This window comes from Brachionichthys hirsutus, chromosome 7, assembly GCF_040956055.1.
Source record: "Brachionichthys hirsutus isolate HB-005 chromosome 7, CSIRO-AGI_Bhir_v1, whole genome shotgun sequence".
Taxonomy (NCBI): Eukaryota; Metazoa; Chordata; class Actinopteri; order Lophiiformes; family Brachionichthyidae; genus Brachionichthys; species Brachionichthys hirsutus.
Genome location: NC_090903.1, coordinates 10805972 through 10950150, shown reverse-complemented (window position 1 = coordinate 10950150; position 144179 = coordinate 10805972). Strand labels below are relative to the sequence as shown.

Below are 144179 nucleotides of genomic sequence, written 5' to 3'. Positions count from 1 at the left end.
CACCAAAAATGGCCCTCTCCCCTTTCACGGTTTTTTTTTTCCCCCACAAAGGCTAATGTGGATTTGTGTTTTCACTTGAGGGGAGTTGAAGCCCTTCAGTGGGGCTCTGGATTGCGAGGTGAATAAGTCCGACCCTTTTTGGGGCTTGGAGGCAGAATACAACAGATAAGTTAATGAAGCATCCTTTAGTCCATTTACTCACATGTGTAGGGTGAGTCATGTGCAGCCATCAGCTGATCATCAGGTGATCCAGCAAACATCAATCACATTCAATGATTCAAACAAGGCTATTGCATATTCAAGCTGTCGGGTCATTCATCCCAGCAGTTCAAAGTTTCAGTAACACAAAACACAGAGTTTAATAATTACAAACAAATTAATTACAACAGAAAATCCAACCTAATTCTTCTCCACCAAAGTTAGAATTGGTTGCCTACTTATTGCTAATGTAATTTTAGATGTAATCTAGTTGCCTCCTGATTTGTAATGCTGCAAACTTTTCTCTAAGGCCTGACATGAAAATTATTTTCGAATTATGTTAAAAAAAACAAAACAACCGATGACAAGAAAATTTGGCATCAGTTGAATATTCACTCATTCCAACCAAAATGTAATTTGTACAATTCCTTCATAGCTTGAAAATATTTTTTTATGGTTGAACCACCCACATAATAATATTCTGGGATGCTCTTCTAGTCTGTGTTGTCTCTGGGCAGTGAGTTTTCCCCAGTCATATTAGCTGATGTAAGTGCAGTCGGGAGTCAAAGAGAATCTGTTTCCACTCAGCATGGCTCCATGCAGCATCACGGGCTTATGAAGAGTTCATCACTCTTCATCCTCGTAATGTTCTCGTCAGTGTGCCGGATGGGAACAATTACATGCCACAGATCATCATTGGTGAGTTGCCGTGGTCCCCACGAATGCAGGCAGTTTTATTACGTAAGATAGTCTATTTGTTTATTAGTTGAGTGGTTTCCCTCCTTATGCTAATGTTGTGCCTTTATATACTTTGTACTTAGATCTATGGTTGGCAGAAAATTAGGTGCTCTTGTCAAAAGCATTACAGTTCTGCACAAACGATTTAATTTGTTGCTTTCTGTCGCTGGCGTCAGATCAGATCCATTGTAATTTTGCAGTACAATAAGGGGACTATTTCACATCTCCCTCCTCTGATCTTTTCTGGCAGGCCAATGATGATGAACTTCAGCAGCTAAAGCCCACTGCCAGTGTGGCTGATCCATCACTCATCTCTGTCACCATTAACATTCAAGGTTCATTAAGCAGAGATCACCCAATTTAACATATAATTGTAGGCTATAAATTAGTTTTGTGCGGTACTAGAACACCAACACCCATTGAACATGTTTCAGAGTGAGGTCCTTACGATGCCTCGCCTTACCATATATTTACAGCGGCTGCAGGTGAATCTGCTGCTATTTAATTACTGTAAACCTTACACCAAAAGTTTTACAGTGTATGATACCTTGCATGTAGTCTCCTATGAACGGTTGTACCCACCTCTTATTTTTGGCTTGAGTATAACAGTCAATCTACATTGTATAAATATATATATATATATATATATATATATTATGCTGTGGATACAAAGAAGTTCATAAATATTTGAAAATGAAAGTGAGATTGAATCAGTTTACACAAACTCACTCTCGCACTGCAAGAAGCCAACAATCCTAACTATACCAATGCTTGTGTGCTTTTTGATTGTTTATGCAGGCGATTTGTATTTGTATTTTTTTTATTTTAATTAAACCTGGAACATCTGTTTCTGGTTCATCTGAATTGATTCGGGGCTATTGATTCAGAGAAAGACAGATGAGACCACATTCCCACCCCCAGACAATTTAAGAATACAATTTTAAACCTATGTTGGGCTTCAGTGCCAGGGACGCACGCGCACATCACTTGGGTTTAGATGGCTGTATGGAATAAGATACCTTCTCTGCTCCCCTCCCTGTCTGTGTGGAGGGAGGGGAGTCTGGGTTTGTAATGTTTGGCTGAATGAGACACTGGGGCAACAAGAGAGATCTGTGTACATGTCCATGTCTCTGCGATTCTTCATGTTTGTAATGCAGTGATGCTTTGTTAGCTGTCCTGTGTAAGCGTGTCCTCGCCCTCTCGCAGACGTGTTTAAAAGCAGTTCAGTCAGTGCCACCTCTCTTTGTGGTGTTGCCTTTCTCCAATCAGGTCTTCAAATGTCTGTGAGAGAAGTGTAGAACTGTACATATAGATCATGGATTTGATCACAACAGCCCTTTGTCCCCTGCGCTCACATAAACAAATAATATCCCACTTCCGGATAACTTAAATTCTCCGGGCAGGAGGCGCGGGCACTTACGTTTCCTCTCACATTCTTACGGTATCTTTTCACCTCCCTCTTTCACGCTCTCGAGCCCGAAGCACGACCCGGCATCTCTGCCTCCAGCATTCAAAGACCCTTCTCCTCCTGGCTAAGCTTGTTTACATATGAGTGAGAGTGTGTTTTTTCTCCCTCTCACTCTCTTTTGAGTGCCTGTTCAATGGACAGATGGTTGCACTTCCTTTTATGGATTGATCGCAGTAGCCTAATATACATGTGTACAGCATCTGTGTGGGGCTGCATTGAAGTGCAGGCATGACGAGCGAGTCGGGCCTGGAATTAGCTTCACACGGAGTGTTTCTCATAGACGCTATTTCACAGTTTGGATTGTGGGGATTGTTAGGAATTACCTGTCACTGTGGCAAATTTAATGCATGAACTTTTTTTTCCTCTCTCTCTCTCTCTCTTCCAGTCTCACATCGACCATAAGATATCAATGACGGTAACTTTACTTTTCTTCTTAACAAAGACAGGTTATGCATTGGACCTCATCCAGGTTTATATTTACTGTAGGAATGAAAGAAAGACTTTTAGCCTTCTCCTCAAGTGCCTTTTGCTTTGACATATCCCTGAGCAATTCTTCCACTGCCTCCTATTTTGCCTCTATATTTTTTCCCCCTGTCTCTTGTGTTGCCATACACACGCACACGCACACACCACATTGCCATGCTTAAGTGTTGAAGAGTGCCATGTCTAAAGAGATCCAGCAGGTTGTTACTGAGGCTGTCAAAAAGCACGAAGACCCACCGCAGAGGTGAGGATGTGTGTGAAATCCCATGAGCCTACAGCACTGGTCTGAAGCATAATAACATCCTACTTTCCTTTCCCTCACGCCTTCCGACCAGAATACACCATCTGAGCCCAATAACAGGAGGTATCACACCAGACACAGCGAGATTAGGTTGTTTTTGTCCAGGTGGTCTGTGTTTCGATCAATAAAACAACAAAGACACACTCCCGCCTTTTTTACCTGAGCTGTTTCTAAATGCAAGCACATGCAAGAATTTTACATTTGCTTACAGGATCGCTCGTCCTTCTTAGAATCATTGCCTGGATAGTTCAGGATCGGTCAGGTTTAAACACAAAAATGACTCGATTTCTTCCTCCGTCAGGCTTTATCGCAGCTCTTTTCAGCTAAAATACAACTTGAGTATTTGTTTTCATCTTTAGTCCACTTGAACAGATCATGGCCTTTCTAATGCCGAAAACTTGAAAACTGACCTGATGCTTAAGACACAACATGAACTCTGGTGTAGGCCTTTTGTCCATCCATCCGTTCACCTCACCTTTCTCTCTGAACCATAACCTCTGTGAAAATGTAAACTCCTGTACTAGAAATAACTGTTCCAGTGAATGTGCATAAGTAGTACCTTCTTATTAAAGTCGAACCTGTGCAGAGATATAGCAAGAAATGCACACTATTTATGCACACTCCCTACCTGCTCTTCATAGGGCAGAGAGCTTTCCAAGGTCTGGCTCTGGTCACATGCGCAGCCATCTTTGGCACCATGCATAACTTCTCAGACTGATTAGTATTTCACTTTGTCTCATTGTTATTTTGTCATACGAAGCTACCGCCAATCTGCCTTCCATCTGTTTATGGCAGCTGGTGCCAGTGCACGCAGGACTCAGACACTCGGCTGCAGTAATCTGGGATGCATAAAAAAAAATAAAAAAAAGAAGACACCTCAATAAAAGCAGATCTCCTGGCTGCCCGTGGTCGTAAAGGAGAATAAACAAGGTTAGGCAGAATAATTATGCTGAGCTGCTTCCTGGTATTAAGGGACTTACAGGACGTCTTTTGTTGTACATACACAATCCTGTTTTTTCCGGCTTTACGGGCAAACGACTCTACACTGGTTACATGCTCATATATCCTACCTTAAAAATTAGTTTTCAATTCAATATGGCAGGAATGTCCTGCCAGTGGTTAAACTCATTGCAGAAAAGTACAAACTCAAAGCACTGAAAGAATTAATCGGAATGGACCATAAGTGCCTCCAGCCTCTATTGTAGGTAGATTTGCTGCTCTCTGTAGCGACTCCTCTAAGTGCTTTTAAAGCTTATAAATTACAGGTGTCCTCGACCAGACAGACATTAGTCTTGTTAATACTCTGTCTTGATGCTTAACTTTGTCAGCAATGACTTGCTATTTTGCTTTGCCGCACTTCTCGCTGAGGCAAGACCGACTGCGGTGGACAGCGTTCGTGCGCCGGGTTATCATCTTCAAATTTCGCAGCCTTTGTTTGGAGAAGGTGCTGTAAAGGTTTCACACAAGAAGAAGCTCACTTCAGATTTGCCTGAGTGAAGAGCTTTGAAGTTGAAGAGTCATCTCTGAGAATTGCCATGTCGAGTCCGTCTCCTGCCATGTCGGCGCTGAATGTACTTGACAGATGGCCTTTTGCTGTTTTTCAGCTTTTGCAGCCATTTCCTGGCAACAAAGCCAGCTTTACCAGCGTGTGACTAGTTTAGCTCATCCTGCGCATCAAAGTTAATATTTCTTTTATGAAGGACAAGGCCAGCACCACTGCACGCTCTCATTAACTTTTTAGGAAAACATTGAAATGGCTGATATAATTAGAGCTGGTGCGATGATCCTATTGGAATTGCATGGCTTATTATTATTTCTCTTAACAAAATCCCCTCCTTGCTTCTCTGTGAACAACACACACACACACACACACATCTGTCTGTTACCAACATTTTCAAATGCAAATGCAACGGTGCATTTGAGATCTACTTAAATACTTCTTGTTCAGAGCCTGCTCTGCTCTACTTACTACTCTATTCTGAGTATTTCTGACATTTTCCTGGCTCACCTGTCATTTGTGGCTGCAGCAGAGTGCTGTCAGTCATTTCCTCTGTTGTGTTTACAGCGGGGAGGATGCATGAAGATTTTTTTTTTTTTTACAAGAAAGATTTATCGACATGCACAAGGTAAATTTTAATATTTCACTCTGCTAAACAATGGCAAATACCAATTATGTAGTGGATCTTATGGGTCAATTCAAATCATGAAGTCACACTTCATGATTTCTGCACTTGCTAATTTGCCTTAACACGCACACCTGTTTCAGCTTTTCGCTCCAGGACCTGCGGCGTGCGGATTGGCTGCGGTCACCCCGGACACACATGAGGCAGATTGAGGCAAATCACCACCAGCCCTCATAATCCCTGCTCCGCCCGCTGTTCCCCGTCGGACTATTCTTTGAATCTAGTCTCTACGTGCAGCTCGTCCTTCTGCCGCTCCCCGCCCCTGGGTCTCGCCTCGTCCTTGCCGACCGCAGCTGATCCGTGCGCCCAGGTCGTGCGTAGAGTTTTCTTTTTGTTGTGACCGATTTTTATTAGAGCTGGCTTTTTGGTTTTTCTTTCTCTGAAGTGTTTTTTGTATATAGGTATTTTTGTTTGGCTCCAGCCACCCCGCAATCCTGTGTGCGGCTCCAGGATATTGTGTTTCCTGGTGAACATATGCCAGTAAAACATAAAGTTTTACTGGCATCGCTCCGTCTCCATCCTCTGTTCCCTGGGGTCCCCTCGCACTAGTCCGCAACACACACTCTGCAACGGATCCAACCATGTGCTCTCTTTCACACCAAGAATCCCAATATTCACTGTAACGCCTTAATAATTCACATATTATTAGTGGACTATTATCAGTGCAATGTTTTGTAATATTTTTAGCCATTGGAGTTGTTGCTTGTGTGCTGGTTTAGTATTTGCAGGTGTAATACCCCCCCCCCCCCCCCCCCGGGTTTGCGTATCAGCAAGGCCGAAATCAATAAAACTCAGAGCAGCTGGCCAAGTGCCACTTTTCTCCAGATCACATTTCACCCTGAAACAAACCCCTGTTTTACCTCTCAATATAACCTGGATCAGCCATGCTATATCTGTTATTCCAAATTGTGCAATAATAACGCATCATCCAGACTTCAGGGATTGTTTTGTACGCTACACGTCTGAATTATGTGACGTCAAAGGCAGTGTTGTTTTTAATGCGTGGTCAGCGATGGCTGTTTGACTCTCACAAGGAAGCAGATGAATACAATGCATCGTTCAGCAGTGATGGTAAATGCATTGCCGCTGCTTGGATTTGGTGGGTTGATTCAGTTTGGAGTTGCTCTCTTTGAATTTCTACTCCCTGACAATAATTCTATAACTGCAGTCTGGATCTCCAATTTTTTATTAGTTTTTCTCAGCTTGTCGAATTTAATGTTACACCTGATTGCAGCAACAACAAAAAAATGTCTGCCTTCAAATATATCATTTCTCTTAGCACCAGTGCTAAAGTGCACATTATGTAAGGCCCTACGTGAGCATAAGGTGACAATACAAGAAACCAGTGATTCAACAAACAAAACAAAACCCATGACAGCATAACCCATCCTTGGATCATTGAATCTTCTGCCTGTATCACTGCCCTGCTAGATGAGATACTGAAAATAGAAACCTGAAATGGCAGTGTCTAAGTCACCCAATCATTTAGATGGATCCTTAAAGCCAACTTGAATTGCTCTGTCCGTCCCTGCGAGGACAAATTGCTCAATGTCAGGGAGCACATTGTGTCGCAACACACCAAACGAGTATCGATCTCTTGGGTACCTGAAATCACCCCACCTACGTGCCTTGGAGTCAAAGTTAAGATGTATGTGGAATGTGGAGGCAGAGACACTATAATGCCTTTACTGTAATAGCAACTGGTTGTCAAAAATCACGCAAGCCCACCCAAGCTGGAAAATACAGTCATCCACTGCATGCAGACTTGATTTACAGAGACAATAAATTAAAAAAAGCACATCCCTTTTGATGTGTTGCTCGGGGATTACAGATGTACATTTTGATTGCAGGCCACCGTCGTCTAAAACAACACCAATGCTCAAATGTTCCATGTGTGATCATTTCTCCTTAGATACGAACAGTGTGTCTGGAAATGGAGTAAAATCAACATGTATAGACACAAATTAAAACATTTATTTTTCTCAAGTGATATTATTTTGTCATCTTGTCAGTGAGACAAGCTGCAGATCCTTTCATATGACAGGACGTTTTAACTCTCACTGCCTACGCTCAATTATCCTGTAACTCAAAAAGGCAGGTGGATCCACATTGGAACTTTTTCCATAGGATCCCATCTTTTCTCCTCTGCTTTGTGAATCTCTGCCTGTGTTCCCTCCACAGGACAACAAACACTTGACTGTATATTTGTTTGTCTGATTTTACTTTTCAAAAAATGGCATTACCGTATTTGTTTTCTTAGTCATTTTATTTTACTTATCCTCCGTGTTTACAGCCACTCAAATCAGCAGATTAAAGACTGATTTCCCTAAAGCCCTTATCTTCACACAGGCACATTTTGCCCTTGTAAGCCAATTAGGAGATGCTTAACACTCATTAGCAACGCACTGCTGTCTCACAAGCTCAGTAACATTTGCTTTATAAAAAGTTAAAGTGGACTTTGTTTTTTGAAGAGGCCTTTAGGTTTGTACTAGTTCCGTTATGTGACACACTCTATGGTTTTACATTTATTATAAACAGGTGAACAGTACTCATACAGCAGGCATGATGATTCCATAATTATGGAAATCTTTCAATTAGAAGATGGAAGAAAGGATCAAATGAAAAAGGAGAAGAAACGGAGAATTGTCAATTTGCTACGTGACTGTATTGCAGAGATGTAGAAACATTAGTAATCATTTACTTGTAGCACATTTTTTCCCAGACGGCTGTCTATGTTCCTCATTTATTAGTGAAGCAACTCTTGTTTGGTTTCAACACAAGCACATAAGCATCCACACATCTGAATAAAAGCACCCCGTTAATTACTAACGACTAGACTTGATATGTTGATAAGTGCTTTACAAAATCACAGTCGGTCTTACATTCATCATGAACTTCCAAGACATAAACCGCAGGATCCTCTGTTTATCGCTGTATTCTCATCGTGCCTGGTCCTCAATCAAACAACAAGCATCCGGAGAAGCGGCTGAAAATGAGGTGATTACCGTTCGCCTCGCCTTCAACAACACAAATGAATTTATCTCTTCTTTGTCTGCTACTCTTCATGTTGTCAGGAAAACCACACTTTGGATGTCTACATAATGTATTCACCTTCATACCCTTATGAAACAGGATTGCCATGTTAAGCCTACATCTTTTCCTACACTTTGCTAAAATAGGTTTCCAGCCTCGCCTATTGCTTAGGAATAGGCATGTATACAACTAATGTGTCTTCTCTCATTTCTTTTTCCATCACTCTACCCTTTCTTCCATCTGTCCATCCTTCCTCTCTATCTTCCCTTTCTGTCTCTGTCTTCAGAATATGCCAGGACATAACGATGAGCTCAAACAGCACACACCCTGGTTTCTTCTCGACAACCAACACATCAACCCCGGCAACCGGCGCCTACTCACAGTCCAATACTATCAGCACCTCTCAATTACACAGTGGAACTAGTACATTGGCCCCTGATCCTTTTGGTGGTCATCCTGTGTGGCAGGTTGTTCTCATTTGCTTGCTCACAAGCATGCTGTCCCTGGTCACCATCATCGGGAACATGCTGGTAGTGATTTCTTTCAAAGTTAATCGCCAACTAAAAACAGTCAATAACTATTTCCTTCTGAGCCTGGCTGTGGCTGACCTCATCATAGGGGTCATTTCCATGAACCTCTACACAACTTACCTTGTAATGAACTATTGGGCCATGGGCAACTGGGCCTGCGATATGTGGCTTACTATTGACTATGTGGCCAGCAATGCATCCGTTATGAATTTACTGGTCATCAGCTTTGACCGCTACTTTTCAATCACCAGGCCTTTGACATACCGTGCCAAACGCACCACAAAACGAGCCGGGCTTATGATCGGACTAGCGTGGTTTGTTTCTCTTGTTCTGTGGGCTCCAGCCATCCTGCTTTGGCAGTATTTTGAGGGTAAAAGGACAGTGCCTTCAGACCAATGCTACATTCAGTTCCTCTCTCAGCCCATCATAACCTTCTGCACAGCCATGGCGGCTTTCTATCTGCCTGTGACAATAATGAGCGTTCTTTACTGGCGCATTTATAAAGAGACCCAGAACCGTTCTAAGGAGTTAGCTGGGCTGCAGGGTTCGGGAGGTCACGGTGCAATAGGGGGAAGAAGTGGGAATGGCACCAGTAATAAAGCTCGTTTTGTCTATCACACCGGAAGTTCTCGGAGTTGCAGTAGCTATGAGATGAGCAGGTTGTCCAAGCGAAAGAACACTTGTCAAGAGCTCATTGGCCGCTTGCACTGCTGGCCTGGGGTTCCCTCTTGGAAGCCTGGTAGTACTCGACAAGGGGAGCGTGATCCAGACCAAAGCAGCAGTGACAGCTGGAACAACAATGATGCTCCAGTCTCATTGGACCGCTCTGGGTCATCAGAAGAGGAAGATTGTGGAGGCCAAGAAATGATTTCTCAGAGTCATGCTATTTTCTCCATTGTACTCAGCTTGCCAGGAATAAAGGCTGCCGTTAAGTCCCAAATTGACTCATCCGAAGATCTAGATGCAGTGTCAGAGGAGGATCCCCTCAGGGGAGCAGAGCATACCAGAGATAGCCTCTCAACGCTCACGACCAACACCACTGCCACCACTACACCTGATGGAGCAAACAGCTACCAAGATTTCAGCTCACACAAGATTCAATCCATGCCCACCATCCCGGCTATCTCCAATGAACGCTCTCTGGATCCTTCCCCCTCAGCTGCGACTACTCCCAGCAACAATGATGCCACCAGCACCACCGTAAAATCCCCGTCTGTTCCTTTGTCCTTTAAAGAGGCAGCTCTGGCTACGCGTTTTGCAGCCCGAGCTCGGACTCAGATCACCAAGAGGAAGCGCATGTCCTTAGTGAAGGAGAAGAAGGCTGCTCAAACTCTCAGTGCAATCCTCTTTGCTTTCATCATCACATGGACCCCTTACAATATCATGGTGTTGCTCAATACCTTCTGTAAAGTCTGCGTCCCAGAGACGCTGTGGGCAGTAGGCTACTGGCTGTGCTATGTCAACAGTACAGTAAACCCCATGTGCTATGCCCTGTGCAACAAGACTTTCCGTACAACCTTTAAGATGATACTGTTGTGCCAGTGGGATCAGAAAAAAAAGCGGAAGCAACAGCTCCAGCAGCGGTCGGTGGTCTTCCACAGGAGGATTCCCAGGGAGTCCACATAAAGGACGGGACATTTTGGTGGGTTATAAAAGAAAAGAAATAATTTAGCATAGGACAGAGAGAAGATGAAAGTGTCCATGTAGTTGTTTCTTATAACTGAATTTGCTGAGAGATCCGTACTGTGTTTCTCTGATGTCAAGCACAGCAATATATTGTGGTCTTCAAGGCAAATGTTTGTGTCGGTGCATTCATTCAAAAAAAGTTTGTTTGCATAAAGAGAATGTAAAAGGTAAGGTCCAGCGATAAAGACATTCCTCTGTCCTTTAAGAACTGTTTACCATTTCACACTAGCACTGAGAGAAAGTGAACTGCGTGGGAAATTGTTGAAAAGGGCTTTAAAATGCATTGCAGGTGAATTATTGAAGTGCAATTGAGATAAGGTAAAGGACATTTCATATCATTGCTCTCTGTGGGTAGCTAGAACTGCAATGTTCAGAGTGGTTTTGCATTTCATACAAATTTATATATACAGTATATATATGTAACAAATCACTGAAAGTAAAAGACAAGTACTTTTTTGTGTGTGTTCACAGACTTCTACGTTGTCCTGCCATCCTCTTGACTGGCATGCGTTTTTATCAGAATGTCTGTAAATTGCTTTTCCACATGGGTAAAGTTTTCTTATGTGTGATGAAATATTAAAAGGTTCGCTTGTGTCCTTATTTTCGGTCAACAGAGAGATGTTTTTGTCACATCCGTATTTGGTTTTCTTGATATTCCTGAGATGTTGAGCCAGTCTGAAAAATGATTCTTCTGATGAACTGAGTTGTGAATATTTTGTGTGGCGCCACAGTTAGCGAACTGCTGTTGTGTTTATTGTGACTGTTGTGGTTTTTATGGTGGACACAATAAAGTAGTGTTTCATGTACTTTAAGTTCTACGGCAAGAGTTGTGACTATACAATGATGATATTATGTTTGTGTACCTTTGGTATTTCTGACTTGATGCACAATGATTGATTGTAAACACAAAAATTTTGATTTCTTGATATATTTATGTACATATACATGTATATATACATGTGTGTATATACATGTGTGTGTGTATATATATATATATATGCTCTGATTTTCAGCTTCTTTTACATTTCTATAAAATGAGACATCCAGTGAGCTCTTTGCAAAAGGCCTCTCTTATTTCATATAGCAGCGCAATGGCGACCTCTAGTGGCTTGAGACATGTCGTCCGGGCTGTGTCACCATTTTCCAACAAAATTTAATTTTGGGGTACAAATGCAGAATATAGTTGAAAGTAAAACATTTAAACTTTCCATTATAGCACTATATTTCTAATTTAATTAATTTCATTAGTGATGGTTGACATTATCATTGTCATTATTAAATATATTAATTAATAAAACATTAAAGATAATTACTTTAAAGATATAATCAATAACTATCTTGGTCTAGAGTTCTTTTTTATTGTTTGTTTCTAGCAATAGTGGGCAAGCACCACAGACCAAATCATCATTAAGACATCATTTTTAGACTTTTATTTTTATTTTTTGTTAAAGATAATTCACATTACATTATACAATTTTTAAATCGTTTGTTTTTACCTTGTTGCTGCAACCAATGCCTTGCTCAAAAGGTTTTGAAATTAAAGAATGAACTGTAATATGACAGCTGTTTTACTTAGGAGGATTGGATTATGGGAAACAGTGTTGTATGCAATGGCTATACAAGATGCTATAACTTATGTGCTGTTTGCAAAAGAGATGTAAAATATCCCATGCCTGTCATTGGTGGATATTTTGTCTGCTTTCAACGTGATGTGCACCAGTGTAATCTAATTTTCAGAATTTTGTATTTTAAATATTGGGAATGTAAACTACCAAAAACATTTTGTAACATTTTAAATATGCCAATCATACTCATATTTTAACTCAATAAACACAAATATTTGGACAGACATGTGTGTGTGTTTGTGTGTGTGTGTGTGTGTGGGTGTGAGTGTGCGAGTGTGAGAGAGAGAACCAGTAGTGGGTGGGCCTCTGCTTTGAGTGATAGACAGAGAAAGGAGAAGGGCAGAAGTGGGTGACAGATGGTAGATAGATGAGAGGTAGGAAGGAAACAAACGCAATAATAATACAGCTACTATTACATTAAAAAAATATTGCAATTTCTAGTATTATAATAATTACTACAACAACAATAACACTAATAATGATAATGAAGATTATGATAATGGTGATGTCAGTGGATGTCAGCCATCATCCCAGCAGCAGTTCTAATCAGTCCATGGTGATCTGTGGAATTACACAGCAGGGAAGAAGTCAAGTTAGTAACATGAATGAATGAGGTGTGTGTGTTTGTTTTATCTGTGGTGTACACCTTATAAGTCCTTTCTTTGATTTATTAATGATTTCCCAGGGTTGGTTAACCATGATTTGTATCTTTTTTTTACATTGTCTGGAGAGTTTACAAGATTCTTTATTGTCATTATGCTAACATAACAAAATTGTGTGAAGGCCCACGGCTTAAGGCACACATAGCCGTGGGCCTTCACGTGATTTTGTTATGTTAGCATAATAACAATGACAATGACATGGTTTGTATGTTATCATATATTAGAGAGCTGCACCTATCTGTCTGTTGATTCAACATTTACAATAATCTTCTGTCTGTCTTTTGTTGACGTGTAAAAGGTGGCAGTTTTTTTGTTTTTGTTTTTTAAGTGTCTTCAGAACATGTGAGACGGTGGCGGTGGGTTCTTTGGTTTCACTTAATTTGATTGCTGCACCGTCACAGCATTAGCTTTAGATAACAGCGGGTTTTGGACGGCTACTCGGCTCTGTTTGCTCCTATGAAGTTAGTGGAGGCGGTCCCAGACGGTGCTAATGGGAGATGGTTACAGAGACAAGACATGTGATGAGGACAACTCCAGCTTCATGTGACCCGTGGCTCATGAGCAGAGACAAACACACATTTGTGTTGCTTTCGTCAGACAGCGCTGGTCTGGAGCGAATACTCCGCTCAGGCAAGTGGGCTTTCATTTATTAATCTCATAAATGTAATCATTATACATCGACAAATGATGCAATTTTGACTCATTTCAAATTGTTTGTGTAATCTGTTCAGGAAGAAGCTTTTTTTTAAGTTTAATGTGTTAGGACAAAAGTAAAGTCGAATTTTTTATCTGACAATTTCTGAAATCAGAAGTCATTTTTATTAATTCCTGTGTAATATCTCACAAACTTTATTCGAATTAGCACTTTAAGACACTTAAATGCAATGACATGAAATGGCTACCCTTTGGTTTTACCACACCCATAAACTGAATCCATCCGCGGGCTTTCCTTGATGCAGGCCCTGCTCAGTACACAAAGTTAAAGAAATGTTTTATTAAGAGAATAAGAGTAGCTGTAAATAAATACATCACAATACTGCAATAAAACTGAATCACCTGTTGACATTTAATTAGTAAACAACAGTTTAACCAGGTCATAAAACAAGCACCGGGTATCGTCTTTTTGCCACAAAAAGCAACACAGTTAGATTTGAGTTAATGCTCACTGCGTAATCATATTTGGGCAGATTTTCATTATGAATTAGGCCGAAGATGAATTCCTTTATTAATTAATACTTGATTAGATTTATAATTTGTAAGAAAATACATTTAAATGGTTGCTTGTGGTTATCAGCTGTTGCATAGAAGATGACAAAACCAGAAAATGTGTTCAGAAATCTTAATCCATCCTTTTCCTGAAACTAGTGCTGAAAATAAAGACATTTATGAGTATTTGACACATCAATTCTAAAATTTTAAGCTAAATAATAAATGGAAATTATAGCAAAAGGTAGTCAAAGTGAGAGAATCACTATGTACCTCCACAATGGCTAGAATATTTGGAAGCGGTTGATCAAATTTTTTAATGATATCCTTTGTATATTTCTAAATGCATATGCCAAAATGATGAAAGCTGCACTTTACAATGCTAAAGATTCCTTCAAAAAAAACATCCTGCATCCTGATTATCACCTAAATGTAACCTCCTCTAGGATAAGCTACGCAAAAGGTGGAAGCAAAAATATGCTAGAACCGGAGATTTCTCAGGTCAACCTTATGTACGACTTTACCGCCAAGAGTTTGCTATTGTGAAGCTAAGCTAAAATTAATCGGTTTGACTTCTTCCTTTTCTTCAGTCTCTCTAATCGCCTGCCCTCTGGGTGAAGCTTCATTGATCAGGATGCAGACTATTAAAACTGTGGAGACTCAAGTGCCCTTTCTGAAAGAGAGCTTCTTCACTGCTGCTTTCAAAGGCAGGAGGAAAAGCAGCGTTACCAATATCCTGCGTAAACAACAGCACTCGCTCTTTAGCCAACAACACCAGCAACAGCAATCCATTGCAGAGCAGCAGCAGCAGCCTCCTAAGTTATTTCTTTCCCCATCGGTTGAAAATGGACGAGGTCAGCGCAATCCGGAGCATCAGCGCCGTGCCCGCTCCAACAGCAGTCCATTATGCAAGACAGCAGAGCACGTAAGAGCAGATGGGCACGAAAAGGAGGGGCAAAAAGAGAGGAAGAATCATAGAGTCACAGAGGCTGTGAAGAAGGGTGGGGGCGAACGAGGAGCGAGTGGTAGCGAGCACGAGGCTGTCGGTGCCAGTCGCCTCCTCCTTTCAGCATCAGCAGAGCGGAGGGAGGCGGCATTATTCTCAAAGCTCCCTTTAACTGTAGAGGGCAGACGGCAGGAATCAGGCAACTCCAACCGGGCTTTGTCCATCAGATGTCCGGCAGCATCACAGGCGGAAGCCCAGTGTGCCCGGACTCGACCACAGCAGCATGGCCTGCTAGCAAAGGGTGCCCGCCTGCTCCGGAACATGGGGAACCAGGAAGCAAAACAGAAGAAAGCAGCAGCACCAGGGCATGTCTCCCGCGATGGTGATGCTGATGAGAGGCAAGAGGACAAAAAATCCAAGACTAAGAAGTCCAACAATAAGATAAGTAAAGCAGCAGGAGAAAGTAGCGATAAGAAGAAATCTAAGTCGGAATCAAAGGGTTCCGTGTTTTCCGGGATGAGGATCAGGAAGAGTTTATCAAAGGCAAAAGGGCTGTCGAAGGATGGCATGTTGGATGATGGGAGGTCAAAACACCTCAGCAATGTGAGGCACGAGCCTGCTGATGAGACAGATATGCTATCAGATGGTGAGGGGAATCTAAGCTGCTTGAGTGCAGATGATCACCAAACTACGGTGGACGAGATACAACGGAAGACAAGTTCGGAGTCAGACGCTGACCTCGACAGTTTTCACTCGGCAGCCGCTGAAAATGAAGACCTGCTTTATGACATCCAACAAGCCATGAGGAAGCGGTATGTGGTCAGTAACAGGGTCCTGCTGGATGGCCACTCGTCTGAAGGGTCAACCTCTGAGAAGAGCAAGGCCACAGAGCTGTTAAATGTGGATAGGGATGTTTTCTCTCCTCCCACTGATGGTGAATGTGCCCTTCAAGATGTAAGCGGGGAGATCCAACGTGTCGCTCCCTTCTCAAGAAATGCATCTGGGCCAGTGTCCCCGAGTGGCAGTGGCCCATCATCGTCCGGCCCAGACACAGAGAGAAGCAGTGTCAGCACCTTCCCAAACACTAACAGTACGTATAGCTTCCCTGAAACTACAACTCCCACCACCTCGTATGAAAGTGCTGAAGAGCCTCGGGATGACCTGGAGAGCCCAGTTCTCCACCCACTGCTGAGCCAAAACACATGTGTGCCATGTGTCAATCTGGAGCCCGTGTTCTCAGGGACAGGGCCGATGGGTTCTCACAAGAGTGTGAGCAGCATGGACCTGTCCACAGAGACAGAGGAGGAAACTGGGAAGCAGGACTTCCTGTCCCTGAAGAGGCGGAAGAGCAGTTTGTCCTCCACTTCCAGCAGGACGTTCTCCCGTTCCCCTTCCACTGTTAAACTGTATCCTCCCATCAACCCTTCCTATGTTAAGACCACCACCAGGCAGCTCAGTTCCCCAGTTGGCTCCCCCATTGCCAGTCCAAATGCGCTAAGAAAAACTGTCTCTTCAGTAGAACGTAGTGGAGGTAGGGGGTTTAGGAGGCCCAAGAAGAGGTCCTGCTCCATTACTGGTCCCATCAGTGTGTCTGCAGACTGGAATACAGAGGAGTATGCACAAGAGAAGGAATGCGGAGGCGGGGCCTACTGGACACTGGGATCCCGGAGAACGCAGCATGCAAGTCAAATCTCCTCTACCTCTGCGCCCTGTCCTGATGTCTTCTCTGGTGAGTTGTTCACAAATTAGCCACCTGCTGCCCCGCAGCTCAGTCAGACACATATATGAAGTGCTGAAATGAATATTAAACATTTGATGCAGACATGGTGTGGGATTAATTCTAATATATGGAAAATACCCTCTAAAATACCCCCCCCCCCCGGTCTTGGCTGTCACTGCACTGGTGACCATGTTACTCACATCAGGCCTTTGAAGCAGCATTCAACAGCTGCTTTCACAGAATGACATCACTAGACTTTCTGAACAAACACAGTTGTGCATTCCTTTGGGCTCTGCATCCTTATTTTATGTCACAAATGTTTTCTAATCCTGCATGATTGCTTCTGCTCTTGCTGTTCACAAGAAACAGGACCCCTCTTTTATTTAAGATCCAGACTTGCTCATGGAAGTTTAGAATTAATCCCACCTACCAAGACACTGTAATCATAAGGGAATGTTTTGAGTATAATTACAAGAACGCTAAACTATTTGGAGACGGATGCTATTAGATGCGCCAGCTGCTTGTGTCTGAAATATATTTAGTTTATGTTAATTATTTTCACTGCATAATTAACACCATATCTTCTGTCACCCACATCTAAAATAGTGTGAATCAAGTGTTTCATTATCACGTCTGAAACTTAATTCTTGGTTATAATATCACAGGGTATCTAAAATTAGTTGCACAGAGTCAAGCTCTCCATCTCAGAAAGGGGGAAATGCAGCTTTGTACTCCCAGGCCTTTCCTTTCTGGTGTTAGGTGGCACTCTGTTGGACTGGCTGCCTAAGCATGCAAACGATGGCTCTACAGAAGAGGACGCGAAAGAACTGTGCCACAGAATGCTGTTCCAGGGTCTGCTGCAGCCCTTCGGCGACAGCCTCACAGACGTCCATGGCCCTGTGTCGGCAGCCTTTCATGTAAGCCCTCTGTCTTGTTTTACAAAAAAGTCCTGACATGAGCTGACTTGGAGGTTCAGCCTAAAACAGAAATGGCTTTACAGTGTCTTTACGCTCACAGTGCCAGCAGATTGCAGGGCTGTGTGGGTGACTTTATGAAACAGCAGGGATTTGGAACAAATTTTAGTTTTTAATTTCACATTTTAGGAGGCACTAACTGTTGCGAGATAACTCACACTTTGATTCAACTTACCAAGCTATGATTTTTTTATTGACTAATGCAAAGAGATTTGCTGTCGCCACTTAATGTTTTAATCGTGTCGAGTCAAGCAAAGGCTTATTCAATCCGTTTTTCTTTGTTTGTTACTGCATTGATGTGACTCATTCCAGAGACGTTTAATTATGTGAAGAGCAGTGGACCATGTAGCCTGAGCCGAGTGGTTCTAAGCATCTGCATTATTATCCAGATGTTATATCATTATGTGATCCCAGATGGAAATAAAGTTGTGGGCTTCCTCCTTTAAAAATACAAATAAGTGAAAAATATTTGTATGTAGGATAATTCTAACCGGGTTAAGGGTTGTATATACTCTTGAGAAGCCTACATTGGATGGTTGTGGTAATGCCACATTTCATTAACACGACACATGAAAACGCTTTCATACTTTCTTATCTAGGCCAGAATTGCAGTACCGGAAGTAAAAGGGAGGGAAAGGCTGTGTGGTACTGTATGAGCTCGACTTGATGCTTACATATTGTGTCACCCCATTTCAAAGGGTTGAAGTGAGAAGAGCTCCAATCAGAATAACAGCAGTTCAGCAGGGATTTACTGTTTGGAGACTCACTGCAGTAGGTTGATTTTGACAGTCTGAATCTCTTTGTTCTGCAAGCAGATGAAAGAACAAGAAGAATGCAAACCTCCATGGTGGAGATAATGACTATGTACTATTTATGCTACAGTTCGGCATCAGTCTTGACTCCATGCTGGATCCACCCTCAAATTTAAGACAGGGCCATCTTCATTTTTAGCATCAACGGCTGACGTATTAACTCACAACACTGAGCATTTTGTCTTTCAGATTTGCTCAAATATGCAGAATGACATCCTGAGACACCATGCATGTTCAGGCATTTCCTCACATGGCTGGGTTAATGGCAGTCCCTCTGTCGCACACACACACACACATCTGTTCCTTTGTGGCCCATCTGTTGACCATGTTATGTAACAGCTCCACGTGCCTTGGGCTCAGGCTGTTCTACCCGAGCAAAAAGGATCGCCATGACAGGAATGGGCTCCTTCCCCATGCGCCTGCGCCTCCTCCGTTTCTTTTTTCTCCTCACTTTCTGTCTGCTTTAATCCAGAGCTTGTCCTGAAGCACTGCATTACTTAACTTCAGCAAGAGCAACCTTTTCTGTTGCCAATGAGCATACAGGTCACATCAGCGCTTTCTATCTTGCAGCTAATCTCCCTTTTAAAATAAATCAAATTATTTTTTCTACAACCTTTTTATCTTAATCCATTTAATATCTCACTTGCATGTTCTTTTTCCTTTTACGGTTACATTCCTACTTACTACATCACCTCTATCTTTTATTTCTATCATGGGCTCGTCTATTTTTCCTCCGCTTTACCAGCTAAATATGGTTATCTTATTTTATCACTACGCTGTAATACAGTGGAAAAAATGTACGAGTGGTTCGTTTTCATGCCGTCTGAAATGAAATAGCCCTTGAGCACAATTAAGTGCAAATATAGTGTTCAAGATAAACGAGTATGTGGAACTCTGTATAAATCCACTTTTATCCCTTGTTAGACTTTGCTAGCTATTGCTGAGTGGATTAATACTAATGAGGAGCATAGGCATGCATCAGTCTGACATGTTTTGCAAGAATTGGCTGACGGGCTTGTCTGAGAGTGAAAGCAGATGTGGCATTTGTGCTCACCTGTACGCATACGTGAGGTCTTTGCACAAAGTGCAGCTGGGGGTTGCCTGACAACGTTACAGTTCCATCTGGCATTTACGCGTGACGACTGAGTCCATCATATTAAGGAGTCTCTCTTTTGCTGCCTTGAGCTGGATTAATGCAGCGGCTACAACACCCGCGCTTCAACTATGCTATGGCTCACTGCTGGGGCCATCTGCTTTGCATGCTCGGGTTAGTCATGATCAACAGAAATTCACTCCAGAGTCAGTGTCTGGTATTTGAAAAGTGAATTTGTAAAATGAAAAGCAGTGTGACAAATAGACAGAATGCAGAGCTCTGCTAAAGGCAGCTTAGGTTCCCCGTGAGCTTTCTCTTGTAAAACTCACTTTTTTAAGGGAATGTGTTTCATCTTTTTGTGGAACATGTTCCTTTTCTATGCAACATCTGTAATGGAGCTAACCTCCACAGGATCCTGTCCCCTATCCTGGTAATAGAACCACAGAACATTGTATCAGGGTCTGTGATGGTATGGATCACCACCCAGATTTAATGGATTGTGACTTGTTTTTATCGCTACAAAAATCTCATAAACGTTTTAAATAACGCTGTTTAAAGTTAGACAAACCGACACTAGTGGAAACATAACCTCCTTAGTGGCGGAGTGGAGCTTTCCTTTCATCTGTGTGCAGAGTGGCATAGTGGGGCAGTGGGAGCCGCTATTGCCTCAGGGACCCGGTTGCTTGTTCAGCCCATTCGTTTACACTGTTTTGTTTTGCCTCATGAAGGAGCATCAGCTATACACATGGGCCCCTGTCGGCCGGCCCCTGTCTTCTCACCTGTGGGAACCCCATGAACAAAATACACGTGGAGCACATTGTTTTAGCTCTCCTCCTCATCAATCATCACCAGGAATTCTACACCTTCAGGTTTGTTCCATCCTCTCCGTCTCTTAAATGTTGTTAGTTGTAATCCTTTCTTTGTCCACCAGAGGACAGGCTTGTCATGAAAGACTTGCACAGTGAAACGTCCTGTTACTGAGTTAAATTTGGAAGGCGACATTGGCTAAAGGTTCTCCTGAAGATTCAACAGTGTGGCCACATCTGAGAACTGTCTCCCAGCAGACACAGACCCTCCCCAATGTGAGGCCCAACGAGACTCACTGTCTCTGGAGTCAAATCGCTCGCTTTCCTCTCAGCCCCGCTCCAAGCAGTCTGGAGCCAGGGGCCCGATGAATTCTAGACATTGTGGCTTAATTTTGATCCTGCTGATGGGTCGGTCACAAATTATCTCATTTGTGGGTGTTTTGTTGTTCATAAAAAGTAGTTTATTGAGTGATAATGCTTTAAGAACTTAAGAGAAATTTTAAGAGGACATTAAGAAGATATTCTTGACATGATTCTTCCACATATGTTTTCATCTAAGAACAGGACAAATCCCAGATTTATGGGTTGCAGAGTTTCCATGCGTAATTCCTAATGCAGTCACGTAAGTTAAAATGTTTGTTTTTTATTTGCTGACAGACAGAATCCAGCAGGCGGAGGTCGGTTCATTCATCCTCGGAGGATGAAAGCTGTCTCATGCCTGGGCTGGAGAGGACCATTGATGATCTGCGGATTAAGATCGCTCTGTTGCAGGGGGCCTCCGACAGCACAGGGAATGGTGGCTGGGATAATGTCGGCGCCCTAGATGCTACACAACCCAAGGCCTCACAGATGAGAGGAGAAGGAATTGGAAAGATGAGCCGGGAGGTGTCTGTCCAGACCTCGCCTGTGGAGGAGGGCTTTAAGTTTGATGTGGCTTTGAGCGAATCGGCCGGCGCTTCATCCCCTGTTTCATCTTCCATCCCTAAATCGACAGAGAGCTTTGTCTACACGTGCCAGCAGAGGCAACAGAGCAGCATCCATCCAGCCACTCCACCCCCACCCCCACCCCCACCACCTTTACCAGGGGCTTTCACTCCTCCGCCACCACCTCCACCTTCATTACCTGGTTTTGGACCCTGTCCTCTTCCACCTCCCCCTCCTCCACACGGAGGTTTTGGACCTCCACCACCACCTCCTCCACCACCCGGATTTGTAGCTCCACCCCCACCTCCGCCACTGCCAGGCATGGGGCCTCCTCCACCTCCCCCTCCTCCTGGAATGGGACCACCTCCTCCTCCACCACCCCCAGGCTTTGGACCTCCACCACCACCTGGCCCCATGCCCTCCTTGATGGTCCAGGAAGCTGCTCCTGCCAAGGCTGTGATAGAGCCCCCCAAGCCAATGAAACCCCTCTACTGGACACGCATACAGCTGCATGCTAAGTAAGGGTTACGCTGCAGAAAGGGAAGATAGTTACGGGTCATTTGCACAAAGGTTCTCTCTGAACGGTAGAGAATTGAAAGGAAGCATGTCCACTTAAGATAAAGATCGACCACCATGTACTATGACAAAAATGTCAGAAGAGATGTTAACCTTTTGGAAAATGAATGTTATGCAGTCCAGACATTGTGGGTTGACTGGAACCAGGTTTTCTTTCCTTAAGAGCGTGACTAAATGTTTGGGATACAAGGAATACAGTATATGAAATTCTACATTTCACTTCTTGGCAGATTTGACACGTTTTTACTGACGATTGCTCATAAAGCAACGTAGGCACAATGTTGGTATGTTATAGTGTCATAAAAGTGGATGTTGTTGTGTTCTCAGCAATACATAGAAGAATAAAGCTTACCTGCTTGCATTATGATGATAATAATTACTCTTTTCCCCATTTCTTCAGAGCCAGTGATTTACTGGTATGGGAGAAAATTGTGGAACCGGCTGTAGACTTTGAAGAATTTGTGGAACTGTTCTCCAAAAGTGCTGTTAAAGTGAAGAAAAAGCCAATATCAGACACGATCAGCAAATCCAAGGCCAAACAGGTACAGTGGCTATTGTGGTGTGTCCCTCTCTAGTTGACTCTACTGTGCATGCACTATGCATACAGTATTCTATATCTATTCCTGTCTGTATATCTATTACTCCTTATTGCTTTTCCCATGATCAATTTCATCCAGTCAGTTATAATGGGGTGTGAGCGCTGACTCCCACCCGTATCCCCCCCAGTGAACATCAGCTGGCAATCAGCCAATGTCTGGCGTGCAGTAAGAAAACGTCATAACCGTGATGACTGGTTGTGAGGGAGAAGGAAAAGGAAGGGGAAGCCGCAGCAGAACAGTGGTTATTTTGTATTATTATTTTTGTTGTTATTAGTAATAGAAGTAAATGGTAAATGGACTGCACATGGACTGCACATATAGCGCTTTTCCACCACTTCGCGGTGCTCAAAGCGCTTTTACATAATAGTGTTGTTGTTGTTATTATTATTGAGAACTTCACATACACAGATACGTTTGTTTATTTATTTTGGTATTTGATTAAACCAAATAAACCTATTGAGATTGCCCCCCCCCCCCCCCCCCCCAAAAAAAAACAACAACAAAACAATCACACAATGCTTGAGAGCTGCTTTTCAAAAGCACCTCAGCGAGCTGTCATGGCACACGTTCTTACACAAGGAGCTGTCGGACGTTTTCAACACCTGACAGGCAGGAGATTCATGTTTTTGGAGAGCACCTCCACATCAGCTGCAGATGGTGCAGATGGCAGCACTGGGAGACTGGGAGCAAGCACAACGAGCGTGTTACGTTCTATTCAGTCAGGTTTTTCCTTGATGTATTTCCTGATAGATGCAGTTATGAATAAGTCAGCTCCCTCATCATGCAGGAGTTTGTGTTGTGCTTGTATTGTTTTATCTGTTTGTTTGTTTTTCCTGCATTTGAATTTTTATTGAATTCTCAACCGGAATGTCAGAGAATACGTCCGTGGACCTCCTGACCCATTTCAGGGTTCTAGCATAAAAGTAAAATATAGAATCAGGAACACAAATTGAAGAATGAGAAGTAATAGTGTTGCATATAAATTACTAGTTGTTTTTGAAATGTAGAAAGGATGTATTTGCAGCAGTCTTATGCGAGTCCAAAGCAGCCCCCCCATGGGGTGGTCTCATCATCCTCGTTGCCTTTTAGCCTGCGAGGCATGTATTCAGAATGCAGTCTTTACCAATGCATTTTCCCTCTCAGAGCTGTTTTTTGTTATTTGTGTTAGTCTCTAGAGATGTCTGGAAGCTCTAACCAGATGGACAACAATAACAATAAAAATTCGCTTTTAGAAATATTTGCTAGCTGGGTTTTGTCTCCAAATAAACATGAAACAGGAGTCAACTCAACACCTCCAAAACCTTTGACCCAGAATGCCGTCACTGCCTGTCCTTCATTGTTTCATTATTAAAGTTTTGTTGGAGTATTGTAATATCTATTTACTATCTTTCAAGGTGTCCCTTTGCTTGTTTCATTTACACGTTTCCCACGTTTCCTAAGTATTCCATCTTATCTCTCAGTCTTCCCAGATCGCCGGCGTACAATGTAACATCAGATGTTTCACAACTGACAAAATAGTTTGTTCATTTGTGGAATTGTGAGGTTGCGTCAAATTCATGTGGCACATTTTTGTAATTCAGAATAAGATTTTAATACAAATTACAGTTGAATTTGTTGTATAGAATATTTATTCTGTAAATAGGATGAAAAGGATGACATTTGAAATGCCACTGTCTCTAATATATGGCTCAAAGCACACACTGGTTTATTTAATGTTAAATATCATCATTGCGATTCATGGGAGACATACATTTGTCGTGAAAATCGAGCGATTGATTGTCTGGCAATCATCCTTTGTTAAATTAGGCTCTGCAGTAAACTAGGTAGTAAACTAATGAGTCACTGTCAGCTGTTAGACATGACTAATGACTTGTATTTTTCAATGCCATTAAGCCTGTCTATTACAATGGAAGCCTTCCTGCATCGTATCTGCAGTGGCCTTTCCCCTGGAGCTGTGGTTGAGCTGAGACAGTTGAGAGCTGGTGTATGACTTCCTGTGTGTTTTAAAGGTCTGTGGTCTGTGTGATCTGGTTTAGATGGAAGTGTTCTGTCTGGATCACAGTAGGATATGAATTTCCTGTCCCTGTCCCTCCACCACATTGCTACCCAGTGCATGATTCTGCTCATGCAGGTGAACGGCGGTCCCCGGTGGTTGGATGCAGTTTTTCATCCAGAATAACAACTGTCTGTCTCTGATGAGGCTTCACCTCCTTGTCTGAGCAGCTTTGTTAAAGTGACATCATTCAACGGATTGTTTTCCTGTTTTAGTTACTCCCTGATTGCGCCCCGGTCTTCGCTCATCCATGTGTCTAAATACTTTTTTCCTCCATCTCCCCATCCTGTTCAGCCCTCCTCCACCAGAGCATTGAAACCTTCATCTCAGCATTCACAGCTGCCAGGGAGCTGATATTGTACCTTTGTAGTAACAGTTTTCTCCTCTATGTTCTATGTCTGCGGCCTCAGTGTCTCACCACAGCACTACTTAGTGCATAATTCTGCTTATGCAGGCGGTGCTGTGGTTCCTAATGGTTGGTTGTAGTTTTTACAACATTGGCTCAATATTCCACTTCTTGGCTTTGACAAAGGCAAACTAGTATTAAGGTAGCATTTGCTTTTTGAGTATTTAAAAAAAGGTTGTAGTGATATTTGTACAATTGCATGAAATATATATATTTTTAAATCACCGGTATCCTCTCAATTGATCTGTTAGAGGACAGTAATTCATGTCTCCACACATTTGGCAACACGGCTACAAAGGAAAGGAAAAGCAGCCATCCAACGTTGCACATTTCAGAGCGTTTAAATTTAATTGTGTAAAGTTTTCCAGGACGTGTTCCTCCATTATGTGCTGAATAACCCCGCAAATCACATCTGTTGGTCTCGTTGATTCTTAGGTTGTGAAGCTCTTGAGCAACAAGCGCTCGCAGGCTGTCGGCATCCTGATGTCCAGCATTCACCTCGACATGAAGGACATACAACACGGTAAGTGTTGTCATTCAGTCGGTTACAAGCTCGTGCTTCTGTAGCTGTGACACAGTTTATAGTGAAATAACGGCATCACAGTCACAGGATAATGTGTTCCCTCCAGATTTAAAAGGACATCACACGCAGATAGTTTTGTTTTTGGAGTACTATTTGCCATGTTCATAAAATACTTTTTTTTTTACCCTCAGTGTGGTGAGACATGAGATAGATTGAGCAGCCGAGGTCATTACGAAAGCCTCAACCTCACTGTGGTTTCTCTAATCAGGTGTCATCATCATGTTCAGAGGCATCTAATATGCTTTTCCTTTTGTCACCCACCTCCCTTCTCATTCTGTATCATCTCTCCTCGTCTAACATCTTTCTTCTTGTCTATCTCTGATGAGCCGTCACCTTCTTGTCTGAGGGGTTTTTGTTAAGGTGACATCGTTCAGGAGATTTAATAGGAACAGACTGTTTTCCTGTTTTAGTTACGGTACTCTCTGATTGCTCTCCAGCCTTCTCTCATCCATGTGTCTAAACACTTTTGCTCATCTCCCCATCCTGTGCAACCTTCCTTCATCAGAGCCGTTATTACAGCGTCTATCCTTTATCTCAATATGCACAGCAGCTGGGAAGGTGACATTAAAACCAATGTGCACCATTGCTGGTAGATATTTTCAACGCTGTGTTCTGCTTGTGGCCTCAGCGTCTTAACGTTTCACGCATCCTTTCCGGGTCGGGGTGGGAGGGCCTCTTTAATGAGCAGTCATTTATCTCCTGTGTTAGGATGGTTTTTCCATAGTAAATAATTAGCACTGATTGGAAACCTCAGCATAATGCGGAAAGTGAGATCAGACAGAGGAACAGTTATTATTTACCAGAAGTGTGAGATGCCTGTTTCTTCCCTCACACACACACACAAATAACATAAGATTTTATTTAATTTCCTCAGTCACGCATTTTAATCCAATGATGACTCGCACGCCTTCATGACATCGGAGGTTTGACATTGTTAGGGTTTTCCTTAACCCTCCCCGGTTCTTCTTCTCCGTGTGGGTGCGTGGTCAATAAAGAGGATTTGGGTCATGATTAAGATATTTATATAACATGCAGATCAATACAAGTTGGTTCAGATATCAGCGCTGAGGTTCGATCCTGCTCCGTGTGTGAGTCTCAGGTCCGAACAAAGGGCCGCCCTCTGCGTCCGCGTCTTTCAATGTCCATGAGTCCGGCCCCCTCCAGGTGGGGGTCCCGCCCCAGCCAATCTAAGCCCATGTTTATCTGTGTTGTGTGACATCACTGTTGTGATGCCTTCAATTGAAATCAGTCATTACAATAACAAACTAAATGTAGTGTGTTCCTAGTGGTGTCGGCATGTAATTACTTTGTGGAATCCCATCTAAATACGGAAATTCCCTACAACATGATTAAGAAATCAAAAGACAAACTGTTGACTCATTTCTCAAGCTTTGTAATTATTCCTTTCGGTGTAGTGAGTCATTCTTTTGTTTCACGAAGAAGACGGTGACTATCAAAGTCGTCTTTATTCAAATATCCCTTACTTGAAGAAACACAGTTTCTTATTTGCTGAGTTAGATGGCATCTGCTGTATGGCGGCCCCGCTGCTCGGTGAGAAGTCGACACGTTTCGCTAATTCCTCACAGCTGTTGTTGTTTGTTATCAGACTCGGCCGACCCTCTGCATGTTTCATATGACATTTCCGTGCGGTGTCTGCTTCCTGTGAGGCTTTGGAGTGCCGGTCGCGCTATAATACAGTGGTTGTCTGCGCCACAATGGGGTTGAACGTGGTGGTGGGGGTAAAGCCAAGCATATGAGGATGAGGGGTTTTTTTGTCATAAGAGGTCTGTGTCAGAGCGAGGATATGGTTTTCTCCCATATCTTTTTAACCCGTCTCCAAATAAAGCAGCCAGCCAGACTCTGGTTCAGATGGTAATGAAAACCAAATGGTTACAAGAGAAGAGTGCAAGAAACAGACGAGGGGAAAGTCAAAGAGGAGGAAGTTATTCCTGTGGTAACATTGGAAGAGGAGAGAGTGTAAAAAAAAAAAAAAAGGTTAGCGAGTGACAGCAAACAACTTGGAAAGCCGGAGTACATTTGCCTTTGCAGCACAAGAGTAAAGAGATGAAAAAAGGTACTGGATTACCTAATGGCAGATAAAGCTATATCAACATTGAAAATATGAGACCGAGCTGGCGAGAGCCAAACAACAGTTGCTTTAGCACCCCCCCCCCTTCCCTTCATTTTTTTATTTAGTTGTTCTCATGTTTTGTTCATTTTTGCATTTTTACTTGGTCCTAATTTTGTTTGTGAAAGGTTTCCAAGGAATTCTGTCCTACTTGATGTCTGAGTGCAGAATATGATGCAATGCAATGTTATCATTGTGCATGAAGTTCTGCATCTCTTCTGACATTAATGCACCTCAACCATAAGATCAGCGAATCAAAAAAGCACTGTCAGTCATTCGGACACCCGGAGCATAGGGAAATATATATATATATATATATATATAGGTGTTGAGTGTTTCACTGGCTGATTGTGCATATAGCAACACCTCAGCCTCAACACCACAGACCCCGGGCTCTGTTTGTCTTTAAACATTTACTTTTAAAGGATTAATACTCGCGGGCGCCAGGTCCCTCACGCCGAGACTAAAAGGCGACACAAGGAATTCAAACACGGCAGTTCAAACACAGATCTTTGTAGCTTTGACAGATTTCTAAGGCCTCCACATTTCTGTATTCGTTTGTGGCCCCTTCTGTGCTATCACAGCTGATATATATGTAACACAAAGATCATGCCACCGTGAGACTGTGCGGGGGGAAATATTGTCATTGTTTCACCGCACTTTCAGAAGCAGGAAATGTTGTGTTCAGTTTGTGGTTCATTTCGCTGCTAAATAAAACTGTTAAAGCACAAGAACTCACAAACCTTTTTGGTGGGAGTTTGACTTGTGACTTTTTGACGTTTCTCAGAAGTAGAACCGGAATATCATGACATGCTTTTGCTTCAGTGTTCACATTAAACATGTCCTCCTTTTTCCATCCGCAGCCATCCTAAATATGGACAACACTGTTGTTGATCTGGAGACTCTGCAAGCCCTTTATGAAAATGTAAGTACAACATGTGCAGGGGGCTACTTGGAATTGAGTTCTTTTTATGGGTACAACAGAAAACATTTTGACTTTGTAAGAGGATTATTGAGGCTCATGTGGACAGTGGTTACAGTAAAGTCAAAAGACCAGTGAAAGAAAATTCCCAAGCTGAAAAGTATTTCTGGACTTTCTTGCCAGTGCAGACTCATATAAATACACAAAGTTGAGCAACAAACACTGTGTGATTATACAAAGTAACTACACTGACAGCACAAGCTGATCTTGACTACAGTGCTTGGTCTGGGAAAATCTTCTTTGTTTTCTTCCCTCTGTGGTTCGCAATACAATTATTACATTGGATAACATTGCTGGAGACAAATCAAATGATTTATGGCTGTATGGCTTGTCTTAGTGCCATAGAAATAACACATACGTCATCATTTTGTTACAGAATTAAAGCCAAAGAAGACTCAATAAGCATTGGTGTCAACAAAATAAAATCAATAAATAAAATATTGGTTATTGTTTGTGATATTTTTGCCAATTCCATCTGGTCGAGCCACAAAACGCCAAACAGTTTTCATCCTGAGATAATTTTTGGAGCATTACCAAAAGCTGAACTTTTTTATTTATTATTTTTGGGCAGTAAAAGAAATAATACTTTTTAAATTAAATGTCTCAAACTATTGCATCACGCAACAAGAATTTTGCATCGTCCAGAAATGCCTCTTTGCCGTGAACAAATTTCACAGTGTGAAGTTAATGTCCCGTGTTGGAAGGGTGAGCTGAAGGAAGTCTGCATTAGATGGCAAAACAAACGGGCACGCCACAAACGTTCCGGTATGTGTGCTGTTTGGCGACAGAGCCATTCCTTGTATAGGTTTGTCTACTGGCCTGAATGCGATCTGACGCTTTAAAGCAAGCAATGGCAGAGAAACTCTAGCATTAGCGTCACATGGGCAAAGCTGAAACCTCAGGCGTGGTTTATCGACACTTGCCAAAGCGAAATGACCGCATTGTTTCATATTCTATCAGCATAAAATAAAAAGGGAGCTGCTGTCACTGCTTTCCATTTAGGTTGCGACAGGCCTGTTGTATACGGTATACTATATACATATTCATCAAACGTCAATTATAGGAAAAGTCCAGGCCCTGTTTGAAGTCAGTGCAATAAATAATGGATCGTGAAAACGGGCATGCTTCCTACATTTCGACTGTGTTACAGTTTTAAGATGCTGTGAAATTCCTGTGAATTGCCTTTTGGCAGAACTACACAGGAGATGTCTGGACCCCTGACAGCCAGAGGCATATTAATAACACTGATCATGGGAATGAGACCGAGGCTCGAGACAAAGCTGTAGATTTGAACCAATGTGTCATAACTGAGGATCAAAAGTCTCCCAGCCTCTCCTCTCGCCCTTCGACTTCAAGCCTTCTCCTCTCTCTCTCCTTCTGCCTCTTACGGCCTAAGGCTCTGTTACTGAGTCGAGGAGTCAAATTGTTTCTCTTTTGTATTACGAGACTCCATCCTGTCTGTGGGTCTCCAGCCCCCTAAACCACAGTTGGCAGCAAAGTCGGCCTGTCTTGAGGAATGCGAGGGGCTTCTAATGGTTACACCCTCGCTCGCTCGCTCGCTGCGCTGCGGGCGAAGTCGCCTTGCTTTTCCTCGCTCTCTTTTTTCCCTCGCGCACAAACGCGCTCACAAACAAACATGTTTGACCCACTCAAAAGTGAACGTTCCGTTCCGTGTGCATGCAGACAGACGCACACGCTCACACAAGCAAGGACAGAGTCACTCAGTCTATGAGCTGCAGATTATAGCCACTCCTGTTCTTTGAACAATAAGCCGCTGCCATTAAAGGGGTCACAGTGATAGTGGGACGTTGCTCCCTCCATTCTAATATCACAAGCCATAATCTGGACCCAGACTGCTTGTCTGATGTTCAGAATCCTTTCAGCTGACGGTCGCTAGAGGTCGCCGAGGTCAGATAGGGCCGCGGTTCCTCCTGCAAAGTTTAATAACGCCAATCACCTCATGCCTCGTTTTAAATGGCTAAGCCCCGTGATGTCTAAATATACTTGACTCGTTTACCGCATGATACAGTTTGTCATTTTGGACACCGTTCTTTGGCAGGTCTCGTGTACATCTAATCTCAGAAATGTTGTTCCATTGAAAAATGACTGGCATAAATAGTGATTAAGCCCTGCCTTGCTCTGTTTAGCTCCGCACCAGAAAACCTGGCTAATGAATGCCACTTGGCTCCTGCAAAATTCTGGCATCACAAAAATCATCCCGCTTTCCTTTAAATGTGATATTCGGCATGGGACTGTATTCCTCATACTAACAACCGCTGAAACATGCCCTAGCGATTCAAAGATCGCACGCTAATGCCTACTTGTCCCCAATTACACCAAACACTGCTGGGCTCTGCTGCTACCCTTTGAAAAGAATCTGCTTTGCATTAAATATATTTACACTTGAAAACATCTCGAGAGAAGGCGAAGGAGCGCCTGCCCTCATCGAAAGAAGGCCGCAGTGTGTAGAATACTAATCGGGCCCTCGGTGCGTTTGATGCTGGCGTTTGATGTTTTCCAAAGATCCATGCTGAGGTCAAACCCCGGAGAGACAGATGGAGGGAAACAGAGCAGCAGACCAGGCTGCTGACGCTCTTTGTGAGTCTCTAGGTGGACTGAGAGAGGCTTTACAGTCTCTTGTGGGGATGCTTTTATTGTTTTGCCACATTAACAACTATTGTCTTTTTCTCGTGTGGAAAATAAGCAGCGTTTCTGCTCTGATGTTTTATTTTGTGCACATAACTGCTTGGCAGCAGAGTAATAGTCGTGAAAGTAGCCTGGCTGATGACAACGTGAAGCATATTTTGAAATATATGCAGTATAAACCAACATACAATTGAGTTTAATTAACAACTTTAATAATTAATATTTCAATAATCTTTAAGAGTCTAATAAGAAGAAAGGTAATAATGACAGAATTGAAATAAGATTACGTGCATTAACAGACTCACTAAGAGGAACCATGCAAAGAAGTCGAAGCTTTAGATATGCAGGAGGGACCTTGGTGGTGCTGATGAGGAATGGAGCTCGATTTGTGTGACGATTTAACCAGAAAAAACGTCTGTAAAGAGGATTTGCTTGGAGATGACGTGCGGTGAATCGATGGAGATTAAATGTGGATTTTTCTGAAATAACAACAATTTACAAATTGGATGCTTTCAAATTATTGGCTAAAGGAAAATGTGATTTGTTGTGATTGGACGAAGAGGGGAACAAGCGACAGAAGATTGCAAGAAGCTGCTTTTGCTTTCGAGGGCAATTGTACAATTTTACCTCAGCGCCTATGTCACTGCTAAAACACTCTTTGATGCTGCGTACTTGCAATGGACAATAACAGTAAAGCTAAATTCAATCGCATCTACTATCATATTTAAGATAATATCAAGTTTATCTAACCTTTTTAAATAATCTAATTTCATTTTCACAGATTCTGTGGTTTTGTCCCATTTATATACGATTTATTCATATATTTTTATATATTTTTTATTGTATCGTTCGCTACAAATGTTTTAAATTTAATCTGCCCTTAGTGAAAAAAAATATCTCTCTTTCATTTCAAGCGCGCTCAAGCTGACGAGATGGATGGCATTAAGAGGCATCTGAAATCTTCCAAAGACAAGGAGGATGCCAAGCCGCTGGATAAGCCTGAGCAGTAAGAGTCACACCTGTCTTCTGAACCGGTTAAGTCCATGAGGTATCAAACTGACGTGCCATGCTGATTCATTTTGTGCCCTTGTCAGGTTTCTGTGCCAGTTATCCCAAATCCCCAACTTCTCTGAACGAGTGTTCTGCATCCTGTTTCAGTCAACGTTCCTTGAATGCATCACGTCAATTACCCGCAAAGTAGAAATCCTTCAGCGAGTATGCAAGGTGAGCTGCTAGCCTTTAATTTCTGTGCCTGATGCCTCGTTTATCCCTCATATCTTCATATTTTTTATGTGTGTGTGTGTGTGTATGTGTATCAGACTCTCCAGAGCAGTGAGTGTGTATTGCAGGTGCTTGGTCTGGTTCTAGCTTTTGGCAACTTCATGAACGGAGGTAATCGGTCTCGAGGGCAAGCTGACGGCTTCACCTTGGACATTCTGCCAAAACTGAAGGACGTTAAGAGTTGTGTGAGTTTATGGGTTACAGAAGTAAAAGCAAACATCAGGAGCAGGCACTTTCACTGCTCAAGTGCTTTTCACAAGCAGACGGGGGCCCGAAATGTGTGGAGAACCTTGTGTCGAATAAGTAAATGTTAAATCCACAGAAACGCAGCTTTATTCTGTAAATGTCTTGGAAAATATAGGTGATGATGGAAAATATTGCCTCTAAATGTTGATTTAGTTTCATAACGGTCTCATCCGTGGCGAAGTCCAGAACCCCGAGTCCGGGCGTTAATAGGAACCTTCGTTGGAGTTAAACAGGAAGACCAGAGCTCTGGAGGATTTAGAGGCGACGCCATTCTGTTTGCTGTTCTCATTCAATATCATCAAGGGTTCCGCATGCACAGCCATAAAAGGGCACAGTAGTGGATTGTGTTTTTGTGATGGGAGACTGAGTAAGGTATCCATGAAGAACATCAAAACTTTCCACCAACTCTGACGCAGGAAATCCAGCCCAGTACAGTTGTTTTGTTTTACTTCTCTTCCAATGTGATAATTTATCCTCGACTTCTATGCCCCTTGTCTCTGCTCTCGTTTGCCTCTCACAAATTAAAATGTAATTAGGTTGATAAATAAAGGGAATCCGGATGAATCTGGATATTGTATTTATGATGATTTTTTTTTTCCTTGTAGGATGCCCAGAGTCTTCTGTCCTATATTGTTGCTTACTATCTAAGGAACTTTGATGAGGTACGTTTTTGGTTCCTGTTTATTTGAGCGACTTTTCTGTTTGGGTCTGATTTCCTTAGAAATCCGTCCAGAGCTTTCTTTTCATCGCCTCTCTTTGCCAGAGGATATCATGGCTTATCCTTTATCAAATTATTTGTTTTCACTTTCCTCATTTATGGCAGGAACAAATCTCTGTCTTTCGCTCTTTGTCTCCGTCTCTGCTTTGGCCTGTGTTCGTTCAGACCAAGTCTGTTCATTGGCACAGCATCCAAAGGAGTGCTCGTGTAAATAATTAGGTTCTCCAGATGAGATGAACTCAGTCGAGTGCTGCTTGCCAAAATCAACCTGCATGACACGGCTCGAGCGCTCCGAATGGCACTTCTCTGCAATAAGCTTGATAGTCGTAATATGTTGCAGGTTGATCCATTCCGCTCGGTGCCGATTAGTTTGTACAGGTCTTTTATTTCAATCATGCCTGGTGTGTACAGTATATACTGAAGGGGCCCTCTGCCATTTGAGAACGATTGGCTTTGACATGTGTATGGGCTTTTTATGCCTGAATGTCTTTTGTTCTTTACCAGGATGCTGGCAGAGAAACTTGTGTCTACCCTCTGCCTGAGCCTCAGGAACTTTTCCAAGCCTCCCAGATGAAGTTTGATGACTTTCAAAAAGATCTGCGGAAACTGAGGAAAGACCTCGATGGTATTTGTCAATACTGTTAAACTGCAAAGTCATCCATGCGTCCTGCCCGTTATAGCAAAGTTCATCACATGGGATGAATTCTGTATTAATCCATGCACATGCATCTCTTAGCCCAATGGAAACTAATATTTAACTTAACCAGCTCTCGTCATGTCTAGATGGGTGAGTCAAACAGAGAGATAGCATCTGTTTGTCATACAGATGAGCTAACCAGAAGCAGATTTGACTTGTCAGATGTAGACTCCTATTGGGCCTGATGTGCCTTTGCTGTCCTAAAGTGGAGATCAAAATGTTCATCGGAGTCCTGGATGATGACTCTTTATTCACAGGGCCAGACATAGAGAAACAATCATTCACCCACACACTCACACATATTTAGTGTCACCAATTCACCTAATTCACATGTTTTTGGTGGCGGGAGGAAGCCGGACGAACCCGGAGAGAACCCACACAGACACGAGGAGAACATGCAAACTCCACACAGAAAGGCCACAAATTGGATTTGAACCTGTGACCTTCTTGCTGCAACAGCGCTACCCACTGTGCCGCCGTGCTTCCTATTGCATAACTTGCCATGCCTTTGTATTGGCCTGCTTATATGTCATGAACACATACATACATACATAAATGTTTTTGTCACATTTAATTAAGTTCTGAATTCACACAACAAGAAATCGGATTTCAAAACTCAAATTATGAATAACCTCAATAAAGCAAAATGTTTCATTTTAGTATAATAAACACATAAAGTATTTAAAATAATCAATGTTTCCTATATTTAAAAAAAAACAATGGTGACCACACTGAATGAGTTACATTACTGCAGAGCAAACCCTGTGGAAAACCTGTGGAATTGGATTGTGCTTGCTTGACATGCCAAACTAATTGGTTGAGTTCAAAGAGTTCTCATGAATGAGGCAGATGAGAAATACATCCTCTCATTATTCTGTCTCAAGTCAGTCAGCATTCAGAATACTTTCCAAGGACTCAAGTTCCTACAGGTGGTTGAAAAAAAATGTTTTTATGAAAACATATGCAGACATGTGAGTACGTACGTTGCTTGTTTACTCGCTGCTCTTTTGACAATTCCCCAAACCAGGTCTGTTCTTTACCATGTCTCATATACTGAAATATTCTGCTAAACCAATCAGGCGCCTGATCTGCATTGCTAAAGATTAAGTTCCTTTTGTGATAATGATTCTATAGTCTGTTCATTTATTTGCTATTCATAAAGTAGGAGTTGCTCGCAGGGGAAATGGACGGGCCTGCTTCGACCCCAGTGGCAGTGGCACATGCTGACCCTACATAAATGCATTATCACATGCTATACCTGCAGACCTCTTCATTACCTAACAGAGACAGCTGAACGCTCTAACAGACGTTGGTCCCAGAGGCGGGTTCTGATAGGTAGGCGGTGCCGAAATGGCCTTGGCGGGCTCAAAGAAAATCGGAAAGCAACACAGTAAAGAGAGATTTTCTGTGCACCTTTTGGTTAAAGCATCATATGGTATATGGATTATCCCTTGCCCTGCCCTGACCCTCCACTTCCCTTGAGCATTTCATGGCATCTCCACCTTGAAGGTTTTGAGCTGACTGTGTTTCCATTACGATTGCCGATAGAGCGCAAAAAATAAGGTTCTCCGGGGATCATTGTGGAGGCCGTCTTGATTCCTAGGGGTGTCTTATTAGTCATTACGGATCATTATCTTTTTATTGACACTTATTCAGCAGAGGTTTGTCAAAGAAAGCTCAATTTGAGTAAAGCAGAGTTTTGTAATTCCAACACAAATTCTGGATAAGATATTAATACCTTGGAATATTGTTTCCCCTCTCATCGTGACCATCTCTTGTTTTTCAGCATGCTCAGCCGAAACAGCGAAAATTTGCAAGGTGTCCTCTGAGGAGAATCTGCAACCCTTTAAGGACAAGATGGAGGAATTCCTTAGCCAGGGTGAGAAAGGGATCATTTATCAGACCTGTCTCACTGAAGGATAAGAGTGATGACATCCTGTTTTGTTCTTCTTCTTTTTTTTGTCAATAAATCCCCAGGATATTCCAGCAATGGGCGGATCCTGCTAACACATATCATCTGTGTAGTCAAACCCTAATAAATATCATTGCCACTGGCCTTGATTTTTGCCAAATCTCTGGCTTTGTGTGACTTTCATGACCATGCAGCACAGGAGTTGTACCGTGGCTGGGGGGGGATTATTCTTTCAGCTAAAGAACTGCTGGTTTCAACAAAAGAATATATTTACTTGCGTTATCTTTACCGGTAAATGTCATGGAACATCGATGGGTTGGTTGCTCGTCTGTGTCGACATCAGACAATGAGTTCAAACAACAGAGGCTGTAAGTCCAACATCACACTGAAAAGTAAAGCAATCGTTTTCTGCACTGGTATTGTATCAAATCTGGTGTGAGAGGATGTGAAACACCTCATCAATCACGAAGATTTAAGCGCTGCAGATACATTTCCAATCTGTTCCGTGCTGTTTGGAGCGAGACATGCAGTGCAGACACAAGGGTTCACTCAGTGTCGTTTCCATAGGGACGTCTGTTTATTCCAGTTTATATTGAGTAACTAACAGCAATTTAAGTGTGCGTCCACACTCTGACGGATTGGTAGCTGTGTCTTATCTTGGATCCCTGTCTTATAAAACCGGGAATGTCTTCCTCCCCATCAAAGGAACAGTCTGGATTGCCGAAGGTGAGCCTGTCATGCAGGCTGTTAGACTGTGGTGAGGAGAACTAGATGCCTGAGAGGCTGGAATAAAACCAACATGTTGAGCCCCTAATCCCTTTCAATTAGTACTTTTGATGCCGTGACATCTTTCTGTCATGTAGCTGCATTTGTTCTGACCCGGCGATAAAGATTTTTCCCCCGCGTTCCTGTCTTCCCTCACTTTTCCATTGTCTCTGTGCTGTCCTGTTATAATAACACGGTTTCTTTTGTTCTGTCAGAGGAATGACAATGAGGGATTACAAGCAGTCCTCGCCTCTTTGACCTCATCTCTCTTTCTCTCTATCAGTCATTCACTCCTGTTTGGAAATCAAGTAAACCTTCACGATGAGGTGTTTACTAAGAGGGATGTTAAAATGATGAGGATGAATTGATTGCAAATGAGGAGCGCTTCCTCTTGCACTGCCCTCTTGTTCCAGCAGAGAGTCTAAAGCCATCCCTACAGTTTTGCAGCATGTTAGCATGGGTTCATTGTGCGAATGATCTCAAAAAGAGGTTGGGAATGTCATTTAATTTGACATTGTGATGAAGGAAAAGTAAGAAAACCACCAAAATTCACTGTGAGGAGAACAAGAATGTTTTTAATAATGAACTGCATATTTCCAAACCATCATTTATTTCAGTAGAGCAACCGACTTCTCTCTTCAGCCAACAATTTTTAACCTTGTTGAATATTTTTGTTCCGATTAATTGAACAGATTTGAATAAAGTTTGCTGGATAAGTAACAAGCTTAGCTTCCGAGAGATGCTAAGTGAAAATCAAGGGATCTGCAAATGTATTAAAATTGAAGCACCATGGATGTCTTTTCCAAATGTTATGGCGAGCTACCCAGTATTTGAGCTATTTCAGGCTGAGCCAAAATGATTGACAATCGAACAATGTTGTGCTAGCATGGCTAATAGTGTCGTGTAGGCTCTGTGAGTTTAATTCCAAGTCTCTGAAAGGTGACAGCTATTTAAGTCCGCCGAGGCGAGGAGGAGGTTAATCGCCCGCGTTTGTGTCTATGTCCGTCCAGCTGTCCGTCCGTTAGCAAACTAACTCAAAACATTCTGGGTGCATCCGGGTGAACTTTTCTGAAAATGTTGGGAATGTTACCAGGAACAGATGATTACATTTTGGTGATTATCCTGCAGGGATCCTGGATTCTGGATCACTTTGATAATGTCATTAACATTGCAGTCAATGGGGCTTCAAAATGTGTTCCTCAATATCTCGGGTTGATTATTGACCAACGTTTATGGAATTTGACACAGTCATGTAGGGTGGGGATCTCTATCTCACCACCGAATTTTATCTGGATCGGATCCAGAATGACATTAGGAAAAAAGAATACATTTTAACACTTGAATCGACTCCGATTCATTTTGACCTTTCGTGGTCGGTGTCTAAAGATATCAAGAACAATTTATAACCTTTTGATGATGATCCAGATCACCGCGATGATGGTGTAAATCTAGTTAGGAGGGGAACGAGCTGCTCGACGGAGGTCTGCGCTCTTTGAGTGCTCTTCTAGTGTTACATTTTTCTACTTGATATTACAGCAAAAACTACAAAAACTTTGCCAACATGGCCACCATGCTTTCTTTTGTCTCTAATCTGTCGAATGTTATACAGCAGTATTAAAGTATTGTGGTTTACATCAAAAGTGAAAGACTTAAATTTGTAAACTTGCTTTAACATCACTTGCCAAATGGCTTTTTTATAGCACTGAATTTGACCCTTGCTACATTCAGTTGACTGTGACCAATCTTTCTGAAGGACCTGGCTCACAGACCTCTTCCGACTGCTTTTGTATTCAAATGAGAGTGTAATATATAGCATATGTTGTTCAGCGGTAATGCTCACTGTCCACTTTAAAGAAAGTCTGCAGATGAAAGAATCTCTCCCATTTCCACCTCTCCCCCTCTCTTTTCTTTTCTCTCTCCATATTTGAGAGAAATATGGTTGCTTTCTCTTTGATGCCATCTACAAGATTTTTCCTCTGTGAGCAGAATGTCAGCACCGTAACACGGAAATGACTAGGAAAGGCTCCAGACAGTATTCTTGGGGTTCCTCCACTGCAGCACTGAAAAAAAAGAATAACAGCCAAATGTCTTATTTTTGTTATTTCTGTAATTTCTGAAAAGCCTGAGGTTAAACTGTTTCTGGCTCCACAGTTCAAACCGCTTTTGTTTATTTTGTGACCATGAAACTAACCACGGTATAACAGTGGGAGCATACTTATTGGAGTTCGGCTGTTTGGTCTAGCTCGATTTTCCCTGCTCGCTACACAAATCCTTGTGCTTTCGAGCCTTTGATGGTTTCGCTGTTTCAAGCAACAGAGCTCTGGTCATGTGATTATCTATTTCTGATGGATTTAAAGATTAGTGAGTTTGATGTCATACTCACCCTAAAGATCTTGCATGTCACCTGCATGGTTAAAAGTGGCATATATATATATATATATATAATTGTTTTTATTATTTTCTTACCGCCGCCAATGAGGTTTGTTTTCACCAACTTTGTTTTGTTTGTCTGTCAGTTAGCAGCAAAGCTCAAAACGTTATTGACAGATCTTGATGGAATTTTCAGGAAATCTTCGGAATGTTACCAGGAACAGATGATTACATGTTGGTGATGATCCAGAAGGGAGCCTAGATTCTGGATCACTTTGAAAATATTGTTAACATTACAGTCAATGGAGCGTTAAAATGCGTTCCTCGCTTGATTATTGACCAATGTTTATGGAATTTGACACAGTCATGTAGATTGGGCACCTCTATCTCACCACCATCCAGAATGACGTAGTGAAAAAATAATCATTTTTAACATTGAAGTCCATTTACGGATTCAAAAATCATCTCAACTCCGATCGACTTTTACTTTTGATGATGATCCGGATGTTGATGGTGTAAATCCAATTTCCAGAGGAACGAGTTGCTTGGCAGAGGTCTGTGCTCTCTGAGTGTTTCTCTAGTTCATTGTAAAATCACTCCTAATAAGGGCATGAGGTATCAATAGATCTGACATCTTTAAATATCCATGAGATGTTCTCTTCATGGATGTTCTTTTAAGTGATTTATCAGTTTAGACATCCAGACCAAGAATACCACAACAATTGATATGTAATGCTTATGAAAATCAATTTCACACAATCGTCAAGCCAAGTTTCACATAAGAGATGTGATTGTGGGCTAAAGCGTGATTTGGCACTATTCTCCACAAGCTTCTCTGAAACCTTTAAATGTGGCTCTGGCTTCATTTACACGTTAACAATCCGATTTTCCCAGGATAAGAGCAGAACGCAAGCTTGTGCCAGGAAAGATTCTCTGTCCTATCTATACAGCTGTGCTGTCATGGATGGGAAGTCCTGAAGAGGTCATGGGTCATTTCTGATCATTTGATCGTTTTAGGAAGCAACCACTTACAGATAATTGGCCTTGAGGGGGGGCAGAAGTCGTCTGGGGGGAGAATTTAAAGTGTAACCTTTTGTCACAGTCAGAGCAGCACAGTGGAAAATATAGACCAGAAAAACAGCTGGGCTGACTCCACTACTCCTGCTCTGCTATTTGAAAACTGACTCTAATATGAGACGAAGGATCTAAAATGTGATCAGCAGCTACCTGTGGTGCTTTTCTCACTGACGCATTTATAGCAAAATCAAAATGAGTAGAAAAGTTTGTCACCTGCTGGAATATCTCCTGATGTCGAGCGCAGTCTCCAGCTTTCTCAGGTTTCTCATACTCTTTCTGTTTGTCTTTTATTCTGTCTCACACATACGCAAAGTCATCTGTCTCCATTTAAAGCAACACTGCACAAAGAAGCGCTTGTCATGCGATCCATAGTCCTCATTTGTCAGATGCATGGGCAACAGTGGACAATCCAACACTCTATAACCCGGTGGCGTGACGCTGACCTTGAAGATCAGTATTGATTTAAGTATGATGACATATGGAATCCTCCGAAAATACAACTTGAAATTAGAGTGAAAGATATGTTTGTTTGTTTTTTTCCGATGTACCTGGAAATCGTATCCTTTCCCTGTCCTAATCCTAATATAATCCCATGCTTTCTTTTACAGCCAAAACCAACCTAGAGACACGAGAGAAGCAGCTGGTGGACACTCAGAGGCTGTAAGATCTTTCTGACGCTTGAAATGTTTTCCTGCAGCATATTGGCCTAAAACATTTTGCTCCATTTATTGTTTCGTGAATTTGTAAGGCAAAGCGATGATGCGATAATGTAATCTAATAGAGTTAGATGGGAAGGTGTGTAATCGGGCTACTTTGCCGGTAGGTAGATGCCTTTTTTCTTCACTTGCGAGGAAGGTGCAGGCCGTTGTGCCGAGCCGTCAGTAGCGGGAGGCCCCTTGTGTGATGCCTGTGTTGTTTATCTAAGCAGAGCGAGAGTAGACAGCCGTGGCTCCAGGCTTCTGTTACCACCGGCTTGGAATGTGTTCCTATAGCACACTCCAAACAAAGAGACCCCAACCTGTCCGCTGTATTGATCCACTGCAAAGGGCCGCCACATATCACTTTTACATGTGCCATCCCAATACCATATATACACTTTCCTTTGGCTGCATCTTTTTTTTTTTTTTCGTCAGACATCTTTTTTTCCTTCCCATCCTCCCTCACTCATGCTCTTAGGCAATGAACAGAAAGAGAGTGAATGCCGGGTGTACAAAAAAATACTTACGGACTACAGAAGTTAAACTTTACATCAGATGTAGTGGTTTTAATCCACATTATCTCTGTAGCTTTATTAGCAACAATTCTAGGTGGTGTTTACTTTTTTCTAGAATGGCTTGTTTTTCTTATTACTCTGATGTTAAAAATCTGAAAATTAGTCATAGTGTTTGCTTTGCACGGGCCCGTTTTCACAACAGTCGTGCAGATTTCTGTAATCTCGTGTTGTAATAGTTCAACTTTGAAGTGCTGTTTTTGTTCTCTGTCCTCAGCTTCTTGGAACTGAGTGTGTCCTTTTCAGTTAAACCCAAGGCCGGAGAGAAAGAGGTCTCTCCCAACACACTCTTCTCCATTTGGCATGAGTTTTCTACCGATTTCAAAGACCAGTGGAAAAAGCAGAATAAGTTGATGTTACAGGAACGGTGAGGATATGAATGGAAAATGAGTTATCTGTTGAAATGCAGTTGTCGCTGATACATAGAATCTCTTTTCCTTTTCGTGTGTTTGGGAAGGTTATACTTCTCTGAAATTTAAACATGATAGTACAGATATATAATATTCCCCAAGTGCAAGTTCCTGAACCAATAATAACTTTCAGTACATCTTGTGTTCACTGAAGATCCTATCAGATTCATTCAAATTCATGAAGGGAAAGAAGTTACAGAACTCAATTCTTTGTCCATAACTCAGTAATGGAAAGAGCACATGCAGCATCCAGTTAGCTTCCAGTGGTTTGATGGATGCAAAGATATTGTTGCACATGTCAACAAATAGCAAATTGGTCCATTATGCCAAATGAAGATTAAATAGTGATATGCATTTGCTAAGAGAAGCAACATGTCAAAAGCTTTGCTTTTTCAGTAGGAAAGAATGAAGACAAAATTGAAAGCATTGACTATTTGCCCTTTGCCATTGGCGATCATCTCAATTATCTGCTGCTTTTCCTTTTAGACGCCAATGGAACAAAAGATATGAATCATCGCCTGCGCTGTGTGGACATGTATACACGCAGCACAGGCACAGACAGGATCTGTGTCTGCTCACTCAAATTAATGCCAACACAGTGATCATTTGCTTTTTTAGTCTCTAATGACAAGTCATGCTGAGGTTTGTGAGTTATTTAAAAGAACGAAGACTGGGGAAGTAGTAGGAAGACTGTCTTTTATCATCTTGTAAGTAAATTTGAACAACTATGTATTAAGTGTCTCCGTAAGATGGTTGTTGCTCCTCTTTTTTCAGTGTCAAAAAGGCTGAAGAAAGCTTCAGACAGGCCAAGGACAAGGCTTGCTACAATGTGAAACCCAAACATGCAACTGGAATAGTATGTCTTACCATTTCTTGTTCAAGTCATTCCATGGTCTATTAGGTGCTTTTATTTGTTAAGAGTCTCTTCCTCTTACACACCTTCTAGGGTGTGGAAGAGACACCACTTACGGTCGTAGTATCATATCACAATGAGTGCCAGTGCTGTCGGGTATCAATAGCTAATTTTTCATTCAACAGAAAGCAAAGCTGGGACAGAAGATCTGAGGCAGAGAACGGAAAATGATCATCGCCAAGCCTATTGCACAAGGAATGCTTATTTACACGATCTGACAATGACTCGTTCGGGGGGTTTTTTTGGAACGTTTGCTTCCAGTATTTGTTTTCAGTTGATTTAGACCAGTCGTGTTTTGAAAAGTATATATTGTTTGAAGGTGGAAAGAAACGTTGCGTTCTCACTCACCTTTTGTAGTGCAGCGCACACATTATTAAAATGAATATTGTCACCAAAAACGTCCTTAAACTAAAATGGCAAAAAGCTATTTAGTCATCGAAAATGTGCACCAATGATATATAAAGTACAGTATATCCAATTCTCTCCATTTTCTTAATGCCATATGTAGCCTATTTTAATTATTTTATTTCCAAACCATGTTTGCAAGGAAGCCATGATCAAGTTGTTTCAGTATATTTTCCTTTGATGGGGAAAAGACTGGATTTTGTAGTATTTCTGTAAATAAGTATACGTATAACTCACCCCCCACATAGTGCCTTATGGGACAGTATAGAGGTCGGCTGCGTGCTGTATACAGAGCTAAGTTAGAAGATACACGATCTGACAATGACTCGTTCGGGGGGTTTTTTTGGAACGTTTGCTTCCAGTATTTGTTTTCAGTTGATTTAGACCAGTCGTGTTTTGAAAAGTATATATTGTTTGAAGGTGGAAAGAAACGTTGCGTTCTCACTCACCTTTTGTAGTGCAGCGCACACATTATTAAAATGAATATTGTCACCAAAAACGTCCTTAAACTAAAATGGCAAAAAGCTATTTAGTCATCGAAAATGTGCACCAATGATATATAAAGTACAGTATATCCAATTCTCTCCATTTTCTTAATGCCATATGTAGCCTATTTTAATTATTTTATTTCCAAACCATGTTTGCAAGGAAGCCATGATCAAGTTGTTTCAGTATATTTTCCTTTGATGGGGAAAAGACTGGATTTTGTAGTATTTCTGTAAATAAGTATACGTATAACTCACCCCCCACATAGTGCCTTATGGGACAGTATAGAGGTCGGCTGCGTGCTGTATACAGAGCTAAGTTAGAAGATACCCAATATGCAATTATATGATAAGTGTAAAGAAGAATCTACATTCTTTAAATGTTTCACCAACTGTGTCTCAGTCTAATTCTAATCAATCAATGTGTTTTTAGAGTTACTTTTTAGTACATTTTCTTTTAATCCAGGACATGCATTTTAAGTGGTGTGATCTGCTCGAGCCATCTTCATTTTATGTAACTGTTTCATCTATACTAACTATTGCTCGAGTTTTGTCTTTTCCTACACCGTGTGAACTTCCACATGGCAATAGAGCAATAGGATCACGTAATATGACATTCATGTGCAACGTCGACTTGTATATTTTGACTGAATACATTGAAAAAATATATTTATTGAATAAAAGAAATTACAAAAAGTGAACAGAAATTCAGCTGTTGCAATTTTTGTTCTATTTATACTTTGTTCAATAATGATATGATGTGGCACAGTAACTACACGTACTCTAAACACCACTGCTGTTTTACATGAAATAACTTTAATATACTTTTCACATACATACATACACACTTACACAAAATATATATATCCTATATATATTGCATAGCTCCTCCATTATACATGCTGTAGTGTGCTTTCCCTACTGGATGCTATATTTGCATTGATTTGCCCGACTTGATGCCTAGGGCCTCCATTGCATCAGAGAATCTATAAACTAATGTATGACTTTGGATATCACTGACATGTAAGGAAAATACTAAATCACAGATCATCTCCGTTCTCATAAAGGAAGCTTAACAAACTACCAGGTACAGTATATATAAACATTCTGAAATAACAGGGAGGAGAAAATTGTTTAATATTACGTGTGAACATGTCTTACATTTCTGGTTTGACAGCAATGTCTTTCCAACATGGCTGCCAGTCTTTCTTTAATAAAAACACTTCCTTGTTTGGTGTAATTTGGTGTAACAGTTCAATATTTGTACATGATGCATATAGAAATTGAATCCAGTCCATTTTTAGAAAAGTTTCTCTAGAGCTCTCTCTTTGACAATTATCATATGATGGCATCCACAGACATGCAGCGACACTGTTTGACCCGCTGCACCTTTCGATGTCTGAAAGGAGGCTGCAGGTCTGGGCAGTCTAGCTGCACTGTGAGCTGTGTGATGCGATGTGGCCTGCAGAAAGAGCAGGACTGGAAAGGCTCTTGGGCCTTGTGGTTTTTCCTTCTAGAGCTGGAGGTTGTTCCTCGACTTTGCCCCTGACCCGAGCTGGGGCCCATATGGCGGGGGATATAGAAAGAGTTACATTGGCCATAGCAAAAACGATTGACCACAGTGCGACTGTGACAGCCTTCCTCACTGATTGTCTGACGGAGCGGTTGCGTCTTGCACCAGTCTCTGCGGAGGTAACGGCGCTCTGTGACCACCAAGGCCTCCCGGCTGGAGGAGAGCACCTCTGGTTTCTGCTTCAATATCCGATGGTGACGCTCTGAGGACAGGTTGTCTTTGGACTTGTGTGCGGCTGGGATGGATCCCTGCGGTCTGGGCTTTTTGGTCTCTGCGGTGATGCAGAGCACCCCAGCCAATATGACTGGGATGGTTATTCTCCACAGCATTCTGAAAATAGATGGAGACCAATTACTATGCAATACATATAGATGAAGGATATAGCACATTGTCACATCACAAGAATCCTGCATCGACCATGATGGTGTGTAAAAGTAACTGAGAATAGCAGGTGGTGGTGTATTATATGCAGTAAATTGCTAAAGTGCTATTATTATTGCCAATCATCAATGCAATTACAGTACCTGAAAATGAATGTGTGTCGAATCTGCAAAGACTAGCCGTACAAGCATGTCTTGTGGAAATTAATCCATCGCCAGCCCCCCCCCCCCCCCCCCCCCATTTGTCAGCATCTCTGTGTTATTACCTCTATTTGCTTTCCTCTCAACTAAGCAACTCTTGCAAAAATAAACAAAGCCCAACCATCAAAGGATGGACTTAAACACCCGTAACGAGAAGGGGAAGTTGATTTTATTGGTCCCGTCGCCGGGTAAAATAATTAGGGCTTTGCTTACTTTACTCATGAACTATGCCACAGATATGTAAACAGGCATTAGAGAGGCCCATCTGCATGTTATTAGGAAAAGAGTTGGGGGCGGGGGCCTACAGTATACTTTGGGACACCACTCTTCTCTTTGGTGATACACCATGAAGCAAACTGAACTGAGTGTCCATAATAATGACAGCATCTTTTCGATAACACCCGAAAGATATTGTGATCGGGGCAAGTCCTTTTCAGAACAGACTGAGCACCTGTGTACAGGCTGTCAGTATTTATGCCAGCACATTTTTGACCATCACTCAAGCATCTTTTCAGCAGATGTTACTAGTATTAGTATTGCATCACGTTCTCCTCTTCCTGGACTGTAAATCACTGACATGGAACAAATTACTTTATCCTAAACCAGCCTGTTGCTCGCCTCCATTTTTCTGTGCTTGACCCTAAAATGATGGCAGCTGGGTCCGAGCAACAGGATCACTAAATTTCTTATATCACTATCCTGGCAGCACTTCTTAAAGTTAGACAGTATGGAAATATATAGAATGACAGAGATATGTTGGGGTTGGCCACAAAGGATGTATAGATTTATTACACTGTGTCGTCTTCTTTTCTTCATTAAATGCTTAAAAACCATATTCGATAAATGCATTTAACTCACAAAGGGTGAATAACAAGCTAATATCTTCATCCGGATGGAAAATCTCAGCTCTGTACTTTGTAAGCATGAATTTTTACATACACACACAAACCAGACCAACACACCCACACACACATCGCAAGGTTAGAATAACTTGACCAATGTCTCCTGCCGAGGCCTTCCACCACCTACTGCATCGGAGAGTCGTGGCTCCAATCACTCTTCCAGTCATCACTGTTCCATTTGCACCATGTAGTTTGTCTTCAGCTGCTCAGTCTCATCCCTGCTGACTGTATTTCAATGGTTAGAATAACAGACTGTGCTCCTGTGTCAAGCGTCTTGTACTCTATTTTTGCTACTCTCCGTCGCTTCAAGAGGCATCCCGTGACTCCGGTGAACAGTCTGACTCCGTCTGCAAAGCCTTGGGGACTTTTGAGGGATGACCTGACCGACTGTGTACATAAGGCATGACGAATGGCCTGTACCTGTGTGCCTGTAACAGACGTGATCCCCTCTTCACTCCAAATCTCTGGCTAAGCATGATATCTCTGGCCCTGCCAAGCTATCCTCATTAATCTCTTCCTGCACGACAAATTTGTGGTTTTGAAACAGAAGGAAAGGGGCTGAAGGGATGGAGGGCTTTGGGACAGATGACCGAATGGGAATCAAAACAAACACCACTTGCCCTTCATGCACAGTAATGGCGAAGCATTCCTCCCACAACTGCACATCTCCTCACAAGCTGTGCAGGTCTGTACTTCTTTCTCTCCTCATCTATTCCACTCTGCCACTCAATCTGTCTGTCTCCCCTCGACGCACGGGACTAATCATCACAGACTCCCAGAGATGGAAGGAGACTGTGGTTTTCTCCGTTAATACCGAGACAGAAGTGAACTGGACCAGTCTGTCTGCTAAACACTGTCCACAAACACGGCTTTGTTTTTTTTACACAGACCACAAATACTTGAGGGACATGCTTCACTGAACTGTGGCAGACCTTGGTTCCAAACTTGGGACCTGTAATGAAATTACAGATACCAGAAAACAAATACCAGAGAGAGAGGGACAGACTGCTGATGTAGACGCAAAGCCTTTTCAAACATAACTATTATCATCAAATTGTAATGGGAATTGTAATGTTCGGCTTTTTTTTTAGAGTGGCATTGTATAATACCACCGTACCATCTTCTGTCTGGATGATGTTTTGGTTTGGGGTTTTTTCCCAGCATCTCAACGTTAAATGAAAAGGATCATTACGGTAGTTAATAAAATCCAACAAAGCTACTAAATATTTACATTTGTCGCAAATTACATTTTTAAGCATTGAGCAATCTCTTCAAAGCTTTCAAATTTGTTCATAAAAATGAAAATGATGTGATGATGTGACACATCTTCCCATCACGACTTCAAAGGCAGGTTAAAGCAAACAAAACCTGATACCTCAATTATTGGTGCGTCTGAAAGTCTCACGCAGACACTAAGTGCAGTTAATTACAGTAGGACTACATTTAATTTACCATGCAGCTCAAACCTCAAGCACACACTTACACTCACTCAAATACACACTCATGTGTGACCACACGTACGTATACACACATGGCGTCAAACACACACACAGGATGTGAAGAGAGGGAATGAGAGGTAAATTAAATGTTTTCACTTAGTACCAATTACACAAAGAGGAACCATGTCATTATCTTCATTTGTAGATTCTATTTTCCTAAAGTGCGCTGAGCTGTTGGCTCATTAACAGTTGGGGTTTGGGGGGGGGGGTTGGAAGGGTCCTTTTGCGGCCGTCTTTCTGTAAATGCGTCTAATACCGACTTTTCCAAGAGGCTGCTTTTTAGGCAGCTTGGGCAGCCATTTGTCACCACAATCCATCTTGATAATGACTAGCAGCCCATATATAATGCTTTCCAAGCTCCGAATGTGAGTAAACTCCTTCACCTCAACAGCATTAAGTATTTTAGTGGAGACAATTTGGAATCGTCTAATTATGCTACAGCGTTTCTCAATGGAGATCAGGTTGGGACTCTTTTGTCCAGCCTCTATTTAAACTTGATTTTGTTCATTTAAAAACTACACATATAAGTTTCCCTTTACTTTGATGCGAGATTCCTACAGTGACCATATTTCATTTTGCATGATAGTAAATATTCTTTACTCTAAATTACATTTACAAGGGTGGCTGTGGTCGTTCATTAATCAAAAGGACGGTGGTTCGAATCCCAACTCTGACTGTCAACATGTCGAAGTGTCCTTGGCCAAGGAGGCTTAGTTGTAACGAGCATTCGGAAAGCGCTACGTAAGTGCAGGTTATTTCCATTTCCATTGTAGTGGTTGTTCCTTGTAAGAAACGCTCATATTCATTAAGTAAAAAGATTTGAGGCATGCTCGGTGTACTGGCACACGCGTAGCCTTAATAAGGCACTAGTGAGCATTGTCACTGCAACTCTGAGCAGCCTTGATGTTGTGTCTTTTTAGTCAAGATGATCTTTACACCAGTTTTTTTTTTTTTTTTTTATGACCAGAGACCTCTGTACCAGATATCTTGGGAGGAATCAGAGTAGTCAAAGAATGATGGAATAAATACCAGTCCATGTTTAAACTAGAAAAGCACTCAGAGTGTGCAAACCTCCCCCCAGGGAGCTCATTCCCCTCATAATTAGATTTACATCATCCTCCACATGGTGACCCTCATCATCAAAAGGTTCTAAATTGTTCTTGGTATCTTTATACACCAACCATGAAAAGTATAAGTGAATCTGATTCGATGTGTATTTTTAACTGCTTTTTGAATCCGTAAATTGAGTTTTCAATGTTAAAATTCTATATTTTTTCTGGATCAGTTCCAGAAGACATTCGCACTGAATCACTTCTGTGATCCAGTGGGACAGCTTTGCCCTAGACAGTGGTCTACTCTAATTCATGCTCATTGACTTATGTTGCGGCCAAAAGAAATACTGTTTTGAGAGTTGCCACTTGAGACTAACCAGCATGAGGCTCTTCACAGGGCTGAAGAGAGTGAAGTACCAAATGAAGGGGTTGTAAAGGAAAGGGGCACAGCAGGTGCGCTAACATGTACCCGACGATTCCAGACATCTTTTTGAAATAGTGCAACAATATCACTATCCTCCGAAAGCACGTACGACCATACATGGGCTGTATTAATGGGAGCCACCACCATGCCTCTGAAGGTGGATGAACTGGGAACAGCAGGATCTCCCTAATCCCACAAGTGAGTGGGTTGGCTTTGGCATTGGTCTGCACCATGACTCAAATATGTTCCCATGGCATGAGCATTCTATTTTGTAAAAGAAACCTGTGTCCCATGAGAGGTTTGAAATATTGCAAGTTCAATTCAAGCACAATGGCCGGGGAGAGGCCAGCCCCCTCAGGGGCCAAGCATGGGAAAGCAGAATTCTGTGTGCTTCATACACGACCTGTCAGGGAGGGGTTTTCTGTGAGAGTGATAGAATGATGCTAAATGAAATGATGAAGATTCATTCAAAAGTCCTTTGTGTCACTGATGAACCGAAGCATCTGCACCCATTGGAGGGACATTCATTTCCAAAAAAAAGAAGGCCAAGCAGCGATGCTACTGGTTCACCCCCCTGGAGGCATAATGGCCTGTCAAAGTGATGCCAATTTTGTGCCACGTCCAACGGGTGGAGCCTCCATTTTCTTTGGTTTGGACCAGCAGCCCATCAATGGATGTTTCCTGTACAGGGATATTTTCCAGTTGGGAGGAGAGATGATCTGGAGAGGCCCATATTTAGATGTTGATCTATTCGCGTTGTTGCTGCCATTGTGCTGTGTGTTCTCAGCAGTACATGGTGACCTTGATTTGTTAGGCATTCTTGTACCCAATTCAAAGAGTTCTGCTGCTCCAGGGACCCCCCGCAGTAACGCTGCTGTTGCTGCTAATAGACTCGTACATGCAACCCCCACTCAGCCTCTTCTTATTGGGCAGCTGCCCTATCAGTGAGCAAGTCTCGTATCTCATGAGTCTGTGTGTGCTGTACACTCTGAAGGTGACCTTAGCTGCACACCATGCTGAGGAGACGCTCCCCTTGACTTTGTTTTGGGCTAGTATTTTGCATGATCAGCACTAGACACAACCAACATACTTCACCTCCCAGCCACCAGCAATCGGGATAGAATCATATCTTCTCTCCTCATTGGAAAATGGCAAGATTGATTTAGTAATACATTTGACCCACATAGTTTGTCTTCGGCCTCACTTAGAACCCTCAAATGAGACCAACAAAAAAAACAACCCAGGAAGGCCTGCAAGATAAGTATGTCTCATGGGTACATTGCTAATTCTTATTTTCTGTATTTTTCTTTCTCTCTGTTGCTCTCTCAAGAGAAAAGCCCATGTCTTGACTGCTCATCATGGAGACCTGAAAGTCACATAAGTGATAACACTCATCCATGTGTGTCAAAATCACGCATTTATCCATCATCTGTCGGGTGGAGACGAATATCGTCAGACATATACCCTTGATATGGAAGCTGTATTGATTTTGTGTGAAATGAAACCCCCTAAGTTTACACTTTTAAATGTTTGTCTAGAAATGTAGGCTCATTTTGGCGGTGTCTTCAGAAACGTCGAGAACTCCAGGGTCTATTTTGTATCAACGCTGTTCAGCTCAGCTGTTTAAGTTTAAACTGAGTAAAAGTGTTTGCTACAACTTAAAATACAGGTTTACCGTACGTTCCTTTCTAATCCACTTGCCACAGATGATATGTTATCTGTCAGAAATTCTGTTACTGCTTCTATCAAGATAAGAATTGCATTTTTAAAGACAAGTGTTTTCTGTTGCTGAAGAAACTGTTGTGTCGGTTGTGTGTTAAATCTTCTTTGACGGCAGAGCGGACTGTACAAGGTGGAGCAGTCACCAGAGCTGTAAGAAGGATCAGAGGGTGAACTCCCTACCGTTCACTGCTGCAATACTGTAAGAACACACACACACACACCAGCGTGTATATGTGCAAAACTGAACAAACATGCAGGCAAGGTAACAGAGAGAATAAAATAGTTAAAAATATATAGAAAAATAATATATATATGGCTGCTCATGCACATTAAAACCATTATCTGTTATTCTGTCATCACTCATTATTATCTTACAACACTAATTCTCAGGAGGCTCCAGCCACTAATTATAGTAATCTAGTCAAAACATTTATCCACCGCATCTTACAGTACCTTGAAGGCATTTTTAATTTTATTTTACAATGGGTGGCCCCAGTGGGAATTAACCCTCACTGCTGGCAGGAATATTAAATAGTTGTACAACTACCGCTGGTCGAATTACATGGCTCTGCTGTGCTTAGTCATTCAGAGACGCTGAATCGTTCACCATCTCAGTCAGACGTTTTTAGCGTTCACGTCCCCAAAGCATTTATGTGGGCTATGTTATTGATCTACCGTACATTATTTTGTCAAATAAGATACATGTGAATTCTATTTACATAGCATTTATAATTATATTCTGAAATCCTGCTATTCGCAATGAACATTCAGCCAATAGCATGAAGCACATCCACCCATATGTATCATTTTGCATTGAGTACTCACCTGAATCAAATAGCACTATTTTAAACCCCACTGCTTAATGGTTGTTAAGTAAAAACGTTTTAGAAAGTAAATCTAGATCATGGATTATGTACCTCTCACCACAGCGCGAAGAGTGACGGTGACGTATCGGGGATGCATTCAAGAGAGGTTGCTCAACTTCAGTGGTCCTCGTGTCCTCTTCCAGGCTTCGGTTCCCATGGCAACACAATCTGTAGTATCCTTAAACTTGTCCTCGCTCCTCTCTCTCTCTCCCACTTGGTAAAAATTCAAAGTCTCTGATACAGCTAGTTTTCCATCTTCCTGGGCAAGCTGTATCTAAGTTAGCCTTTTTAATTTTAGCATGAAGAAACCCACTCAGGGTCTCATTCACAATGAGCCTGTTACCTTTCGGTGTGGAGACTGCCTGTGGTCTGGGTCTGTCTTAGAGAGTGTTTGGCTCACTGTAAAGCCTGCCTCACTTTGAATCCCCACCACCCCCTTCCCTCCTGAAGACTAGGAGGATGTATCCTATTGGCCCTGGTCATTGTGTGAATCAAGCCAAGCTTCAGTCCTCCATTTTTAAGTTTTTCTCTCTCTCTCTCTCGCTGTCGATTTATATTTTTCTTTGATGTCTTTTTTTAATGCCCACTCCTTAATATATCTAAGCTTTTTTGTCTCTTTCTTTTTGCTTTGCAATTTCTCGTTCTCTGTTGCCCTGTGTTTGACATATACATTTGCATATTTAGATTTCAGACAAATGAAGGACAGGACTGTAAAGAAACCAAAAAGAACAAAAAACTTCAATTATCCTCTCCCATTGATTCTGTGACCACATCTCATTATAACCCATGACCCATAAATCATTCCACATACTGTACCCAGACACATTAACAGGATGCTTTTGAAAAATGCCACATTTCCCATTCCTTGATGCAGTTGAGGCAATATTGTTTGTCTGTATTGTGGCTTCTACTGCCCACTGGGCACAAAACCTGAAAGCAATGACTGTCACTTCGGCCATCAAAGAGCTGAAGCATCAACAGCCCCTGCAAAAATGCAGATGGGTACAGTCTGAACAATAACCCCCTCGGCACCGCAGAGGATGATGACACATTTACATGACAATAAAATTTGGCCACAGACGATTGTGGTATATTTTGCTGATGTTGAGGAGCAGTCTTCTGAGGCTGGAGGCAGATCCCTGCAGTAGGAAATAATTTAACGCCATCTAGTGGTAGAAGGCAAACTATCTACCCTGCAGAAGGAGAGTTACTTTTTTTTAAGTCTTTGTTGCGAAATTACCACATCATTCATTCATCTTCTTAACCCGTTACCAGGTTGCGGGTCATGCTGGAGCCTATCACACCAGTCTACGGGCGAGAGGCGGGGTACACCCTGGACAAGCCGCCAGTTCATCGCACACACAGACAGACAATCATTCACACACACACTCGCACCTACGGGCAATTTAGTGTAACCAATTCAACCTCATTTGCTTGTTTTTGGTGGTGGGATGAAGCCGGAGAACCTGGAGAGAACCTACGCAGACACGGGGAGAACATGCAAACTCCTCACAGAAAGGCGCCAAGTTGGATTCGAACCTTGGACCTTGTTGCTGTGAGGCAACAGAGCTATCAAGAAGAGAAATAAAAATCCAAGTCCAGGCCATATTAACAGATAGAGGGTCAACTTTAATAATACAAGTAAGTAAAAGTGTCTTTTGAAATATGGTATAAAAAATAAATAAAGGAGAGAATGACAAAGAATTATGTTCTACGTTTGACAAGAGACAGCTTTTTGGAATTTTGAATATGGCTGTAAAAGTGCAATGAAAACCATATGTGCAAGTAATCGTAGTGAAACAAAATAATGCAAAGCAAATAAATGCACAATAAATAATCTTAATTAATCATAATCACAATATATGTATATATTTGTATATTCATTCTGCACAACATTTCCCATAGCATGACAAAACATCTGTGGCCTCAGATCATGTAAAGCGATGACTGCTTAGATTTATCAGTTTAAGCTGTCATTTGATATATTTTGTCTGTGTGTTTTTTTCTCTATTTATTTTCTCTTTGACATCATTTGTTGAAGCTGGAAGTGAGAGGGGGGGGCTCCGATCCAGCAATAACAATGAAAAGAACCAGAGTAGCAGATCTGACGTTTTTCATCTCGCCAGTTTGTCGTTGTCCTCACAAGTCCGGCAGTGGCTCCTTTATGAGAATACTGGACATATATCAGATATTGTAAGAGGAGAGACAAGAAGGAGCATCCTCTCCAGGGACATGCATATCCAGGTGGACAACAGACAAACAGACAACCCAGCACATCGCCTGGCTGAGCCAAGACTGGATGGACAGACAATGATGAAGAAGAGATGAAATGGTCCCCCCTCTCCGTGTCCAAGAGAAAGATGATGACATTGATTTTAGCATGATGGCACATGACTTGTCAGCCTCTTGGATGCGAGTGGTTTCCACCGCACTGGGAGAGGATATATGAAGGGAAGACAGATGGAAAACAGCATGAATAAATGTATATATTGTCTTTTAAAAATAACACTGCTGTTCACGTAACATTACTCATAGTCTGTATATTTGAAGATATATTATCTTAACAACAATATATGGCAATCGGAGACAACATATTAAAAATATTATCATGTACATGGATCATTTTGAGCATTACCTGGAAGCAAGAGCCTTCAGAATAAGTTCTTACTTTTCTGCAGACAGAAAGAAGACGCATTAAGTGAAATAATTTACAATAATTTACATACATCAAAAGCTTTATAGAATTGTACTTTCCCAATGCACTCTAAAGCTGAAAAAAAAGAAAATGTATTAAATAGTAGTTCTTTACAAGAATGACGGGAAGAGATACTGTTGTCAGTGGAAGACAGAGCAGGTTCTAAGCAGGTAAATACACCAGTCGAATTCTAAATTAAGCATCATGTTATTTCAGCTTGTGTTTCTAGAAGCCGGACAGGAAACCTGATCTGAGACTCCATCATCCACACCTGAGGCAGAGTGTGGCCACTCTCTTTGCACATCACTGCCGTCGCTGACATGCAGGTGTTTCATTTCATTTGATCTATATTTGGGTTTTTCACCTGGATTGCACCCTGAAGCAATTTTACCACTATCATCCCAGTTCTCAGCAACAATCCCTTTCAGATACAGTATTGTTTTGTAGGATGGATTTACTTAAATCGCTATTAGGCAATAAAACAAATTACAGAAAGCAGTTATAATGACTTGTTTAGCGTAGCAAATCCACTGGGGAAAACAAACTGCACGATCCACCTAAGAGAGATTAGCTTCAGACACGGGAGCCTCACTGTTCTAAATATATAATATTTTCTTCCCGAAAACATTCATAAATACATTTCATCAAACATTTTTGTCCAATACTTTGAGTTAGACTATGTGGGGTTTTTTTTTACCTTCTTCTTTGCCTGTAATAATTCCTGGTAGGCACTGGAACGGATAAAACGGCTGTATGAATCACTCTTCATCAATTTGTAGATGTGTTCCTGTTGAAGGCGCACAGATAACAAAGAACTTTAAGAAATTATGAGCCACAATATTCCATTGACCACAAATAATACAGATGTTTGCTCTTATATTAGCGCTGTGCATTTTCCAAGTAATATTCCCATTAGTTGTTTGCTGTGACATCCCATGCATGACGGAAGAAACGAGCGACTGACATGATTTTTTGTATCTGTAGCATGCATACCTGTGCATCCTCAAAAGCGTAGCGTCCGGGATCTTTGACATTCTGGGTAGTTTTGTCGTAGCTCTTGGAGTCCACATTAATGGCACTGGGTGCTCCGGGGGCCAGAAATTCCTGCCAGATCTCCTGAACCCGGGTTGGAACTTCTCTGATGGGACGCTTCTTTAGTTCCTGCACTGCTAGCCAGAACCTACAGATGGATAAAAACGAGTGATGGTGTTGCCTTTTTTTGTACTAAGCAGTAGTTCTGAACCACAAATCAGAAGTGACAGAGTAAATTGCCAGAGCTCGGCGATTAGCGATGATAAATAAGACACTGGAGCCACTCCTGGATTAAACTCCATCGATACAATTCAGTCCACTGATTAAATGTTAACAGGGTTAACCACATACATTCATTTGTTTTAATGAACAGTCTAAGTATTTCAGCAAGTCATTTTTCACCAGAATGTAATATTCTACAATTCAATGATTACCACCTACTCATTTTGGAAGTCCAAAGTTGTAATAATAATACTGCTGCATCAATATGTGTGATTAATTTAAAAACCATAGTTGTTTTCGAAGATCACATTTGAACCACTTTCTATTCTGTTCGGTAGATTAATGTGCAATATAATACATCATTTTCTACAAGATCATCACCTGCTTGCAGCACAGTTGTTCAGTGAAAACTGCCTATCTGCTGAAGAAAGGTGACGAGCACAAATGTTCCACGATGTTTATTTGCATCTTGACACACACTTAAAATCCCTTTTCCTTTTATCAGAACATCAGATTCAGAATGACTCAATTTGAAGTATATTGGTATTAAAATGAGTTGACTTTTAAAGTAAATGTAGTGGAGTACAAAGCATAATCATTAAGATGCAGTGGAGTATAGGTATAAGCCAAATAAAATGTGAATGCCTCAACTCTGCATGGAAGTGCACTTAAGTAAATGTACTCTAGTTATTTTTAGCTGTCAACCGAGCAGAGAAAAAGTTCTTGGAACATGGCAGCTGTTGTGTAATAGTGTGAATGTAATAGTATGCATTCAACAGCATTTATGTAATTACAAATGTCATCAGGATCCCGGTCTCCCCAGCTTTTCACAGACTTTTAAGATGATAAGCGATGATGAAGTGGGTTTGTTGTACCTGAGATTCTCTGAGCTGAACTCAGACTCCAGGAACTTAAGGAACTGCTCTCTCCCCACAGGATCTTTAAAGACCTCGTCGATGCCGAAGGCCCACCTCTTTACCCTCTGCTGGCCCGGCTCCTTACTGCAGGAAGACGCGACACGTGTTAGATAGAGGAATCACTGCGCAGCGATGGTTCCATGTAAATACCCGTATTAGTCCTTGCGAGTGCCCACCTCGCTTCGAGCTCCCAGAGCGTGGCGTCGTCTGTGATCCAGGGGTTGGATGGATCTGGAGGCATGAGGAAGGGGTCGTATTCAACGTACTGCTCTGTGTAGCCCAGCAAACTGATTTTTGAGGAGAAAGCACAAGAAGAAAACCTTTGAATGTTTCGATACTGACGTATATAACCCGTCTAATGACGACGTGCTCTCTAGCTTTCTGTGATTGACTAAGCCGTCTGCAATCTTTTATTGACAAGAAAAGCCAGATTCCTTTTAACAGCAGATAATTGAAAATGGATAAAAGGTAAAGCCTGACAAAGCTGACCGACCCTGTGTGAGACAAGAATAGAGAACTCTTTGTTGAATAAAACTCTCTGATAAGTACAGGAAATGACAAAGTAAACACTCGCAGTATCTGGAAACTTCAGCATTGACGCTTCCCTTAAGGCATTGTCTGGCCTCAAGGTCATTGACGCTTTTGATTACATGCCGCGTTAGGCCATTTAAAAGCTCAATAAACAGATCCATTGCTAAACTGAATAAAGATAAAAACAACATTGCTCACCTCTCCGCCACTTTCGACATTTTCAGTCGATGCCTGTCTAATTGCAATTGCCAAAAGGTGATCTGCAGCCATAGTAGGGAACAAACAGCAAATGTCAGTCTCCATAAATCGACAGGAAAGTGTTTATTTGCAAATAAACAGTATCTGTATATCAAAAGGAGTATATATGTACAGATGACTTTATCATTATCATCAGACATGCCTTAAGGACATTAACTCCTGGATGACCGAGAATTTCCTGTTATTAAATCTAAATAAAACTGAGGGAATACATTTCCCCTGTTCTGGCGTCTCTGAATTGGCTTCCTGTTAGAGCACGAATTGAATATAAAATCTTTCTGCTCACTTTTAAAGCCCTCAACTTCCAGGCCCTCCTTACCTTACATGGCTCATTATGCCATATTGCCCAACTAGAGCCCTGCAGTCCCAAAATGCTGGCCTGCTGCTGGGGGGGGGGGTACAAAACCAGTTCCCTGCTCCCTATCCCTCTCCCTCTCTCTCCTTCTCAACCCAAACAACCCAAATTGTGAGCCTTAACTTTAAATGGTTTTACATCACGAGGTCTAACCTGTTCCTGCAGTTCTTCTTCCGTGGGCTGTTTGGCCTCTGGAGCTGCAGTGTGAGTCGGGCTGTGGGTACGGATATCGTTCTGCAGCCCGTAAACAGACTGAGACAGAAAAATACAAGAAGGTTTAAAAGAATCTCTACCTGATAGAAGAAGCCTTACAACTGCTGACATTATCTGCTGTACCTTTCTGGTTTTGTGGGGGTTTTTCATTCTGGAGGACTTCTTTATGTCGACTTCTGTCGTATTCACACATCCAGGCTGTGAGAATTAAGGACAGAAAATCAGAAAATCCTCACTTAATTTGTCTTTAAAGCTCCTTTTAAGGTGGGTGTGTGTGCTTAAGCCTCTTGGATGAAGGTGCAATGTTTGCGTCATCAGTTACACAAATTTGCTTTGCTTAGCCAGGGTGAAAAAGCCATCCTGAGAAGTTTGAAGGACAAAATGACGGACTGGAACATACAAATTATTACATTATTATACAAAAACAAGTGAATCACTGGTCTTGGTGTGCAAATTCCCATTGAACAAGAAACCTAATTTAGGTCTTTTCCAGAGGAACAGACCAAAGTAGCCTGATGGTGTCACTGTTAAATTTAAATTAATATTGATTTTGTTGCTAAAAGGACACAAAATTGGACATATTACCAATCAGGCATGAGGTGGTGGCTTTCAGAGAAATGCAGCAAAAAAAGGGCCTAGGGCGCCTTGTGCAATCCAAATGCTAATACTGTTACTGATTTGGCATTTATGTGAGTGGCAGAGGAACACACAACCAGGGATTTGCAGTGTATTCACCTCTTTACACAATTCATATCTCTGAGGAATCAAAAATGCATAGGTTATATATAAATGACATAACCTACACTGCAAGTTTCTTTATCACAAAGCATGACACATTTGTGTCATGCTTTGTGATAATTTGTGTGTGGTCATTATTTGTGTGTGGTGGAGCAATCAGCGGAAAATTACTTTTTAAATGTTGCAAACTTTTTCGGTGCCGACTAAGACAATGATGATTATGTCAGCAATGATGTCAATAACAGCGAAGTTGTCAATGAGTATTTGTAATTTCACTCACCACTGGTCTGTGCACGTCCCAGAATGCTCTTTCTTGACTGTCGAGAATTTTCCTCTCAATTTTGTCTCTTTTTTTATCCACTCTGAGGGGAAAAAACAAGAGTTGCAAGCTGTTATTATAGCTCATGTGATCCATTAACTCATCACATGTTGAATTGTTTATCTCATATATGAACATATATTAAACATTAAGGGAGATCATGTCATAATGAGGGCGTAAGATTTGCTAATCGTGTGTGTGGTTCTTTAGGAAACTCACTTAGCTTGTGCTTCTGCTTGCATAAAAATGAATTCCCATTTCCTTGCAAAAGCTCTCTGTAGCCTCGCTAAGCTCTCCTGCAATTAAAGCAAAGAACAATCAAAAAGGAGGAAAGGCTTTTGAGAGATCTGTGGTGATTAAGATAAGTGCAATGGACAGCTGTATACAATCCTTAATGATCCCCTAAATAGAATAGCATACAAGGCAGAGTGCAACCCCAGCTACCAATATGGACACCGCAGTCATTTGCAAACTAAGTACCGTATTTGGAGACAATGTAGTAAGACTATTTAGTACTCCAGTTGTGGCTTCATTTCATCCTTGTTTGGGAACAAATGGTCTTTTCCCATCCAAATATGAAGTCAGCTGTTCCTGCATAATGCCCAGTCTTTGTCCTCCAACTTGTTTGTAAAATTCCACATGAATCAAATTCCTCATAGGCATAGGCGAGGAGAATAAATTGCTTTATTTGAGTATATTTCACCATCATTTTAGTATAACTAACCAAGTGATTCATTGACTAGCTTTTAGAAAGGAAAGTTTCAAATGATGCACGCAGACGAAAACAAATGCTCTCGGTTTCCGTGTGAACAAAAAGGCAGGAGATAAAATCTGAGAACAGCGACTTGACAAGGGGAGCGCTGACACGAAAAGATCTCTCTCACTTACCGCTTCATAGTCTGCCAGCTCCAGACGAGCTTTATTTTGCATTGTTCTTTTGCAGAGGTAAACAGCTGGGGGTGGAGGGGAAGAAGAGAGAGAGAGAGAGAGAGAGCGAGAGAGAGGAACAAAGGGATCTTAGTCTGGATTTAACAGCTTTAAGTGGTCCTTCGTTTACTCATTTAATCTTCTCAACTGCGCGTTTAAACTGGCCTGCATATCACAAAGGTCATTGACTGTATGGGTGTCTGAGCAGCCGCTACAGTGTGCGGCTGTGGCTGTGTCAGTGTTTGTGTGCCCGACTTTTGATGTCTTCCTGCATTATTATCATCCCTTCATCCCTTAGTTAACTGACTATTATGTGGGGGATTCATTGTGCCGTTAGACTGTTTTCATTACGGGATCATCGTTCACGTGATTCAGAGACACTCTAATTTCCCTGAACACTTCCAGGATTATCCCCATAACGAGCATTATCCCTTTTCGCTCTCCCGTAGTTTAGACAACTGGTCCTTGGCTCAGGAGGCAGAGCAGGTCATCCACTAATGGGAAGGTTGATGGTTCAGTCCCACGACTACGGCTGCATGTTTTTGGGCAAGATAGGATGTGTTTTAACCCTAAAGTGCCGTGTGTGCCATCATGAAGAGCTTTGGAGAGTAATCACGTCTGCCAGCCATGAATGTAAATGCCCGTGTGGATGGATAAATCTGGCAATTTGAACTGTTGTTGCACTGGGAATAATGGCAAACGGTAAAGGGACTGCACTTATAGAGCGCTCTTCTGCATTTTGCAGTGCCCAAAGCGCTTTACAAATTTGTCCTCATATTCACACGCTCATTCACACGCTTTTCCTTTTCCTCTTTCTGAACTTTTTACATAGGCAGTAATGACACATGACATCACCCTCCTCACTACATACTGCACAATGCACAAAAGTACCAGTCAGACAAACCCGTCGCTCACCATAGTCTGTGTTTTCTGGTTCCCAGCAGTTTGATGGCCAAAAGTATGGAGTCTGAAGAGGAAAACAGGTCATTAAGAAAGAAAACTAAAAGAAACGTTGCGTTACTGAAGGTCTGCGGCTGACCACGTGGCGTTTTGAACCAAAGCATGCACGGTCACATGAGGTGAGCACACAGGCAAGGGTTGGCATGGCGTGTAAAGACTATAAGACTATAAGAACTGCACAAACCTCAGCCCACCTCGAGAAGTACTGTGAGGAATGACTTAATACCAACACAAATGTCCTTATTGATTTATTTTGCTCCACTCGGGGACCTCCCAGAAGAAAACCCTACAATAACCAATTCTAGAGTTGACATTCAAAGTTGATATGTTTTCTTTGTGTGATAATTCGCAAATTTGTTGTGAGTTACAGGATTTTTGTCCTTTATCTGCAACATGGGATGAGCTCAATGTCATTATTAAAAAAATATATAATCTACATATAACTTGCTTGACACAATACTCTTATAGAAGTAAGGTGGCGATGAAAGATACAGCCCAATAAAAACGTTATAGTGCTATCATTTCCCAACTTCAGTCACTAATAAATGGATGACAAGAAAACCTGGAACGAAAGCATTGCTTTTATTACCTGGAACCTATAGAAAGTGCCATCATCTTTGAGGGTGAGGACGTGGTCTGAGATGGGGAAGAAGTAACCGTGTGCAGCCATCAGAGTTCCTAGATGAAGAGCCTCCACTTGTAGAAAACACAGACAAAAAAAAGTAAAGTCAATTGGTAATAATGATTTCACAATTACTGTTAAATATGTAGAACTGAGAAAAAAATGAGATTTATATATATGTACTGCTAAGTTAGTTCACTGGTCCATAAAATAGACATGAAAACACTTATTTATTAGCATTTAATTTGTTGTTTTTAAATGAAACAAAAACCTGAAACAAATGTCAGGGCCCTGCAGGACATACAGCCTATTGTGTGCATTCTGATAAAAGCTGTCGTTTTTAGTTTTTAGTTTACATTTTATTCAAATATTTTGACAAATAAAACACATTATTTTCTTTCTGGTGGATGATGAAAACGTAGATTTCATTTTCACTTGTTAGATAAAAGGCTGCACCCAGGTTAGTTTATTAGACATACACAAAGAGAGCATACCACCACAAACACCATGTTTTTAACAATATTGGAGTTGTCTTCCAGACAAACAAACAGGCAAACAGACAAACACCAGTGCTTACATAAGTTCCTCCAACTGTCACTGGCAGAGATAAATAAAGTTAAACTGAAGAAGAAGAAAAAAAAACCCAGGAGGAAAAACTGTCAAGCAGTTCCTCAACCTGTTTTGTTACCATTTATGATCATCAGACAAACCTTTCCTTCAGACACTCAAACCCCCTGCCTGCTCCCACCTTCTATTTTGGCAGACAGATTTTGCATAAATCTAATCACCTACCTCAGCCTGAAAATATAACCAACCAGTTCCTTGAGCTGGATGTGGCTGACAGGACCGTCAACAATAATAATTTAATTTCAATTTGTCATGAAAGAAGACATTCTGGTTATCCCGTGAGCTGCATGCCTTTTTATTTGTGGTCCCAACAGCTAATTAACTACGCTCACCTCTCAGTCCCCAGGTAATTCACCCTTGACTGAATGAACACCATGATCCAAATTAGGAGCTGCTCCTCCAATAGACTCTGGCACGCCTTTGAGGGTTAAGCAGATCTCTGTTTGAACCCACCAGCACAGCGGCAGGTCTCACTGATTGATCTACCTTTAGCTACAGAGGCGGAAGTCATCTGTCAAATCACGCGCTGCCGTGCCTCGTTGGACCGAAAACCTGCTTCCATCTGGTGCGCCACACCACATGATTTACTGTCCCTACTTTAGAACAATCACATAATGAAAACATGTAATCATCATCGCCAACGGGGCTCCTCCTCCTCCACTGCTTCCTCCCCGGCGCTCACCACCTGTGACCCCTTCATAGAGCTATTACTCTATGCTTGCCACAATGCAGACACGTCTCTGTCATCGCATGCCATTTATATGCTGCTTCACACAGCCGTGTCCTTGCCTGTTTCTCCCATTGGGTCATTGATGGAGCATTCTGTGTAAGTCCAAGGGAAGGAGAGCAATAAAGTGTGATCCTAATATGCTTATAACCTTACAGATAAAGAGTGTGCCCTTGTAAAAAATATAGTAAAATAGCTGCATGTGAATGAGAATACCATAAGAAGAGTGCGTGCATGCATAAAATAATAAAATAGACGCAGATTGCTCTCTTACTGTCTAACACTGAAAATCATATCCACATGCACAGGGTTAATGGCTGCAAGAGATAAATATTGATCCATTCCATCACTGCTGAGGTGACTGTCACAGTTTTGAGAGGTCAGGATGCTTATAAGCATGTGAGCGTGCATGTGTGTGTGTGTGTGTGTGTGTGTGTGTGACTGGGCTCTCTTCATTAATAATAAATCATGACTCATAAGTTATTTATACTGTTTACTGATAAATAATACAATTAAAACCTTACAGACTATTTCTTATTTAGCAATATTGTCCCACGTGGATTTCTATTATTCACTGTAAGAGAGCCACAGGGACGGATCGGGCTGTTTATCACCTGCACCTTTCCACACAATACAGAGAAACTCAAGGAGGAAAGACTTTTACAAGCTAAGATCCGCTCTTCAATCATTTTTTTAACACTGAAAATTAAAATGTCCTGTTTTGGGTTTTTTTAATCATCATCCAGGATGACCTGCTCTCAGACAAAAATTCTACAATGTCTGAACAATGACATCTTTTCTAATAAGAGCCTCCAAGTCAATCCCTGAGTGCGTCTGGCTCTCATTTATCAAAGATCGTACTCCCACTCATGATGTTCCGATGAACCATATCTCCTTCTTCAAAGGCAAATGTAATATTCCTCTACAAGAAACTGGCTCTCTTAACAAATCGCTTAAATGACTGGCCTTGCACTGCATTTTATTTATCTGGTTTTATTTAGACAAGTTAAATTGTGTGATTCTTTTTTGTTTGTAGCAATATATTTCATGTATTTATCTGCTGCCTGGGATGAGTTTTAAAATCTAAAATTTCCCACCGGTCAGTTTCAGAAGGAAGCTTGCTGGACGTGAGGTGAAATGTCTTCAGTCACTGAACAGAAGCCCGGATTCAACCTTCAAGGACTACCATGACCTGGATGAATGCAGTCTGCACATGCGTACCCAGCTAACAGCAGTGTTATACATGCTCATGTGAGTAATGAACCAAAACGATTTTCATTAACACCTTTCAAGCCAACCCCAACCTTAAATGCTTTTTCATTATTTTACCAGTATGGGTCACCATCATGCAGAAAAGAAAGCTGAACTGTACGGCCAAAAAAAAAAAAACGAACAGGCAGTTAATTCCAGTAGTTCCCGTGACGCAAAAACCAACAAGCTTTGGAAAAAAGATGAATGATAATAATGATCTGGAACGGTCTGAGACAGAATGACAGTATGACAAAGTTAATCACGAAAACGTCCTGCTGTGTGGCTCTGAGCTGAACCGTGGAGGCCAGATTGGAGTTGGTTGATCAAAAAGAATGTTAAAATTAAAAATGGGATAATAATGAGTTCAGCGGACGTTAGTCAGCACATTAGCTGTGGCATTCATTTAGTGCAAAAAAGTGCAATGTCACGTTTGATATGAGCTCATCTGCCTTCACATAATAAACATGCTGCTATCATCCTGTGAGTCAAAATAAATGCATTTCATTCGGCTGTATTTGCCCCAGGAGGAGTTGTTATGTGCTTTTTTTCTCCATCGCAGGGCAATTAACAAAATGTTTTGTTCATATTTGTAGAAAAATAGTGTGCAGATAACAGAGAACACAAAATCATAAAAAAACACATCTGTCTGTTGCCATATGTTGTCAGACTATTTGCTGTTATAAAACTGGGTTTTGGTTATTTTGACTAATTGTACTGTCTTGGAGGAGAAGTTTAAATATTGTAGGTATCACAATATTAAAAATCGTAGATATAACAACACAAATAATCATTTCAAGCCTAGTTTAGGACATTTTGAACAGCTGTGATTCGACTGGATTTTTGCTGCCGATCAGTTGTCATTTTGCCTGAGGCACAAGAACAATATACAACCTCTTCTCAGAATCTATTTCACAAGTTTCTCCACTTTGTGAAAAACTAAAACAGACAATTTAGACAGGAAAGCACAGGGACAATCTTTCCTCCCAATATTTCAACACTAGAAATGTTTCACCACAATCTAACTGCTTCCTAAAGTCCTTAAATCACTCGAACAAATCAGTATAAACTTCTGTATTTATCACAATTGAAGTTTTATGAACAACAAGGGGCTCAACTTATGATCCAGCGGCCTCCAGACAGTGTGTTCAACTTTATTTCACTGGAATGAAATGAAATAATGAGACAGAATAAAGTAAGAATATAAATGAGGAGTCTGTTATAGCTCAAGGACATAAAATGAATATTTCCAAATGACTGACTTTTTCTTCCAGTAATTTAATGTTACACAGAGGTTCCCAAAAGGCAGCAGTGTCCCTCTATCTTTGAGCAGAATAATAACAACAACCATGTTAGCTAAAAGATCACAGTAGAGCAAATACCGCAAACAAATCCCTTCCATTAAATCACGCCTTATCCAAAATCAACCCCTCAATGTTTGAGAGTTGAATGTCAAAGATTTGTCCCTTTATTTGGACCCACACAAATATTTTTAGGGGGTCACCTTCAGCATAAGAACTGTCCTCACACCAGGTTTCATGAACATCCTGCTAAAAAAAGCAGCTAATCAACGACCGAACACGAATGGAAAAGAGATATACAAGTTGTGTGATCAGCGCCACTGGAATGAGCAACTGTAGCAGCAATGTCTTCAGATTTATTCTTTAGATCATTTTAAATGAAGAAAAGATTACAGTTCCAACTGTTCTCACAAATCAGGGGTTGGCAAAGTCAAATTCACACTTCTAAGCTGATTTAAAAACAAAATGCAGTGTCAGCCTCAAGCAGCTAAAAACGAAAGAATAAAGAATATTATTTTCAATTTCTGCCTCTAAATGTACATAAATCTTACACACTGGATCTTTGAAGAGTTGCGCTGAAACTACGCGACGATCATCCCTTTTTCTTTTACTTTCTTTTTTTACCCATCGGCAACTTTCACAGAGAGTCTATCCTCACAAAAGTCCTTTATGAGCATCAATCATCTCTTATATACCTTGATCTTCAATGTCCAGATTCTTGATCATCCACTGTACGATATCAGAACCTGAAATGAAAGAAAACACGTTCGAATGAGGTACTGACATTTCTAATATATTCATAGTGTGCTGAAACACCTTTTTGCATATAGATGCAAATGAAAGGGGAAAACAATGATGCTCTAAGTGCTACACACCTCCCACCGTCATCGCCGTAAATACCCCAGCCTCTTGACTCGCACTATGTGGGCTGCGAATAGACTCTCCGTTACCAAATTTCCTTTACTGACACCTTCACTCAGCTGTAATAAATATAAATTACCAGAGAGGTACAATGGCATATTGAAAGGTGTCTGATTACGATTACGTAAATTGCTGTTACGAGTGTTTCAATACATCACAAAGAAAAACAAAGGCTGCAACATGTAAGCAAAAGCTGAAGAGATGACAAGGCAGGACACTATTTATGTACCTTAAAAAAAGAAACATGATAAATTCATCAAAACCTATTGTGAGTAAAGGTCTGCAGATGACTTGTATATCATCTTTTACATTGTGGATGTCATTTTGCAACTCATCTTCTCCATCTGAAGGTGAAAATGAATTACTTTCACATCTCAGAGAAGCATAACAGCATGCTCTCCCCCCTGGGCATTTTAACACCCCAACACAACATGTGACTTTGGCACTTTGAGTGCACATATATTTTCCAAGCTATTATTACTGCCTGTCATGCTGACAGGTGAATGTGCATTGAGTAGAGGAGAACCACAAATGGCAGAAAAAAATCATTTAAAATGAAGCAGCAGGGGGGGGGGATTTGTGCTGTTAGAAAGTTAGTCCTTGAGCCTGTCTGTCGACTGGCATTTCTATAAAGCGCCTCTCCATTTCACTTTCGCAGCACCCTCTTGCTTCATTGCACACCCACAGATGAGATTCTCCATGCATTTAACATCATAAGCACAACCCCATTCTCACACTATCAAAATCCACCCACATTCTTTAATGAAATGTGCAAGGTAATCAATCCTCTAACAAGACTGATATCGATTTGATTAATATCATGCCCATAGATCAGGTTGTGCATTGTGTGTGGGGGTGGGTGGGGAAATAGAAATAGCTATAAGAAAGAACCACAATAAATATGTAGGTAACAAAATACAAATAAACACCAATAATGATCCTAAAAATAGCAGCTAATGTTGAAAATATTAAAATGTTATTAGTGCAACGGACAACATGCTCACCTGAGAATTAATACTAGAACATATTACTGGAAAACGCAGTTTGACAAAGTATTACGAGTAATATATAAAGGTTGTAAAAACCACAGATTTATAAATATCCAACCAGTTTATGACTTTTTCAGTCAGGAACGGGTCTCGACCGCAGACAGGCCAGTCTCGGACATGAACTCGTTTACTCCAGAGGTGTGTTATTGTTTGCTGGTAGAATGTGGCTTGGGCTAAGGCAAAGCTGTTTCTGGTTGGTTGTGAAGTATTTTTCTTTCAGAAATGCTCCTCTTAGACAGGATGTTTGACCTTATTTGTACTGTAATACATGCTACTGTGTGACTGTACTTGTACTCTAATAAATCTAATAAATATATTCATCATCATCATCAGACTATTTGCCAGATAAAAAAAACCCCTCTGTATCACAAGGCGAGTATCTACGAGGCACAATTTAGGAGAAACGTACCGAAGGAGTAAATTCTCCATGTTTCATGAATATTTTTTATCCTGAAATGATCTGGATCTGTTTAACATGTACAAGCTGATCCAAGGTTTATGAACGTAAAGGAGGAGAGGAGAGGAGAGGAGAGGAGAGGCTTACCTGAAAAAACACTGGGAATCTTGGTTAGAAAACTTTTCACTGTTCGGATGGGGATGCCATTTTTTTCATCCTGCATTCGTGATATTACTTCCTCCATCTGGGAAACACAAAGTGGGAGAAGAGAAGAGAAGGGAAGGGATAGAAAGAGAGAGAGTGAGTACGTTTTCTTTAACTTGCGTGAGAGCCAGATGGAAAGAGCTAAACACACAAACACATTCCTGAGGATCAGACATGTCGCCAGGTGACTCAATACCACTGCTGTCACATTTCTGAGTCACATTTGAAATATCCTTCTTGACAAGACGCATCATAAAACATTTGTGTCTGAAAACAGTTCAAATTCCCAACTTTTCACAACAGAGATAAGAAATAAAATAAAATACAATTATAGTGGCTCCACAAAGTGTCTTGTATTCAGCATTGAGTGAGTTGCACATTTGAACCGATGGCTGCACTGAGAGCAAATAGACACAGAGAGACACAAATGGAAACACATAAACACTCACTGAGACTGAAATATACTGGGAATTGTCTGAAGGACCTGGCAGGGCAACAGAAGGCAGCCATGATTCCAAGAACTCACAGAAGGCAATGAAGCAGCAAAATCTGCCAAGAGATTTCCCCAATCTTCACCCACAAGTGTTTAAAATACACACATGGAATGAATGTATACACACAGTAAGGCACGCTGATGTGGTACACAAAGAGCTTGTGTGCCTTTGAATCGATGAAAAGTTGTCTTTAATAAAGAATAAAGCTCATTTCTAAAGTTCACAGTGCACAGAAGCAATAACGGCCAGGACTCAGAAGCCGGTCATCTGAGTCCAGTCCAGGGAGTGTTGTAGCCAAGATGTATAAACGCCATGATTACCTCTAATGCAGTGAGTGGTGTCTAAACGCTGTGTCAGGGTGCTGCACTTAGCTGTTATATTGTTCTCACGGGTCTAACGTCATGTCAGTTCATATGCGAGTGTTTTAGCATATTGCTAGAATGAAAATGTGTAGCTGGTCACACTTGGAGGTAAAATTGTTCCAGTTAGTGGCAGAAGCCTCACCGTCAATGATGGGGTGCAAGTACTGCAGCAGAGATGCTGCTGGGGAGGAGAGTGCCAGGTCAAACGTTCATTCACAATATATTCACAAGACTTGGATCTGACAGAAAATAAAATATAACAGTAAAAATTGAGTCTCATAACAAATTAATAGACTGAATAAAAGCTTGTACGGTTTTCAGCCTTGATCTACAAGAACTGAGAGTCGTAGCAGATGACTCTGTGGAAGTTTGTCCCAGATATGTAGAGCATAAAAAAAAAAGATGTTTCTCTGACTTTGGTTTTAACTCTGGGGACAGAAAACAGATATGCCCCAGATGAACGAGGAGACTGGAAGCTTCGTAACCCAGCGGCAATTCAGAAATCTCAACCATTCCGTAAACCAACAGCAGTATTACTACATTCATTCTTTGACAGACGTGAAACCGAAGAACTGGAATGATCTGATCCACTTCCCTGGTATTTTCTTGCAGTTGAGACGATTTGCATTCGAAACAACCATGCATCCTCACACTCACATCTACAGACCATTTGGCGTAGATCTATTCATTTAATTTACATGTTTTTTGAGGTGAGACTAAGCCGGAGAACCCAACGAGAACCCATGCAGACACGGGGAGAACATACAAACTAGGAAGCAAACCCGGAACCTTTTAATGCCAACTTAAGTGTGACTGTCTCTCTCTCCAACTCGCTCGCTTTCTGGTGCTGTGAGACAGAGCAAACAAGGACACCAGTAACACTGATCAATACTTCACACACCCTCTCCTGTCTCTGCAAACCCTCACCGCCTACACATGGTAAAATGCCACCAGCGTGAATATTCAGGATCTTAAGCTCTTGAAGTCAGGATGCTCTCTGGCTTCATGTTGCGAGGAAGAGAGGAAAGTCATGAGTCTCTCTCCCTTTCTTGCCCCCCCCCCCCTTCCTCATCCACCCACCCGGAGCTGTCTAACTGCGTCTCTGCAGCCTCTTAACAGATAAGGGTACGTGTTCTGGCTGCACAGTGTGAATTATTGAATAATGATGGCACAGGACTCATTGCATATGAAGTGACTAACAAAAGCTCTGGATACACCACACACTGAGCTGCAGCACTTCAAAGGCCATCGCTAAGGGCACTTAGGGTGCAATCAGAATGTTCTGAAGCACAGTTTTGAGCAAAAAAAAAAAAACATTTACAAACTGGGTGTGTAAATCAATGCTGGCCCTCTTAGATTTCTTTTTAGCCCTCGTTAAGTGCACCATATATCCCTTATTTGATTGGATGCTTCTAAAAGTGAGGCGATAAAAGGTTTATCTAATATAATGGTTCTGCCTTGGGCACATCAGGATCTTTATTTACCTGTAATTATGAGGGGGGGTGTAAATATATTGGCACTATTACATTTAGGTCTTTATATCTCTGAGAACAGTTTTAAGAAGTTTTCTTTAGGATATGTGTGGTTTGAGTGATAATAGGCACCTTTGAGGCAGGAACATAGACCGCCTTACGAAATGCAGCTCATCGCTGCCGGTAAATAAAGTCGACCTTGACAAAACAAGTAAGCTAATAGGGGAGCATTACTTTGCTGCACAACCAACAGTTTGCTTGATAATTGATAGACTTGATAATAATAATGTCTAAGCAACAGCTTGCAAAAAACAAAACAGATATGCACATATGCATGTCTTACTTTAATGATTTGCACCATTAAGCTTCAGTCAATGCGCGTGTGCTTATGACATGGTCTAGTTTACTATATTCTGCATTTCAAATCGTAATAATTTCCTTCACCTCCTTCTGTTCTCCACAGAGCTACTTATCTGACAGATGGCGTGAACTGTTTAAAGGAGTGAGGACTATCGTGGGTGAACTGGGGTGTCATGTGTGACAGTGTGGCAATATCACAGGAATGAGGCCTCATGCAGCGGGGGAGGGGGGGGGCATTAGAGAACACAGAAAGAGCCAGACAATGACCAGCAATCACCAAATTACTGATGAGCTCCTAGATGTACACTGCTGCCATTGGTATTTGTAAGATATTCATTCTGACGAGGCCTTTTCAACTACCCGATCAGCTCCTAAAGCTGATGTCACCCTATGGCTGACAGGACAAGTGCAAGCTCACTTTATATATATATATTTACCAGGTGACGACTGGAACTGCTGCGATCGTACTACACAGTCCCAGACAATGAAAGGAGGAAATTAAGACCGAGCACGCATGAGTGGTGAGAGAGACAGGACGATATGAGCAAATAGCAATGAGGAAAGAAATCGTTACTGTCTGACATTCATAAGAACTTCAGGTAGCCAATATTATCACGCTCGTGGTTATTATTCCCATGCGGAGGGATGAAACCAAAAGTATGCATGTGTCTTTGGGTCTGTGCTTTTCTTCTTCCTCTCCTACCCCTTTCTTTTATTGCCTCGACATTGTCATCTGGGTTTTTCCGCATGAGAACAGATATACGTGCACATGCATCAACCCACAGAGATGCTGTTCCCTTTGAAACACAGAAGACACAGTGATTATCTGTCACATCACAGGCACAGCATATTTATTCAGAGGCACATACACAGAAATTAAATAATATTAAACCCTAAAAACTGAGCAGGTGAGGGATTAAAAACACCTGACAACCAGTTCAAGTCTGACTGCCTGTGGAGGCGTGAGAACAATCTGACTAGAACCTGTAGTGATAAGGCATCTCGGCTTGACTAGATAAACTGGTTTTGGGGGATGCGTGATCTCATTTCTGTCGGAACTCCAGCCCTTGGCTCCGCGAGTAAAGTGGAACTTGTGCTGGAGTCTGACAGTGACACTGTCGTCAGTGGTTTACATAAATTGCACCACTTCAGATTAACCGGATTAATTTTAATAGGGTCGATATTGTGATAGAAATGTTTTACAGGTTTACAAAACTGTTGCATTCAAGCTTGGGTCCAAACAAATGAGTCACTTCTTCTCTGGAGAGTCTGATTGTTTTGCATTAACACAAGAGCTGGGGGAGAAGGGTGGGGCTACAATACCTGCAGGGCATTAAACATTTTCCAATGCATTGCACTTTCATTTCCATGGTTACACATTAGGAACTGGATAAACATGATGAAATATCTCCCACAGTGCTCTTCTAATGGAAAGATTCTTCCCTGACTGTGAGCTAATTTTGCATCCTGCTGTCCCACCACATGCTGCTGGTGCTGTTTTTAGTATCCCCCCCCCCCTGCCCCTGACACAACCTGAGTCCACCGCTGGCTAATACCATTTTGCTATTTTTATCTGCAGTATACAAGATTTCCTGCTGTCTCGCTCTGGAACCATAACTTCTGCATCTGTATCTTTTATACGGCGATTAAATATTCAGGTGATGAATTCTCAGCGTTCCTGCTCAGTGGTGACCTAGATTTAGGTGATGAGAAGTCTCTGCACTTCCAACCATTTCCTATAAAAGCTCATCCTTTGCTGGTGTCTGTGCTGACATCAGGGGAGAGGAGGTGTATACCCTGGACAATTTGCAAGTCCGCCACAGCGCAGACACTTGGAGGGGAAAACGACTATTCACTGACAGACACACCTACAGGCAATTTAGAGCCATCCATTTATCTATGTTGCACATTTCTGTAGTCTGGAGGTGGGAGGCAGATTCCACTGCACCCGGTAATTGATTAACTCAAAGAACTTTTACATACAGTTCTAATTGGATCATCACTTCTAATAAAAAGCACTAAATCTCGGTGGACAGGCCAAGTGTTTATCTTCAACAGGAGTACGTTCTTTCTACACTAAACACACACAAATAATGTGAATGTGAGCAGTTAATGAATGATAAATGCACTTTTTTTTCTAGTCTGTACTGCAGGGCATCGCACTCGAAGGAGATCTGCTGACCAGCGGAATTCATACTGTAATGGCTTTTGCAAGAGAGAAGCACTTTACCTGGGCATGATGGTGCTGTTATAGTACGTATAAAGCTTTATTTAATTAATCGCATGCAGCAGAATAGTAAAATAACTGGTAATGTAAAGCACCCTCTGAAAGATAAAACGCAGAGTGGAAAAGGTCAATCTGTATCGTTATTGTGATTTATTCAAAATATATTAAGAAAAATAGTCATTTCAGTGTTGTAGATATTACACCCTGGCATGCATGTAATAGCATATCACTGTCAGATAAATCTTTCAGTAATGTTGGTGAAGAAGAGCATTTTAATAGCTCTCCATCATTTTACATAAATATGACTAGAGTCACAGACATAATGCAAAATTTCATCCACAGGCCTTTGTGCTTTTTATTACATATAGGTCAAAAGAAACTTAAAGACTGATTAAAAAGTACAAACATAGGATCGTAATGATTGCTTACTGCACAATTATATGATGTACTTTTTTTTTCTTAGCAACATTTTGAAAATGTGCTTTTGCACCATAGACTTCAGTTGAAGTTAAAACTGGGGAGACATTATTGAGCTCATGCTGACAAGGTTGTTGAATAGATGTCATGAATCTTAAGTCTCTGAGTTACCACAGCAACACAGTCTGTGACCACCATCACAAGGACGTCTTTGGCAGTACGCCATTGCTCATTCATAAATAGAAATACCCATACAGTGAAGGCTATATTATTTTATTTATTTTTTAATTATGGTGCATTATTTTGGCCTGTAGTCATCTTAAATTCCCTCAGGCCACTTAAAGCTCCGATGTGCTGTATGACAGGAAAGAGAGAAGTTTGAATCTGTCTTTTTTTGTGTGTCCTGCGGCGTTTGTGTCGATTCCTCTAAGAATACAGCTTCAGCTTATAGATATTTTATTGTGAGTTTGTACTCTAATAACATTCTTCATCAATTGATCAATCAATCAACTTTGCTGAGTTTCACTGACAGTGAAAACATTAAATCCTCACAAATATTTGCTATTTCACGCTTGAAAAAATGAGGCCAAACCATGAATCAACTCTGGAAATCTTGGCCTATTAATTTCTTGTCAATCACCAATAGACTACGGTAACTGTTCCATCTAATTACTAGGTTGGGGAATAGCAATCAGTGTTAGACAGTAAAAAACACAGTTCTACATCAAATAATGGGAGCCTTCGCTCACAATTAGATGCTCACGCTCTCTTTGCTTTGTTCAACTTTAATTCTGCAAATGCACCCTGAAGTAAAAGCCATTCCATTCTAAATAAATTGTCCAGGTTTCAAGTTAATTTCCTCATACTCGCCTGCATCTCATTCTTGCCGTCTCTCTCTCACTTATATATTTATATTCATCCAAACCTTCACTTCTCATGTGCTGAGAGAGAATGGACAACAACCTGCTGAACAGCAGGTGAGGATCACAGAACATGGGGAACAGATGCCCAGGTGACAATGCTGCCTTCAGCGTAGGCAATTACTCTGCATCCAAACTGAAGGCTTATACGCTGAGAGGCAGATTCTGCAGATCACCGCTCCGCTACGTGGCAACATCTGCAGCTTGGTGCTTGATCATCCTTGCTTTTCAAGGTAGAAAATCAATGCACTTCTTCAATTTATGTGCACGATGAAACTGTGGTGCCATCAGTCAAATGAACCATCTTTTTTTTTGGGGGGGGGGGGTTCACTTTACAGTTTGATGGTTCACTCTGGAACTGCTGTCTATATTCTTCATTAGGCGAGCCAATGTTCAACTTTATTGTCATTGCAAGGTAACACAATGCAGCTCAGCATCTAACCAGATGTGCAATTACAGATATATACAGGATAAAAATGTTTCACAGATGATAGAAATTGATTTGGTGCTTTGAAGATCATTATATGCTACATGTAAAGGCATCAAAATCTATAAGGTACAAAATGCTCCTCTTCCATTTGCAGCAAAAAATAACACAAAATGAGAACGCAATATGGTTAAAATTGTCCCCAGAGGAAGTACAAACCCGGCTTTGATAATGAACTGCCAGAAATGAGTACTACACTCACAAAGGTGCCCTTGTGCCTCAGCTGAAGCCCTTGTCCCGCGCCCGTATCGTAGCTTCTTGCCACTGGAACTGAAGGTGTTGCATCTTGCCAGTGCTAGTAACTTTTTGAAAGTGACAATGGCAAAGCCACACAGATGATTTCCAGGTGTGCAAAGACGAGTGCTTGAGCGGCACTTTCAGGCTTTCACACGATTTCCTCTGGCACTTGATGTGATTACACTCCTTGTTGGATTTAAGCCTTCTGCAGGCAGAGAGGGGCAACTTTTCACCCGACCTGTGAGTGTGGCTGAACAAAGCTATAAGCACTTCAGACACCTTGGATGTGGGTGGATGACACAGCACATGAGCTAGTTCAATTTGAGCATACAGGCAGGCTTATTCTCAACCCCATAATTCATCTCTGATACTGTCGTCCTGCGACAACAGCGGATTTCTTTTTTTTAACAGACAATGTCTATTAATCTCCGCTTTCACTCTCAGATTTGGAATACCTTAACATCCATTATTTACTCTTTTGTAAAACTCTCTGTCCTCACAAATAAATACTTCAAAAATGCAGGACATGAATTGAATTTGATGGTGGAGCTGCATGATGCGCTTCTTGCATGTAATTTATTCAGAAACTAATTTCACTGAATATTTGGAATATGTCTTGGTTGAAATCTGAAGCAAAAGCCAATCACAAGCCTGTTTAATCAAACATACAGTAGGTATGGTTCACGTTTATGCCTGAATGACCTGCACCGACAGTGCAGTGATCTTTTTTGTGTGGGTCTCAGGAATTTCACATTTCTTTTTCACAGGATACTGAAGTAATTTCTGCATTTTCTGTATAATAATCCATCTCCCTTCACACATCCAACTATTATTGGTTGGAAGCACATAATCTTTTCCTTCCTTTCCTAGCTGAAAGTGCAATAATGGAAGCTCGTTTATTAAGCATTACCATGAACATCAGCGGAAGCAGCAGTTGCTGTTTATCATCTTCTTTGATGGACAGGCAATTTTATCACGATTTCATTTCGATCCATATGGTTGCCAACGGTTACTTGCAATCAAAGTGTCCTCCTTTACAGTATTCTAATTATATTCTACAGATTATTTGGAACACAAGGTCTCCTTCCCCCTCATCTTTTGAGAGAATTATCCTTCCTGGCATTTGTCTGCAGAGGTATGTTAAACATTTCCTTCCACTCCTCAACATTGTTCCTCCTGGGGGGCACCACTCTATTGGAGAAAACAAGACAAGTGTTGAACCATGGATGAATGGTAGTCTGCCTGCCTGCCTGCCTGCCTGCCTGCCTGTCTGTCTATCTATCACTCATTCATATTGAAGCTGTGCTTATCGTTACCTAGCTCTAAGACACATATTAATTGCCTTTATCCATCCCTTTTACAATGGCATGTTGGCATGTACAGGTGTTTTAAAATTACTCACTTTAATTAGCAGCTGCATGTAGTGAAAGTAAAGTACCAGGAAATCCTATTAGAATTAGGGCTACATAGAGAAAATTGCATTTTTTGCTGTATTTCTTTTTCAGTGGCGACCATAGGTACATGTGTTCTAATGAAAGAGTCTGCACAGAATTCTACCCGAACACAAAAGGCTTTGAGAAAATGGAGGGGGGCAGGGGGGCAGTCCATATAATCAATATTTAGTCATCATTCATTCAAAGGAATCAGCAAAATTACATTTAACCTCAGCAGTACAGGACGTTTAATTTACTAGACCTCTTGCAATTTTAGTAGAACACCCCTTTTCAATAAGGTGGTGACACTAATCATGAAAAACTATAAAAGTGCTTTTCCTTTTATTGGCGCATCAGTGACAAATGAAGGCCTGACACTGAGGTCACAATATTACACACTCTCACACACTAATTTGTAACTTGTATCACCTGTTTTCAGTGTGAGCTTTATTGTTCGTATGAATCTCATCACTATTATATAGAACTTTTTGGTTGGTGCTGGACTCTGTTCTAGACACTTGGTAGCATGGTGGCGTAGTGGGTAGCACTGTCACCTCGCAGCAAAGAAGGTACTGGGTTTGAATCTTATCTCTGCGGAGTTTGTATGTTCTCCCCATGTCTCCGGGTTCTCCAGGTTCCTCCCACCTCCAAAGACATGCAATTTAGGTGAAATGATCACTCCAAATTGTCCAGAGTATGTGAGTGTGTGCGTGAACGGTCGTGACATGTCCGAGGTGTACCCTGTCTCTCGCTCATAGCAAGCTGGGATAAGCTCCAACGACTCCCGTGACCCGCAACGTGAAAAAGAAAAGACAAAGCTTTCCTTTCATTCTAGATCTACAGTAATCTCGTGTTTCTGCGTAGTGGTGGAACAGTGTTAGCGCTCTCTCTCTCTCTCTCTCTCTCTCCCTCTGTTTTTCTCTTTCTCTGTCTCTCTCATCTTTTTGGTGGGTGGGCAGTGGGCGCGATGACTAAGCCAAGTTTGGCCATGTGCTAGAACATAATCCACTGAAAGCCAATATCCCTCCTGCCACCCACCATGATTTCATCACTGAAATTCATGCTATCATAAATTAGTTGATAGAAGAAGAAAGCTGGATTACTTTCAGATGCATCATGAAAATGTTTTTTCAAAACTGAGCATTAAGTTTCCACTATTCTAACCTTGCTAAGAGTAGTAGAGTTTGCACAAACACCCAAAGAGGCTTCCTGTCATGCATGCAGACAATTACATATATTCATATATAAGTCAATATAACCATAGTAACTACTTATATATGATCTGCAATCAGAACTTGTTGACAACCAATAATGGCACTATAATTTGTCTTGAGAGCATTTGATAATCCTGCTTTTATTTCTGGTCGTTCAACAGCCTGGGAATGGGAATACCGCGCTGTTAAATGAAACCCCCATATAGTTAATCCATCATCAAAGCAAGCCTGTTAGCAATGCCCGCACTGGCAGTACACAAGAGGAGTCTTATCATCATTCACCAGAGAGCATGTTTACTTAGACCAAACAGAGAAACAAGGATGAAGAGGACAAGGATGGGAGGAAAACATTGAAGGAGATCCAGGGAGGGACCTTTGGTATGGAAATAGAGAATCATTGAGAATGGAAAAGAAGGGAGGATGCTGTCTATTTTTAGGTTCACATAACGTAAGACAGAGGGGCCCTCATTCCCCTCTTCCCATCCCCTCACTTCCTACATTCCTCCTTGGCACGTGCAACAGACACTCAGGACAGCTCTGTGTGTCCTGAATACCAATAAGAGAAAAGCAGCTGGATACTGGCAGACTGACATTCTTCTGCCTTCTCCTCTCTGCAGAGCAGAGACAAGATAGCAACTGGGAATCTGACAGGACAGACATGGCTGCATATTTCAGAGGAAGCAACAGCCATAGACAATAAACTGATAGCGCAAGTGGCACTCGAACGACGGAGCAATTAATATCGGAGCGAAACGGCTAATGTGGCGATGCTTCACAAAGATGAAAGACGGGAGAACATTTCAAACAAGGTTTAGTCTGTGGGTTTTTCATTTTGGAAAGGCATCATTTTCTTTGATGAATAGTCAGATCCTGTCCTTGTTTCTAATGTGTTTTCATCAGCTTATTAATGTGAAATGGGTATCTTAGCTCTGACCTGAGGATGAACCTTAGAATTAGATCTGCTAGATAAATGCATTTTTATTCCCTGTTATATTTTCAGATATTACTCCTCGTCAATGTATTCATTGAGAAAACACAGACAATGAAAGCAGTGGTGGCAGTAATGGATTTAGAAGATATGAATGTAGCCAATGAGGCCACTGGGGACAATAAGTGGTTTCAAATCACACATTAAAGTGGAACAGCTTCATGAAAACAAAACCTTGAGAAATTATGGTGACTCAAATCTTGTTCTTCTATCCTCGCCTTGACATCCTATCCTCCATCACTTGCTCCAATACCAGCTTTTCCATTTAGATGTCTTCTGACATCAGGCAAGGGAAGCTAATATCAACAAATTAAATCAGTCTGCTGCAAGGAGTATGAGAGATCCTACCCACCCTATCCTAATGCATTGTAAAACAAGACCTTGTTTTGTTTTTTTTCTGAGTCAGCTCAGGCCGAGATAACATTTTATCTTTAGTTCGGCACAGGCAACAAGAGACAATGCTGCCAATATGCACGTCCACCAGATCTATGGAGAGGCTTTATTGGGAAATGAGAAATGCCGTAAACACTAGTCACTGATTTATGAGCCAAGCTGAATGGGTAAAGAGAATCTGGCATACAGATGTTCTAATTATCCTTGGTGGAAAAGGTAATATGATCCTTCAAAACATTGCAAAAACAGTGCAAAAAGAAGAAAACACTGCTTGAGCACAGGTGAGAATCCTGCTGTTAAGAGGCAAACTGATTGCATTGCAACGGGCAATTTTGGGCTATAAAAATAAAATGAACTTGACTGGAAGTCAGTGAATCATTTCGTTATATGCCTTGTCAAATGAAGGATATAGCCTTCTTATGTGATTTGGTATTTTGCACTCACTCTGAAAATGGGAAAATTGCTTCCACAGTGAAGAAACATGGAGGCTCCATTTTCATTCACTACGTCTGTAGAGGCAGAATGCAATGCTGGCCTTGCCAATGTCCTGTTACAGCATCACTTACTGTAATAGATCTAAAAAGATTAAGCTAGCTAAGCAAGAAGAAGAAAATATCAAGTCAGATCAGAGCTGTGTTTGAAGACAAATACAAAAAACAATCCACACAATTATTTCCTGGCCTTTATAAATAACTGCGTACATTTCTCCATTCTTCTGCCCATCAATGTAGGTGTCAAGGGTTCAGAAAGCTTCGGTCAGCTAGCTGGTAGTGTGATTGGAAATGCATGTGCTATTTAGCATTAGCCTAAATTCCTGTTAGCGTTTATTAACACCATAAAGAAAATGTGATTGAAAAAACACTTCAAATGAGGCTTAAGCTAAAAATAAAATCTGAAAGCACAGGAAGAAACAATAGTGATAATTAGTGAAGAGCAGTTCCACGTCCCGACTCCCTGTTTTTTTTGTATTTTCATGGGAAATATATCTGGAAACAAATATGATGAAATAAACACACACATGTTCTGCCAGTGTACAGCTTAGTGGGGCTGCTGCACGTATTTACATGATTAATTAACCACATTGCATAAATCCTTTCATAGACTGAGAGGGCAAGCTTTTGCACTCATGACACGTCATTCTGTCTCCTTGTGGCTCTGAGGCAGCAGGATGCAGTTGCACAGTAGGCGAGTTTACATGCTATAATTTCTATCATAAACTGAAAGGCATTGACACACATGAACATATTCGGCCCGTTGCGTTGCAGGTCTGTGAGGCTACGAGGCACAGATACTAGCAGGAAAAATATTTATCCATCGTCGTTTGTGAGTTAACACGCACTCATTTACTACTTTGCATATGATGTACAGTATACTATTGTCATCCCCATCGGTTGACAGGAATATTGCATGTTAGTTTGCATTTCCATTGCCAAATATGGTAGTGGCTTTGACTTAAAACATTAGTGTAAACAGGACATGATTCCTTAGCTCCCTGCATTTAACTATAGCTTGAAACTATGTAACAATACAAGTTATGGGTGTAGTTTAGCATGGCTTGAGCATTTTTTGGCCAGACCAGTCAAACATTGGTGTGTGTGTGTGTGTGTGTGTGTGTGTGTGTGCGTGCAGCTGAACAGGCATTGTGTTTATGGACGGTAAACATTTTGTACACTTTAGCACCGATAAACATACAATGAAGAAGAATGAGCAGTTTAATCAAGATGGCACCCGAGGTTTTTAGACTAGGGCTGTACCGTGCATGACTGCGCTTACTAAGCTGAACTAATGGGGTGAAGCTGTGAGCCTCAGTAGGCTGCAGGTGGAAGCTGCTTAGCACACTGCAATCGGAGTTTGTGCACGTGTGTGTGCGTGCATGCATGCGTGTGTGTGGGAGAGAGAGAGACAAAGGGGTCTTTTTAGCAGATGAAAATGTGCATCACACATATGAATACAGATCATTTGGAGCAGTTCTGTTTGACTTTCATTATTTTTGCAGAATTGGCTTTGTTCAAAGACGCTCGGTCGTGACAGGTCGATCTCTGAGCCACGACTGCTTGTGGGTGACGGAGTCCTCATTATTGAGGGGACAATCGGGCCATCACTCCCAGTTACAGTTACATTACAGTCGATTTGGATTGAAAATGCCACATCGACTGGCTGTTTGTTTAGAGAGAGCGAGAGAGATCCCAATAAAGCTATGAATCACAAGTGAATCACTTCACACCAGAGTATAGATGACTGTATAGATGCACTGACAGGGTCTATATAGATTCCTATCCCATCTCTATTTTTTTTTTTTGCTGCGTGAGGATGAAAGCTGACTGGAGTGGCACGAGCTCCAACTATGGCTCTGATGACTTCAAAGAGAGGTGAGGGATGTGAGAGGAGCGGACAGAGCGACAGGGGTGAATGGATGCTTCACTGGTAAGGATGGAGAGGTACAAAGAGAATGAGACGCACATAGTGTGTCGGGGTGAGAGACACAAAGACCGGAGTTAGTGCGATGCGAGCAAGTATATGAGAAACATCAAAGACTTGAAACTGAACAAAAGAGGACTCGGGAGTGGGGCGATGGAGGTAGAGATGAGAGGGGACTAGAAATAGAAGAGGGCAAAGAGTGAGCACCAAAGCGACGGGGAAGCGGTGATGAAATAGACCTAGGACTAAGAGAAATATTGTCACAAGTCTAGGCACAGAAGTCTCGGCAAGTAAAAGCTTGCTTTGCAGAAATACTGCAAGAATACACAGACAATGGGGTAGTTTATGAAGTGTTCTGCAGATATAACCAGATTGAATATGCATATTTACTTTTAAGGGCTTATGAATTGTAGACTTGTGCTGTGGCAATGATTTTAGGCCATAATGAAATATAAAATGTTTGCAGTGGAGGGCAGTATCGCTCTCACGGTTCATTTTTTAAAATTTGACAGCTACATTCACACACTTTAGAAACACTGATATTTTACAATTAAATGTATTCAAATTTAATTAGGAGAAGTTAGGCAATTGTGTCGCAGTTCACAGCTCGCAAAACATAGTTCTGTTTCTGTCTATGAGAATGATTCTTCACAAGCATCACCCGTACCTGCTCTCTAAACTGCAGATGCACCAGATACACTGTGCAATGACAATTTCTACATTGTTTACAGATTTAAAACACATCTATCTTCAGATTTGGGTCACGGCTGGAAGAATAAAATATGGCACATGACGTTAGAGAATCGCATCGACGGGATGTGACGATATTTGGAAGAAATGCAACTTTAATAGTGATGCGCAATCAGTTTACAGGGTTTGTGTGATAAACAGAGACACGATGTCTGACACATGAAGGCGTGGGGGAAGGAGGCCCACAGGAATTGATATTTTGTGGATGAGGTGTGTGAAGAAATAAGCCCTCACAATAGACAACAAAGAGTGCGTTGGAAGTGAACAATTCATGGCCACATTTGCAATGCAAATATTGCATGTAGATGCGGGTGGGGGGGGGGGGGGGATGTGGAAGGCACCACAGATAGATATGGGGGTATTGATCCTATTGTCCAAGACTGGTAGTAAAAGGAACAAATAAGCATGATTCTTATCGGAATGACCAAAAAGATCTTATAAAGCATTTTGCAGATACCCCCCCCCCCGCTGCAGCACAACAGAGGGGCATTGCTAAGTAGGCCACTGTCATGTCACCCTGGCTTTATTCTGACTGAACATATTCAAGATGGCATTATGTTTAAACCAACTGCAAAATAACTGCATACGGAAAACGGCGTGAAAACGGTTTCACTGTCGCTTTTGATGCAGTTAGCTCATAGCTCCAACCAAAACAAAGCCGAGGATTTAGATGTTCAACAGCCACTAATATCATCTTATAAGAAATCAAATTGACAGACGTCCTGATACTGTCTACTGCGTATTTAATAAATCAGCTTTCTTTAATAAATTTCATTTAAAAGGCAAAAGTAGGACCCACAGGAATGACGTACTCACATAAACGTCACCCAATGCTTTCATCACAGAATGTTTTATAAAGACAGTGTTTAGCATTGATGGTATTAATAGAAGAGCTATCTATTTCACTGTGACAAGCAGTGACATGGCCAGGTGGGTAATAGTAGATTCAAGATTCAAGATACTTTACGATCATTATGCAAACATAATAAAATCGTGTGAAGGCCCACGGCTTAAGGCACACATAGTAGGATGAGATATACTAGAAAGACGCCCCCATCGACTGAAGTATGTGTCATTAATACCAGCCCCTCTAATTGCTGTTTAACTACTGATGTCAGCAAATATAGGCGAAACGGATTTGTTTGAAAATCACGACGCCATAAATGTCGATTTTCCATGCCAAACGCCCACATTTTCCCTGAACAGTGTGTGCAAAAAAAAAGGACATGCATGTTTTCATACACAGAACAAGAGATCGCCTTGGCTGGCAAGCTGACACGCAAAAGAGGAAGATTTCTGTCTGATCAGGCAATTATAGATTATTCCACCTCACCCGCCTTTTCTCCCTCTTTTTCCCAGTTTCCCTGGTCCTCTGATTGCAGACTGGGAGAGATAGAATGTTACGAGAGCCCTTCATTCTGGCTCTTAACGGCGAAAGAGCTGAAAACGTATTCATTTTCCTCTAAGTTATGAACAATGCAGGGTGGCTTGGAAGTAGTTTTGATGATGAGGCAGGCTGATAAGTGGTAGGTTTAACATATGCAGGGTGGAAAAATGCTTTCAAATGTGGAGATCTCAGCTGAACTTGTCCCAGTCAAACCCAAGAACCAGTGTCTTAAAAACGGCCACAGTTCTGCATCATTTAACGGCGCATTGCTGGTGTTGCAGTGAAGCAGAGGGATGAACTTGTTCCTGTGAAAAGACCTTTTCTACACAGCCAATTCCTCAATTGACAAATCAATAGCATGCAGTACCTTTGTACTGTTTGCCATTGCTGTTTGTTCACTGCTTCATTACTGAGCCACACTAAGGGCAAATGGTTCAAAGCCATGGTGCATCATTAACACCTTTTTCAAAAGTGTGAAGGACAGAGTTCCCTGAAGCTGAAAGCAGAGCGGACGCTAACGTAATAATCCTGGAGGGTTGTTACTGTGATATGTCAGTATGCCAAGGCTGTTTGCAGAGGAGCACACAAGCACCGTTTCTGCACAGCAAGCTGAACTGCAGCCGAAGCTCTATGATATAGAACCAACTGCATGTTTACCGTAAATGAAGATGACTAAAAGATCATTCTCATCAGGGACTTGTTAAATTCACAATTCTGCTGGATTGCGACATATATACTGTATGTTGGAAGAAGTATTGCCATTTTTATGACAGTGTTTATTTTATCATTTGACATGATTTAACAAAGCCCACAAATTACTTAATAGCTTGTGCTAAAGTGGCGCAACGTGTAATAAAAGTAGCCACGGGCTGACGCACTGTAAGCAATCACTTTAAAAAGGCGCGACATTCTGTAAGCTACAGAATTTATAGCGACATTCTCCGATTCCGACTGAAGATGAGTGTAATGCGCTGTTGCTTGTAGTCAGTGGGAAGCAGAAACAGAACGTAAGCATGCAGTGCAGGATTAATGGCTACACACAGAGGCAGAAGCCAAACGGAGTGCTGGAAGAACAATTACTGGATGCCTGTCAGCATTTCAGATTTAAACAGTGTGGGCTGGTGCCTCAGCTGTCGGATTCTACACCTCGTAAAAAGATTAGACTCCAGTGGTTACAGCCTCCTGGAAAGACCGTAATCCTAAAAATGTTTTTCATCTTGTAAGGAGGACTGAAAGTCACCTGAAAAATTGACTGTTATGATTCACTGTTTTCTTAATTTCTCTCAGAAATGAAGTGGATTTGTTTTTTTGGGGTTTTTTACTCGCCATTAAATCATTATATACAAACCGAGTAATATCCGTGTCAAACATTTTTGTTGTGCACTTTTGAAAAGCTTTGCATAAAGCTCAGTGGAGAAAAAATAATGGAGAAAAAGGTGAGCTTGTAAAGTCAAGTTGGGAGACCTGATTCCAACCTTCGGAGAATGAATGCGATGACTGGATTGAAAGCATAAATATTTTACCGGAACTACCACTGCTATAATTTTAATGCTATCATGAATAACATTTCCTCTTTCTTGCCCCTGGTGGAATTAAAACCAGCACAGGCATAGCACAACACCTTAACCGCTGAGGGAAGATGTTTCCTCCTCCTGCAGAGTCGTTACCAACATCGAGCTGTTTTAGGATTGCATGAAAAATTCAGGACTCTCTCGTATAGCAACATTTGTCCTACATACAGCACATGCACCACAGCATTTCTCATGGCTCACACATGTGTAGCAGGAATAAACTGAAACATACACAGGCTTCGCAGTCTGGTACATTTGATGATAAGCGCAGCGTGTTTGACGTCAGAGCGGCATAACATCACAGAGGCCTTTATGTGGCAAACCACCGACTAGGCTGTCAGGCATGCGATGCATACCAACTGGATGATGAGCACAGAACAGTTTATTGGCTTTTCGTTGACAAACCAGATGAGTTCTGACATCTTTGCTTGACATCATCCTTCTCGGATTCACGTGCATTGATACTCATTAACATTTCAGGGTCACCGATGCCTGCTGTCAACAAATCAGTCGATCATCTGGATAAATGCCATGTGTGTGTGTGTGTGTGTGTGCAAGCATTCACATTTTCATCTATGCATGCATTCAAGCACTCTGCTTGCGTGCATGCGTCCTGGAGGAAAAGACACATCTCTGCATGCATCTCTGCAGCAAACGAGTCAACACCTTGGCTCGCCCATCCATTTTCATTAGACGATAATGACAGCTGGAGGGGTGGACCGGCCTCAGAGAAAGATTGAGAGGGTGAGAGGATGGAGTTACGTTCCCACTGGACAAGCTATGAAACCGTTTCGGGTCCTCAGCTATGAAAGCCCCTCTACTCACATCACATAATCATTCTGCTGGTATGCAGATCTAAACTATCTAGTAGATGACCTCTTGCCTAACATCAGTTTGAGCACGTCTGCTGTGTGTTTTTCATCCTGATGCGAGCCACAAACGGAACACAGAAGCATGTTCCCCACTTCATAATTCACCTCATCTTAATGTGGCTCCCTGAATGTGGGCTGCAGCGCTTCTGCCAAGGTCATCTCCATCTGAGAGGTATTTGGGGCAGCTGTTCATCCTAGCGGTTATACACACGGAGAGTTTAGTCATACCAACTCCGGAGGCACAATTACATCCTCGCTTCCTCCACCAAGCCCTTTCCGCACCCTGCAGCACTTTTAGGTCGGTCAGCACAAAGAGTCAAGCTGTGTGGTCGACTGGTGATAAATGATGACGTCTGAAAACTTTGTGAAAGCTGAGTCCGGACCACAATCAGCACGTCAGCATTGTGATTGTATGACGAGACCGTTGATGACTTGCTCTTTGTTGTTCCAACTTCAAATCGTTGTGCAGGATTGAAGCATCCGAAGCATGTTTGCGATGTGTTGTTTTACTTTTTACATGGAAGTGTTGCTATGCAAAGATTTTTAGACAATTACAGGAGAGCAAAATAAAAACCTTTTGGTTCGTTGGCCACATGTTGAGTGCAGATGAATGCGGCCGCTTCTGTTTTACTTCTAAATTATAACTCGGTATCCGGAAGAAATTGTTTCTCTTGTTATATTTCAGAATCAAAATCTGCTGGAGCAACAAAGACAGAACTAGTTGCATCCTTTGTAAGAGCATCAAATATTGACTTGAGGTCTTTACAGCTATTCAATTACATCTGATGTCTCTTCCCATCTCCTTCTATTGATTCGTGAATCCTGCTTTGTTGATCATTCACGATCCGTGAAACCAAGTATGCAGAGAAGCTACCTGGTTTGTGTAAATACTTTTCAGCCTCCCGCAGTCAGCCTGGGATGCTTTTAATTTGTACTTTCTCAAAATTAAGAGGAAGGACAGATTTTAGGATTTTAAGAAACATTCTAGTTTATGAGACTGTCATCTTGAAGCTCCATGCTTCTTTTCTACTACAACCACTGAAACACTACCAGCAAGTCTTTCCCCACAATGGCAGTAATAGTACTTAACCCACCATGAGTGCTATAAAATACCATCCATCTACAATATCAGTCTTAGCATATCCTCGTCCTGGCGTGCAGAAGCCATCGCAGATGGAATGGGAGCATTCGCTGAAGGGTGAAGAAAATGAAATGAAAAGATTCACTCAACGCTTGAATCATCCACAAGTACAGTAGAGTGAGAACACGATCACTTCACTGGTGCGTCTGAGAGCCAAGGGAAACAGTGGATTATTGCTCACACGCATCCAGCTGTTGCCGCGCCGATGTGACACCATGGACATCATTTTGCATACATTTGCAGGGTGGGTGAGGTGAATTTGGCATTGGATTGTATGTGTAATAAAGTTACATATGCTGCGGAGATTATGTTACGAAAAGATCTGAATGCTTAAGAAGTTAACAATAATAGCATGGCCAGAGAACAGAGATGCCTCACGGCGGTAACAGAAGACAAATCAGTGGCATATTCTTTCAAATTCTATCCATATTTCACTAAAAGTGTGTTCAAGTTCCAAAAATAAAAACTATGGTTAGACTTAAAGTCCCTGCAGATTATTATATCATACAATATATTTGATGTTTAGAGCAGTACTAGATTAAGGTACCGGTATCTCAGTGGGGGGCCCTCAATCGCTCAAATTCTCCAACGCAGGTTTTTACCGTGACAAAAATACATTGTCTGCGATGCAATGATGAGCATCCGATAAGACTTTTCCTTGTGTGTGTGTGTGTGTGTGTGTGTGTGTGTGTTTTCTGTATTGTCTTATCATTATGAATTTCCATTGCACAGCACATTGACAGAGTAAATGTATGCATGCATGACTCTTGCGCACACTCACTTTCACAAACACATACACGTGCAGTCTAAAAATAGCTGCCGCCTTACCTTTCTGTAGACTATCATGTTGGGGGACTCGTCCGCTACCCCGTTGGTGCCCTGCCCTCCACTGTTGGGCTGTGCCATGATCCAGTGAGTAAATCTGCCACAGGAAATGTCAGGTGCTCCTGCTGTGGACAGAATGGATAATCATTTGGTTCTGTCAGAAGTGCAACCTTAACAACGTGCATATAGGTGGCTGCCTTGCTCAAGTGGCATTTTTGCATGGAAGAGATGTTTCTGATCGGCTATACGGTGTTCGTGTCTCACAAGGTCTCGACAAGGACGTTGCAAGAAATACAGCTTGTTTTTTTGTTTTTTTTACACAAAATGTCCATTTCTATTGAATGGGGGTAAAAGTTCAACTTGGAAACGACTGGCACCGTGTCGGCCCATGTAGAGCAGAAAGAGTGATGACATTTCACAAATGGATTTTGACACCACAAGCATTCGGCAGCGCGTCCGAGAGTGCTACATCACACCTACTCCCTCATATTAACGCTGCAAGCGAGGTGAAGATCCGTAGCCTGACAACGGAGATGCAGTAAAACAACACACCGAGGCTGGAGGAGGAGGAGGAGGAGGAGAGGGACTCCTTTACCATGTGCAGCTTAGAATACATGCATCCGATTAAAGCAGCCACAACGTGCACAGATGCAACGGGAATCCCGTGCATGCCACAGCTCCAACAATCCTTCTGCCCCTAACGACACCACACGACGGTCTTCTGGAGGTTTAGTTTTTCTGCAACACTAAATAGCCTATAGTGTGCAGCCCTGCTCTGAGCATGCGGACGTCAGCCCCGCTGTTTTGTCTGCACGCCAATGTCCATTTTCAGGACCCTGGACAGCTGCCGCTGAAACGGCCGTGCCCGTCCCGCTTCTCAATCAGCAAAAACCGCGTAAATGCACAGACAGACAAACAGCGATCGGTCACTGAAGGGGAAGCAGGGAGGGGAGATTACCTGAAATAACGCGCAGCCCGTTGCAGGACTCCTAAATCCTTGCAGTGGGGGGGGGCGGGGGCGGGGGCGGGGGGGAGCCTGGTCCTTCGCGTTCAGTATGTCAACTGGCAGACATAGGAATGTGAGGATTATTCATTTGCAGCGTGTGGAGGCAGACATTCGGTGAGTACTTGGTACCTCTGCCGCTTTCTCGCCTCTCCTCCTCTCCCAAACGATGCTCAGAAGCACAGGCGCGCCACCTCTGCGCGCCGTGAACGCGCACCGCTCCATGGCCAATCGAATGGCAAGAACAAATTGTAACCCGTTTAACAGACAAACGCGTTTTGTGTGTGTGTGTGTGTGTGTTTATCTGAGTGGAGACATTAATGTCACGTTTGACTTTTAGCAAAGCGTGCAGGTCTACGATAAAAAAAAAAAAAATGCTTTAATCTAGACTAGAGAGAGCTTTCAGAATGGTTCATTCAAACAGCCGATGACAGGGACGAAAAAACAACAGGGGTTAAAATCCTGCTTGGAATTACAATCCATTCACATGAAAAGACAAATGAATGCTATAATAAATACTTCACGGATTATATTTCAAGATATTATAATGTGTGCACAACAATAGCATACAACAGTCGCTGGCAATGAAATTATTGTGTCACAGGCTCCCTCATCTAATGCCTAAAGATAGATAAAATGCAGTTAAGTAATAAGATTTAGGACTAAAAACCGTTTTAATAGAATAAACAAAAATTTGATTAAAATAAAATATATAACACAATGTGTAATTTAGCGGTCCTGCTGATGCAGAGCATTCTACAATGGAGGAGACTTGTGGGTTGAGGGATGAAGATGTCTCTGCTGGTGAGGACCAGGATGTAGCGCTGCCGTGGAATGCAACATTGTGCAGGTGCTGTGCTGAGCAGGCTTCACCACCCTCTGTAAAGCCTTACGGTTGAGGGTGGTGCACATGCCGTACCCGACAATGATGCACGCGAGAGGAAACTTTCTGTGGGGAATCTTTAGAGGCTTCAGAGTTTTCTGGATTCTTTGTAGATCCTGCACAACTTGAAACTTGTCTGAGACTATCAGGATGGGCCCAAATGAGTGTAAGATCATCACAGGAGGTTTACAATGATGTCTACAAACCCTTCACATTAGCAGATAATCTGGGTTGAACACTGGTACTGACAACACTTGCAATATGAAAGTTATAGAGTTTTGTTAACAATAAATGGTCAAATTATAACAAATAAAAGACTGTCAGACATGCATGATATCAGACATGGCAAAGCATTGAAGCGTACCGGCGGGATGAGTTATTTTCAGCCTCAGTGAACACGGGTTGCAGAATATTTCAGTGCTGATATTCCAAAAATGAGCCTCTTAGCAAGCAAGTGGATGTTGAGATATCTCTGTGGAAAGTAGTGTGTCAACATTAGTTTTCTCTAAAGCCCAAACTAATGCGATTTCTATATGAAACGTGCATGGTGTATTCACGGAATGAGCTAAGAATTTGACATTTTTTTCTGATTGGTTGAAATATGTGACCCTACTAATGATTTTAATGATTGTATTTCCTCTAGTGTTACTATCCATATGTTCTTTGCTGTGTGATCCTAATCCAGATGATCCACTCGTTGCAGATATTGCACAAATGTACAAAAAAGGCAGAATTAAGTGAGTACAAAAGCCAGAGATTTAAACTTGAACTGTAAATCGACTGGGTTTTTTTCCCTAACTTTTCTTTAAAGTGTTTTTTCTTTTTAGGTACGATAAACTTGCCAAAGAATGGACTGCGATGTGAACACCTCAGAAATATAACACTGGTTCTAATTAAGGTGTTTTATTTAGTTGGGACACTTTCTCTATTCTGATTTTACTTGATTGATTTAGCAGTTTTCTTTTGTGGTATATAAATAGATTTTTAACATTTGCTAAAACGTCTTAGACATGATCCACATCCTGTATACAAGATGTGGTACATTTTAATGCTTCAGTTGACAACATATAGTATGAAAGAAAGATTATGGGCTCAAAAAAGGAAATTATAGAAATGTTTGCTTGTGAAAACATAAAGATAGTCAGAACAGTATAAACGTCCAGTCAAATTGAACAGCTTTAATAATGGGTGCGATCAAATTTCCATTATTTCCTCGACTGTCTACCGATTTATTTCAGGGAGCGGTCCCTTTAAATGATTTGAGAACTCGAATTCCCACAATGCATTAGCGTTATCTCTATCGTTCAACAAAAACACGGAAACAAAAGAGATAATCGGTTTGTCGAACATCAGCGAGTTCACATAAAGTGAGCGTTACAGCGTCTGACAGCTGTCACTGCGACCGCCGCGAATCTAAGAACTTCGACGGAAGGATTGGCCATGGCTTTGAAAAGAATAAATAAGGTCGGAGGGAACATTTAATTTAGATTTATGAACAGAAAGGATCGGAGCGATGCGGAAGTGCTGTTAGCGTTAGCTGAAGCCGGTCACTTGCCTGTTCGGCATTTGTTTGCTAACCAAATTAGCTTGGTTGTTATACTGATGTTTTCCCAAATGCCTTAACGCTTGGACATCAAACGTTAAGACTGATTTTAATCACTTTTGTTCATGCCAGCCCAGAGGTTGTATCGAATGCCCGTTAGCCTAGCTAATCAATGAAAGTTCATTGCGTCAACTTCGTTGTCAGTTCAGCCTGAACTGGCCTAACCTTATTGGATTGCATAAGGTGGGTTTTCCCAGTTCGTGTTTCGTCTTAGTTTTCCGGGTGTTAAATGGTAATATTGAAAACATCTGGCAAATTGTTAACGTCGTTGGTGAGTTATTGGGGGAAACAACGTTGCATTGCGGCGTGAAGCGTCAATGGTTTACATTTGTTTTTACAGGAATTGATGGATTTAAAAAGCGACCCTCCTGTTTCCTGTTCAGCTGGTCCGGACGGAGACGATAGTAAGTGTCAAAATACCCGATGATAAGCGCGAGTGTGTAATTTTCGTACTTTGATTTTAACTTGGCGATTCGTATCCTGTCAGGCTTCATCTCGGAGTGGCGCAGTGCGCGCATGCGCAGTTCGTCAAACGCATATGACAATCTTTGTGGCATCCAGAGCCCCATATGGGTCTTGTGTCTACTGTAATTCTTGTTGCACCGCTTTGCGTTTCACAATTTGTTGGCTTAAATAATAAGAATAATAGTTATTATTGTTATTATCATTATGTTAACTGGTGTGGACCAGGTAAACTGCCATCATACCGTTCATGTGATTTATCTTCTGTTATATTTCATCAGATTTTGGCTTGACACAGGATAATTAAATGTTTTTGTTTTTGTTTGTTTCCTTTAGTGTTTCAATGGCAGGCTACCATCATGGGACCGGTGAGCCTTTTCTGGATTAGTTTAATAGATTTGAATTCATTTACTTTATTTGTTTATTCAAACCAAGATGTTTCTGGACTCTGTAGACAATAGTGTTTTATGTTTAGCCCTTTCTATTCAATATTGAGAGCATAGACTGGAACAATAGCCCAGCATTCTACTGAAGCCTCTGGTATTTATTAGTAAGACAATAGCAAAAGGGGCAATAGCATTGTGTCTTAATGTAAATGGTTAGGAAAAACTGAGCCAAATGACAGTCTAAAGGAATATTGTTTTTCCCCAAATGGATACAGGAACAGGCGTGGGTTAACGGCCATTTATCCATCTCTTTCAGAATGACAGCCCGTACTGTGGAGGAGTATTCTTCCTTTCTGTCCATTTTCCCACTGACTATCCATTTAAACCACCAAAGGTAAGGTTGTTTTTTAATGACTGATTCAGAATGATGAATCACCAATACTGTAATAGACATTTAACTACACGTCTACATGTTAAGAAGTGCATTTATTAATAATCCATCATTAGAAATGGTCCCTCTAGTAAGATCCAGTGTTTCCTGTGACATAGATTCAAACCACCTTCTGATGAAATCACAAAGAAATTCATTTTGCTTATAACAGCTCTGATTGTCATTTTAGGTTGCCTTTTTGACAAAGATCTATCACCCCAACATAAACAGCAATGGCAGCATCTGTCTTGACATCCTGAGGACACAGTGGTCACCTGCACTCACGTTGTCAAAAGGTAACTAACATTTATATTTAGTCTGTATATAGTATGTCAAAGCAGCATTTATCGGAACTAGTTTGTTCGAGCAGAATGTTGGAGCGTTGGGTAGAACATTACCTATATTACCGTAATCAACGCATATGAATATAATAATTCATTTCCAAACAACGTGATGCCTCTCAGTGGGTCCAAGTACATGCATTTATGGCCGTAAACCAGTCTTTCACAGGTTTTTTTGCCTATAAGTTACTACAACATTTAAAGTCTACAACCTTTTAATCCATAAATTAACCAGTTTACTTATGGATTATGCTAATCACCTTTTTTTTGGTCATTCTACAACTACTCACAACACAACTAGGTTTTTTTTAATATGTTAAAAGTAACATCAGTAAATCCTTAAAATGAAACTTTCTCTCAGACTATCAGGATGGGCCCCAATGAGTGTGAGATGATCGCAGGAGGTTTACAATTACGTCTACAAACCGTTCACATTACCAGATAATCCGGGTTGAACTCTGGTACTGACAACACTTGCAATATGAATCTGGCACAAGTCTCTAAGGCCCAAATGAATGGGATTTCTATATGAAACGTCTTGAACCAGCGCATGGCGTATTCACGGACTGAGCTAACAATTAGACCTTTTGTTCTGATGTGTTTAAACCTGTGTCCCTACTAATGATGTTTATTCTTTTATTTCCTCTAGTTTTACTATCCATATGTTCGTTGCTGTGTGATCCAAATCCAGATGATCCACTCGTTGCAGATATTGCACAAATGTACAAAAAAGACAGACCTAAGTGAGTACAAAAGCCAGAGACTTAAACTTAAAATGTAAATCAACTGCATTTTCGTAACTTTTCTTTATTGTTTTTTTGGTTTCCATTTTAGGTACGACAAAGTTGCCAAAGAATGGACTCGGAGGTATGCAATGTGAAGACAGGATTTATCCTTGAACACCTCAAAAATATGATACTAGCTCTATTTAAGGTGTTTAATTTGGTTGGGACACTTTCTCTATTCTGACTTTACTTGACTCAATTGGTTTTGCTGTTTTCTTTCTTGTAAGTAGTACGATTGTTCTTTTTATCATAATAAATATAATTGTTAATATAATGGTTATTATGATATTGTTTTATTTAATATTAAATGTCTTTTTTTTATTATCTGTTGTGGTAATGGTAAGATGGCCTGATTGTGCATTTATTTTTAATGGGTTGGATGAGAATATTATGAATTTATTAGTCAAAATATTCCATAACAAAAGTAAATTGTTTCTTGCCGACATGCATGAATAAACAGAATTTCTGCTCAACCGTGCTGCATTATGTTAATTGCATATTATACTTTGTACCGCCAACTCCTCTTTTCCTTCCATTCAATAATTCACATCTCCACACGGGGGCAGTCTTACACGTTTTAACCACGCACACCTTTTCAACTTGTGTTTTATAGATTCAGACCCATTCATTGCTATTCACGAGGATGGGGGCTATTATGGTGTATTTCCTATACAAAGATTAAGCATACGTCATTTAAACTCATAATAATTACTTAACTTGTGTGTGTGTGCGATAAAACAGTTTGCATGCACAGCAGGGCGCCATACTTCTACTCCACAGGTAGAAATAAATCTCGAGTTAATGAAGTTTTCACGTGTCCCGCCACTGTTTCATGTACTTTGTCAGAACCCAGGGGGGAGTCAGAGGCTCAGGGGAAGTGTTTCTGGGAGGAGTCCTATCCCCCCCCCCCCCCCCCCCCCTTTGCCGGATGACACGTGAAACTTTCTCGAGGAGTTTTCTTGGAGTTCTTGCTGTGACCTGTGCGCGCTTTGCTCCGTTTTTACTCCACGGACAACCTGGACCTCTGGAGAAGTTGCTGCGCAGCGCCATGGCTGCCCAGTGCGAGGCTTTGAGCGGATACTTGCGGCAGTCGGACCAGGGATCCAACAGCGAGCGCAGCGACTCTCCTCTCCCGGGATCAGAGGAGGACCTGAGCGGACCCCATCCGCTGCCAGACCCGGAGTGGACTGAGGAGAGGTTTCGGGTGGACCGCAAGAAGTTGGAAATCATGTTATTAGGTAAAAAAAAAAATATATATATATATATAAAGTAATATTCTGTCCAGGTTTCATCTCGTCTAATTGTTGGCTGTCGTTTATGAGAATTTGCGCTGGGTTTGCAGAAAGTATTATAGTTTTGTAAATAGTATTATTTTTTTTGTTAACGTGGAAGCATAAAGTGACTCATTATTTACTGTGTACTTTAGATAACGTGCGATTTGAGGACGTTTAGTTCGCGACAAAAAAAAAAAAAACAGCGCGTAATCCGGTTCGAATCAATTAAGGAAAGTCTCGTCAGTTTTGACTTTTTAGTTATTCGCACCGTGCTATAAACAAAATGAGGTTCAATGGAAGGTGTTCGTTGAAGATGTAAATACGTTTACAATCGAATGGTCGCTGTTGAAAAGTATTAGAAATAGATAATGGTCAAAGCCACGAGACAATCAACATTAATGACGTCGTTATGTTCAAGTACGCAGTGACAGATCCCGACCACAAGGTGTCGCTATACTAACTCCCATGACGTGGTTTTGTTTTTCCTAAAGTTGACCTGAATGCGCTTTTCTTACTTCTTACGAACACAAAAGAAAAACTGACCGTGAAACGTCTCTACTATCTTAAACAAAAAGTAAAAGGAAAACTCGTTTAACTGTATAACAAATACTTTGTCGACAGTAGAATAATAATTAGATAATACTAGTTTCAGTCATTTCTGAAAGGCTTTTTTTGTCTTTCCCACCATGTGTTTTGTCGTTTTATGTTATGTTGTGGCAATTAAACAGATTCCACTTCTATTAAATGCTAAAGCTACAATGAAAAGTGCCAAGTGATGATGGGCCCATCAAAACGGGGCTGCTCAGCCTCTGTTGAGGTCATTTATCACACATATCAAAACTACAGGAGGAGGAATAACAGAGTCCGATACGATAGTGCTGGATTTCTCTATCAATACATCTGGGAGGGGATTAAGTCAGAGATGAGAAGCAGCCAGAGATGACCTGAGGAAAGGTATTATCACTAATCGTACAATATTCAAAACAAGCATGGCGTTTGTTAGTGTGTCCAAATCGCTGTTTGGCAGTAACATTATTTTGCACTTGGATTAATTCTCAGTGAGCGGCCGGTCTTTAAGTTTATCCTACCCAGAGATCTATGCACGCACACGCAAGTACGTCCCCTTGAGAATGTCCTGGTTGCTGCCTCTCAGCGCGGTACATTCCTCCAAGCGCCATGTCATTCCTAACTCTTCCAGGAAAACAACTTTCCGAGTGTCCAGGACGTAGCATTAGCCCCTTTGTGTCCCTTTTGTGCGTCTTTTATATTTGTGTACATATTTACATCCAGTCTACTACGACTTCCAACGTTTGTTCGTTTGGTCTTGCATCTCTGCCAACATGTTTCTCAATTGCTGCATCATGACATCATGCTGACATTTCTCATGTTGACATTGCAGCTGGGTTGCAGAAGAGAAACAGCTGCTGTGTTTGTCTGCGTTCTGATCAGTCGGAGGTTCGGGTTTACATAAAGATGTTATTTCAACTGTGAAAGTGCTGCAACCTTTGACCTCTGGCTTTGAGGAAGAATCCACGACGTCTATTTGCATCATGTGTGGTTTAGTCATCCCATAGTAGATGTTACTCAAGGCTAGAATCCGTGGCGTTTGGATGCACTTTTAAAAGTACTACGACTTACTCATGATCTAGCGATACTTAACTCATTCAGTGCCAGCCGTTTTCAGCTCAGCCATGCCATTTTGACCTATTCTTCAAAGACCCATGGAATACTGTGTACTATTACTATGTAAACACCGAACCTATCAAATGAGAGCGCAAAGTCTCTCCTTTCAGCAGAAAAGAAAAACGTGATCCTGGCATTTTGTTTTTCTAGAGTTATTGGCCGTTAAAGAGAGGCAAAATCCACCCAGATTTCTAGCTGATCTGCTGACTAATATTTTCCGTTATAGTGACACATCAAACAGCCCCAACAGCTGTTTACCTCTAGAAAACAATAACAACAACACTGAGAAAGAGCTTTTAATGTTGTAATAACACATTTCTTTACAAACAATGTATCAACTGTTTGACGGCTGACGGATCGTCTGACGGATCTGGGTCAGGATCACTGTATCCATCCCAATCCGAACCTGTTGCTTTCTTCTTTGTCCTCTGACTCACACTATCCAGTGTAACCTGCTCATGCTTCTCTGATCGCTCCTGCGCCGCCATTTTTCCTCCTCCTCTCTGCGCCCTTCCTGTTCCTTCTTCCCATTACATAGTAATAGACAAATCACCCACCCAAAAACAGCAATGCCTCACCAACAGGCGATTAGAGTATAGGAGAGGTCTGATATTTACTGAAGACCTGGGCAAGACCGTCCCCTTGCCCCCCCTAACCCCCCCCCAAAAAAACATACTTACTACGTTATGGGCTCGGAGGTATGGATTTAGTTGGATTATACAGTTATTATGAGTTACGTGTCCATCTCCTTTTGCCGACGCGTCTGTATCCTCAAGTCGCAGTGAATCCAAACCTTTAACTCTCATCCAGTTGAGTCGGAGCTTTGTAACATGTGGCTGTGTTTTGATTGGAAAAGCTGCACTCCTTGATGTAGTACATCCTGTTCAGAACAACAGAGTTTGGACTCGTGAAACAATTCATTGGGAACCATGGTATGCTCGGACTTGGCGTTTTACTGTCTTTGACGTTATCTGGCTTCTTATCCCTGGAAAACAGAGTGTGCTCGGCCCTCGGCAAAGATCCACGGTGTCAAATCACACTGCGAACGCTTCCCATCGTCTCAGCTTTAGCCAGGTCCAGATCAAATCTATGAACGAGTTTACTTTTTGAGGACTTCCGTGACTCTGGTTCAGAATTGATCAATATCAAAGTTGTTTTTGATGGATTTTCTCCCATAGTGATTTACTTGCTCCTAAAATACGCCTCGTTAGAAAAATAAGTGACTGGTATTTGCTGCTGTAAATCCATTTGTCTACAGTATAGCTAAACATTCACTTCATTGGGTATGACTTGTACATTTCTGCTAAAGTGGTTTGATTGAAAAACGGGTATTTTAATGATTTTATTTTTTTCAAACACTGAGAAAAATCTGCCCTTAATTCTAAAAGTAATTTTGTTTTTATTAGGATAGTGACGTATTCATCATATATCAAAATTGCCAGATCAGATATTTTAGTGGCACACTATCCATCACCGTTTCTGTATGAAGACTTACCCTTTGAAAGCTGACGTCGGGCGTGTGGCGGTCTCACACCCCTGAAGGCTCATTTGCACACAGGACTGTCACACCTTCTGTTCTCTATCAGAGTTCTAAAGGCATAACGGGGCCTTATTGTTCCACCTCTGAGCCGTTAGCTGAGAAAGGCAGAGAGTCGACGTCTGAGTACAAGAAGTGAGGCGTTTATGTGGAAGAACAACACTGGAGTGTGACGTAATCTGCTTGCAAACACACAGCTAGCAGCTGATTTACAGAAGAAAAAAAGGAATTAATGCCATCTTAAGGAGGGCAGTGTGAGACAGGAACGAGATCAGTCACTTCACAACCCACATCTACAGATGACTACATGGACCTGAGGGTAGCCATGCCAACACAGGGACAGCGAGCTAACGCCACTTGTTTCTGTTCAGTCAAACGGACACAGGGGAAAATCCGAGTTGCAGTTACATCTTTTATATCATGAAAATGTTCAGGGTTAAATGCATTTTATTTTTGGATGCATAGATTAAATGTAATTGTTGATTTTGTTTGCAACATGTAAATGATGAATAGCTGTGTAGGACAATTCTCTCTACTGTTTCCATTATACCTGACTCCTAATTGGTTAGTCAATCATCCTTCTTAACATTGTTTTTGCTTTTAAACATATACTGAAGCTTTACCAATAAAGTTTAGGGTGAGACGCCAGACTGTCAGAGAGCCATGTTTTCACAAATTTCCTAAATTGCAGATTATAAAAATCATCCAGAAGCATTCAGTGTCCATTAACGCGTCAGTGACTCATCGCCGCACTTCCCTTTCTGTGGATGTTTTACCTCCCTGTTCTAGCGTATTTCATTGAAAATTGAAAACTTTAAATGCTCAGCAATCACACATTGGCATGATTGAAGGTTCCCAGACTTTGGATCAGTAAACGGTGCGTAAAGTCACAAGAAAATGTAACCCTGACGGCCATCTGGACTTTCTGTTGGACTTCTGGCACCCTGGAATAGAACTCCCGAGTGAATACCCTGGACACCTCGACACAGGCATGAAAGCTTGAACGATAGTTTTATGTGCTCAGAGAAGAATGCAAGCGAACTTTTGTGCTGTTTTTATGTTCTCTATGAAGTTAAGACGCTTAGAATGAATGTGGGAAAGAGGTAACATTTTCTCCAGCCAAGCTTGACTGCGTGTTTACATTCCCAACAGGGTTTTCCATGGATGTTTTTAAGCGTGCATCACCCACGTATTACTGCGTATGTGTGTTCATTTGAAGGGCTGTGGGTTCAACTCCTCAGACTGGTGATGAAGATAGTTAGTTGCATTGTGTCGTCATAAATATAGCGCCATGGTGGGCCAGTGTGTGCACACACTGTAACAACATGTTTGCTACATTTCTGCTCCAACTTGCAATTAGGCTCAGTGATTCCTTTTCTTTGTTGGGCTAATTTCTTTTCCTGCTTCCAAATTGTATTTCCGCCCTCGTCTCTTCATGGAAAATCTGTTGCATACTTTATGGCTGTGGGAATGAAGAAGGTTGCTCAATAGGTAGGCTGCTGCTATCGGTCCTCGTTTAACGACTCAGAGTTTCGACTGACTTTCTGAAATTTGAAAGGAATCGCTGTTACGACAAGCGGAATGCACTGACTGCGGAGTTGTGATTGAATACGTGCATATATACAATATAATTGGCCTATACATGTGCAAAAAAAGACATACTAGTATAATTTGTTACTGGGCCGAGCTCGTAACTCAAATCACTCGTATGTCAAATACATTTTTGCCATATAAAATAACTGAAAACAATTGAATCTGTTCCGGCCGTCTAAAAACACTCAGACCAACGCTAATAACAATGGAAAAAACGTTTTTAATTGCTTTATAGATACACACACAGTGATATAATAAATTATATACAGTATTACTGTAATATAAAATGTGGTTTTATTGTGAGTTTTTTTAGTTTTAGCCCATTTTACCACCAGCATCTAGAAGTTGCTCGTATCTCAAATCTTCGCTCGTGTCTCAAAGCAAAATGTTGCTCGTGTCTCGGAACACTTGTATGTCGTGGTATTGCTGTCTAAAAAAATTTTTTGACCACACAAAATGTCGGCCAAGTTGTCGGTCAATGAGGGTTTCATTTAATGATGACGTCGTTTAGCAACGGGGTCTTCGGAACGTAACTCGTTAAGCTCTCTATGATGCTAGTGCTAGTTGTTCTGAACACAGTCGGCGCGGAGATATTCCTGACACACAACTTATTGTGTTGCCTCCACAATAAGCGTGGCTGTTATATTTGTCCTTTTATTATTTATATCATGATTTCTTTGCCTATACTGAGGGCGAGTGTGTGTGAGGGCCTGATCCTCTTCCTCCTGGGCACTGAGTAAGACTCAGACAGGAAGTGAATGTCTTTTAGGGAATGCGCTGTGGGCTTTCTCGCTTGCTCTATTTTGCTCCCTCCCTCTCTCTCTCTCTCTCTCTCTCTCTCTCTCTCGCTCTTCCCCCTTTATTGCTCCTTCTTGAGCATTGAAACACTGCTCTGTTGTTCCAGCTTCGTTCATATCCACTGTGGAATTGTCGGACTTTCCCTGCGCTTTTTTCCTTACGCTGCAAATTATGTACTTTAAACTTCTAACTCAGCTAAACCGAGGCTTAGTTGTAGTATTCAGTTATGTGTCTAACAAGTTGCTCAGCGGGCTGCGTAATTAACAAGTTGCCTATGAGCAAAGTAAAAATGGAAAAGCCTTTGGCGAAAAAAATATATAACAAATACAAGTCAAGAGTGGGGAACAATAGAGCCAGCTCTGGCAACGAAACCCCTTCTCTTGTGTCACAAGGTGAAAATGTCGTTCCCACAAATGAGATTGTCATCTGTCATTTGAAGATATTGTGATGATTAAACCAGACACTGGCAGGGTTCTGTGCATTTTCTTTTTGTCTCAGGTTGTGAACGTGCCTGTTCTCAATTTGGGGCTGTTACTCTACCACAATTATAATATAAACTATTGCCAGGACAAAATACTTCCTGCTCATTTAAGCAGAGGCACATTTACTTCTCTTGAGAATAGGTTTTTCCGCAAATTCCATTTAGAGTTCAGTCGATATAGCAGGAAGGGTGAGGTTGATCCAAAAACACTCGGGAGAGTATTGAACTATTCTAGCGAATGAATACAGGTACTATCGTCAGGGTATGTCTGCATGGTTCACAGGAAGTGCAGTGAAAACATTCAACACCTGTTGCCTGTCTGCACACAGCTCTACGGGTTAGGAAGTAACCCGGGGCAGAGGAGCCGAGAACCTATAGAGTATCATGTATGGGAATTTGTTAGGATAAAATGTATTCATTTATCTGATTTCATCAATTGATCTTTTCCTTGATGGCCTGAATTAGCTGATAGAGAAGTGGCTCATTCAAGTTTTCTCAAATCCATTTTATATCCATTTGTAGCACCGACCACGGAGGTACAGATCTTACCCTAGACAGCTAACTAGCTAGTTTGGCATTGTATTAACTTTTATACGTTTACATTAGCGAGCAAAATATCCGCTAAATTAATTTATATTTTTATCTAAGCTGTGCTAACCAAGTTTTGACAATGCAAATCGATGTACTTGTGGCATTCCATAATCAACTTGGGTTTATATATGAAATGTACAGTTGATTTTGATGGCCACATTCTGCTCAGCTACCTCTTGCCACCCTCTCGCCTCTCTGAAACATGCTGATACAATTAAACAATTCTACTCGACTTTGCTTACGCGTTGAATTCTTTCATCCTAGGCATGATGAAGCTTTCAGGAGCTGCAATATAATTGAGCCTCCGCCGGTGGAAAAACCTGTAATTCATTACTCAGGAAAATAAAACCAGGCGTCCTATTTCAACGGTCCGAGCGGAGCTGCAACGCTGTGACCCATTTCTACGCCCATGGAACTAAATGGTCTGAAATGAATACGTGTTTTTCTACGTCCCTCAAAGCTCTTTTCCTTCAACTCTTTTCAAAGTGCAGATTTACATTCTGTCTGGTTTGCGGTTGCTATTTTAGAAATGTTTCTTGAGGGGAGGGGAGGGGAGGGGGGGGGGGGGCACCCCTGACTTGCCCTTCACGCGTGCGCACTCACCAAACACACACACACATGCAGGGACACACATGCTTGCTCGCCACCCAGCCCTGAACCACTCCCCCCAAGAGCCTTTGGTGTTTATCTTTGGAGAACCTTGGGTTTGTGGTTTGTTGTTCTCGCTCCTCATTCAACATCTTGTACAATCTGCCTTTTCTCCACTTGCCTTGATTGGAGAGAAATCATTTTTATAAAAGTGCCTTTGTCAGGTCAGCCTGGCCATTTCCTGCATATTCTCCCTTTGGAAAGAGTAGAGGGGTTACTCCAAGTGCAGGGTTTTCAGAAAAGACCCTTAGTATGCATAAAGTACTCTGATTGGACATTAGAGTGGTGCCGACCTGGAGGTCGATTAAAGGAAATAATGCTTATCACTGATTGGCTAATTGGATTAAATACTGTTGCATTTGCAATATCAGTAATTTCCCAATAGTGCAATGCAGTGTTGAGGGTTCAGCTCTCCGGCTGATTGAGTGAGACTGACTCCCTAAGCTCCCTGGGGGATCTAATGCAGAAGATACCAGGCACCAGGAATGTACATCTTTGTGTAATTTCTTGGCAGAGTTCGCACAGAGGGAGATAAAGTGAGAGATGATAACCCAAACATGTTGCCATCAACAGCTGGATGCTAGACGTCTTGTATCTTGGACTGGATGATCCGACCACAGCAATAACTTTGTGGAAATAAGATTGTTAGTGTTAGGTTGTAACAGAAATACTTGAAGTTGTAATGGCATCCTGTGACGTAACTATTCTTATCTGTTATTTGTTGACTGTCTCAAATCATGACCTCAGAGACTCTTTTTTTTTTTGTGGCAGAATCCCACTTTAGACGGAAAGCGACAGGTGGCGCTGAATGCAGGAGTTGAGATGAGCCAGTTTTCTCGTACAGACGGTGAATGCAACGACAGGTGTTCAGTTACATGGATGTCAACATGGTTTGCTTAAGTTTAATTTAAAAAGCTCCTTATTTTATAGAAATCTTGAGACTTGAAGGTAATTTTGCCTTCCCTTCCCTTCCCTTTTGACGAACGCCAGATAATTCTTGCAAAGCACACATAATGGGTTTTACCAGTTGTACAAACCCCTTCCGTATCATTTGATAGTTTATTAAGTAAATTATGATCTTATTTGAAATAAATTGATATTGCCTTACTGTAACCGTAACGTCCTCTCATCCTTGTAGAATATAAGCAGCCCTAGGTTTAGTAATGCTGATCTCCTACTCCTTCATAACCTTTCTATTAAGCCTGGCTAATAGTGTGTAAACAAAAAACAAATAAAAACCTCAAGGCCTTGATCTGTTTATGATGGATTACGTCTCAATTGTTGTCTGGATTGAAGCCTTAAATTTAGAAATCAACACTGTTTGCATTCCTTCATTGTCAAAACAGTGGAATCTCCCCGAAAGTCAGTCTCTCCGCAAAGTAATGGATACCAGACCTTGTTGCATCCGCCAGCGTGGAGTCCTTCCCGACGCTCGCTGCAACGTCTCACTTCTTTACATGCAGTGACACTGATTGGACGCATCAGATGCTGTGAAGAGAATTACAGCGTGTGGATCTGATTAGCTGTAACCACCCTGTTTGTCGCATCAAATTAATAGACAGTGGCGATAACCAGTTGTCACAAGCGAGCTGAGCGCGCGGCTTGTAACGCGATCTTTGCTCCGAGGTCTTGTTTCATTTTTCAGCTGTGACGCCTTTTGCAATGTGCTGCAGGAATGTAGGAATACTGCATCAAACTGTCTTTACATGATGCTCTAGCAAAGCGCTGGCAGACAGGCGCTCTGGGGGGACAAGTGAAGGAAAAACTCATTGACATAAATCAGAGCCTCAATGTGCTGAAAAATAAATGTTACATTGCTGATGTGCTCTTCAACTCTTGTCCAGCCTTTCAGTAGATTTTTTTTGTATGAAGGAAGGCCTATACTTTAAATTTGGTTTTTCAGCTGGCAGACAGAATTATAGTTACTTGCTTATCTAAGTAATGAGGCATGAGCTACGCATTTTTGTGGCAAGATGCCTTTCAAATCCTTGGAGAAACGGACAAAGACAAATGTAACGGATCTTTCCTTCCTTTCTGCTGCTATGTAATTTTCAAATCAACTGTAGGAGACAAACAGGCAAACGGGGGGACGATAGGAAGAATGCAAAGCTGTAAACCACCGTATCTGAATTGTTGTTTCTTGCATTGACTATTTTGTTAGCAACTGAATTACCCATCGCAGATGTGTGACGCTCCCTTGAATCAAACAATGACTTAAAGTAAGTTTAACTAAGTTGACTAAAGTATGTAAAAGCCATTATAGCCCCATTTTAAATGGTGGCACGGGGCAGTGCTGAGGGAGCCTTATGATCACATAGATTTCCCTTTTTTGTTTGCACATTTTCTAGTTTATTTCCAGTTTACAGACTTGTTTCGATGTTACCATAGTTGGTGGATGTCTCCATTTAGCTCTGACACTGTCTGTCTCACAGTGGGTTGTGGCTGCTCCCGCTCTGACCAAAGCTAGCTCTCCACATATTCTCATTTTCTTATCAAACATGCCTGCCTCGATTTCCCACAATGCAACTCAACCCCCAAAAGGGAGATTGTTCTAAAATCAGATCTAATGAATTGACAAAGGAAACTTCTATGAAGACGTCGCCATGCCAGGATCCAACTGTGACGATCAGTTTCTCATTTACGTTGTTCTTTTAATTTGTTGTTGATCTGTTTTGCTCAGTGAGCCAACAGGAAGCGCTGGATCACGAGGTTTAATGAGATGCTGACGCCTTTATGTACAAAAACGTAGCGTGAGACTGACTTATCCTTGTTCGTTTGTTTGTTTTTTTGCCTGAATGTAAACAAGATTACACAGAAACTACATTTTGGAAATGTAGGGCATACGGCAGGGAAGAATCCTCTATTTATCCTTCTATTCTCTCCATCGCGGCCTTGGTGGGCGTTAGTTTCTAGTAAAGACCAACATTACAAAATATAAATAGGCCAAATTCTGCTGTTATGTAAGATAATGAAATGCAGCACAGCTTTAAAGCTTCAAAACAGGAATAGAAAGACTGGGGGTTTTTCACCCTTGCACGAGAAACAAATCTTCTCAATCAATCAACTGATTACCAAAATAGTTTGATTTATCTCAAGTCAGCCATCTGATGGATTATTGACTTAATTATTTCAGCATTTGCCGATCATGTTCATCCAAGCCTAATGTGCTCCACGCGGATATTAAAACTCCACAATCACTTTGACGTAACATGCGATTTAATAATTATTTAACTATTCACCTGCAGCTGAAAGCCAGGTTGACTTTTCGTTTTCTTTCAATCATCACAGTTGTTTTGTGACTGAACTGTGTGACCTTCATCATCCTGAGCCCAACCCGAACAGACAGCAACAGATCCATCTCAAGAAAAGACCGCTGGCTTAAATGCATCGTGAAACCTTTCCCGTGTTCCCGAATGACAGAGGAACATGAGACGTTTCCTTCGAGAGCCAATATGCATTTTGCATCAACAGAGTTTCCACAGTTTGAAGGACTTGCAGATGTGTTGGAGCGACACAGGCCTGGCTTGCACAGTGGGCTGGCCCTCTGTTTCAGGCCTTACTTTGCCACTGGTGGGAGTTTCTTGGCATTTTCTCCTGTTCGGAAAATTACTTTAAGCATTCGAGCTGTCGTAATTGCTTAATTTATTTACAGGTGATTTTGGGCTGGTTTACACATCATTTTGCTGCCCTCTCGTATTCTGTATTACCAGCGGTGTTGCTGTACACACCGATATACCTAGTGTGTGCATGAAGTACTCACTTAAACACCTGCAGGAAACTGCTTTTCCCTGTATCCAACAATTTGTTGCACAGAAGCTCTATAACATTTCTAGGATTTTAGAAAATGGCTGTGAAGATTTTATTCCATTTCTGCAATTGAACAATATCTGTAGCCGGGCCAAGGACAGCAGCCTAAGAAAGGGAGATCCACCATGAACACGGCTCAGCGCTAAGAGGCCGTAACCATCCTCTGGATGATCTGTGTGATCCGGCTGTGTTACGGTTACATTGGTATATAACACTGAGTGGCCCTGTGTGGTTTCATGAATTTATTTTTCTCCCTCTCTCTCTCTCTCCAGCTGCCTCTGAGGGGAGACTCAATGGTGGGGAGGATTTCTTTCAGAAGGTGAGTGCGTTTGCGTTATCGTCGGGTTGTGTTCAAGCCCTGCTGGGAGAGCGCGCCTCTCTTGGTATGACGGCAGAGGTCAGGTGCTCCTCGAGTCACTCACAATTACAGATGAAAGCAAGCAAAGACGGGGGGAACGCTGCCATCGAGTCGCTCCGGGGCGCTGATCCTATAATACAGCTGACACAACACAGCTTTTCACAGTTGCATAACAGCAACACAACTTAGTGGTCAGACAGTTGCATTGGTTTCATGTACATTTGTCCAAACATTCATGGATGATAACAGTCTTTTATTTATTAAAAAAATAATTCTGAAAAGGACTAAGAAATATATGTCATACCTTAATATTGTATCCTAATAGGAGTATAAATACTCTAATGACATATTATAACCTTAATATGACAGTTATAAACCTTTTGTATATTACAGAGGGCAAAAAACAATTGCATCATAAAAAGAATGAAGAGTTAAACTTTTCACACCATTTATGCAAGCAAAATTGAAGATTTTCCTGTTATAAAAATAACTATTATACAATTACAACTGAATTATTATGAATTTTTAGGGTTGTGGATCTGTATGTGTACTGCTGGTGAATTTTAACCTGTTTGGAAATTGCGATTACACTTATAATTAATTATACTTATCACTATGTATCACTTTATGAAGTAAATTTCTGTAAAGAAATCAAAACGCACAGATATATATATACTAAAATCACTTCCGCAACTGAATTTGAAAACCACCACAGTAGCAATTGGGTTGATTCTGGTCCGCGTTTTTCCTTTAAATGTCAATAAAACCTGTTTTTAAACTTGGTGTGGTGCTGATTACTACTTGAAACGGGTTTAACATGGCATCCCTGTCATTCCAGTAACCAGTTTATCCCTTTCAAACTCTACTGCTGACACGGTTCATTTGCATTTGTAAAGAACCACCGTAGGATCCGTCTCAGTCGTCGGATGTGTCCATTAACTGGAAATAAAAGGACCTTGATCTGCTCCATTGGTTTAGTTTTTGCTGCAGAATGAATCTCATGGCCCTGAAAATGAAAGCAATCAAATGTTCAACAATCAGAGTTTACAGTAAACACCAACTGAATTTTTGTCAGCGGTTATTCCGAAGGCGTCTTGTTGATCATGTGACTCTCTTTGGATACATTCCTTAAAATCCGGTCTCTTAAATGTGTAAAGCTCCTTCTATACTATGCTAATGGCCTGCAGTGAAGTGACGGACAGCGGTTTGTTTTAGCATTCCTCTTTAGTCTATTTTTCCATATTTGGTTTTTTGAGGTTAGGAAGCTGAGTTTGATGTCAAAGAAGGAGGTAATTTAACTGTCCCTGAAGCAGATTTCAAAATCAAGTAATGCAAACCAGGCACCTAAGATTCCCTTCATTGGCATTTTAAAAAGGAGATGAGGTTTGCTGCAGCTCTGCCTCCGCCTCTTTTTTTGCTTGGATGTAACTCAGACGTTTAAGGCCTCCAGTCTCTGTCTCCATCACTCCACGTAGTTTTTCCTGACAGTGCGGCTGTCGGCGTATTGACTTTGTCAGTCATGCTAAATCTCTGGTGTAAATGTTGTCACAGCTCATTCAAAGGATGGGCGGCTACTTGGAGGCTAAATTGTCAATTAGAAATTAGTGTTTGACTGTTTGGGTTGGCGGGTTGGAGAGGAGCAGGAGAAGGAGGAGAGCTGAAGTCGTGGCTTCACTCGTGTTCGTGTATGCCCAATTAAAGTCAGGAAAATAAACCCTGAGAGCAACGGCGGAACTGCATTGTTAAAAGAAAATGGATGAGGTGTGTGAAATACCGTGACATTGATGAAAATGGAAACTCTTCGTTGGACTGCTTCCTGAAAGTCTCAACGCACCACTACCACACACACACACACACACACACACACACGCAGAATGTCTAATAAAGTCACATATGGTAAAAGTTGGCCATTTTTGGTGCATGGACTTGCACATTCTGGGTTTTAGTAATGAGATTTTGTCCAAATTTGAACAGCTGAGGATGAAGAGCTTCACCCCCACACTTTCTCCCAAGGCCCTTGTTGGAGTGGTTGATGGAGCCGTCTTACTCACAGTCTGCTGGACTTCCTTTGAGCACTGTTTTGTACTAAAGACCAAACAGTCCACCCAAATGCTGTAGTCAATGAGAATGCGGGGGGGGTCAGAAAAAGTGGGACTAGGGGAGGGTGCCACAGCTGGGAATTTAGCCATGAACAAGTCACAGGAGCATGAGGGAATCTTGCCAGCTCCTTTTTCCTCATTCTTGTTAGTCTGATTTGGCTCCCCCCCCCCTCCACCCACAAGTTATTCCTCCTTTTCCCTCTCCAGTATTTCAATTAAACCACTGGTTTGGCTTTGCTATCAGTCTAAAGTGACAAGGGGACATTTCTCTAGATTAAGTGCATTATGCATTAACAGAAAAGGCCAGTGAAACCCTCCAGATCGCTCCCGTGTACTGAAAGTTTTGGACCGTGATCAGACCACAAGAAGTGTACAGCAGTAAAACCCTGGAGCAGCAAGACGGAGAGGAGCTCGACCATTTGAGCCGATCACTGTGCACCGCAGAAGAGCTCGGCGTGCATTTGGGCTGAAGCGATGCCTCTGAATCCCTGGCAAGTTCATGTCTGATCCGCCTTCCATCTCTCCATCCCAGAAGTTGTGGTTCTGTATATCACGCCAGGCGTGTTGTCAGTGTTCCCAACTCCAGAGTTTTTAAATCTAATTTCATTTAGAGCAGTGAGCCATCTTGTATTTCGCTCTGCTGACATGGGGAAAAATAGGAAAACTTGAGACTCAAGTCACTTTGATTGCTGTCAAAGCAGAATGTACAAAGCAAATGTTTTGTGTTTGTCCTACAGTTCAAATGGCATTCTAATGATGGGGAGTTTTGATGAATGGCAGAAGTGTCCCGTTTGTAATGTTAGTATTAGCCCTGAGGCATAATTGGCCTTTAGCTCCTGGTTAGCACTCAGATTGTTAGCATGAATTCATTCATGGCTGTCCCGTCTCGGTGCATGCTGATCTCTCCGTCGGTCTCTAAACTTCCACTCATATCCTTTACACCCATTAACAGTCCTCCGTGTCCCTCTCCCAAACACAGACTCTCTCTCTCACACACACACACACACACACACAAATACACACTTTACAGCTGAATCAACAGCTGCACCATCACAGTCCCGACCAGGAAACATGCCTTTGCCATGTTGATTGCTGCTGTCTATATAAATGCACGCATAGAACGTACGCATGTGGTCGCGTGTACTTAACACTTGCTCTGTCAGGACATAACCTTAATAACATCCAGTTTGAATTCACGCACAGCGCCCCCACACATCTGCGTGTACCAGCTGCGATCTTGCAATGAGCTGATCATGGTGTTGGATCGGAACCCTTCCCATTCAATAGTCATTTCAGAAAGCGGTAGAAAGGTTGTAGGTAACTCAATTTGTGCAAATATCTTGACCCTTTTGCAAAGCATTGGACTAGTTCTTCATAAAAATAAACGTCGCCCACCCTTTTAAAATGGTGTGTGGTCTTTCAGAAATCAGTCCCATCTGCAGGACGCTGCCAAGAACAGCAACGGCGGACAGGAAACTGCTCCGTCTGAACAAGGCCATTAGGAGAGCGAGAAAAAAAAGGTCCATGAGGCATAGGCCATATAGTTTCATAAATAACTTTTAAACTTTTATCATCAGCTTGTATTTCACTCAGATTTTTACACTGGATTGTATTGAGCATGTTTTCTACATAGTTATTCCTGAAAATGGAATGCTGCTTTATTACATTTTTACATGGAAGTAATTTGCTTCCAAATTGCCACTGTGATTTCATCAACATCTGAAATCCTTTCACGCTGCATACTTTTGGTCCAGGGCTGACCGTGGCGCTGGGCTAAGAGCTGACAGTCAAACAAATTGGCCTCTTTTTTGCTTTTTTTTTTTTTTTTTTACACACAAGCCCAGGCCTATATCATTCACACTCAATTTCTACTAGTTCTCAAATGTCCATTGGAACACGCAGCTAAAGTTTATTTTCCAGGCTGATGCATGACTGCTGTACCTTTTCACACTGGCACCTTCTCCCTCTGTGTTTCGCCAGTTTTCATGGGATGACAAGTCGATGCCGACCTGGTCTGGAGCAGAACCAGCAATCTCGGATAAAGTCGGGGTCGGTTCATTTTGGGTTGTGTAGCACTGAAAGTTTGGTACAGGCAACTCTTTCAGATTAGGGTTAGCAAAGTTCTTTGGCTAAGTACAGTGTTAGAGATGGTGACAGTTTTATATAGCTTTAATTTATGGCTTTTAATTTAAAGCCTCTGTGACTAAATCCAAATTCTCTGTTGTTGCAGAGGACTGACTTTAAGAGCAAAAGGCAAAAGACAGGAAAGAGAGCGAAGGCTTAGAGGGATGTCTCTTTGTCAATTGGAACAGAACATTTCTCTGATGTTGGTGGTATTTCCTTTGGTTGTTGGGAGCATGAGAGTTAATAGAGAATTTTTATTTTCTTTTTTGTATTTATTTGGACTTTATTATTATTGTGGATTAGATTAGTTTGTGCCTCCGATTTTCAGGAAACTCTAACAAATATCATCAAACTTTGGTTTCAGGCTCATTTCATTGCACAGTAAATGATGACGATCTTACTGCAGTACTTGATGATAATATTTCAGAGAACAGGAATGTTTCCAGTAAGGACAACGAAGGGGATCATTGATGATGGAACTGCTTCCAAGTTCATCAATTTGATGATACCACAGAGGAATTCCTTACCAAAATAGCTGCGTTGGATAATCGGAAGGGAGGTTTTTTTTTAAAATATCATTTTGATAATAAAATTCCATTTCTTTCTTGGATTCATTCAGTAAAAATTGGAAATGAACAGGAACAGGAGGATTCATTTGAAAGCGTGTTTCTCTTCCATTAGATTAATAATGATGATGCCCAAAAGTATGCAGCCTGGGCAGAGATCCCAAAAGGGAGAAGGAAGATTGTAACATCACATCAATCTGCTTATTGTCTACAAATGCCTTTGGCTTTGATTTTATTGGCTTGCAGTTATCTGCTTTGTGAATATTTGGGGGGAGGCTTGCACAATCCTTTTTCAAGAAGCGGTCTTTCATTTTATTTTGTGAATTGCCAAAGAGTGCCTTAAAATAGCTGTTTGCTTTGATTCATCAAACGGTGCGTAAAGATGGTTGCTTTGGTTTTCTGAATTGTTGCAGCTCAGGTGCGTCATCCTGCTGGCTTTCTCACTTCTCAGTCTTTATGTTTGAACATGTATGTATTTGCAGAGTGAAGCAAGGCCTTTAAAAGCAGTTCTGATTTACAGGTGTGTGAGGCTGGCAGTGGATAAATATTGCCAAATGGGCCACGTTGCTTCCAAAACAGCACATGTAGGAATTTAAGCACTTCCACTTCCCAAAATTGTGCACCAGTTCCCGTGGGGAATACGGGCTGTAGTTATTATTATTTGGCAAAGAAAAAAAATAGCAGCTGTGATTTCAAACTGTTAGAATAATGAAAGTTGCGATTTGCTGTAGACGAGCTGATAAGCTGAGCATCTCCTCCTCGGTGGGAGCGCTGAAGGCACTTAGTGTGCACTCGAGCTCATTTGAGTTGCACCCTGTGGTGCATTGCTGGATATGCACCGTGGAGTATTAAGTGCTGGTCATGTAATGGCCTCTGGCGGTCCTCGGGTGATCAATGACGAAGCTGAAACATTTTAAAAAAGCAATTTTATAGACACCAAACCTCTGGAAAATGTGGACGCAAGCAGGACCGCAGCACCATTGTGAAGCCGAGTGCGCATTGAAGACGGCGCCAGCAGGAGAGTTTCAGCTTGATGTTATTCTAAAGTTTTGACAGTTTCTCTGCTTGTTTTTCCTTTTTTTTATTTCGCGAACATCAACCACTCGACATGGCAGGCATTCCTCGAGGGGTTTGTTTGCGGGTTTGTAGTTCGAAAGCCAAACAAGACGAGCGCTTCCTCATGGCTGAAAGGAGGAGCAGGAGGGTGGGTGATAGATTTCCCATTGGCTCGAACCCTGACAGTCTCTTGACCGGCTCCTCTTTTTATTTTGCTCTGTAAGCGATTGGCTTTTTTCCCCCACATCGATCAACATTTTCCACATTTTTAATGGCTTGAGTTGTCAAAAGGCTCTCGCATAGCTTGTTGTTGGCAATTTTGACATTTATAAAAAGCCAAACTGTGTGTTTTTCGTTAGTGTGTTTTTGGTGGTGGTCCAGTAAGAGTATTTGGAGGAGAATGAAGCAATCATATATAAGCTGACATCACCAGACATGCCAACACTGAACTCTCTGGGTTCCTTAAAGGATCAAGAGATTGTTTAAGCCATTTTATTGTAACTGTTGGCGCTTTGTTTCATGTGTTCTCTGTAATCATCCAAATGAATGTGAACAGTAGGGCATGATCCATTCTAATATACAGAATGTCAGTCGGACACAGGTCTGAGACAATATTGACATGATCAGTAATCTTTCTACTAATTCACTTAGTCAAAATCATGTGTGAGCTCAGAGTCTGATGCTTCAGCGCTGTACGTATATCAGTATCAGTACTGGAGAGTCAGGTTTGTTTTGTTTTTGTTGTTTTTTAGTTCTGAAACCGCAGCGTCTGCAAATACTGATATCTCTCATAATCTAATCTCATCCCTCTTCCCTCTGTTCCAGATCATGGATGAGACCAAAACGCAAATAGCCTGGCCATCCAAACTGAAAATCGGAGCCAAGTCCAAAAAAGGTGACTGTTTCACTTTTCTTTTTCTCTTTTCTTAATGTTCTATCCGGATTCTTCCGCTTCCAGTTTCAGTTGTGCAACTTCACTGAGGGACTTATAAGAGCATGGAATGCCATTTTGGAATAATGCGTAACTCCTTTTGCGTCAAAGTTCATCCATGAATTTCATTAAAGTTATTTTTCAAAAGACCTTTCTCTGCATCTGACTCAAATACAATAACTGTCTGCTCAACCAGAGTTAAACTCGTCTAGCAGTACAGATGCCTTAGCCTTCTACTGAAACATCAATGAGTGATTCTGAACCAGACACATGTCCTCAGGAAAGTCATTGGACTCAGACAAGAAGGAAGACTTTGCACCAGCTATAATTAATACACGTTAATTGAACAGATCAAATGTATGTTTTACGTGTAGGAGGAGGAGTTGGAGTCACTTTTATCAAAGCGCACGCATTTATTTGTTTACTCCAGCCGTCTGTTACCTATCAAACCTTAGCATGGATATTTAAAACTCTCCCGGGAGCATGTGAGATGTATGAGCTGCTTGTGTGTGTGTGTGTGTGTGTGTGTGTGTGTGTCTTCAAGCCAGATGTGAAATCCAATGACATTATGTAAAAAATAAAAATAAAAATTGTTAATGGGGTTACATGGGAATATTGTAGGTTTTCCCCTCTGGATACCCAATCAGCTGCAAGACCTTGTAATGCGTTCACACACACGAGCATCCATTCCTTAAATGGGATTTAATTCACGAAACCGGTCTATGATCCACCTGGGGATGATGTTTTGTGTTAATAAGGGAAGGTATTTGTTGCCTGTCAGGATACTTCCAACAAGTAGCTTAGATTTCCACCCCCATCTTTGTACATTGATTGGTTATTTTGTTTATTTGTTGCAAGATAACAAGCAAAACTATTTCAATACCTAAAAACTACATTTTATAGAGGGCTCTGTTGGGGACGAAGCAAATTCTTTAAATTTGGATCCGAATCCAGGAGATTTTAAATAATTGGGCATGAACCACTGAATATATACTGTATTTCCACAGAACATCTGTCAGGATGTAATCCATATATTTGGGTGGGAGGTGGGATACTTTCTATGTGGTCCTGTACCAGTTCTTTACAGGCCCACATAGAAAAACAACCGGTCTCACTCACCATTATTCCGAGGGTCAATTTAGAGTCGCCACATGTTTTTGATGGTGAGAGGAAGCCAGAGAACCCATGAAGGAGCCCACACAGATACGAGAATGAGAAAGTCCCAGAACTCTGAGCCACCCTGAACCCCACCCCATAATGCCATATATTTATGTTGTTTATGAATGTAAACACACGAGTAGCATAGGTCCAAATAATAATCTAGATCTGTTGGATCCAGTTTGTATCAGGTGATCTTTAGCCACTATTTGGTGACAAATATATCTCAGGGTACATAACCACCGGAGTTTTGACTCCTAATCCGATGGTTTCAGAATGTCTCCAGATGAGTGTGATTGATTGTGTTATTTTTGGTGGGGATCCAGACCTGGTGCATGTGAGATGACTGTTGGGTCAACTACCTGAACTCATGGGAGGGGTTGAGGGGAAGACGGAGGGAAATGGCTCTAACGGAGAACATTCCTCTCTGGCTGACATTCTGCCGTGGGCGAATCAAAGTGCAACACCTGGTGGATAAAGATTTGCAAAACGGCATCAGGATAATAATTTCTGACAGTGATGCGTTTTCCTCTCATCATTGACTCTTCATTGCTTTTGACTTGCTCCTCCTTTAAACGCATAATGATGGAGTTGCTTTGTTGGTGCAGATTGTATATTTTTTTATTTTGGATTTATCCTGATCCAATACATAAATTCACTTACAATGTCTTGTATTCCTGGCAAGTCATTTAAGTGTTGTCTCTTCTGTCTGCAGTCTGGAATCAGTTACACTCTGCAGGATTGTAATTGTGAGGAGATCTTTATGTTTGTTGCCCCATTCAGCCAGCTCCCCCCGTTTCTCTTATCACCTGCAGCTAGCTAACCCTGCCACCTGCTTTTGTTTGATGAGACCATGTTTTAGCCTTTAGGACAAGCCATGGGGAGCCATGGTCCAAAACTGGGTGACCAAATGATCAGTTCTGCACGTTTTTACTCATAACACTGATTACATTTTTCTTTTAATTCGATAAATCCCATCACACTGTTGCTACCTGTCAATTCAACAGATCTGCAGATGTTTCTAATGAGAAACACGAAGCCAACGGGACTTAATTCCCATCAGTTCATCTGCGTGGTATTTTTGAATGCGGTCCTCGGCTGGAAAAATGCTTCAGTTTTGCCAGTGCAGAGCTCTGGGTCGGAAGGTTTATTCTTTGTCAAGTGGAACTGTAAAAAGGAGTGCGATTGAGAAAACTGCACAGCTGCAAAGCTTCTCTTGTTTTGGGTTTTTGTTTGCTTTTCCAGGTGTTTTCTATGCCAAATTAAGGTGTTCATTTCATTTTTATGCCACAATCAATCCTCAAAAAAAATAAAAGTGCACGCAGCACAGTCAATTTGAAGAATGCGGGGGTGTTCTACATCACGACTGCAACACGTTTAGTCTGGCTAATGTTTGCCAGATGTGCTGTGTGTGTGTGTGTGTGTGTGTCTGTCAGGCACTTGAAGAACCCTACTCCCTCTAATGGTCACAGCCAGTACCACAGGCGGAAGTGAAGTGATCTCTATTGTTCACAGCAACAGCTGTATCATGGGAAAGTTTCTTGGAACCAGGAGACTGCAGTTGGTGTCTTGCCATATTATTTTTGCCAGTGTCCATTACAAAGAGAACATCCTTCAGATCCTCCTAAAATTCTCTGCAAGATGTGGCATCATACTCCCTTCTTGAATTTGAATCTCCAGACAGAATCCTGTTCGCTCTTTGCTGTGTTGGTTAAGCCTTCCTTATTAGCACTGGAACCCTATTTTCTCTAGGTGTCTCTTCTCTTTTAGTCTTATCTGCGTTGAGTTATTTAAAAGTATATATGAACAACGCAGGGATTCCCCAAGGTCGCAAACTACTTTGTTAGACGTATATCGAATTCAGTTAGTACTGTCTGAAGGCTCTACTGTAAATCTGAGATGCTGTAAGTTTGTGTATGGGGAGGGGTATTCCTGGAAGGCAGCTTAGTCGACTTCCTGCTGCTCGGTACAATGGGCAATGGGCAATGGCCGTGCAGTGCATGTGCGCGCACGTTTGAATTTCTGAGTGCTTTCACATTCACATACTCTTGGTGTGTGGCAGAGCCAGATGTAGGTTCACCCAACACTAGACAGACACAAGCATGAGCGCTGAATGGTTTAGGTATGCAGTGTTTGGTTATCTTAAATGAATTACTTCGAGGCCGAGGTCTCTGGAAGCACAATCGTCTGTGTGCACACGCAGTGTGAAAGCATTTTAAGATGACACTGTTTCTGCTGCAGGGTGGCATGCAGTCCTATCTGCAGGAGACGGCATCGTTTCTGTGCGTGAGGACTCAAAGGGTGTATAATTTAAGAAAGGCAAAAAAAAAAAGGAGTTCTTGCAGTGGCTGAATGACAGAAAGAGGTTCAGGAAAAGAAGATGAGCTTCACTTGATTAAACTAAAGCTGAACAATTCTCCCCAGCCCAGGGGGAATTAGCTGAATGTAATCCCACTGGGCACCCCCCCCCCCCCCCCCCCCAACAGTATGGTTGCTTACCGACTTAAATGAGATTTAACAGATATCAAAGGAGCAGAGCTGTTCTCTGGTGAGCTATTCTCACATCCATTCCTCGTTCGGCGCCGACTCACATTCGGCTCTTTCCCAATATTAACATTTCCCGTTTCTGTCCTGCAGATCCACACATCAAGGTGTGCGGGAAGAGGGAGAATGTGAGGGAAGCAAAAGACAGAATCATGTCTGTCCTTGACACAAAGGTGCAGTACATCACACTTTATCGCGGTGACGATGGACTCCCCTCTCTTTGTTCTCCTGTCTCACTTTCTCAGCCGTTCCTGGAGTTCAGTCACACTGAATGTGTTCCACCTCTGCTCTCCTGCTGTCCGAGGGACGGATTGTACTCAGCGGTGTGATACAACCTGGCACTAATGTTGCCAGATACTAACATCTCAAGCTTTGCTGTGGATAAGTGTGTGCATTGCAGGCTCTGTTTCCTTGGAAACGTGAGAAGTCACCCAGGCAACTGCACTGTAGCACCCCCTGGGGGCACGCTGTGGTCCACACACTTTGAACCAAAGAGCAACAAATGACTGATTGAATTTGTTTTCATTTTAGGATTTTTCCACTTTATTTTAGTCCCGCAGACACAACATGAATATTTTATTACTTACATTTTCATGGCGTTCTGATAATTGTTTCTTTTTTCTTCATTAACGCTGCATGTTTAAATGTTTTTAGATGGAATAAAGGGGCGCAGATGCTCTACTGGTCTTTCAGTAAATACTTGTTTACTCAAGTGCATGTCTTTGTTTATTTACTACTAAATTTCATGTCGTCATCAAAGCAGACGCATGAAATGAAATTGTCTGTGATGTTTGGTGCACCGTCACGAGTCACGAGTCACGACACATTATTGACTACACCTCACTGGATGACTTCATTACCCATCAGTCACTTGGGGAAGAATGGTTAAAAAAAATGTTGTCTTCTGTTAAGCTTTGTAGAAGAAGAAGTTCCCCATATTAACAACACTTCTTACTAGAGATATTAATCACTGTCTCGCCCTTATCCTCTCCATCTCCTCTCATTAGAGTAACAGGGTTACTCTGAAGATGGATGTCTCCCACACGGAGCACTCCCATGTTATTGGCAAAGGAGGCAACAACATCAAGAGGGTGATGGAGGAAACGGGGTGCCACATCCATTTTCCAGACTCAAACAGGAACAACCAGGCAGAGAAGAGCAACCAGGTTTGTTTGGCCACAGCGTAGCTTCACCCTGACGGGTGGAGCAGGCTGTTTGCTCCTGAGTTTTTCCTCTTTGTATATTTTGCCTGAATCTCTCAAACCCCTGCACTGCACCATGATTCTATTTCAATTGTGAGTGTATCACACCCAACTGCCTTGTTTGCTTACATTCCCCCCCCCTCCACTAGTTATTGTCTTCACGAGGAGCTCTGCTTGTTGGGTTTAAGGTCCCAAACAGGTTGCGGCGAGTCGGTCCAGTTGCATGTTTTTATTGGCCGACCCAGAGGAAGCTGGTGTGTTTTGGCTGGAGGCACTGGAAGACCAGCAGAATCCTGCTGTAATTACCATTAAAATGAAGCATGAGGAGTTCAGGAAAGCACGCAGCCAGGCATCGGATACTTTGCCAGGTGCTCTGGGCTGTACCTGTGTATGAAAGACGGACAAGTTCATTTATTTTAAAAATTCTGCCTTGCTTATTTCAACTGAATCCATGTACATTTTGCATGCTGTGTTATACAGTCAGTTTACATCAGTAGAAAATACTGTGTATTGCATCTCATAGATTTTTCATACACCCTCCAATCTTACTCAAATCAAGTATGCACTCCTGGGCAGACACCCCGTTAGGATGGGTTGATAGATGGATAATTTATACACTTTACTCTTATATACTGTGTTTAATGCTTTAACACTTTATTTTTAAAAATGTGTGCGTGCAGTAATATATGGGAATTAAAAGAAATGCACAAAGCCAATGATTGCACACTTGACCTACATTATTGGTCTCCTGGTATGTGTGTCTATTAAAGCACCTTATTTTGTGACATCGATGTTGGATTCATTTTAACTGTAAAGATGTGGTTTGAACTAAACAAAAAAATGTCACCCATAGGGATTCACAGAAGAGCTCTTTATGTTTTCAGCATCCAGATTAAGTTCAGCTATGCGCAGCGGCCCGCGGTTTGTTTGTCTTGGATTAGGTTGGAGCTGGATAACTGATTTGCACGTTATTTTTGATGGTGAACAGGTGTCCATCGCAGGGCAGCCAGGAGGGGTGGAGGCCGCCCGAGTAAAAATAAGGGTAAGTGAGAACTCCCAAGCACTCTTCTCTGCATGCTTATGAGAATGTAGTTTTAATATCGATGGTGTCTGTGGTCACCTTGGATGCCTGACCTGTACTGTCTTATGAATTATGGTGCAGCCTTTCTGTGAGGCAGGGTTTGAATGATGTATTGGTCACAAATCGACCTGCCTCTTTGTCTTTGGGCAGAGTTCTGTCAGATTGAACGAGAACTGACACATGAAATTGTAAACATTCCGGGTTCCGGATGAATCTTTCATTCAGATAGTACTGATTTCTTTTTTTTCCCTGTTTTATAGCTGCTCGGCCGTAAATTCCATCGGCAGAAAAGTATTCTTGTTGCTCTGCTGTAGCGTTAGCAAGGCGCAGCGCAGCGTTTGCAGCTTAACAAGCATGCCCGCAGTATTTCCCCTGCAAGAGTGATTAATTATTGCCTGTTAAATTTTGGTCAGGCTTCAGCAGCCTTCTGCTCCTCCAGATCAGGTCCACTCCATCCATGTTTACTCATGAGCTGGAATGACTAACCTTTTCCAGGTTGCATGTTCGTCATAAGCCCTGTTGGAGTTTACTCATCGGCTCCAAGGTGCATCGCTCCAAACATATGCTGACTCAGTAAACAAAACATCAGACTCCAAGCGGCCGAGTTCCCCACCTAATCCTGTCAAGTGAGAGAGAGTGGGTAGTTTCAGCACTTCATTTGAGCGGCAGGCACATTTCGTAACCTCATCCAGGAACACTTCCCCTGGAGAATTTCAGAAAAAGCCGACGCTTCCTGCCATTTCTTAGTCTCCTCTCCATCTTCAGTTACAGTCTGACTCGTCCAGCCTCGGCTCTGTGGGCGGAGGACCTCTATAATCATGTGAAGTGTTACATCCCTGAACTTTAGTTGTATTTTAATTTTTCAGGAGTTGTCTGCATCAAATATATTCCTCCACTATGGCCTGACCAACACTAACAAGGCTGCATGTGTGTGTGTGTGTGTGCATGTGTGTGTGCACATGAGAATGACTGAGTGTGTGATGGAGAGAGGGAGGACAAGGTCATGCTAGATTTGCAGCGTGGCGTTGCCAAGCGTCAGCACGCATGCATACTCATTACCGTGATTATTTTCATAAGCACCAAACCACAACCCAGATCATCAACTTCTTATTTGATGGTTTAAAAAAAAATGAAACCACTTTGTATACTGTTCTACAAAATACTAAAGACGGAACAGTCGGTGCAAAAAATTTATTTATATATGAGACCCAGCTCACTAGCCTGAAGGCAATTTCATCAAATGCAGGAAGGAAAAGTATCACAAATCACCAGTTCACCTCGAAAAAGCTCATCTCCACACCTTCATTTGACTCATTCAGTCATGATATGCCGTGTTTCTACATGAAGAATAAAAATGCATGGTGTAACACTTATTTTACATGAACATGTCCAATATTTGTAAAGTGTTTAAAGCGTGCTTCATTGATGAATCCCACATTTAACAAATGCTAAACTTGTTTGCACCAGTTTTTATCCTCAAAGGATTGCCTCAGCATTTTGGGAAATACACTTGAGTGAGAAGATTGACACCACTCTGGTAATTTGTCTGTTCAATATGAAGCCAATGGTTGTAGAGTGTTGTGTTACGGGTGCAGGGTGTGTTAGACCTTGGGAAAAAATGTGTTGTTATTTTCTAATTCTTAGATTTCCTTGAAATCGTGTCCCACATTGAACAATGCTCAAGAACATTCCAGGGTTCAAGCCCAAGACTTGAACCCTGCAGGACCCCTCAACAGAGAGAGAAGCCGTAGAGGAAGACAGTGCACCCAGAAAAACAGTTGGATTGGAAATGAACCACTTTGGTGTGGTACTGCTGATATATTGATCAATCAGAAATAGAACGGCTCTATGGTCCACAATGTGTGCGTTCTAGAATCTTTAGAATCATAGTGGCCTCAACAGAAAAAGCAATGTCATTATGTACCTTTAACAGTACTGTGAACTCAGATTGGAATGTTTCTAACACATCATTGTTCCCTGAAAACAGCATGTTTTTAAGGAAGAGGGAAGCCGATCCAGAACTGAGGCGAGGCAGCTCCAGCAGACATACTGGAAGTCTAAAGTCCAAACATCAGACATGATAAATGTAGTTAATCATAAAAGTTGCACGGTGATAGTTTTTTGCCAATTACCTTAGGAAAAAAAACACACAAATGTGGTGGCCCACTGGGGCGCACCACTTAAATTTAATGTAGCATAAAGCCTGAAATCGAAGGAAAACTTACATTTGTTAAAAACAAGAGCTGCAGCATTTCTCTAAATGTCCCCTGACTCTGACTTGTTATTACAGCAGTACACAGAGTGACTCCTTCGCTCCTGGGTTGCCTTTAAACCTCATTCCCCCCCCTTTTCCTCTCTTGAAACCAGCAGTGACTGGGTTGTGTCATCCCCCCTGAGCTACATAAGCGATGAACACAGCGTCCCGTTTAACAATCAGACATGCCGCAGCGGCCTTATAAGGTCTATTGTGTTCCTGAGGCCTGGTTGGGTGGAGTTCTGTTTGAGTCTGTTGTTGAGGGGATGTATTTTCGGGGATTTCTTAGAGCTTGAAGATGTTCATTACTTCGTCATCTCGTACCGTCGTGTCGGGAAAAACCGAGACTCTTTAACAGCACTTTCAGATATTTAGATTAATCTCTGACCGATTTTATTCCCCCCCCCCCCCATATAAATACAGAGGTCAGCTCCGCTTTAAAAATCTGTCGACTATCCAGTCAGCGCCTGACTCCCGCTGTTCTGCTTGTCAGTTTCCCTCGTTGCTGACCTAAATATCTCAAGCGCTCTGAGAGCGAGTGCTGAAACGTGATATAAATGTAAGGCCAAGCGCATATGGGTCTGATCAGGCTTGCGTGTCTTTGGTCAGAGCAATTCATGCTGCTTGCCCTTCACTGGCAGCCAAAACCATAGTGGCGCTCTGCCCATGGGTCCCTGTTTGGATAACACTGTGTGTGTGTGTGTGTGTGTGTGTGCATTCCCTTCCCTTCTGCTTCTCTCTGGATGAGTGTGCCCTTCCTCTGTATACATCAGTGTGTGCATGCATAAAGAGAGGCCTCCTCATCGACACCTATTTTGTCTGAATGACGGCTGCGCTACAAATTTCTGGCGTTTGATTCCCGCTGCCGCTTCTCGCGATTAGATTCAGCGACTTTGAAATGAATGAATGGGAATGAACCACTGACCTCTCGTGCTTCGGATAGCTTTTAAACCCAAGCCTGGACGACTGTGTTTTTAACGTTAAGTTTCCCAAGCGATGCCGCCAGAGTACACTGTGGAATACTCGCTGCAACAAAGGCTTGCCCCTGTTATTGCTGGCACTGCTTGAACTCATTTTGATTAGTTTCTCTGGATTTATTTGAGCTGACAGAGTCCAGGTTTTTCAACCTTCTGCTCAGACCAGGATTGTTATGTCTGTGCGTCAGTTCACATAAGTCTTCGCAAAATAAATCAACCTTTTTCCTGCTGACCAAATGTTCCTAATCAGTGCGAATGTCAGCCCAGCTGTATCTCCACAACATTTTTTTTTTTTAAACTTTCCCATTTTCTCCACCATAATGATCAGCTAGACTGACAGCAGTGCCAACATGTTGACTTGGCAAATAGATGGTTTGCTTACTTTCTTTTCCCTCCCCGTTCTCCTTTCCTCCTGCCACATTGCAGGAGCTGCTCCCTCTCGTGCTGTCATTCGAGCTTCCCGCCATCATGCAGTCTGACCCCGGCTCTCCCACTGTGCAGCACATCTCACAGACCTACAACCTCACCGTCTCCTTCAAGCCCCCGACTCGCCTCTACAGGGCCACCGGCGTGGTTCGAGGCTCGCAGAATAACGCCAGCGCCGTCAAGGTGAGGACGATGGCCTCTCGACGATGGCTTCGGATAGTCAAAGGCTTTTTGTTATGTTGTTAATGCATGGAAATTAATTAGCCCAAATATTTAAATATAAATAGATCATTCTGATCAAATCAAACTGATTTGCAGTCATTTATGTCCAAAACACCTTAATGCATTTTTGCAAAAGCAAATTAAAAAGCTAATCCTGCAGTTAATATATGGCGGCTTCTACTTTGATAGCCATCATGCAGTGCTGTTTTATTTAAACAAGCAAAACAACGTCAGTCAGTCAGCTGCAGACAGAGACAAATAAAATGCTGTTTTGTGTGGGCCCCAACATAACATCCCATTATCATTTAAATACATGTTTAAAAAGTGGAGGAACAGTCCACGCCTAAACATTCCCGAAAAGTTGAAAATGAAAAACAGTAGAGCAGAGTGATATTGTTACATATTAGTGGCTGGAACCCCATCGGGCATTTTCAGTGTCCCAGTATTTGTGTTGCTAGCCTCCCTCTTCTCCACCCACTTTCAAGGCCAGCCAGTGAAGAGGAAAGAGCTGCTCTATGTCAAAAACCCACCGACACGTTCAGCGTTCTTTCCTTTTCTTGTATCGAGTACCTCATTACTTTCACCACCACGGGGTCACGAGAGTGCTGAGAGCTACTTGGTCGCTTTAGCGAGGTCAGCTCACAGCCTGAGCGGGAAGCTGCTCCAGCCGGCTCTCCCGATTGCATTTTTATTTCCATGCCCTGACATGAATATGAGGAATATAGTCAACAGTATTTTTCCATCCCTTGATAATTATGTATACTATATATGTCAGCATCACCTAACTTTACTCATACATACTACAGCTACTTTTCTTGCATTTCCAATGGAAACATTATATGGTGACGTCTTTGTCTTATGGGACAAACTGCATTCTAGCATTACCACACTTTATATGTAATAATGACGTGTTGGCCATCTCCATATCATATATCCAAAATACTATACACCTCTCTTGGCTCACGCAGGCAAACGGCGAATATGTCACACACTGAGTTTATTGTACAGTTTTTTGGGTTTTGGGGCGGACATGCCGTCTTCAGAGGACTCCTGTTATTTTAGTTGGAGTTGTTTCCACTCTGCAGCATATTTAATCATAATCACACTGTATATTTTATGCATCTGCATACACGCACAGATGTGCTTCCTCCACCGGTCACTGAGATGTGATTAGTCCTCCTCAGCTGTCCACCACCTCGCTTTTTTTTAATTTTTTTTATTGCCCCTGAGCCTCTGTTAGCATTTTGTAGCTCATGAGAGTTTACATGTGACTCCATTTGGCAGATATGCATTTCTTATTTATTTATACATGCATGCTTGTAAAGTTCACTCTGCGTCTGCATGCGAGCGTTTCCTAACTTCTGTGAGTGAATGGCTACATGATGGCCCCGGTAGCGTGTGGTAGGTCTCCAGACAGGGAAGGACGGGAATGTCTGCGCTAAGCCTTGTGGTGGTGCGAGACCCTTGGAACGCCTCAGAGGGTTGCTTTGGCTTATTGTGTTATGTTGGCCACAATAAGTGAATTCCCGATGCACACTGGAAATTGCTTGTTTTACTGGGCCAAGTGATTTCTTGCAGAGGCATAGCAGAGGAATGAGGCTGCGTGTAACTGGCCAGCAGTTGCAGTGGAAAATGCCATAGTTCCCACTGGTTATATTAAAAACACCGGTGTTTTCTGTGGTCAGCACGGCCCTACTGCTCTCCTTCTTAAACATATTTTAATTTGCAGTGGTCTCTCCATGGCTCCTGATGACACACCGTTTAACCTTGTTTGTTTTTTGTTTGTCTGTGTCACGTCTTTGTGCGATTTCTGTTTTTGTCCCCATTTGTAATTGTGAGCCGTCCGAAAACGCTTTTCCTACACTGAGCATGCATCTACATTGTCAAACTTTAACTTTCCTCTCATTCATATTATTAATTGTAGGAGGGATTTAAGAATGGATTCTGTTTGATTTGATTTGTCACGAAACCTTCTACACTCAGAAAGCAAATAGCGAAGTCACGTCTCGGCTCTGACTCTCCATCATTTGAGCTGTACTTTAATAGTTTGGGTAAAATGTTCAAATCTTTATTTGTTCCTGTATTCTGACAATCGCTTTCAAATATTTTATCCCCCCCCAGAGGGGCACAGCTCTACTGTTGGAGCACCTAGCCGGTAGCCTGGCGAGCACCATCTCCATCACCACCCACCTGGACATCGCCGCACAGCATCACCTCTTCATGAAGGGCCGCAACGGCAGCAACATCAAGCACATCACCCAGAGAACGGGAGCCCAGATCCACTTCCCTGACCCCAACAGCCCCCAGAAGAAATCCACAGTCTACATTCAGGGCACCATTGAATCCGTCTGCCTCGCACGCCAGTACCTCATGGTGTGTTCTTTGTGTGTGTGTGTGTGTGTGTGTGTGTGTGTGTGTGTGTGTGTGTGTGTGTGTTTTATTGGTTTCCGCTGGTTGAAACAAATCCCTTCAAATTGCTTAGTTTTGTGGTGACCGGACGGAATTGGCAATGCATTCATTGCATGTTTTTTCTTGGCGTGTGGTATCTGTAATTCATATGATTGTTTCGCTAATGATATCATGGTGTGTGGGAATGATTTGCGTGTCCTCAGGTGGGGGGTTTAGGAAGTAAACCGCCACTGCCTTTAGGAGGTTTGAACAGTCTTGGTTTCTCTTGCCGCTAAAATGTCAGGTAGCACGACGCTCTGGAGCCAAGTCAAGGTTACCCTGTGTGATTTCAATGTATGGCCACAAAGCTACACGTTGGCATCAGTTTGGCGTGTGTTCCTAATGTCCCGCCTCTGCAGAGATCGCCATGATTGTTGTTGATAATGCTGGTTTGGCTCGCATGCACAGTGGATTTGGGTGGATTTAAATTCTATTTGTCTTTCGGATGTCTGCACATATCCATTAGCTTCTGGAGCAGTGACACTTTTTAATGGTTCAAAATGCTCTGTGGGGATTCTTGTCGTGTTTCCTGGCCACTGAAGCTGCCCTTATTTGAATAACTGAGGAGCATGTGTGTTTCAGAAATTCGTAAAAGCAGCGGCTGCTTGGTTATGGGCTTAACAGCTTTGGCTTTCTGTTTGGAGATCCATAATGTGGGGCAATGCTTGTGCCAGAGCTGCCTTCTTTTTTGTCTGCGGTCTTCCATTTGCCCTGAAGGCATTTTGCAAATGCCAGAGTTGTTGCGGTGACAGGAAGCATTTCTTTCCCTTGGTGTGGACACACAAGAACGGAGCCTCTCGTTGTCTCTGTAAGAAAATGAAAACTGTTTGATTTATGAGAGGGAGAGTAAGACGGGAGAGAAGCGAAACGAGGAGGAGGACAGGTTAGGATAAAGAATGGAAGAGGAGTAGAAGCTGAGGGGAAAGAGGAGTCCTGCTCTCTGTTGTGTGATTTGCCTTTTTCAAGCCAGACTGTAGATGACAGCCCAAATCTCAGGGCCCATCAGAGCCAGCCTGGCCCTGCACTCTGCTGCTATTACACCCACTCACAGTGGGAGTGCTACCCGCCACTCGCTCCCAAGTGTAGCTGTTTGTGGCGTTGTGGTGGCGATCATGCAAAGCAGATTGCTTTTGGTGGACTTTCCCCAACTCCAGCAGTGACTATTTATTGATAAGGCTAACCAGGCTATCCTGTAACTGTATAACCGAAATGAAAACGTAGTTCAGTGAGACCCTGACATAGAGACGTATGCAGGCCGGGGCGTGAAAGACATTAACCGGACATTGTAGACCTGTTACTTTGCCTTTGCTCCGCAGGGCTGCTTGCCTCTCGTGTTAATGTTCGACATCAAAGAGGACGCTGAAGTGGAGCCGCAGTGTATCACAGCGCTCATGGAGCAACTGGATGTCTTCATCAGCATCAAGCCGAAGCCAAAGCAGCCCAGCAAGGTTTGACAGCAGGCTTTACACTCACAACACAGAAAGATTTGTATCCCTCACCACAAAGTGGATGACGCAGGCTTTCTTAAAAATCAGAGTGAAACTTTGTAGCCAGTTTTATTATTTGCAGTCTTACTGCAGAAAAAAAACTATTTATGGTGGAGGCATGGTCTTTCATTCTCGTCATGGGAATTCTGTTACTTACATTGGACTTGAGCGTACCTGTGTAAGAGGATTCCACCTGCGAGTTGCCTCAGATGAGATCGGAGCAGTGGAATGTCGCAGCGGCCATGTTTTTTATCCCAGCCGAAGATCGAGGATGATCAGCTGGAAAGATTCCTGATTGTAGAATCAAAGATGTAGCATCTGTGTTTTCTTACTGCTAAATGGACAAATTATTATGCATTACGGGCCATGATGTGCCATAAAAAAGCAATAATCAGTGTTCAGCTGACAGCATTGAGGAGTAAATGTGAAGCAATGAGCACAAGAAATACAGGACGGGCAACTTTAAAGAAATGGATCTGCTCTATTTAAATACAAACAAATGGAAAGAAATATTCTGAATGTATACCCTGTTAAAAAAAAATCATAGATGCTGTCAGATGAGGAGGAAAAAACAAGACACACATAAGCCATCGTTGGATGTGCGATTTAATTCAATTTAATTATTTGTATTTATACAGCACAAGATCACAACAGAGTTTTCTCAAGGCACTTTACATGTGTAGCAGGGAAAGACAGGACCCAAGAGCAAAGAGGCAAAGGCAAAACTTCCCTTCCGTCCATCAAATGCCACAGCATGACATCGACAAAAAATGCAGATTGCATTTCATATTTCAGCTTTATTTCATAGAAAATACAATAGAACATCTGAAACCGTACACTGATAGGAATAATGCCATATCCTGAGTGAGAGGCGTTTCAGCAAAACATCTGTCACAACAGGGAACCCCAGGCAGCTCTCTCTTCTGCCTTCAGCCTGCCATATATCCACCTGATGGATGGGTGCGCTCAAGCTCCCAAAAGATCCGCGGTTATTTGAACCAAGGAAGTCGATGGAATGATTTCCATATTTTCTTTGAGGATAAATCAGCTAACCGGAGGTACGCTCATTCACTCTTTAGTAGACCGAGCCCGTGTGAGCTAAAGTTTGTTACTGATTTGTAGCCTCTCACTGACTGTGCTGAACACCTTTGATATATTCAAAGTAACATATTAATCATGGTCTACTCTTCAACCACAAAATATTCACATTGGCCCAGACCTGGCTGTCAGTTTGAGGTGCACACATCCAACTTGGCCTCGGCTCAAAGCCCAAACCAGGCTGGGCTGGCAGTGTAAATGGGGACCCAGCCCAGATCCTCCTAAGAACCCTGCACATATTTACAAGATTACAGCAGTAATCCAAAAGTCTTGTCCAGACACTCTGTTCCCGGCTTTGGCAGACCCTTAAAGGAATGAGTGAGTGTGTGTGTGTGTGTGTGTGTGTGTGTGAATGTGTTTTGGAGAGACTGATGGTGGTTGGAATTCACTTTTCAGAAGCAAAGGACTGAGGACATGATTTATGCTCACATTAATTTTTATTTGATGTGTGTGAGCTGCAGCTTTTCTCTTGATGAGGAAAATGTAGAAGTCATTGATTTAAAGATTTCCGTCTTCATAATTCATGTTGATTCAGTGCCTCCTAGAAGGTTAATCTTTGACTAGGTAGTATTTCCTCACACACTCTTTGCATTTATCAATAAGTGAACTCTGATTTGTAACCTGATTAAGAAACATTTGGTCCAATGTCTCTTCTTCTCTTCCATGATTTTCATCATTCTAATCAACCCATGCGTCCCTCTCCCTTCCTCCCTCTATGTTTTTCCCTCTTCTTTCCTCCCTTTCACTCCCTTTCCCTGGTGCCAACATTCCCAACTATCTGTCCCTCGCTCCTCCCCTGTTGTTCCGTATTGGTCTCTCTCCCCCCCCCCCCTTCCTTCTCCCTCAAACCCTCAGTCTGTGATTGTCAAGAGCGTCGAGAGGAATGCAGTGAACATGTACGAAGCCCGAAAATTCCTCTTGGGTCTCGAGACCAACGGGGTGTCGTCCTCCTTTCCGTCCGTGACGTTGAATCCCACCCCCAACGGCCCATCCACGTCCCTGATCTGCCCCGTTGGCCTGGACATCCTGGCCTCAGCTGGTCTGGGGCTGAGCAATCTGGGTAATGACAATCAGGAAGTGATGATTTTGTATTCATTGTTTTTAATTCTTTTACTCTTTCCGTGGCGGAAGGGCAAAGACATTCCTTTGGAAAGATGAGGAGTTGTCTTTTTGCTTTGCGTGAAATGCATTTTTCTGTCTTCAGAGGAGTGGATGTCCTCATTCACCAGCATTATCTGTACCAGTCACACACAATGAAGATTTATTAGAGCCAGATCCCACTGTTATCACCCGCTTAACGGAGTGCAAGGAATTATTTTATTTTTGAAGCCAACAGGACCATCCTCTCAACATCCACATAAATCAGAGCCAGTGATTCATGGCACAGTCATCTCCGTACGCGCTTCACGCTAGGTGTCAGCAACCGAATGTAATGCCTATAAATGAGCCCCACATGCTGGAAGTCAGTGAACCATCAGAAAATACCCTCAGTATGACATTAGATGATGAGCCGTTAGAGTCTGTGGGAGTTCTCTGCAGCGCTGACCTCAACATGACGGGACGCTAGTTCAGTTTAGAACAGATGTTGGTATTATTTTTGTTGGCTTTTGCTTAATTCTAGAAGGAGTGGTCTAATAAGATAATCAAGAATAGTAAGGATTAAGATGATTTATTTAGGTCTTTTTTGGGGGGGTGGTAAGATTTAACAATTTGAAATGAGGACATGAATAATAAATCAGTGGCAATTGGAGAAGTAAGTATTGAAATATAATGAAGATAAGTCCTGGAAATAGAGGCTTCATTGCTAACCATAGTAAATCTCAATTGTATTATACATACATTGTATTTTCATTCAAAAGGTGATAGTTTAACATCCAACAATAATATATTCTAAGATTTTGGTTATCTCCGTCCAGGAGGTTATGCTTGTCTGTTTGTTAGCAGGATTACGGAAATGTATCTTGATGAAAAATAAATCTGAAGATGGGTCTTGGTCTAGCTTAGATCCCATTAAATTTAGAGAGTAATCCGGATATTGAAAAACAAAATCTGGATTTTCCCATTTACTTATAATGGAGGCTTTTGCAAAAAAATGTCTTCTGGATCTGATCCAGACTGAGGTCAGGAAAAAATATAACATTTTAACATTGAAACCCTCATTTATGGATTCAAAAATCAGTTGCTAATGAGTAGAAAATGTATTTGTTGCCATTTTCAATTTTTGGTGTCATTAACATATATTTGTCAGTTGCATCTCAACTAACTAAAATGAGAATAAATGTATTTACTTGGTCACATAAGGAGTGTGTCACGAGGTCCCTGTACAGTAGGAATGGCTTCTTGCTGTCTCGTTCAAACCCAGGGGCCCAGGGCTGACGCCGTGGACCGCCACATCCTGGCCTTTAGTAATTGCTACATGCTTGCCTTCCTCAGATTGCAGGCCAGTCTGCCAGAAAAATCTCTGGCCTTATTCCTGGAGTCAAACTAGTGCTTTGTTTAAGCCACAGACCTGCTTCTTTATGTTTTCATACACTGTCTTTGGGTAAAGATACCAAGTACCGCATTGTTGGTGCTCTCAATAACATGGGTTTATTGGAAATGAGGACATGCTAGACATGTAATTTTGCATCCACGACCTTGTAGAGATTTAGGAAATTCTTCCTCTCGTTGGTGTTTCATGACAGTTTGATTGAGTTCCAGGGAAACGGCTCAATGACCTAGATTATTTTCTCAGGGCCATTATAGAGCTTGTGATTAGCGTGAAAAATGTCCGCGCGCTTTGACAGGACAACCGCTGATCCATTCTTTCCCTGTTCTCGCCTTTCTCTGTGCCTTCCTTTCTGCTCTGCCCAGGTTTCCTCGGAGCGACTGCGCCCCACTCCTTCACCAACTCTGCTGCCCCAAACGTTATCCTCAACAACCTCAACTCCTCCATGAGCCCCCTGCAGACCCACAGCCCCAGCACCCCGACACCCTCCCCGTCCCTCTGGCCCAGTTCACTCACCGGCACCCAAGGTTGGACTATTTAACCAGAGACTCTTCTTTTTATAACTATACTTACATGTGGCTCTTGAAGATCAAATTCTGTTTACGTGTCTTTAAATCTGAAATAGTTGTATAAGGACTTTTGTGAGTCCTGAAAGAACTGAGGAAAAAAATAGATTGTCTCTAGTGATGTCACTTGAGACTAGAAGACTACTGAAAAAAAAAGATCAGTAGCCGTCCAGTCTCTTCTGGAGGCAAGCAGCCAAGTTGTCACATGTCCAGTATGTGGGTAACGTGGAGCCAGGATTTGAACAGGAAGAAGAAAACAGAATGCAAATGCGATTATATTTGCGGTTCTGCGGCTCTTTCTGCGTGTCTAACTTTAGGACGGTAGTGCCACAATTTTCACTGCCGTCTTTCTGATTTCAGGGTTTTCTTCCCAGCTGATGCTTCATCCTGCCACCCAGGCCACCCTGAGTAGCATCCTGTTGTCGGGCGTGCAGGGGTACACACAGAGCACGCCGTCGCCTCCCCCTGGCCTCGCACCCATCGACAAGCAGCCCAACGGGCTCCCCGACTGCACCAAGGGCTCCTGCACTCTAAATGGGCACGTCAAGGTGAGTGCAATCATTCCTGCGTGCCGCATTAGGAATTTTTTATTCTCGTACCTTCCACTCTTTTTGCATGCCTGCTTGTATCTACAGCACCCTGGCTCTGTCTATGGACGGATGGTGACTGCATCACTTGCAGAAACAGTTTTGAGTCCAGCCCCATGTGACTCAGTCCAAGAGGCCAGTGTACACAACCCATCAGAGCCGCTGTCCAGCAAGTCGAGCCCGGATGAAGGTATTCCATTAATATGCAGTCCTCACCCACCATATTTAATCGTGGCTTTTTTTCCTAGCAATAAACTACAGCAAATCAGCTTCAAAAATGTCATCGTAAAACATGTCTTAGTTTGTATCTGATCTATTTCATGGTTGTAATATTTTGAAATATTTATGCTGAATGGATGAATGGATCTACAAGCTGCTGTACACACTGAACTGCACATGTAAGACATGTCAGTGTGCACAGGCGTCCAATTAAGTATGAAAATAATCACATCTGCAAGGCAGCTGCATTTCATGTCTTATCTGTTCACGAATCCTGCTAAACGTAAAACGTATTCAGATTTGTATGTAAGTGTATCCACATGCTAATCTGTAAAGTACACCCCACCGAGCAGCAACCAGTATATTTAACTCTGTTTTATTCTCTTTTCTGAGGAAACGTTGGGCTTACTTTTTTTCATACTGCAGGATTATTAGCTTTACCAGTGTAACAAAATGCATGACTTGTGTTTTTGCACTTGCGTTTTATGGAATCCTTCATCCCATTTTCAGGAAAAAGCCTTGAATAAACTTCAGTGTCTCCTAACCTCAGACTCCTTCTCACTGGGTTTATTGAGTTGGAACGGAGACAGATGAACTGCAGCGCTCCTTTCCGCTTAGAAAGGCCCAGATTTCCTCTACATCTTAAACTTGAGATTTTCCCCTCAAACGTTCACTCTCACGCCTCTCGTTTTTCCCTCGTGTTTTCTAAACCGGTCCTCCCACGATGCTCTTCGTCCCTGTAAGGTTTCCTCTCCCTCTCTTGCCTCCTCTTCTGTCCCAGAATGTGTTTGGGCTGGCTTGCTCAGTTTGAATTGACTTGAATGGTGACATACAAAGCGATTGTTCGACTATCGAAGCCCAGAGTGCTTCATACGATTGTCTGTCATATTACTTTATGTTATGAAGCACAGCATGTACATTCAGGTATTCTATAGAGACTCAAGCACAACCTGTTGCACAGAGAAGGGGAACGCTGCGGTCACTTTAATTTAACCGTGGATTCTTGTCACACAAAGCCACACACACGCCTTTACACTGAATGGCCCACAGTGTGCGCAGCAGACATGTGACAGTTTTTTGTTTTTGTTTGTTTCACGCCAGGCTCTGATACATTTGTGGAAGTGGGCATGCCCAGGAGCCCCTCTCACTCAGCCAATGGCAGCGAGCTGAAGCAGATGCTGGCCTCGTGTAAGACGTCATCGGGGAAACGACAGGCCCTGGAGCTCCTGCAGGGCACCAAGAACTCCCATCTACAGTACGTGTGAGGCCAGAGATCATCTTCGGCTCATCTTGTTATCGCTTAGCGTCTCCTCTGAGATCATTTACAGCCCATGCGGTTAGTCTTTGGCGATCCGCTATTATTTCCTTCGCACATGGACAATGGTGAGAAATTCCGGGATGAAGCTGCTCTCAGTAGAATTAAACCCAATCACGCAGAGTTTAAAATCTATTTACCCCGTTTCCTTTCGGAGATGTGGGATAAAGGACGTGGTTGGAGCAGCTCACCCTGGACAGCATCATCACCATGACGCCCAGCTGTTTCTCAGTCATGAGAACTTGTTTTCGGTCAACGCTGATAAGCCCCAAACATTAACGCTGTTCTGCTGTTGTGTAAACCCCCCGACAGCTCTGACTGTTTACTGTCGGACGCCGAGTCCAGCTCGTCAGACAGTCCGTTGACGGATAAGAGGGCACCCGGTAGCGAGCGGGCGGCTGAGAGGGCGGCCCAGCAGAATGAGAGGGAGAGAATCCGACTGGCACCGCAGGCCTCTTTTGCTACCATGCAGGTATACACACACACACACACACACCGTTAGAATAATGAAAATGTGGTAAATGTAAACTTTACAGAGACAAAAGGACTTTGCTATTTCCTTTTGCTCCCAAAAATTCTTTTTTTTAAAATAAGACAGCAAGTAGAATGCTGTTGGGCTGTGGTTGGTTTTGGCTTCAAGATTCTGAAACAAGAGACAATATGGCGACCAGCTGTCAACAAACGATCATATTACATCCAATAAACAAAAGAATTTGGAAATATTTTGGGCAAGGAACAGGATCACATGAAGTTTTGGATCAAGACTACAGTGTAGTTGTACAAAGCTGGTTGAAATCTGTCTGCTGTTCTTTCAGGCATTTGACTATGAACAGAAGAAGCTGCTGGCCACCAAAGGTAAGAGCCTGGTGGGAGGAACACAGTGTGGCATTACATCATGTATCCCCTTAACGTGGCCTGTGATTACACCTCATGTGCCGCCAAAGCTTAAGTCTGCCATCATATCGATCGGCTGTCGTCCCGCCTGCAGACGTTTATCCTTGTTCGCGTATAAATCCCAAATCTTGAGCTGAAGCTGAGCCTTCTGTCAACTAACGATGTCCGTGTGCACACAGCTATGTTGAAGAAGCCTGTGGTGACGGAGGTGCGGACCCCTACGAACACCTGGAGTGGTCTGGGCTTCTCAAAGTCCATGCCGGCCGAGACCATCAAGGAGCTGCGGAGAGCCAATCACGTCCCGTACAAGCCCAGCATGAGCACCACCTACGAGGTCAGACACGCCAGACCCCCCTCTTTTCTACCAACTCCATCACCTCACATATATTCATTCATCCCTTTTGCCTCCTCCGGCATTCACTGTCATCGTGTGTATACTCTTGATGTTTTTTTTTCCCTATATTGAAATGCAGCGTATTCGCCCGGAGCTCAGCAGGCACTCGGAACTCCTCCTGAAATGTTGGATTGTCTTTTTGTTTTTCCCTCCCAGGATTCTCCGCTGTCCTTATCGCGATCTAGCAGCCGGGAAGGCCTCGGGAACGGCAGTGACTCCGACAACTGGCGGGAGAGGAACGGCACCAGCAACGGACTGCCGAGTCACACAGAATTCCCCTCTGCTGTCGGCAGCCCGAAGAGAAAGCAGAACAAATCGGGTCAGTTCAGCATATTTTAACCTCATCCGTGAGACAAACAAGCACTGATGACTAAAAAGCAACCAAAACTTACCATGTCACATTTTTGAGATTGAAATTATTTCATAGAAGGACTTCCTCGGAAAAAGGATTTTTGTTGGTTCAAATTTTTGGTTAATGAATTAATTTGTTGCCTGATTAAAAACTCTCAATGATTTACTATTCTGATGAAATAATCATCTTTTTTTTGTGGTTTTTATTTCCTGTGTTAACCCATTGATGGACAGCTGCGGAGCATTACCTCAGCAGCAGCAACTACATGGACTGCATCTCTTCTGTAACTGGAAGCAACGGCTGCAACTTGAATTCTTCTTTCAAAGGCTCAGATCTGCCTGAGCTGTTCAGCAAGCTGGGCTTGGGGAAATATACGGACGTATTCCAGCAACAAGAGGTAGCAGAGCATGAGAAGCTGCTCGTTCTCTCTTTTTTTTCCCCCCTAATATTTAAACAATGTGTCTCTATTTTTTTCAAAACTTACAACGAAGCTCTAACTTTTAGCCGGGCTAGCAGCAAGGTGCTAAAGTCGGATGTCAGCCACTTTGTTTCAGACTTTAAATGCTTCTGTGCTTAAGATTTAGGAAAGCCTCCTCATTTCTAACCTTGCTGTTTGTAGATTGACCTCCAGACATTCCTAACCCTGACAGACCAGGACCTGAAGGAACTGGGCATCACGACCTTCGGCGCCCGAAGGAAAATGTTGCTCGCTATCTCAGGTACGAATTTAGAAGTGCGTGCATTTATTACATTTCAATTTGACATCACAATTTCTCCCCATCTGTCTCAACCATCGACTGTCCATGTTGACGGAAGATACAATCCACAGTACACAAACACATCCCCACCTCTGTCCCGGGAGCCTTGTCCTTCCAGCTGCCTCCTGCTGCTCCTGCTCACACAAAATTGGCTCATGTGTTTCCCATCTTGTCGTTGCAAACAAGCCAAAGTGGAGTTCAGCTGTGCAGACTGCAATGTGATAGAGGTCATCTCCGCTGCCAACCGCTGGATTTCAGAGCTGTAGATGGCCGTTGTTATTATTAGCAGACCAGTGGAGAGGTTTAAGACAGTCAGACAAATCCCTCTCAGAGTGTTGGGGGTTCTCCAGTTGCTGCAGCTGTCTCCCTGATGCTGGTGTAAAGTCATCCTGCTTCGGTGTTGATGCTATTTTGGACATTATATCAGTAAAGCATCCTGATATGGCTGTTTTGGAAAGGTTCAGCTATATGCTTGACAATAAAAAGCAACATGAAATGGCAAAACCCGGCGCTGTCAAGCACAAAGGAAGCAGAGAGATCTGACTCCACAGCTCCAAAATAGGAATGTGCACATGTGTTTCTTTCTGCACGTCTGTCTCTCATTATATATATAAAAAAATAATAATAATAAAAACTCAAGGCAATCCAGGTTTTAACTTCCTGCTGCTCTGACTGAACAGAGCTGCTGGAGTGAGCTTGCTGACTCCAGTAATCAAAGTGAAAGTTTATGCTGGCAGCGACAATGAAGAACTCCGTGTGCTTCAAGTGTTTTTATGAAAGCATTTTGTTAAAGAGGGCCTTTGTCTATCTGAACAATCTTCTAGTGATTGAAATCAAATTTTCCTGTCACCCTGGATCAGCAGAATCGATAGAAAAATGTTAGCGTGTTCCTTGAAATGTGTTTATTTCATTACTTTTAATTACATTGCCGTTAAAAAACATCAGTTTTGTTCTATTTTTGATGCTCTTATTTTGCAGAATTAAACAAAAACCAGAGGAAGCTATTTGAGCCACCCATCAGGTCCTCCTTCCTTGATGGGGGAGCGAGCGGCCGCCTCTCCCGTCAGTTCCACACAGACATAGCCAGCATCAGCGGGCGATGGTAGGCGCCTCCAGACTGTCCCAGAACCAGCCATACTGGAGACACGCTTGGAGTATCTTTCTGCATCTCAGTGGTCATCCCTCTTCCTTCAACGTCGGCAGGATGAAGGCTGTTTAAAACGTGTGCGTGTGTGTGTGTATACGTATATATGCCATAGTTCACCTGAAGTGCCAACAAAACCACGTGTCGTCTCAGATGCTTGAGATTCAGTGTTCGCTCCGTTGTACACAGCCTTATAGCCACGAGTCTCTGTGGAGCATTAAAACATGAAGGTGTTGTGATTCTGAAGAAGGTACTATCCAGTATTTCTGTCCACTTTTTGTTCAAGAGAAGAGGCAGAATGATTAGTACAATCATTACACATTGATACTACCTGCATTTGCTTATTATGCTGTTGTATCAGTGACAAGCACTTTAATAATACTAGACTTTTGCGTGTGAGAGCCTAATTCCTTAGATTAAAATAATAACTTTACTTTTTTTATATATATATTGACTAAAAAGCACAGATGCATTTTGTACCAAAATTATTATTTTTTTTGAAGCACTTAACCAGTGAATTAAGAGATGCCACCAAATGAGGTGCAAGATATGTCAGCCGTAGCGTTATCAACTTTAGGACATGCATATACCAAAGGGAAGTTCCATTGTTGCCTTTGACTGCCTGAGTGATTTGATTGGTGGACATTTCTCAGAGGTCAATGTTTGTGTCCAGCCATTGTCTGTTTGTGTGTCTCTATTTTAGGACGGAACAAAAGGGAGATTGTACTCGTTTTGCATTATGATTTTAGTTATTACTATTTTAAGGGAATTGGCGGGATTTTTGATGGTAATCAGTTTACATCTGTATTTTTTATACATTATTGAATGAGTTTTTATGATTTTTTTTATATATATAATTAAGTAGCGTCTTGCTTTTTTGACCCTTCGATCTTTGGAGCCTTGTTGTGGCTGTGCCATTGGACCCCAGCAGAGACACGAGGCAGTTTGGGCTCAGCTTTCGGCCTCTCTCTCTCTGGTTGTGTCAACAGGCATCTTTCTTTGTGGTTTTCCTTCTGTTTGTTTTTAGCACATGGTCTTTGTCTCATCTGTCATTTGTCAGTTTTGGCCTCCACTCTGCCATTTCTGTGTGGCCAAAACCTCACAAGGAACAAAAAATCTCCTCTGTTCTGTGCTAGAATCGTGTGTCTTTTTCTCTTTGTCGTCCCTTTTCACTGGCTATTTCACTCGGAGTAATAGAAGACCTTCTAACAAAGCAAAGCAATGCTTTGTTAGCAAAAAACAAAAAGTGCATGTACATAGCAGGATTTCATCAGGGAACGATGTTGTTTCAAACAATAATATTATGTTCTGACCATATTCTCCACATAGGAGGTGCATCACACACAAAAAGCAGTCTGGAATCAAAAATATTTCATTTTCTAGTATCGGTCATACAATTTCTTTTCCACAAACCCAAGTTAAGCAGAGTTTAATGAACAGAATTAAATGTGCAGCAGCGATGTTCATGCTCAACGCTTGTCTCCTTGTTCCCTCTGGGATCCTTTATGTTTAGTCATGTGTTTTGAAAAGGAGAACTTCTTTTCCAACAGCTCATTAACTTTTGATAACTCCAGTGTTTTTCTTTTATGTATATATTATATTATATCAGTTACCTGAGGATTTAGCCCACAAAGCTAATCCATCGTCCAAGATCCTGAGCATTTTGTATCCAGTGCAATTAAATGCCTCTTTTGTGTTGTTTTTTTTTGTTTTTTTCATTGAAAATGTGTTTATTATATTTGCAGTTAAGTAAATATAAAGGCTATGACTGAAGAATTTCGTACCTTGGTTTAAATGAGAACGGCCATAAGAGATCTTTGACAAATCGTCATTGCAGTGTGTGAGCATTTAGCTCCACAAATCTAACCGCAACAAAAAGTAACGGCAGTCCTCGTACAAACTCTAATCAAGAGGCGCCAACTATTTGTCACTTCTTTATTCAGTTGCAATAACTCCCTTTAAATAGGCTTGTTTATCATGTTTTAACCACTTTCCACCTCCCCCCCGATCTGATTTGAGCCGTAGTCATTGTGGTTGTCAGTTTAACCACATTATGCGAAATAATATTCTGACATGGGGGGCTGATGCCAACCAAGTAATTTTTTTTCCCCTTTGAAATCTCAAGAAAAGATATGCAGTGGATAAAGCTCATAGAGATAGGGATTCTTTATCCTGAGAGGAAACCCGGGGCCAGTCCCCCCCCCCCTCCCCCACGTGGTACTTCATGGAAACTTTTAAGCACTGATTCTCCCAGTGCTGTGACTCGTGTTCCTGCCTAGCAGACGTTTGTTCTCATCCTTGACCTTGTTCAGATGGGTTTGCTTGGAGGGCAGTAGAGGTTCTTATCTTATCAAGTGAATGTTGTTAAAAAATGATTGATGCATGTTATTGCAGATTTATTCCGGATCAGTGAAGGGGACTCAAGTCAAAACGTTTACTGCCTGCAGGTCTAGTCTTTGCCCGTGATAGAATATTTTAATTTTTTTGTACGAGTCATTTGTTCCCAAGGGTTTTGTTTGATGGAGTCTTTGTACTGCAATTAAATGGTACATTTATAATAAATGTAAACCACTAAGGAAATTATGTAATAAGTAACATTTGTACAAACGTTACATCTTATACAGCTGTTGTTTCTGTGTGATAAAGGTACAGTTCTGCACAATGTTCTTCTGCAGAATTTGTGCGTAAATAATGTTGCCAAAGCTCTGTTTCCTGTGGCGTCCGTTGATGCTGTTGTTGTTGTAACTGTATTGCAGAACAGATGCAAACAGGACTTTTTTTTTTTTATCTGTCAAGAAGGCAAAAAAAAAAATGTTTGTTCAAACATTCAAAAACAATATTATGAAGGAAATAAATGTATCCATAAAGTCCATTCTTTTTTCCCTTGCTTTTTTGTCTAACGTTTGTTAAATTTCTCCTGCATGGACGAGAATGGAAGGAACATCTATGGGAAAGATGAAAAATACCTCTAAACTCATAACATTTGGGATTGCTGGGCAGGATATCCGTGTGTGTGGGTGTCCACAGACTCCATTTACACACCACAGGTTTAGATAAAACCCTGCCTCATGCCATGTGGTCATGATGCAACGCAGGCCAAAATGAGGCTTAATCCACGTAATCCGACAGAATGAAACTGATGCGACTGATAGAGATTGTGCAGACAAACTGTACAGTAATGCATGACTTTTAATATCAATCCCATCTGGCCTGGCCTGCCTACCATCTACCAAAAAGCATCTTTGAGCTCACTGAATAAGCGACCAACACCCACTCTGCTAATGCTTTGTTTTCCTGCAGCTTTCATTTGCCTGTGCTGCAGAAACATTGGCAATGTCACTAAAATACTCGAGGGGGCAGTGTTGCATCTTGAAATAGCACCCCTTCAGTCAACCATGCAGCGACAGATTGCGTGTTAAGAAATTATTACCTTACAAAATTACTGTTTGTTTTTGTGGGTTTTAATATTTATATAAATCTTACTTGATTAAAGACACAACTAAACATTTGGTGTGTGCAATGTGTATTATCTCATAAGCTATTTGGCTTATTGCACGCTCACATAATCATAATACAACCCACTGCCTGAGGGAAACGACGTGATCCAATCTTACTTGTAATTTCTGATTAAACTGCTCTACAACTCATCCACAGATCTGTGTGTGTGAGAGAGAGAGAGAGAGAGAGAGATACTCTCCAGTGTAAATGGACCCTTAACTGAAACAGATGGTGCCACTGAACCATGTTCTTCTCTTGAGTTTGGGACGCACTAATTTCATCCTTTTTTCCTCCCCTGTTCTTGTTTTTCTCCTCCAAGGGAGCTTTGCGAGGTAAATATCACAATGCCTTCATGTTAACACTGAGCATGATATTTTAAAATAAAAACTGGTGTCCAGGAAAAAGAAACAGATGACAAAGATCAGAACCGCGGGCCCGGTATTGTCTCTGATTCACTTCGCTTGCTGTATAATTTCATCTGAAGGTAGATTTAAATGTGCTCATCACGCCTTGAATCGGTTCTCTGGACCTCATGATAGTTTCAGAGGTAGAAGCTATTCCATTAGGAGACTCTTCGCCTCACTCAGGATAAATTAAGTGAGGGCCACAGCTGGCGGCCATTCTCAGTGCCCAGCATGACTAATTTCAATTTCATGTTCTCTAGTGAGAGACAGACAGTGAAAGATGAGTCAATTACATAGAAAAGGAGCAATCGGCTTTTAATACCTCGTCAATCGTTCATTTATTCTGCATCCTGGCCACCGTCCGGTTTAATGACTAGCAGAGTCCACAGCATCACATATTGTTCTCATGGACAGCTTGTCGCTGCGGGGAAGGTGTAAATGAGGAGAGCCGCTACCTCACCATACCTGGCTGTTGTCCAGTGCACAACGTGGTGTCTGATCAGTCTGGCTTGTGTCGTCCAGGCTGCTTATTTTTCCCGTCTTTGTTCAATCTTTCCTAAATAATAGAACATGTTTTCTTACTCAAAAATTACAAGTCGATAATTGAATATCTGCTGCTTTCCGTGCATTCACTTGATTTCAGCATGAGATGCAGTATAAGTCTGTTGGGACAGCTTGTGTTGAAACATTGCCATTCCCAATGGTTGGTTGTTTAATGTGTTTCAGTTCAAGAGTTGTGCTCATGTTTTACTTGGATAAATTATGTTTTTAGCTGCAAAAAGTTCATCTCTCTCGGGGTGAAGCAGAAAAATGACATTCATTTGGTTATCTTTTTAATATATTTCTTTTAGCAGGAGAATTGTGCTCGTTTATTCAGGAAACCTACTTTTTATAGCCTCACTCTCTCATCTAAAAATGCTTTTTTGAGACTTCATCTGGGAATATTCCTGTGCAAGCATGTGACAAAAATAACAATTTCCTCCTGAGCTGAAAGTTGGAAAGTACTTTAAACAGATACATCTCTTTGAGGATCAGTTTTGGCATCGTGCTGAATGTGCTTTTTTATATATATATTGCCTGTACAACTCTTGTATGTGAAATGATTTAGGAATCTTACTTATATATGCATATAGATTGGAAACAGAGGGACAAATTTAACCTCATCCAAAACTAATTAACCCCTCAACCCCCCACCCTCCAGCGCCTTTGATGCCTAAAACCATGTAGTGCAAGTTAAATTGTGACAAAATGTCCTGTAGGAGTAAATGTGAGAATGAACTGGCACCCTGCCTCTCTCCAAATGTCAACTGGGATCTAACCTACAGCCCCCCCTTTCAAGCATAATCAGTTAATGGCTGGGTGGGTGGGTGGGGGCTGGGTAGATGCACCAAATCAGAAGTGTTACGGTTTCACGGGTTGTTATTGCCCCTTATTTCTTTAAAGTTTAAAGAGCTTCTCCTGACGAAAGTGTGTTTGGGTTTGTTGCGTGATGGCCTGCAGGAAATTTAATTAGTGGCTAAGATATCGCAGTAACTGCAGAATGGCCATTTCATTGTTGAACCGCTCGGATAAACTGGACATTCATTTGAAGACCCGGAGACAGACAGCCATTATCAATCAAACCGCACCAGGGCCGAGGCCAGAGCTCGCCCTGCAAATCAATGACGCCCTTCATCGCTTTCCTCCGACAAATGTGATGCCGGTGCCTGTGTCACACACACGAACTGGACTTTGGACCCTGCATGGTACATTTAAACATTTTGGTCAGCTGATCCATGCGTGGGCTGCTATCGGACCTCGTGGATAAGAAGCGATGCGCACTGATGGCAGGTTTTGTGTTTGTGGGTATGTGAGATAAAGAAGATGGAGAAAACTACGAGTCATTGCAATGAAAGATCATTCAAGTTTGGATGAAATAGACCAATAGAGCCTCTTTCCTCCAACCATTACCCCTGTCCGGGGTGCTCACATGACCAGAGTGCAGCGAAGTGAACACATCAGACTGGACTGTTATTGCAGGGCGCACTGTGATATGTTATAGTGTTCACACTGTCCGGCATAGTAATATGCACCTTATTAAACCTACGATAGCAGCAGGGGACAGTAGAGTTAAGACGTGAAATTGGATAGAAGGATGCTGGGTGCAGGAGAAAGGATGGAGGATGTGAACATGACCTCGTGTGCGTTACAATGGACGCAGCATCCCCCCCCCCTCCCTGTCGCTTCACGGGAAACACTGACACTAACAAATGGTGACTCTGGCTGGGAGGGATATGGGCGGGTGGAGACGAGGACGGCAAGGAGAATGGATGAAGAATAAAGGCTGTGGAGGAACCCTGGAGAATCCATCAGCCTCATCAACTTCCTCTCCCACAGCAGAGGCGGAGTGATGAGGAATACATGGCATGCATGACAATGAGCTTTCAAAATGATAAGGTCGCAAGATGAGCTCTGGTCCGTTTTT

General features: G+C 42.0%; 6 protein-coding genes across 6 annotated transcripts; 4 read left to right on the top strand and 2 right to left on the bottom strand.

The window, feature by feature from the left end:
• Positions 1–8709: 8709 nt before the first annotated feature.
• Positions 8710–10560, top strand: chrm3a (cholinergic receptor, muscarinic 3a). Its single transcript, XM_068741786.1, has one exon. It carries the CDS (start codon positions 8710–8712, stop codon positions 10558–10560), a length of 1851 nt encoding a protein of 616 aa, XP_068597887.1.
• Positions 10561–14747: 4187 nt separating this feature from the next.
• On the top strand, positions 14748–43256 carry fmn2a (formin 2a). The gene is made up of 17 exons (XM_068741785.1): positions 14748–16788; positions 17539–17696; positions 20387–20527; positions 21122–21906; positions 22365–22506; positions 25458–25545; positions 28597–28658; positions 32276–32367; positions 32456–32585; positions 32681–32827; positions 33494–33550; positions 34111–34231; positions 36090–36182; positions 41036–41087; positions 41915–42064; positions 42882–42963; positions 43146–43256. Exons 1-17 carry the CDS (start codon positions 14748–14750, stop codon positions 43170–43172), a joined length of 4368 nt encoding a protein of 1455 aa, XP_068597886.1. The 3' UTR covers positions 43173–43256.
• Positions 43257–44693: 1437 nt separating this feature from the next.
• Positions 44694–45812, bottom strand: LOC137895832 (gremlin-2-like). Its single transcript, XM_068741351.1, has one exon. It carries the CDS (start codon positions 45810–45812, stop codon positions 45249–45251), a length of 564 nt encoding a protein of 187 aa, XP_068597452.1. The 3' UTR covers positions 44694–45248.
• A 9368-nt stretch (positions 45813–55180) lies between these two features.
• rgs7a (regulator of G protein signaling 7a) lies at positions 55181–88841 on the bottom strand. The gene is made up of 16 exons (XM_068741763.1): positions 88764–88841; positions 68736–68832; positions 66917–66967; positions 62286–62392; positions 61652–61703; positions 60698–60762; positions 60029–60105; positions 59771–59852; positions 58876–58950; positions 58693–58791; positions 58125–58186; positions 57572–57682; positions 57354–57479; positions 56218–56404; positions 55922–56011; positions 55181–55201 (listed from the first exon to the last, which is right to left on the bottom strand). The coding sequence occupies exons 1-16, from the start codon at positions 88839–88841 to the stop codon at positions 55181–55183; spliced, it is 1380 nt and encodes a 459-aa protein (XP_068597864.1).
• A 3127-nt stretch (positions 88842–91968) lies between these two features.
• On the top strand, positions 91969–95117 carry LOC137895748 (ubiquitin-conjugating enzyme E2 D3-like). The gene is made up of 7 exons (XM_068741253.1): positions 91969–92110; positions 92590–92653; positions 93048–93079; positions 93414–93491; positions 93718–93823; positions 94518–94611; positions 94703–95117. The coding sequence occupies exons 1-7, from the start codon at positions 92087–92089 to the stop codon at positions 94746–94748; spliced, it is 444 nt and encodes a 147-aa protein (XP_068597354.1). The 5' UTR covers positions 91969–92086; the 3' UTR covers positions 94749–95117.
• A 584-nt stretch (positions 95118–95701) lies between these two features.
• On the top strand, positions 95702–137775 carry LOC137895747 (protein bicaudal C homolog 1-A-like). The gene is made up of 21 exons (XM_068741252.1): positions 95702–95891; positions 107338–107384; positions 114094–114163; positions 117995–118074; positions 118909–119067; positions 120092–120145; positions 123842–124024; positions 126185–126436; positions 127828–127959; positions 129952–130156; positions 131950–132111; positions 132511–132698; positions 132786–132927; positions 134058–134211; positions 134584–134743; positions 135087–135126; positions 135345–135499; positions 135716–135878; positions 136145–136308; positions 136531–136630; positions 137648–137775. Exons 1-21 carry the CDS (start codon positions 95702–95704, stop codon positions 137773–137775), a joined length of 2928 nt encoding a protein of 975 aa, XP_068597353.1.
• The last annotated feature ends 6404 nt before the right edge of the window (positions 137776–144179 follow it).

Bases quoted from the DNA above. Each gene is read 5' to 3' on its own strand.
- LOC137895748 (XM_068741253.1), top strand. From the start codon at position 92,087: ATGGCTTTGAAAAGAATAAATAAG. The intron at 92,654-93,047 runs GTAAGTGTCAAA...TGTTTCCTTTAG, and splicing joins TGGTCCGGACGGAGACGATA to TGTTTCAATGGCAGGCTACC. The intron at 93,080-93,413 runs GTGAGCCTTTTC...CATCTCTTTCAG, and splicing joins AGGCTACCATCATGGGACCG to AATGACAGCCCGTACTGTGG.
- LOC137895747 (XM_068741252.1), top strand. From the start codon at position 95,702: ATGGCTGCCCAGTGCGAGGCTTTGAGCGGATACTTGCGGCAGTCGGAC. The intron at 114,164-117,994 runs GTGACTGTTTCA...TCTGTCCTGCAG, and splicing joins CGGAGCCAAGTCCAAAAAAG to ATCCACACATCAAGGTGTGC. The intron at 136,631-137,647 runs GTACGAATTTAG...CTTATTTTGCAG, and splicing joins AATGTTGCTCGCTATCTCAG to AATTAAACAAAAACCAGAGG.
- rgs7a (XM_068741763.1), bottom strand. From the start codon at position 88,841: ATGGCACAGCCCAACAGTGGAGGGCAGGGCACCAACGGGGTAGCGGAC. The intron at 61,704-62,285 runs GTAATAAAAGCA...TTTCCTCTTCAG, and splicing joins GCACTTTCTATAGGTTCCAG to ACTCCATACTTTTGGCCATC. The intron at 58,951-59,770 runs GTGAGTGAAATT...TAATTCTCACAG, and splicing joins GGGACGTGCACAGACCAGTG to CCTGGATGTGTGAATACGAC.
- fmn2a (XM_068741785.1), top strand. From the start codon at position 14,748: ATGCAGACTATTAAAACTGTGGAGACTCAAGTGCCCTTTCTGAAAGAG. The intron at 17,697-20,386 runs GTAAGCCCTCTG...TGCCTCATGAAG, and splicing joins CTGTGTCGGCAGCCTTTCAT to GAGCATCAGCTATACACATG. The intron at 32,368-32,455 runs GTAAGAGTCACA...TGCCCTTGTCAG, and splicing joins CCGCTGGATAAGCCTGAGCA to GTTTCTGTGCCAGTTATCCC.
- chrm3a (XM_068741786.1), top strand. From the start codon at position 8,710: ATGAGCTCAAACAGCACACACCCTGGTTTCTTCTCGACAACCAACACA.
- LOC137895832 (XM_068741351.1), bottom strand. From the start codon at position 45,812: ATGCTGTGGAGAATAACCATCCCAGTCATATTGGCTGGGGTGCTCTGC.